The 144,179-nt window shown below is 35.3% G+C and overlaps 9 protein-coding genes and 6 pseudogenes across 9 annotated transcripts in view; 4 read left to right on the top strand and 11 right to left on the bottom strand.

Moving 5' to 3' along the window:
* Nucleotides 1-8,024: 8,024 nt before the first annotated feature.
* LOC143578223 (uncharacterized) lies at nt 8,025-12,402 on the top strand. The gene is made up of 4 exons (XM_077061876.1): nt 8,025-8,665; nt 9,210-9,470; nt 9,722-10,588; nt 11,742-12,402. Exons 1-4 carry the CDS (start codon nt 8,224-8,226, stop codon nt 12,212-12,214), a joined length of 2,043 nt encoding a protein of 680 aa, XP_076917991.1. The 5' UTR covers nt 8,025-8,223; the 3' UTR covers nt 12,215-12,402.
* A 5,010-nt stretch (nt 12,403-17,412) lies between these two features.
* LOC143578234 (uncharacterized) lies at nt 17,413-18,382 on the top strand. The gene is made up of 2 exons (XM_077061881.1): nt 17,413-17,595; nt 17,698-18,382. The coding sequence occupies exons 1-2, from the start codon at nt 17,536-17,538 to the stop codon at nt 18,292-18,294; spliced, it is 657 nt and encodes a 218-aa protein (XP_076917996.1). The 5' UTR covers nt 17,413-17,535; the 3' UTR covers nt 18,295-18,382.
* Nucleotides 18,383-40,743: 22,361 nt separating this feature from the next.
* On the top strand, nt 40,744-43,253 carry LOC143578222 (IRK-interacting protein-like). Its single transcript, XM_077061875.1, has 3 exons — nt 40,744-40,990; nt 41,682-42,077; nt 42,219-43,253. Exons 1-3 carry the CDS (start codon nt 40,928-40,930, stop codon nt 43,191-43,193), a joined length of 1,434 nt encoding a protein of 477 aa, XP_076917990.1. The 5' UTR covers nt 40,744-40,927; the 3' UTR covers nt 43,194-43,253.
* A 6,962-nt stretch (nt 43,254-50,215) lies between these two features.
* LOC143578221 (SNARE-interacting protein KEULE-like) lies at nt 50,216-57,861 on the top strand. The gene is made up of 21 exons (XM_077061874.1): nt 50,216-50,498; nt 52,716-52,774; nt 53,061-53,142; nt 53,480-53,558; nt 53,681-53,731; nt 53,847-53,943; nt 54,033-54,065; nt 54,169-54,294; nt 54,395-54,589; nt 55,289-55,372; nt 55,460-55,558; nt 55,646-55,719; nt 55,793-55,889; nt 55,960-56,085; nt 56,170-56,265; nt 56,356-56,475; nt 56,853-56,930; nt 57,009-57,205; nt 57,313-57,403; nt 57,490-57,579; nt 57,682-57,861. Exons 1-21 carry the CDS (start codon nt 50,423-50,425, stop codon nt 57,733-57,735), a joined length of 2,004 nt encoding a protein of 667 aa, XP_076917989.1. The 5' UTR covers nt 50,216-50,422; the 3' UTR covers nt 57,736-57,861.
* Nucleotides 57,862-62,989: 5,128 nt separating this feature from the next.
* Nucleotides 62,990-66,006, bottom strand: LOC143578220 (uncharacterized). Its single transcript, XM_077061873.1, has one exon. The coding sequence runs from the start codon at nt 65,618-65,620 to the stop codon at nt 63,254-63,256; it is 2,367 nt and encodes a 788-aa protein (XP_076917988.1). The 5' UTR covers nt 65,621-66,006; the 3' UTR covers nt 62,990-63,253.
* Nucleotides 66,007-72,425: 6,419 nt separating this feature from the next.
* Nucleotides 72,426-75,115, bottom strand: LOC143578219 (methylsterol monooxygenase 1-1-like). Its single transcript, XM_077061872.1, has 5 exons — nt 74,416-75,115; nt 73,966-74,288; nt 73,719-73,866; nt 73,004-73,048; nt 72,426-72,610 (listed from the first exon to the last, which is right to left on the bottom strand). The coding sequence occupies exons 1-5, from the start codon at nt 74,743-74,745 to the stop codon at nt 72,548-72,550; spliced, it is 909 nt and encodes a 302-aa protein (XP_076917987.1). The 5' UTR covers nt 74,746-75,115; the 3' UTR covers nt 72,426-72,547.
* Nucleotides 75,116-93,475: 18,360 nt separating this feature from the next.
* Nucleotides 93,476-94,782, bottom strand: LOC143578227 (methylsterol monooxygenase 1-1 pseudogene; annotated as a pseudogene).
* A 6,765-nt stretch (nt 94,783-101,547) lies between these two features.
* LOC143578226 (methylsterol monooxygenase 1-1 pseudogene) lies at nt 101,548-115,742 on the bottom strand (annotated as a pseudogene).
* A 2,544-nt stretch (nt 115,743-118,286) lies between these two features.
* LOC143578233 (miraculin pseudogene) lies at nt 118,287-119,027 on the bottom strand (annotated as a pseudogene).
* A 1,323-nt stretch (nt 119,028-120,350) lies between these two features.
* Nucleotides 120,351-121,262, bottom strand: LOC143578231 (miraculin-like). The gene has a single exon (XM_077061880.1). The coding sequence runs from the start codon at nt 121,046-121,048 to the stop codon at nt 120,434-120,436; it is 615 nt and encodes a 204-aa protein (XP_076917995.1). The 5' UTR covers nt 121,049-121,262; the 3' UTR covers nt 120,351-120,433.
* A 2,023-nt stretch (nt 121,263-123,285) lies between these two features.
* Nucleotides 123,286-123,833, bottom strand: LOC143578224 (miraculin pseudogene; annotated as a pseudogene).
* A 2,492-nt stretch (nt 123,834-126,325) lies between these two features.
* On the bottom strand, nt 126,326-127,306 carry LOC143578230 (miraculin pseudogene; annotated as a pseudogene).
* Nucleotides 127,307-128,077: 771 nt separating this feature from the next.
* Nucleotides 128,078-128,804, bottom strand: LOC143578232 (miraculin pseudogene; annotated as a pseudogene).
* Nucleotides 128,805-133,074: 4,270 nt separating this feature from the next.
* On the bottom strand, nt 133,075-136,851 carry LOC143578229 (ACT domain-containing protein ACR8-like). Its single transcript, XM_077061879.1, has 6 exons — nt 136,752-136,851; nt 135,884-135,929; nt 135,616-135,730; nt 135,429-135,496; nt 134,093-134,656; nt 133,075-133,659 (listed from the first exon to the last, which is right to left on the bottom strand). The coding sequence occupies exons 1-6, from the start codon at nt 136,820-136,822 to the stop codon at nt 133,198-133,200; spliced, it is 1,326 nt and encodes a 441-aa protein (XP_076917994.1). The 5' UTR covers nt 136,823-136,851; the 3' UTR covers nt 133,075-133,197.
* A 7,012-nt stretch (nt 136,852-143,863) lies between these two features.
* Nucleotides 143,864-144,179, bottom strand: part of LOC143578228 (ACT domain-containing protein ACR8-like) — a 3,749-nt gene continuing 3,433 nt past the window's right edge. Inside the window, exon 6 of the mRNA XM_077061878.1 lies at nt 143,864-144,179. This exon is cut by the window's right edge and continues 266 nt beyond it. Coding sequence (XP_076917993.1) covers nt 143,984-144,179 — 196 coding nt within the window. The 3' untranslated portion in view covers nt 143,864-143,983.

Genomic DNA, 144,179 nt, shown 5'->3' with positions numbered 1-144,179 from the left:
AAGAACATAATATTTTTACGATAAGAACAAATTAAACAAACAAACAAAAACATCAAACTAGAAGCTAGAATAAATTAATACAAAACTTTAGTGAAATATATTTCTTATTATAGATGGCCATTTTACTATCATATTTCTCTCACGGGATATGATATTTAAGAATTTAAAATGCGACCTATAAAAGATTCCCATTTGTACGTAACCACTTAATTGCTAGAAAAAAGTTTGGTATTGTGCTAGCAATTAGGGATGAACTTTTGGTATTGCGTTCCGGTGTCTATACCATGCCGAACCAATATCATACTATTAGACGGTACCGTATTAAGTACCGGTTTTTCAACACCGATGCCATATATAGATTACATTATGTAGCGAGTATCGGTTCCGTACCAATAACGCTCCAAGAAATTTAATATGATATTCGGTAACCACTTTTCTTGAAATTCGGTGATGGTATTGTACCGATCTCATTCCTATTAGCGATAGGTATTTTAGCGCATGAACAATTATAAAGATTTAGTTCAATGCTATAATACCAAAGTTTAATATCAATAAAGACAGATTAATAATTTATGAACCATCATATTCAGTTTTTTATTTTAATTTAATTACATATTATTAAAAATACTGTGTTTTAAGTTCTGTTTGAAACTTTGTTATTTGGTAAAATACTAAAATGTAGTAGAGATTATCATAACTTATGTATCAACACCGTCATACTTATGTATATATATGCTAGTTAATTTTTAGAAATACTAATCATTTTAACAAATAATTTTTGTTAAAAAAACAAGAAAAGAGAAAGTTGGCACATTTATGGGGCCAAAAGCAAATAAAAAGACTGATAAGGAGACAATTCACCTTTTTAACTTTGATCAATAAAAGTATAAAACTTTACACAACCCACTTACTTGACTTGTAATAACTAATAATATCTCTCGTTTGAAAATTATTCAATTTTTGAAAATTTACTTTACACTTTCTGCTTTGATGAATTTCATTTCCATATTTTCATTAATTTCCTACTTTTTCTATTTACAAAATTTTATCAAGGAAAAATTGAGATACAAGTTAACTACGTAACCAAATCTATTAACACTAGGTGTACTTTAATTAACACTTTTTATAGCATGATTCTTTTTAATGAAAAGAGACCAAATATTAAATAAGAAAAAAGGTCTAACTTGTCACACTCAAAAAATATTGCATGTAAAAGTTTATGTGAATTAAAAAATAAACAATTAGAGTAAATGGTAAGATAACATTTAAGTATACATATTACATAACTTAATAATTCATTAATAAACGAATTTCTTATCTAGTGATATCAAGATATGTACATCCTATTCTTCAAATAATTGAGAGTTCAAGTTTTATAATGAGCAACAATGTAAATTTAAGAGTATGATTAATGTGTGTAAATTAGTTGACGTAAAAAAAATACAAACTAATAACGTTTATCAAACTACAAACCAACAAAAGAATACCAAATATTTATAACCATTAAAAGTACGTACACTTGGAGAGTCCATATAAAAAACCAGTTTTTTAATTCTATGAAGTTTAATTTTAAATTCTATGATGTTACAGAAAAAAAAATTGAGTTTATCTAGTTCTATTGAAATCATATATCGGTCAAATGAAATAAAGATCACTTTTAACACTTGCTAACTTGAAAGGGATTCAAATGGACTAACAGAAATCACAACTATTGGTTGACTAGTTGTCGCCTCCAACGCCTAATGGTTGTCTCGACCACTGACACAACTACAACATTTTTCGAGGGTCATTTAGCACTTTCAGATTGAACTATTTGGTGGTTTTCCAGATAAATCAATCGGATAAAACTCAGATGAGAGTGAATACAATGAACCAGGATAAGAGCGTACGCCAAAAAGAATGGGATTATACAAGTTATAGTTTGGTAACTGGCAAGTCAGTACGCAACCAATTCGAATTTTAAATATTAATTAAAAATCTATCTATTTTGACTTAAGATAAAAGATGTGACGCTTAAACCTTGTTAGCAGGGGCGTTGCCCTTGGCAAGGACGGAGCTTCTCAAGGGTCAGGGGTTCCCGCTGCCCTATGTTAAAACAAATGTGCACTTCGTACCTCCTAATCTGTTTAATCTACGTTACGATTTACATTGGTCAACGAAACAATCAGATATAATAATAAAATATCTAACAACGGCAACTATTACCATCTCAACCAATTCAAGAAAGAGAAAATAAAAACATTAAATGTATTGAAATGTCACAACCAATCTAGCAGTTTATTCCTCCTTTGATAGAAAACAAACATAGACACGTATCAGAATGACAAAATCATATTATTAAATTTTTGACTTTGTATAGAATGTGGTAGAAACTTTCACATCATGTATACACAATAATAACTCATCAAAAACCCAAAATTCAATTAAAAATATAAAATAATAATAATAATAATAATAAATATTGTTGGATTAATTTCTATTTCGGGTCACAAGTCGGTGAACCGGGCCTAAGAGGTTTTAACAAGTTGGTTAAAGTCTAAGGGGTATTATGAAACATTCCATATGCTTGGTGGCCAAGTTCACCTTGTTGGCCAAGTTGACCTTGTTGCCCAAGTTCACCTTTGTGGCCAAGTTGAGCGGTGACCACATATTATGCTTGGTGACCAAGTTGGGTTACTAGTATAAATAGATGTACAAAGTTAGTGTTAGATACAACACAACAGCAGCAGCAGCAACAACAACAACAACAACAAACACAACAATCACCACCATCACTACCAAAGTTATTGTAATAAGTTTTTTGAGTTATATTTTCTGGTTATAATATAAGTCGGTTATTTATAAGTTGTGCGTTAATTATCGTTTATCATTATTGAATTGGTATCAGAGCTCGGTTCAAGAACGCCATAATTAACGGCCAACAAAGAAGGTGTCTCGATCGAACAAGTTGGTTTGATTTCCTGAAGAAGTTGTTATCGTGGTTGATCGAACAAGTTGGTTTGATCTCCCAAAGAAGTTGTTGTCATTGTCGATAGCATAGTTCGTTCAGTTGTTACTTTATTCAAACAAGTTGGGTTTGAGTAGCCATGGGTGACACGAATCCGCCGCCGCCGCCAAAGGGGAAAGAGAACGGGCCATCTTCCGTTCAATGTCCAATGTTAACTACAACGAACTATACCGTGTGGGCTATGAGGATGAAAGTAGTCCTAAGAGTTCACAAAGTTTGAGACACCATCAACTCGGGTGTCCCCAATGAAGACAAAAATGACATGGCTATGGCCTTGTTGTTTCAGTCCATACCCGAAACCTTGATCATGCAAATTGGAGATCAAGAAACTGCTAAAGCCATGTGGGATTCGATTAAAACCCGACACTTAGGTGCCGAACAGGTTAGAGAAGCACGTCTCCAAACCTTGTCAATGGAATTTGACAATATGAAGATGAACGAGTCAGATTCCATAGATAACTTTGCGGGCAAGTTATCAAGCATTGCCTCGAAATCAGCGGCTCTCGGCGAAGTTATAGATGAAGCAAGGTTGGTAAAGAAGTTTCTCAAAAGTCTCCCAAGATCGAAGTATATTCAAATGGTTGCTTCGCTTGAGCAAATGTTGGATCTCAATAAAACGGGATTTGAAGATTTGTAGGCCGACTCCGAACCTATGAGGAGCGAATCCAAGAAGAAGAAATTCAAGGGGGTGACCAAGGTAAACTTTTATTCGGTAAATATGATTCATCAAGTCATAGAAGTTTTGAATCTAATGGGGGACGAGGACGAGGAGGTCAAGGTCGCGGTCGAGGCCGTTTCAATGGCCAATACCGAACCCCTAGTACCGAACAAGGGTCATCAAGTCGGGGAAAAGTAAGGGTGAAGAAAGATCGGTCAAAGATTTTATGTTACCGATGTGACCAGTTTGGTCACTTTGCATCCGGTTGCCCGGACCGAGTTCAAAATGGTCAAGAAGCAAACAAAACCGAAGCCCGTGAAATTTTTGATGATGCGGCGTATATGCATCAAGTTGTGTTCTTATATGAACAAAACCTAATACCAAAGAAATACGAGACTGAGCGGGTCGAAGATGATGTATGGTATTTGGATAATGGGTCAAGTAATCATATGACGGGAAACCGGTCATATTTTTTAGAGTTAAACGAGAACATAACCGGGAGGGTTAAGTTCGGAGATGGGTCATTTGTTCAAATCAAGGGAAAATGCTCAATTCTTTTCCAAGGAAAATCGGGTGACCAAGACTTGCTAACCGAGATTTATTATATTCCGGAGTTAAAAAATAATATAATAAGTCTCTGTCAAGCAACGGAGTCCGGATGTGACATTCGGATGAAACACGATCTTCTGACCATGTACGATGAGAACGGGAGGTTACTCATGAAGGTCAAGAGATCCAAAAACCGACTCTACAAAATACGAATGAAAATTGGAGCTCCCGTGTGTTTGCAATCAAAGATTGAAGATGATGCATGGCGTTGGCACGCAAGACTTGGGCACATCAATCTCGAGTTAATGAAATCGATGGCTAAGAAGGATCTTGTACGAGGTTTACCACACGTTGAACACGAAAATCAGTTGTGTGAATCGTGCTTGGTGGGTAAACAAACGAGGCGTTCGTTTCCGGCTACATCCTCGTTTAGAGCATCTCAACCTTTGGAGTTAGTTTATGGTGACTTGTGCGGTCCAATAACCCCATCCACTATCTCGGGTAATAGGTATGTCTTTGTTATTATAGACGATTACTCACGATACATGTGGACGTTTTTATTGAAAGAAAAAGGTGAAGCGTTTGAAAGTTTTAAGAGGTTTAAAGCCCTGATTGAGACGGAGGCGGGTTTACCAATGAAAACTCTCCGAACCGATAGGGGAGGAGAATTCACTTCACGTGATTTCTATCGGTTTTGCGATGAAAGTGGAATTATTCGGCATTTAACCTCCCCGTACACGCTGCAACAAAATGGCGTGGTAGAAAGGCAAAACAGAACTTTAATGGGGATGGTGCGGAGTATTCTAAAGGCAATGCAGGTACCAAATTATATGTGGGGAGAAGTGGTCCGACATTCAACCTTTTTAATCAATCGGGTCCCAACCCGGGCCTTGGTTGATCAAACTCCATATGAACGGTTCAAGAAAAATAAACCGATCATTGAACACGTTCGAGTATTTGGGTGCATGGCGTATGCTAAAGTTGATAGTGTACATCTAAAGAAACTTGATGATAGGTCAAGACAGCTCGTTTATCTCGGGTCGGAGACGGGTTCAAAAGCATACCGTCTCTTCGATCCGAACACCCAGAAAATTGTTGTTAGTCAAGACGTTGTGTTTGATGAAAACAAAGGGTGGAATTGGGTAAAGAAAGTCGAGAAGAATGACTACGAGCCGGGTATGTTTTCTATTGTTTGGGGGGGGGGGGCGGTTGACAATGGAGCTGGTCAAATCGAACCCACTATTGAAGAAACGTCTAGAAGCAACCCAGGTAGCCCAAGCTCTGAACCTACATCGCCAGTTCAACCCGAGTCCAACGACTCAGCCGAACCAAGTCATAACGGGCCTAATTCCTCAACCCAATCTCAATATCAGTCGATGGGTAATGGGTCACAGGTCCATTCGGGTGAAAATGAGGCCCAAACGGGTCTAAGACGTTCAACCCGAGTCTCGATTTTACCAAGAAGATTACAAGAAGATTATGTGTTACATATTGAATACCGAGATCGATTCGATAAACAAGAATGAAACATGGAAGTTAGTCGAACTTCCAAAGGGTGCAAAATGTATCGGGTTGAAGTGGGTGTTCAAAATCAAACGAAATGCGGATGGAACGATAAACAAGTATAAAGCTCGGTTGGTTGCAAAGGGTTACGTGCAACAACCCGGGATTGACTTTGATGATGTTTTCGCTCTGGTAGCCCGAATCGAGACTGTTCGGCTACTAATCGCATTGGCTGCATCTAACGGGTGAGAAATCCACCATCTTGATGTAAAGACGGCATTTCTACGAAGTTGTGTTCGTTTCTCAACCCGAAGGATACGAGAAAAAAGACGAGGAGGCAAAAGTTTACAAGTTGTCAAAGGCCTTGTACGGGTTAAGGCAAGCTCCCCGAGCTTGGAACACAAAGCTCGATAACATCCTACGAGACATGAAGTTTCAAAAATGTTCCAAGGAACAATCGGTTTACCGAAAGACGGATGGGAAACATTTTTTGATCGTAGCCGTGTATGTGGATGATATATTTGTGACAGGTACAAGCTCGAGTATAATTTCCGATTTCAAAAAGGGTATGGCGACCAAGTTTGAGATGTCGGATCTCGGGAAGTTGGCCTACTATCTCGGAATCGAAGTAGTCCAACAAGAGGACGGGATAGTAATTACACAAGAAGGATACGCCAACAGGATTCTAAAGGAGACCGGTATGCAAAACTGTAATCCGTCTCAAGTCCCGATGGATCATGGTGTGAAATACTTAAAAGCCGAGAATGAAGTCGAACTCGATGCAACCGAGTATCGAAAGGTAGTGGGTTGCTTACGGTATTTATTACACACTCGTCCGGTTATGCGCGTACTCCGTGGGTATTGTTAGTCGATATATGCAAAGCCCACGAGAATCTCATGGTATGGCAATACGACACCTATTGAGATACTTGAAGAACACGACGAGTTATGGGATCAAGTACGGGAAGAATGGGTCCAAACGACTTGTCGGGTATAGTGATAGTAGTCACAACATAGATGAGAATGATGGTAGAAGTACCACGGGGCACGTGTTTTATTACGGGCAATCTCCAATTACACGGTGCTCACAAAAGCAAGCGACATTTGCACTCTCATCATGTGAAGCCGAGTACATGGCGGCTTCAGCAGCCGCGTGTTAAGCTGTATGGCTCCGAGAGTTGTTGGGCGAGTAGACTAGAGAAGCGTTGCAGAATGTTGTGTTGAAAGTTGATAACACGTCCGTAATAGCCCTTGTGAAAAATCCGGTTTTTCACAACCGAACAAAGCATATAAAGTCTCGCTTTCATTTTATCCGAGATTGCTACAACGACAGCGAGGTCGATGTTGAGCACATTAGCGGGAAAGAGCAACGGGCTGATATCCTCACTAAAGCACTCGCAAGAATCAAGTTCACGGAGATGCGCGAGTTACTTAGAGTTGAAGACCTTTCTAATCCGAATCAGAAATTAGGGGGATGAATGTTGGATTAATTTCTATTCCGGGTCACAAGTCGGTGAACCAGGCCTAAGAGGTTTTAACAAGTCGGTTAGAGTCTAAGGGGTATTATGAAACATTCCATATGCTTGGTGGCCAAGTTCACCTTGTTGGCCAAGTTGACCTTGTTGCCCAAGTTCACCTTGGTGGCCAAGTTGAGTGGTGACCACATATTATGCTTGGTGACCAAGTTGGGTTACTAATATAAATAGATGTACAAAGTTAGTGTTAGATACAACACAAAAACAACAACAAACACAACAATCACCACCATCACTACCAAAATTATTGTAATCAGTTTTTTGAGTTATATTTTTTGGTTATAATATAAGTCGGTTATTTATAAGTTGTGCGTTAATTATCGTTTATCATTCTTGAAATATGTCATTTTTAATATGGTGTAGTGGTAGAAGTCATGGGTTTCTCAATAAAAACACATGTATAATCCACATAGACAATATTTTGTGGAGGCACGAGTGGCTTAATAAAGGAAGACTGGGATCTTTGTGATCTCCAGCTTGATCCTGAGGACGTCTGGTTTTACAACCAGTGGGCCCTCGGGCGTGTGTTTTCCCGAAACTAGAGATAACTTGGAGTCGTTTGAGAGTGTCGTACGACTAAGTTGGAACAGCTAGTGATGATCTTTTGTCATTGAGTTATCCCGTATAAAATTCCTAAGCAATTTTTTATTTTTATTTGTTGGCCTTTAAAAACGTTTGTATAGAATGTGGTAGAATTTTCACATCACGTACACGCAATAATAACAATAAATAACTCATGAAAATAAACCCAAAATTCAATTTAAAATTAAATAATAATAAATAAAAAATATTAAAAAAAATACGAAAAAGTCAGACGTATCTAACTGTTAATCATTGACTCTTACACAAAGCACAGTTCCCATTTCATTTCACTTCTGTCTTCACTCCCTCACTTTCAAACACTCACATTTCATTTCACACTCCATCTTAATATTATTATTCTCCAAACCCATTTTCCACACGAACAAAAAATGCTACATCATTTATTCATCATATTATTCCTGACACTTTGCATATCACCAAATCTAACTAACGGTAAGGCATCATTAGAACACTTTGCAGAAGTCAGTGTTCTAATGGACGTCAAGGCATCATTAGATCCAGAAAACAAGTACTTAATGTCATGGACCGAGTCCGGTGACCCGTGTAGTAACTCGTTTATTGGTGTTGCGTGTAACGAGTACCTTAAAGTGTCGAATATTTCGTTACAAGGCAAGGGGTTAACGGGACAACTGTCTCCAGCAATCGCGGGGTTGAAGTGCTTGTCGGGTTTATATCTTCATTATAATTCTCTAAATGGTGAGATACCGAAGGAGATTTCGGGTCTTACTGAGTTGTCGGAGTTGTATTTGAATGTTAATAATTTTACTGGGGATATACCGCCGGAGATCGGAAACATGGCTAGTCTTCAAGGTTAGTAGGGGTGTGAATTCTGACATGACGTGAACCTAACACGATATTCGTGGGTTTGGGTTTGGTATAAACGGGTTCGGGTCAATTTTAGGTCGACATGTTTAGCTAAATAGGTTCACGGGTTGACCTGTTTAATTCTATTACTTTTATTTTTATTTTATTTAATTGTGTTTTTGTGTAATAAATTATAATGGTTGGGTATCTTATGCTTAAATTTATGTCAGCTTAAAACTAAAAAGGAAATTAACATAAGATTTTATTATTATACATAAATTTTATTTTTTTTGTTTTTGTTTTTTTTTAAATGTAAATTTAAAGCATTAAAATGTTAAAACAATAAAAAATAATAAAAACTGTTTCGGGTCAAACAAGTCGTGCTTTGGTTCATGTATCTGACATTATTTTCTGGTTCGATACGTGTACGGGTTGAACCCGCGAACACGTCCGTTTTGAAACCCCGAAAGGTTAACTTATTAGAAGCTTATAATTTATAACATAGTTGTTTTATTATTGTTGTTAATTAATAGTTTTTTTTTTATTTTAGTTATGGAGTTATGTTGTAACCAGTTGAATGGAAGCATACCATCTGAATTTGGAAACTTAAAGAAGCTTAATGTTCTAGCATTGCAACATAACCAGTTAACCGGTCAAATCCCACCAACCCTTGGAGGGTTAGCCATGTTAGAGCGGCTCGACCTTGGCTTTAACCATTTAACGGGTCCGATCCCTGTGAACCTAGCCAAAGTGTCCAAGTTGGAGTTTTTTGATGTCCAAAATAGCAACCTTTCAGGGTTCACTCCAATAGGTATGTATTGTAACATTTGACTTCTTGACTTCTCGTACCAACCAGTATTGTTCGCTTTTTACTTTTTTCAAAAAAAAGTGTTTAATATTAATATCTATAAAGTCTTTGTTCGGACAACTAAAAATATATTTATGAATTCTGTGTAGACAAAACAGACAGTATTGGTTGGTACGTATAACATGTCAGATGCTACATTTATTTCCTTTTGTTTTTTGCATTATCAATAGACATGAAATTTTTTTTTTCTGAAGGTTTGAAGCGGCTCGGTGACGGGTTTAGTTACAAGAACAACCCCGATCTATGTGGTAAGGCGTTTTTGTCACTAAGACCATGTACCGCCCTCGACATGTCAATGATCAACCAACTCGACCCATTTACACCCGCACCAAACACCACTTCACCTCAAAACATACCGCAATCGGCTAGCATCATGCCACATTGTACCCAAGATCATTGCACCAACTCATCATCTAATCTCAAAATAGTTGGCATCATAGCAGCCATAGTCACAGTCATTGCATCCTTAACCGTAACCGCATTAGTCGCAATATTCGTCCACCGAAGGCGAAAACAAAAAATCTGGAGCAAATCCGAAACACCCGAACATAGATTCAGTATGCAAGAATCTTCACGCATTAGCAGCGAATATTTTTGTGCGTGGGACCCGACACAAAAATCACCCAAAGCGTGCGGTTTTTGTGTCGAGCTAGACCCCAAGTCATCGGGTCCGTTACAAAGTTTCAACATGGAGGAAATCGAGGCCGCCACTAGGTACTTTTCGGACGCTAACTTACTAGGAAAAAGCAAGTTTTCGGCCGTGTACAAAGGGGTTTTACGGGATAGATCGGCTGTTGCGATAAAGAGTGTGAGTGTGACTAGTTGTAAAGCGGATGAAGCCGAGTTTACGAAAGGTTTGAGCTTGTTAACATCTTTGAGACATGAGAATCTTGCTAGGCTTAGAGGGTTTTGTTGTTCAAAAGCAAGAGGTGAATGTTACTTGGTGTATGATTTTGCATCTAAGGGGAATTTGTCACAATATCTTGATGTTGAAGATGTTAGAAGTAGTCATGTACTTGACTGGCACAAAAGAGTTTTCATCATCAAAGGCATAGCCAAAGGTTAGTTGGTGAATCTTGAAAATTTTTTAGACTTAAATTAGTTGAGTAATTACGTTTAAACATTAACAATACATATATTTTTTTTCAAAAATATATATACTATTTAAAAGAAATTAAAAAAATTGGGCCTATTGGGCCTCTGGGCATGTTAGTTTGTTAGCTGGTTTATGTTTCATACCTAGAGGTGTACATCATAACCGGTTTCTAACCGGTTTCTAACCGATTTTGTAACCGGTCCAGTCCTAACCGGTTACTAACCGATCCTAACCGCCGATTAGTAACCGGTTTGTATATTTGATTTCAAAACCGGTTATAAACCGGTTAACCGAACTGGTTAACCGATTTTTTTAGTTATTATTTTATGAAAAACCGGTTATTAATCGGTTAACCGGTCCGGCCTAACCGGTCAAAACCGCTTCTCCAGCCGGTCAAAACCGGTTACTACCCTAACCGAAAAACCGGTAAAACCGGTTATTGCCCACCAAAAAAAAAAACCGGTTATAGGTTAACCGGTTAACCGACTTGTGCACCTCTACTTACTAATGTTGTCCGTTTTATCCTAGAGTTGTGACTTGCTTGAAAAAAGCTTGTGTATACAAGCCGAGCTGAACCCGAGCAAGGGTCAGCTTGGCTTGTGGGTTGCTTGTTACCACGCATGTTGACTCGCTTGTTTGGCTTGTTTAATTTAAATACCAAATTTTAATATATAATAAAACTAATACTTGTAGTATTTTAAATCTACCTCTTGATCTTTATAAAATTAAAAAAAAATAATAATAATAATAATAATAACACACATAATATTATGCATTCTCTAGTATATAAATTTGTATAATTTGTATTCTAAAATTTAGTTTTTTTTTGTCAATGCTATATCACAAAATATGAAAAAAGATATAAATTAAAACAAAATTAACTGGTCGGGTCGAACTTTTTACGAGCTCGACTCGACTTCTCAGCTCGTTAAAATAAAAGAGCAGAGCCAAGCCGACTCATTTAACTTGGCTCGGCTCATTTACAGCCCACTCACTTAACAAAAAACAAATCCGTGAGATATTTGAGGGAAATACAAACAATATTAATTGGTGCGGGAATGCGTATACTACAACTTACATATTACATGAAATTCATTACATTTCGCGATATTTCTCAGGTCTAGCTTACCTACACAGAGACGAGCCGGAAAAGCCCATGATGATTCACCGAAACATATCGATGGAAAAGATATTAATCGACCAACAATACAACCCGTTGATCACGGATGCAGGCTTGCTAAAGCTTCTAGCTGATGACATTGTCTACTCGGCTCTTAAAGTGAGTGCAGCTTTAGGCTACATGGCACCCGAGTATATCACAACGGGTAAATTTACTGAAAAGAGTGACGTTTATGCTTTTGGAGTTGTAGTACTTCAAATACTTTCGGGTCAAAGTAATCTGACCGGGTCAATTCGGGCAGCTGCGGCGGATAGAAGGTTTAATGATTTTATAGATAAAAATCTTGAGGGGAAGTTTTCGGAAATAGAAGCGGATAAGTTGACACGAATCGGGTTGATATGTGTCGATGAGCTACCCGAGAACAGGCTAACGATGGAGGATGTGATTCGGGAACTTTGTTTGGTTAATTGATTTATATGTTTGTATGTTGTTAAATGTTAATACCTTTATTTAATTCAGATTGTAATTAAATGATGTAATCCTAGATGATGATTAATTTTCCCTAACCTTTAAGCATATTCCTCGAGCCGGTTCGGGAACTGGAACCGGTAATGAAACCGGTTAGGAACCGAGCCAGCCCGTATACGAGAAAGAAATTGAGCCTTTAGTAACATGCTTTTTTTTATTGGGTATAAATAATTTAAATTTGAGCCTTTAGTAAAAATTTGAGCCTTTAATATAAAGCTTTTCTTTATTAAATTTAAATAATTAAATTTTTAAATTTGAGCCTCTAGTAAAACCTTTTTTTGTTTTCACACTTCTCATTTTTTATTTTAATTTGTAGTTTAACTTTTTCCTATTTTGTTGAGATATATTATTTATTTTCCGTACATTAATAGATATTTAATATTATTCAATATACGTATAATAAAAAATATATTGCTATTAGAAAAACTATCATCAATAATATAATTATAAATATTTAATTTAACATTAATAATAAGTATATTGGTTTTAAATAATCTCAACTACTATTTTTTGGTCGGTGTTGGACTATTGGTCCCACCTAACGAAATGACTGGTGACAGTCCCATCTTTTAACATGTTTGCTTCAACGATCCACAACTAACGGAAGCGTAACTCCATTAGTATTCGGTAGTCGAAAAACTTCTTTTTTGTGTAACTAAACGTTTTGTCCCAAACCTCTTTAAAACCTTAAATCAGACATCTATGAACTTTATTTTAGTAAAATCCTAATTATTGAGGTCGCCAGAACCCTAGGTAGTTGTCTCCAGAAAACATTTTCGATCAAAAACTCTTTTTTCATGTGGAAACCGTCGATGGAGGTGTTCAGATAGTGCTTGTTAGCAGTGATGGTGGTGTCCAGGTAGTGGTGATCAACGATGGTGTTCAAGTAGGAGTGGTGGTGTTAATGTGGTGGTTGTTATTCGGCGGTGGCGGTGGTGTTTAGGTGGTAGTGGTGGTGTTCATATTGAGTTTTCCAGCGAAAAAAAAGTTTTCCAACAAAAAAAACGTTTTTCTTGCGGCCGGAGACTAACGGAGTTACGCTTTTGTTGATCATGGATTGTTGGAAGCAAACATATTAAAAGGCGGGGCTATTACAGTCATTTCATTAGTTGGAACCGACAGCGACCAAAATATGATAGTTGGAATTATTTAAAGCTCATATACCTTAATTGTTTTATTATTATGGGCCTCATGCTTTGTGAGCATGGAGCTATATGGGTCTCATGCTTAATGGGCTCGGACTTTAGGCTCTTGGCTACTCTATGAGCCTCATACTTATGGGTCTCACATGTTAGGCTTTAGGCTTTCTACCCGTTACGCATATGATGCATGAATCATTAGATGTATACCATTTTTTCAAAGGATAAACTACCACAAACAATTTTAAGTGACCTCACATACCGTGGATTCATATATATTCACTTACCAAAATCGGATACTTTATTAACGTACTTGACGAGGGGCCTATGATCGGGGCTTATATCGGTCCACAATGTTTGAACCATAGCTTTCTTCGACTATAGCGTATCGACGTCCTCTTTTAACTTTTCTTGATTATAAACCGTAGGCATTCGAGTGAATAATAACAAACAATTAAAATGCTCTAACGTATAACTCACGGGAGATGATTCCATTAAGGGTAAACAATTAGAAGCATATATATAATTGTTAAAAATAGATAAACAAAGAGTTCTAAATTTAATAACCATAACTTTTAGTACTGTTAAAGGGAAATTCAACTGTTTTTCACAAGATGTTTCACTAGAACCAACTTGGTATTAGCCGTTTAATAGGTCCAACTTCCATGCCGTTCAAAAAAAGAAAATAGATCCAAATCCATATTAAAAAAATTTGAACTAAATCCAGCTATAAAGACGAACCACTTACTTTTCGTAAAAAGTAATACGAAGAGGATGACCCGGATCACCGGATCCAACAAAAACTCACATTGAATACAATTTGTTAAATCCTAGGGGCCGACCATGAAAAACCAACACTCATTTGGACGCTGGATGATGGTCATGAAAAACCTCCCTTCCTATGATGAGGCTAACTATGTTTGTGTTGAAGGTTTAGTTGTTACTCTTTGCTAGCGTTATTATTAGGAAGGTCTCATTGTTGAATGGATCCAGATATTATATTATCCATATCTAGATCCCTTCTTCATAATTTTTTTTATCAACAAAACAATAACTTTCAACTTTCATTAACCCGACTAGCAAGATGCTAGAAACCAGAAACACCAAACATCACATAACACCAAAAAAAAACACAAAAACAAGTAAGATTTGTGCACTAAACCTTGGGTTTCTAGTAACCCATAAAATTCAAACTTGAAAGATGTAAGTGGACTTGCATTACACGTGTGACCTTACGTATGAATTATGTTGGTTAGACATGTGCCCTTACGTAAGACAACACTCCTTATCACAATTCACATCACAAAACAGTAATAAAATGCTCCACGAAATTACTTTCAAGTTTCAATGGCCCCACACGGATTCAATCAAATTTTGTACCTGTTTTTCAACATCATATTGTGTCAATGCATTTTGTCTAACCACACAGTTAAAAACTATTCTCTTACAGATTTATATCAAGTGCCAAAACAACGTAATCCTGAGAATCGTTAAAAAATTCTGAACAGTAAAAATAAAAAGGATCTATATTTTATTGGGTTTACACAACTAAACTCTTAAATGAGCTTAAATTAGGTAATCGGACTATGGTATGGGTCGTGCAATTTTTTTTAAAATATAAAATGAGCCTAAGTAAACCGAGTGATTGGGTTATAAACTGGGTTGTGTTATTTAAAACTTTTGAGCCTCCTTGGTGATCGGGACTGGGACTCGTCACTCCCTAGAGTCGACCCTGTATACATTCCATAGAAAATACATGAATGATAATTAAAAGCAGTCAAAGAAAAAAACATAAGTATTAATGTAACCGCTTTGTGCAGGGTTGACTGCTTGTTGGTATGTAAAAATAAATGCTTTGCTTGGTCCCCTATATTGATTTAGTAATAGACTAATAGGTATGTGTAGAAAATACATTTATACACATTATAGACATATTAACTTTAGTTGGTAACTATTATCCAAGATTTATTGATCTAGTGGTAGAGTGTCCTCACTCACATAAATAAGATGATGGTTCAAATCCTTGCAAGTTAAATGTTTGGGGAATTTAAGGTTGAAAAATTTGAAAATTTTGCTATTCACAAAAATGAGCCTCGATCCCGGTCAGATTTATAAACATACTGAATAAAGTCTCTGAGTTGATAAACCCACTTAATGGCTCGGATAAGGCCGTAAGTAAAGTTGTTAGCTCTGCGACGTTTAGCGAATAGAAAACTTGGTCAAGTCATACACATGGGCCATTCATTGTGGGCCTGCTTCCATCATCAAGAGGTCAAGAGTCAAGGCTCTTGCTTTGAATCTTATTCTTCCTGATTTCTCTGTTTCTAGTGTAAATTACTTGGGATTAGGACTGTAAACGAGCCGAGTCGGGCTCGGCTCGATTTCAAACAACGAGCTGTGGAAATGAGCTCGAGCCCGACTCGAGCTAAACTCGAGCCAGCTCGCGGCTCGACGAGCTAACAAATTTATCAGTTTTGCAGTTGTGATTCACTCTATGTCGTCGCCGAATCGCCGTCGCCCGTCGAATCGTCGTCGCCGTAGTTGTAAAAAAGAAGAATTAGGGTTGAACGTTTAAAATGTTTTATCGCCGGAAACTCTTATTGGAAATTGTTAATTTGTTATGGGAAATTGGAAAGTCTCGTAGTGGTAAAGCCGTAAAGATGATTAGAAGATTTTTAGGAAATAAAAATACTCCATATATATTAATATATATTTACCATATATATGTCAACATGTCATATATTTACTATATATATGTATGAGCCTTGTTCGACCCTACGAGCCGAGCCACGAGCCGAGCTACCCTGGCTCGAGCTCGACTCGAACAAAACTCGAGCCAGCTCGGCTCGGCTCGATTTTAAATCGAGCTTTTTTCGGGCTAGTTTTTTTCGAACGAGTTTCGGGCAAGCCGCGGGCTTTTTGAACACCCCTACTTGGGATAAGACATTTGTTATTTTTATATTATATCTCATAATTTCTCGGATGCTAATGTAAATTACTTAGAACAATGAAAATAAGTATATATTCTTTTACTTCAAAATAGAAGTAAAACGGAGAATTAGCTGCACTGTTAGCTCTTTTTGAATTACAAAACCAAGTCTTGTATAAATATACTATAGATCATTCATAACATTACTATACATAACCCACAGAACTCGGTTCGCATGTCAAAAACATGTAACTAGTTCTTACATTGGGGAGCATTTGTTGAGAGACTGGATGTTTATAATATCCTAAGTAAATTTCATAGGAGAAATGTTAAATTCACTAGTAAATTCTTTGCCAACATGCAACTGGTTTGGTGGCCAAAAATAATATTGATTATTTGATTTATACAATAGTGAATTTACTTTTACTTTATAAATGGTTACTCCAAAAACCAATAGCAAAATGCAAAATGCTACATGTTAATTTTCTTAATTATATTTAGAAAACAACCAACAACTTTTACTTAATAAATAGTTACTCCAAAAACCAATTGCATGTAAACTATGTACCTTTAACCACTTATAACATCTTAATAACTCTTTTGTGCATCATCTAACATCTCTATATAACCAAATATAGTGATGGTGAGATAAACATAACTCCAATATCTACTCTATTAAATATAGAAGTATCTGTGAACTTAATTATTAATTTAATTTACATTTCATAAAGATCTAATCCAAACTCATCTTTATGTGTAAAAGACGTGTCAAGTTTTTTAATTGAGCCTAATATCAATATCTCATATATTATTTTAGCTTTTATTATATTATAAACAAATTTTATTAATAAGAAATAACAACTAATTAATAGTTATTAAATATTAAATTAATCAAATAAGTACAAAATGACCGTATTAAACAATTTGTTTGTTCATGAATTAATAATAGTAGTTTATTTATTTATTATATCAAAAGCTAAATATAGTATTATAATAAGATGAATTAGTTAAGACATGTAACTATTTGAAGCTATTTACTAAAAGGAATTTAATATAAATAAATGTTTTGGTATGTCAATATGTCATCCATCACCAAATGAAATATAAATAGACACCAAAGCCATAATTTTCAACCAAATGAAAAAACATACACCCACACAACACGTAATATAAGAACAAGAAGTTGATCGGAAAACATGAAGCTTGTTTGGTCGCCTGAAATTGCAGCCAAAGCTTTGGTAGACACCGTTAAATTCGTAAGCTATCTATTAATTCAGTCTGATTAAATAAATTATAAGTTTTTTATAATACAGCTGTAGTTCTAAATATTGTTTTTTCTGTAAATTTTATGTAAAAAGTGCAAGGTATTCAAAGGATCAAGCGTGGCGGAAATAGTATCGGCTATGGCCGCGGGTTGGAACGCAAAGTTAATAGTGGAAACATGTTCTAATGGTGACGTGACAGCCACAAGTATTGGATTAGCTGTTGCACGTATCCACACGTGTGGTAGACACGTGTGCATCGTTCCCGATGAGGATTCTAAAGCGGCTTACACAGCCGCCATGCAAAAAGCTGGAATGACGGTTGAAATAATTGTTGGGGAACCCGAGGCGGCGGTTAAGGGGCTAATAATTGATTTTTTGGTAGTGGACGGCCGAAATAAAAATTTCGGCCGTATAATAAAAGAGGCGAAGTTTGGTATCCGTGGGGCGGTTTTGGTTTGTAAAAACGCGGGTGTGAACTTGGCGGCTGATTTAACGTTTCGAAGCTTGTTTGAAGGCGGATCGAGGCGGATTGTGAGGTCGGTTTTTTTGCCGGTGGGAAAAGGGTTGGAGATTGCTCATGTGGCGGCAGGTGAAAACGGGTCGGGTTCGGGCTCGGGTAAAGTGAAGAAGAGTAGGTGGGTCAGGCGGGTCGATAGGCGTTCCGGTGAAGAGTTTGTGTTCAGAAAGTAAAAGAGTATATAGACAGTTTGATTCCAGTTTTTGTTACTTAAAAAACATAACTTTTTTTTTCATTTTTCTAATTCTAGTTTTGAAGTAGGATTTTTGTAAATGATTAAGCAATAACATTTTGTTTTTTCTTTCTAGTTCTATTGAAAAAATATTGTGGTGATTTTTTGTGGTTGATGTTTTATGAATACTTTATATGTGAAAGCATATTTTAAGTAAATAGTTAAAGCATTCGTAACTTTGGACGTTTACATACCGTCACATCTGCTTCACGTCAGATTTTAAATATTTCTAAAAAACCTCACTTTTTTCCACAACACCAAACCTCCAAAATCGCTATTAAAATCATTATATTTATTTACACGTATGTGTGTGTGAGAGAGAGAGGGTGGCCCGCATCCCGTCCGTCTTCTAGTCGGCCCGGCAAACCATCCTCGCCGAACTTTTCTCTACAACTCAACCTCCCATCCTTGTCACGTTTGTCCGTCATCCATGGCACACGCCCGAAAAGTAGAAATCAAAATTATTTTTTAAGATTCTTGAATATGCTACGTCCTGTGTGAGAAAAACATTGTTCTATCATGTTTACAGCAAAGATTAAGTCATAATATGTTTCACAAAGTTTTATTAACACGTTTCGAATGCAATAGTTGTATATAATATGATAAATAAATTCATACTTAAGCACACTTGAATGTGATTAAATCATGTTTGGTGGCCTCCTAAAATATTAACTTAAACTTCGAACAATAAAGTCGTGAACAAAACATATAGTACTACTGAAGAGGTAGGTCCCAGCAGAGCCCAGTTGGACCCGCAAGACTCACCTCAAAGAGGGACGTCTGCGCAGTTGAACCCGCAAGACTCACCTTCAACAGGGACGTCTGCGCAAAGGCTAAACTCGCAAGACACCTTGAAGAGAGACGTCTGCGCAGAAACCAACTGGATCCGCAGGACCCACCATGCTCAGAGACGTGACGTCCTTACGCGCAGTACGCAAGCTGTTCCCGCAGGAAAAGCCTCCCAATGGTCGACGTACTCCGCCTGTTCCCGCAGCAACGGATACTAGCCATCAGGGAAGGCTACCCGCGCAGCAATGCTACACGCACAAGGCACTTAACTCTTAAATAATTCAGTAATGTCACCTGAAGAAGGAGTGAGCAAGCCGGGAACATTCTCGCACAAAGCCGGGAAAACTCCCGCCCAAATGAGCCAGTCCGTACGCTACTGGAGGATCTTTTGTTCTGTACCTGACGAGGTATGGACAAAAGATCTGACCAAAGCTGCGACAGCTCACTGACAACAGTACAGCGAGCAGCATGCTCTATTACTTAATGTCACCATCTTTGCCGGACCTAACCCCTCGTGGGAAACATCTATTTAACCCCCAGATTATCCGTAATCTGCCTGGGGTCGATTAGTGTTTCTTCATTGGCGCCATCCGTGCATAAAAGCTAGAACTAATTTTCAGTTTTTTCAAACTTCGGGAAAGATGGTTAAGGTTACTCCGTTGCCAAAGCCAGCGAGTGACCAAGAAATCCCGGTAATCACAATCCCAGCTACTGGGAGGAACACCGGCGATCACACAAATTTTACGAACACTACCCCGGTTACTCAAGCCGGAGCAAGTGCAGTAAATTTTACGAACACTACCCCGGTTACCCGAGCCGGGGCAAGTGCAGTAAACAATCAACCCCTGGGATTCATTGATACCCAGGCGGAAAGACGACAGACGAGGTTCCCCCACCAAACACTTGATCAAGTTAAAGCGTGGGCGGAAGCACGTCAGAAAGAATTCCAAGCTGAGTTGGACGAACGCTTACGTTCACTCCAACAGGCTGACGAATTCGGAAGCACTCGACAACAGCTCAACATGAGCAATGAGTGCGAGTACTTGGACGATGATTCGGAGGAATCCGACACCGACGAAAACCCTCGCCATAGGGCGAAAGGGAAGCGTAAGGAAACGGACTTCCAACCAAGAAGGAATTTTGGAGAAACCTTCAAACCAAAAAACGCGGGTGGAAACCCACGTGACTTCTCTAAAACCTTCAGACCAACCGCTGCAAATGCGGGAACCTCCAAGTTTGCAAGGGACATTGCGGAAGCAATCGCCCCAAGAAGTGCCAAACAGATGTCCAACATCTGCACTTATGATGGTATATCCGACCCAGACGATCATTTGAACAGATTCATAGCGGGGGCAACCGTCAGCAACTGGACGGAACCCACGTGGTGTTATATGTTCCAGATGACGCTGGTCGGAGCAGCCAGAGCGTGGTTCGACCGTCTACCGGTCCACCACATCTACGATTGGGCAGACTTCCAACAGAAGTTCAGCCAACACTTCAGTCAACAAAGAAAATACACTGAAGAGCAATGGACAATCCTCAACTGCATCCGAGAGGAAGATGAGTCTTTACTAGACTTCATCACGCGCTTCAATTCAAAGAAGCTAAGTCTGGGCAGTATTAGCGAAGATCTTGTTCGCGCTGCTTTCATCCAGGGCGCGAAAGACCCAGAGCTCATCCGCACCTTAACGGGTAAAGATGGCATGCCATCCACATGGGATGCCATCATGACAGCAGCTAAACGCTTTGCGGAAACGGAGAAGCAACTGGGTAGAGATCTTCCCCAGAGCACAAACCTCTACACCCAGAAAACAAGAGAAAACAATGTCCTTACCGCCCGACTAAACAAAAAGAAGAAGCTAGGTATTTGGCAGTCAAGGGTGAACTTTGACACCTCATCCGGCTCGCACCCTCGGTTAGGCAGAAAGGATAACATGCGGTCGTCGAACCGGAACTCCAGATGGACGCCACTCACCAAAAGCGTCACTGAAATATTTGACACCGAGAGGCTCCTATGGCCAAAGGCTCCAATAATCCGAGAGCGTCACAACGCTGATCAGAGCAAATTCTGTGACTTCCACAGGACAAGAGGCCACACCACCGACGAATGCGTAGACTTGAAGGACATCGTCGAAGCATTTGTCAGAGATTGGACGCTCACGCACCTCGTGGCGTAATGAACGCTGAGCAGGCTAATGCGTGTAGAACCCCAGTTGGGGAAAAGACGGACGAAACTGCAGCTACAATGTTGGAGACTACATACTGCGTAAACAACGAGATTCCGAACCAAGTGCATATCGGCTCGATGGCACTCCCATCCAAACAACATGGAAGGGAGCTCAATTACACAGTCTGCATGTAGATCAATTCCAAACTTGTAAAAGAAAAGGCCCAGAGCCACTTCTAATGGAAATGATTCTCCTTATCACATTGACGCTGATAATCTTACATTTATACTTATGAACTTTCCACACTGATATGCCGGTCTTCACCGCATACATAAGTGGGGAAGTAAGTCGTTGCGTGTGGAAGGCGGCAAAACCCGCATAAACACAAAAAACGGCCAACCTTCACGCAGGTCAGTTATAGGTAAAGTTGGGTCATCCCACTAAATGAAAGTGCCGGTCCTACCCGCACAAATCATGATAGAGGAAACCGAACTAACCTATTGACAACCGCGCGTCGAACGGTTAATTTATTCAAAACACTGATATGCCGGTCTTCACCGCATACATAAGTGGGGAAGTAAGTCGTTGCGTGTGGAAGGCGGCAAAACCCGCATAAACACAAAAAACGGCAAACCTTCACGCAGGTCAGTCATAGGTGAAGTTCGGTCATCCCACTAAATGAAAGTGCCGGTCCTACCCGCACAAATCATGATAGAGGAAACCGAACTAACCTATTGACAACCGCACGTCGAACGGTTAATTTATTCAAAACACTGATATGCCGGTATTCACCGCATAAATAAGTGTGAAAAGAAGTCGTTGCGTGTGGAAGGCGGCAAAACCCGCATAAACACGAAAAACGACAAAAATTTCTAAGGAAAAGATGAGGAAAACCTCCACGCAGGTAAGATGAAGGTAAGGTTTAGCCATCCTACTAAGTGAAAGTGACGGTCTTACCCGCACAATCACGAAAGAGGAAGCAAAACTTTAGCCTATTATCCGCCACGTTGAAAGGTTAACTTATCCAAAGTACTTAAGAAATTGCTAAGTTAAACTAAAGTATGCATGAGCGAATCATATGTTGTTTATGAAGCAAAACAAGTGCCAAATTAAACTATAATATGCATGAGCAAGTCGTATAACGTTTATAAAGCAAGAGTGACGGTTCTACCCGCACAAAAGATTTATATTCCATAAAAATTCAACTGTTACAAGAATGGCCGGGTATCTACCCGCCTACAAGAATATAAATCTATACAAAGACGTAAATTTATCCTAACAGTGGGAAGGGATTTAAAAGATCAAGCTTCAGGGCCACTCCCTCCAAACCCACTTGTACCCGCACCATCAGTTGGCTGTGGCGGTTCAAGGAAGGTCTTGAGAATGGTTAGCTCATCATCAGCAGCAGCAACTTCGTTCACCTTCTCCACCACCTGGTGCGGGAAGGCGGCATGCTGGTTCACTGCTTGGTCATATACAGCTTCAGTATCCACATCATATAAAGGGAAGTTGGAAGGCGGGATGCCCTTCTCAACGAACCCTAGACCAAGCAGGAAGCCAGCCTTTTCCCCATCCTCATGAGAAGCGTTGAGGGCTGCGCTCATGGCATCGTCATATGATGTGTCCGTGAAGACCCGATGCACAACCTACAAAACAAAAATACAAGTATCAAAACCTTTTCTAAGTACAAAGAAAAGCGTAAAGATATTATGAAGCTATGCATACCTGCGACAACGCTTCTCGTAGAAGCCATTCCTTGGTAACCAGAGCCTCCTGGAGGGCAGCTTGAGCTTCATTACGGGCGCGTTCGGCTTCGTTCTTTGTAAGGTTGGCAAGCAACACATCTTTGGCTGCAGCCTCTTCGACGCCCTTTAGCTTACGCTCAGTGTGGTCAAGCACCCCCCTCTGGTCCAAGATCTCTTGGAGCTTTTTGGCATCTTCCATGGCCAAGGCATCATGAGCCTGCTTGAGCCTCTCTAATTTGGCTTTGAGCTCCTCATTCTCAGTGCGTAGAGGCTCAGCAACAGCTTCAGCCTTGGTGGCCCTCTCAGTTGCGTTCCGTGCAGTTTCCTTAGCCAACCGAAGCTGTTCATTAACAGCTTGGGTAGCCTTGGAACAAGCCTCGAGACGGGCCTGAACTTCAACCTCGAGGGCCTTGAAGGCCTTCTCCTTCTCCGCAGCAACGGCGGAGAGTCTCCTGTTCTCCTCCCGGATAGCCCGCGCCTGAGCTACTTCTTGGATACGAGCCGCCTTTAACTTGTCGTTTTCACGACAAAGCAGCTCGACGCGCGGCTGCATCCGGGCAAGGAGAATTCGAAGCTCGTTTGTCAGCCTACCCTCCTGGTAGCTGGACACGGCTTCCCCCAACGCGCCACTTGGGGCCGCGTGACGCGCCCACTCGACGCATTCCACAGGCGTCCGAAGGGTTGTTCCCCGGCGGATGTTCCACCGTGGAACATACACCTAATTCGAATCCGACACTGCAAAAACAAGAAACAGTTAGGAAAAGATGAGATATAAAAAAAAAAAAAAAAAAGATAACAGGCCAAAATAACCCTACGCACCTATAGGGTCGATGATAGGCTTGTAGCCGCCAAACCCATCACCCGAACCTAACGGATATCCATCCAAGAGGTCAGGCAGATGGGAAGGAGACAGAGATTGGCTAGAAGCCCCAAAAATACCTGCTGAACCGGCCGGGGGCGAGGTGGTCACCGGTGCCGGAGGCACGGTTGAAGCTGCCGTCGTAGAAACCAACGGAGGTGAATTTACCGGAGGTGAACTCACAACCGTGGTCGCCGCTGCGGAAGAGCCCGCAGAAAAACTCACCGCCGGCTCAGTGAAGGAATCAGTGAATATGGCACTGACAGCCGGCGGAGACGACGTCACAGTTGGAACAGTTGCCTCAACCGAGTGAGCAACTGAACCAACACTTGAAGCAGGCGCAGTCGCCTGGGTCGTCGCCTCGGGTAGGTTGACCAAACCTACCGTCATGGGTCCAGAGGTGCTCCTCCCCGCTCCACCCTAGAATGCGGTTGCATCAACGCCTGCATGAAGACAACATATTTAAATATAATGGCGGAAAGATATGAAGTTAAAGTTAAAGTTTATACTTACGAGTTCTCTTCAGCTTGAAGGTTCTGATAGGCGGGGACGAACCCGATGGAGCCGGCCTCTTCACGCCGCTCACCGTCGTCATCCTAGGCGTCCCGGAGGTGACAGCTGTCTCAACCTCCGGAACAGTGGTCTCATCACCACTAGGGTTCCCCGCCACCTCTTCACTCTCGGTCTCTGACTCTGACCGATTCCCCTGATCGGCAGTGGAGGCAACCTTCACCTTACCCTTCCCGCCAGCAGCCTTCTTCTTCCGCGTGAAGAAAGGACCATCTGCGGATTCCTCATCAGAAGATGACAAAATTAGAGGAATTCCAGCAGAGGTTTGAGCATTGACAGGGCGAAGGTTAAATAACTCCTTACCTGGCCGCGTGGCGCTCAGAATCGGGTGGCCCGGCGGGTAGACCTCCACAAACCGATCCGCCGTTTGCTCCAAGATGGGCAACTCGTTCTCATCAAGAGCACGGGTACCCATCCGAGCGGGACCACCAGCTTCCCGCGGATACAGGAGCGATTGTAGGTCGTTTCCCTCTGAAACAAAAAGAGAAACAGTTAGAAGAAATACCCTAAATCAGCAAAGAAGACGAAGCATACCGTAAGGGACAGCGTTCAAACCGTATTCTAGGACGATGGGAATCTGTGGCGCCTCCGCCCCAGCATCCTTACACACCCGGCTCATCCCGAGCATCACCATCCCGGATTCCGCAAAGCGGTAAACCGGAGACTGGACCCGGGAAATCTTGGAGAACCATTCCGCCTCCTCGTAGTTGAAGGCGTGAAGGTTCGGGAGAGCTCTCCCGTTCTTGAACGTCATCGCTATGGGGACGACGCGAGCGGAGATATAGAAGAACTCCCGCTTCTAAGACCGAAGACTGCGCTCGGTAGCGCAGATTTTCAAACCCTTGATCCGAGTGACCAAGGTGTACCAACCTTGGATGCACCTCCAAGAGTAGAAGGTCATCAGGCGGTCGACGTGGGGCTCCACACCAAGAATGAGGCACACCCATTCAAAATGACGGATCTTGGCGATCGCCATTGGATGTACCTCCGTCAGGTGGACACCGTGTCTCTCCAAAACGTGGTATACAAACTTCGTCAATGGGAACCTGAGATTCCCATAGACGAAGAATGCAGCATATACCCCTATCTTGCTTTTGGGGGCATCGTACACCGTCTGATGAGACGCAGGTAACTCAGGCTCGAAAGGCTCGAGCATGAACTTCCTGACGATGTACTGATAAGCGTCGACGGGAAGAGCACACTGGCACTCACCAGCAGTACTCTTGTCATCCTTGTCCGACGTGGACGAAGGATTCTCAAGGTATACATCGGACTCGACAGTAACCTCAGGATCATGAACGGAAGACATGTTTTGAATGTAAAGAAGAACGATTTCAGGAGAATGCTCGACAGAAAAGTTAGAGTATTCGCCGGAAATCGTTTAGAAGAAGAAGAGAGGTGAAACTGTGAGTTGAGATGCAACCTCTCCTCCCTTTATATACTCATCGCAATGAATGCGATGAATTTAATGCGGAAGAGAGAGGAAAGCACAGGTGCAATGAAACTATGACACGTGGAATATGCAAGCTGGCAACAACTGTTGACAGGACGCGTGCCGTAAACTTCCCGGCCACGCGCCCGAAAACTCGCGCCCACGCGCCTGAAAAAGCGTCTGGAATGACCATATACTGTCACGTCGCCATAACTTCCTGCACGTCCTGACACTGTCAGAAGAAACCGTCGGACGACGTTTCAACAGTTTGGACTGTTCTTATCCTTTCACCAACTCTTCGAATTTCAAAAAGATTCAAAAAGATTCAAAAGTAAGCGGGACTATACCCCTTACCTTGGCAACCAAGTAACTATAAGACAGGTGCGAGTACAGTGTTAAGGCAAAACCCTTCACATACTTAGCACCTGCAGGGAATTGAAGCCTAGAATACCTCGGCAACCAAGTAACTATAAGACGGGTGCGGGTACAGTGTCAAGGCAAAACCCTTCACATACATAGCACCCGCAGGGAATTGAAGTCAGGAATACCTTGGAAGTAAAGTAACTATAAGACGAGTGCGGGTACAGTGTCAAGGCGAAACCCTTCATATACCTAGCACTCCGCAGGGAATTGAAACCAAGAAGGATCTTCTGGGCAATGCTTGCGGAAACGGGAATAACATCCCCGCATAGCGGGAACGTCGAGAACTAGATTGTTTGAAGCTCCAAGATGGAATTGGTTGTTTTAACATAATTGATCACTATGTTCAAAACTATCAAAACCTCATGGAGAATCTACACAAGTGGAACTCAACGCTCCTGACTTGCGAGGAGGTTACAGACCTACCCGCATCATACCCAAAGATCAAGCAGAAAAGTCGGGAATTTCTGCACGTGACATTAGGACTTCCGCGGGAAGAATCCCCATGGAAAACCTTAAAACTAAACCCTTTTCAAAACCCTTTGTTTAAGTCCAAAAGTTCACCTCACTTATTAACAATTCATGAGAAGAACATTGGACTGGGGGGACTTGAAGAGGTAGGTCCCAGCAGAGCCCAGTTGGACCCGCAAGACTCACCTCAAAGAGGGACGTCTGCGCAGTTGAACCCGCAAGACTCACCTTCAACAGGGACGTCTGCGCAAAGGCTAAACTCGCAAGACACCTTGAAGAGAGACGTATGCGCAGAAACCAACTGGATCCGCAGGACCCACCATGCTCAGAGACGTGACGTCCTTACGCGCAGTACGCAAGCTGTTCCCGCAGGAAAAGTCTCCCAATGGTCGACGTACTCCGCCTGTTCCCGCAGCAACGGATACTAGCCATCAGGGAAGGCTACCCGCGCAGCAAGTCTACACGCACAAGGCACTTAACTCTTAAATAATTCAGTAATGTCACCTGAAGAAGGAGTGAGCAAGCCGGGAACATTCCCGCACAAAGCCGGGAAAACTCCCGCCCAAATGAGCCAGTCCGTACGCTACTGGAGGATCTTTTGTTCTATACCTGACGAGGTATGGACAAAAGATCTGACCAAAGCTGCGACAGCTCACTGACAACAGTACAACGAGCAGCATGCTCTATTACTTAATGTCACTATCAGCCGCTGCCTACTCACCAACGTGTCGTAGCACGTGCATAGCCTGTAGTTGGTGGAAAAGGAATAGTACACAGCCGGCCTGGTCACTATCAGCCGCTGCCTATCCACCAACCACCAGCATGGCATGTGCGTAGCCCACAGTTGGCAGAACAGGAATACTATTCAGCCGGCTGTACCTTCTCGGAAACCTACCTTCGGCTATAAATACTCCAACACCATGGAATGGTATGGACATTACATTATCTTATATCTTATCATATCTTATCTTCTCTAGCAATCTCTTAATATACACTTATATTCAAGAGCAGTCTAGTCTGATTCTCACGCCGGAGGGTGGTCACAAGGAGGTACCCCCCCTTCTCAGTGACGAGCTCACGGTGTCTGTTTTGCAGGTCAACAGAAGAACCATCTTTGCCGGACCTAACCCCTCGTGGGAAACATCTATTTAACCCCCAGATTATCCGTAATCTGCCTGGGGTCGATTTGTGTTTCTTCAACTACTAATTGATATGAGGACTCGAATGTTATAATATCGATCAGAACTGTTGTTAACTAAAAAATCATAAAGATTGATTATAAGAAATAATTAACTCTATAAAAGCTTTATATTTCACCTTTAATATTTTCATCAAATTGTTTGCTTTTATAAGTTAAAACTATAGGGACAAAATATTGTAGTACCTCATTCACCGGGTAAAATGTATTTAAAAGATTTTAATTATAAAAAAAAGATAATTTAGTTTTATGGTATACGAAGATATTAAAAGTATCTAAACACATGAATATTAGTCGGTAGACAAACAACTTTAAAGTAGCACATGAGACGTGGATATTTAATCCTTAGATTTTATAGTTGACTTTTGTATATTGACTTTTTGTTAAAAAGTTTTTAGTAGACGACAAATATTTTTATAATTATTTTATACATCTAACGATTGTTAATTACAATTTTAAAGATTGTGAATAATAAAAATAATAATATATTTGTATATGAGTATAAATGTATTTTGTAAACGAAAATTCTTTAAACATCTAAGTTTAAGAGAGAAATATCACAGGTTTAAACCTTAAAGACAAAGTTTAAAATATAATTTATCGCTAAAAAAGATTAAATATACGGTTGTGATAAGTGGTGAATATATGTTTTAACAACGATGTGACTGAAATGAAATATACGGTTGTTATAAATTGTTCATGAATAATAGTATATAAAACGTGTTAGATTTTATCGCTTCAATAGTTTTAGATTAGATGCGTGTTGATTTCAGTGACATGGATGTGCTGTTTTTAAGATCCTTAAAATGCATACATAAGTTTCTTTACGTCTATTAATGGTTATCTCCCACACATCAATTTTGTGTAATTATTTCATATCAAAATGTCCAAATATAGTTTAAATTAATTAGTTATTAGAAAGAAACTAAATGTTCCAACTTCAATAGAATAATAATAGGAATTTCTATTTAAGCATGCATTGTATAAATCTATATATAGACATATTTGCATGTGTAAATAATTATTTTTGGCTAAATTTACTAAATTTAGAAACTTATTGTATTTAGTTGAAAATGTGAATATAAGAATGAGAAAAACCAATGTTTTTTCAAAATAATATGATAACAAAATACGACTTATGTGTTTGTTTTTACTTCATCTTTAAGTAAACGAAAATGAAAAATCAATTCTCGTCTTGAATATTAACTAAAATATATCAAAAGAAAAATGTTTGTTAAGGAAACGTCTTGACGAGAGTCATGCGGAGTCTTTGAGATTCACAAGGATCGGCTTTCCATTTCGAATGATTAATGTCAATTAGTTTTGTCTTGTCTTGAACTCGTTAGTCGTCAACAAACTAACTCCAACTATTGACTAGTGCGATACCGGTAGATATAAACCCCCTTGGCACATTACACATTAGCACATACATGTTGTGATACTCCAAAAGATACCACCATAAAGTGACTTGTTAACCACATTTTGAAATGGCCATGAACATCTAGTTTGCATACTTTTTATGTGTCTTCATTAGTTAAAGAAATGTTTTATTTTTTATTTTTAAAAGAAATTAAATGATGCGAATTTAGAAATAAATAATTTAAAATGATGATGGTAATTTGTTTATCATATTGTTAGTTAAACTATATGTTGCAAGCTAACTAGAAGAGACTAGTAAAGTGTCACCCCGTTGTCACGTAGACAATGGCTTTAACTAACTCACTATTTAAAACAAACAAAAAAAAATGTGATTGGTTGAAATGTAGCGAGCATCGCCTCAAAATCCCTTCAAAGGCGTTAAGGGGCTAACGCCCAAGCCGTAACGCCCCCTTTACGTTGCGTGACCCGGTATTTGAGAAGAGACTAGTTAAGTGTCACCCCGTTGTCACGTACACAATGGCTTTAACTAACTCACTATTTAAAACAAACAAAAAACAATGTGATTGGTTGAAATGTAGTGAGCATCGCCTCAAAATCCCTTCAAAGGCGTTAAGGGGCTAACTCCCAAGCCGTAACGCCCCCTTTACGTTGCGTGACCCGGTATTTGAGAAGCTAAAGAGATGATTTGACGAGCAGGTCATGCCTCAAGTGAGCACACAACACATAATGTGTCTATTTGGACACAATTGTGATAGTGTGGGCCGCTCTTGTTGGTAGCTTTAAGATAGTTATGTTTGTGATTCCATGAACGGTAATTCACACCTTCAATTCTCTCTTCTTCTTTTTTTCTTTTTCCTTTTATTACTTTATTATTATTAATATTACTAAATCATTTCTTGTGATTTTCCACAATAATCCTTTTCTTTTTAGCGTTAATCCTCACACCATCAGGCAACTCAATTAATGTTTTAAGACTTACCGTCACCAAAAAATCAAAACAAAATATATATGCTTCTTTTGTCTCGTTGTTTTATTCAAAAATCTCGACTAAATAATGTGAAAATATTGTCATTTTTAAATCATATTATAAATAGTTAACTCTAAACTCGAACAAAAATACACGTTGATTACATCATTTTAGCTAATTATCAATTTTATTTGATATAAATAATATGTAACTTGCAAGATAATTAATATTATGTAAATATAAAATATCTCCTGTCACTTCACTTGCCCTTTTGTTTCAACTTAATTAACTGTATTAGGTAATATAATAAAACTGATTGATGACAATTGTTATTTAAAGTATAAGATATAGTTACTAATTCTTGTTTTAAAACCTTAAGTATTAAAATATGAATAGCCATTTTATTAAACTTATCATTATAAAACAGGGAGGAAAAAAGAATGATACGTTGACATGGACATGATAACTGCACTAGACCGACTTTTTTAACTTATAAGATTCGATTTCAATTAATTTAATCATTAGTGAATAAATATGATTAAAGAAAAGTGTATTCGTATTTGTCGATTAATCATTTTTATTGTGCCGAAGATGGTTTTTCTTAAGACTATTATGCTCAAAGATGCAGTTTGGGTGATCATGTTGACTAAATTAGTGTTGTGAAAATTTGATTTAGGCGGTTGAGTAATCGACGAGAGTTGCGGATTCAGAAATTATTTTCATGAGAGGCAATAAGGGGACTTAACACTAATTTTAAGGGAGCGATTGAGATTTTCACATACGAATAACGCTAAAGGAAAAAAGTTAAGGTGGGTGGTCGTTCCCTCTCTAAATAGTAGCTCCATCTCTACTCAATGAGTAATCCCGAGTACTCCCCGACTAAGACGAATACTCACAAATCCCCAGTCGACCAATCTGGTAACGCCTAGCGACTTTTATAACCATGACTACAGTGGTAATATGCGACACAAGGCGGGCAGTTTAGTTGATGTATGTTGGCCAAAGCTTCATATTATAGCAAAGCATAAATTTTTTTGCGATTTTTTTTATATTATCGTTTTTTACGTCACAACATCTTATTGGTATTTGGCTTAATTTCTTTTCTTGTTGCCCCTTGTCTAAGGACTTTCTTTCGCTTCTTAAGTTCTTATCATTTTTGTTCCACCCTAGTAACACTTGTACGTATATGTAAATTAGGTTTTATTTTCTTTTCTCTTGTCGTAGGTCTTATCACTATAGCTCTTTAAAAAACAACTAATACATGTATACACAGAAACAGGTGTTTCGCGTTATTGACAAGAGTCGTTTGTGTAGTATTTTAGCACATGACACATCTACACTCTATTAAATATTTATAGATATTGCTACAAAGTCAAAACTCGAGCTAACAAAACTTGAATTGTTGTTGGAATATGCTTATAACTTATAGAACAATTATTGTTAAAAAGTTGGTTGATCACCTTATATATATTCAATAAAACAGTTTAGTTTCCAAGTTAAAATGGATGATATTGAGTGTAAAGGTTCTGAAATAAACAAGTGGTTGCTAAATGTTTTTGAAGCTTTATATTTAAACTAGTTTGGTGTGTGCAACTGTATTTGGTCGGTCAAACTAGAAACATGTTTACTAGTATAATTATTATTGTTGTTTAAATTTTGAATGTAAGTTGAATAACTGGAAGTGACTAGAAGTTGAAAGTGACTTGGTTGGACATAGAAATGGCCAACAAAGACCTATTTTGCCCATTTTAATCTTACTTTTAAATCGTTGTGTTATGATTCTTTTAAATCGGTGAATATGACTTAATAAGGTATCCAATGCCAAATTGGTTAGTGTCACTACACTTCTAAACAAATAATAATATAATGACCCAATTCAACTTTAATACATTGATTTTGTGCTATTTAGCAAAATCTTTTCATGTCACAAATGTTACTGTAAATAAGTTACTACAATAATGAGTATACGGCATTATAGTAAAGTCAACAAATTCATCGATTTTAAATTTTATGTTATCATACTTAAAAAGTTACGATTAATCTCTTTTCATTTTCTCCCTTCATTTTAAATTCTATCGGTGATTTATATTTTTTAAAACGATTAGTTCTCACTTCTCACATACAAACATAAAAAAACATTAAAGTAATGTGTTTATATGGGTTTTTATATATAAACATTTGCATGTGTAGATTATGTGTTGGGATGTATACACTCTATTTTCACATGTGTATGTTTTATAACTATATATGAATTTTATATACTTGTTTTTTAGAATGTATGAAGAGGGTAATAATAATGCACTTCAACCATTTATACGGTTAAAAAAACGAAACCGAGTTAGCTAGAATCTAAATAACTGAGTTTCGTATTTTTATATGCCTTTTATTCAAAACATGATATTAACAAAGAATTCCTTATAGACTATGCACTATTTTCTCTTATAATTCTTAACCAGAACTCTTTTGTAAACTCATTTTTCCTGGCTAGGAAACAAATTAACATTCCAAGCATATTAAACACATATGGTGTGGTGATCATAGTCTAAGGGGGCATCATAAACACTATCAAAGTCAAGAAATCATATTTGAAACCATTGGTTTATAATACCCATGAATAATCTTTTGAAGCAATTCTAAGCTATTTTACTCAATGAATACCATCTATTTCAATGAATATACACCAATTAGGTTAAAACCCATCAATGACTCAAGAATGTAGTACTAGACTAATAAGATTAGAACTTGTTCACCTCTTCATGATTCACACACATACAAATAGGTTTTGTGAGTCATTTAACCCCTATCATTGACATTTTACGACGTTTTGATCCAAAATTCACCATTCTTAAAATAGACTTTCGCATTACGTCAGAGGTGAGAATGTCATTTTAATATAAAATAAAATACTCTGCATATGTTTCTTCGACATTAAGATGATGACACCCGCACATTTTCTATAGCAAAATTTAAATAAATAACTATATATTCAAATATTAAACATAGTAAAATGGTACGTACATAAGTACAATATAACTTGTGATAAGATAAGAAAAATGTCGACTTGCATGTTTTTTAGGGTTACACCAACAATCATCTATGAGCATAACTTATAAAAAAGGCTTACTTTTAATAAGTCAATATGATCTTATCTCTACCGTACGTACTCGATGACCAATTCTCCTGCTACCCAACTTGTTTCACTTTTATTAATATCGATTCACTAGCAAAAACATATGAAAGTTGCACACTTGAATAAACTAAGATATTATAGATATATAACAACCAACTATATATTAGTTTAATGAAAATGTCAAGCTAATGAGTATGAGATTATCAACTACTATCAAATTGGTTGACTTTTTTTGAAAAACCATGGGCGTTTGATGATTACTACTTGGAATGTATATCACCTAGTTTAGTGTAGAAAAAAAAAAACATTGTGCGGTTATTGTCAAGGTGAAATTGACATTTTATTGAGATTGATTATATGTTACAATCTAATCTAACATATGAACCCTAATATTAAGAGAGGAATGAGCACTCATCTAAGATACCTGAAGCATCCTAGGATTCCACCATTCTTGCAATACCACCTTATTTTTACCTTTAAGTGTCTTAATTGGTGGCGCAACTTCTTTCAAGGATGCCGAACCGTTTTAATATAATATATCTCCTCTTCATACACATAGTTGATCTCTCTCCCTCTCTCTCTCTCATTCTTCTTTCAATGGGTACTACAACCTGAAACCTTATCTTTCAAGAGGTACTTCAGAGGGTGGTGACGATGTATACCCTATACCTTACAAGTACCTGTAAAGGGCAGCCACATGGTGCCCAACCTCCCTAATTATAGGTTAAGCCAGTGGACCTAAAGGTCTAACCAAAACACATTCTAACGCTTATATTCGTTTATTTTTTACGCGCTCTTATTCTTACTTGATGGTTGGGTGCTTGTTCTAGATGCTTTCTTTTGTGTTTTGTAAAACAAAAACCAAAAATGGAACTAGTGGTTGATTGTAACATGTTATCAATCTTGGTGTTTAGTGCAAACTAACAAAATGAATAAGACAAGCATTCTAAATGTGAAAAAATATAGTTATAAAAAAATTGCGGTTACTAGTGATTAATCACATCAATGTTTTATATGATGAAAACATCATCATCTATTTTTAAGTTTCTTGGCTGGATCAGTGCCATTCTGGTTGGTTAATCAAGTATCCTATGAGCCTATTAAAACTTTTATTTTCCTTATTTTTATCTCTAGTTTATACCAATTACCAAAAGAAATATAATATTAAAATAAAGTATGCTTACATGAAGGTTTTGAATAAATATATATACCTATGAAGTAAATATTCTGATTACATCAAACTTATCATTTCGGTATCACTTCGGGGCATGTTCAAGGTCGATTCCTCGACTGCTGTGAGACAGTACCCCTGATGCGCGAGAACCGAATGGAATCCGTAAACCCTCGCCCCTGTCGGGTTCGAACCCATAATTAAAGCCCTGATTCGTCCCTTCATCCAAATGTCCTTTAAACCGGTCCAAGTGAGAATCAAACTTGCATCTCCACGTAGCTTCTATATCTTATAGTAAAGTTAGTTTTAATCAACAATAAGAAAAAAAATCTGGTGCAAAATAAAAAACCTATTTACAACAAATAATTCTTATTAACAATTAATATTCTTTCTTTACAACAACAGCAACTCTTCCTTTTATAGCCGGAAGCCCACAACAACTATGCAGCCCATGTTTGCTAAAGAACGTCAACAAGTGGAAGCCCACTTACGTCACAAGCCCATATACGTCTACAAGGCTACAACAAATAAATTCAGTTAAAGTAGAGGTGCCACAAGCCCACAAAGAAAGACAACCTAAACCATAACCGAAACGGTTTGGAACTAATTATAGATGAACCGGTTTGAAACCGTAAGTTCGGGAACATTTGGAACTTTGGACTAAAGTTTCGTATACGTAAAAGTTAGGTCGAAGAGTATGCATGTCTGGAACTGAATGACCTATTCAAAAGGTCAAATTAACCATGTCATAGATAAACAAACACAAGATGCATTTTAAGGTCAAAAGGTCAAATTAACTAAAGTTTCGTATATGTAAACAAACACATGTACGTGTGAGAATATTAAGAAAAATAATTAAAAACAATGATATATTTTCTCTTCAACAGTGTCTTTTTTGTTTGTCAAACCTTGGTAAAGAGTAGTAAACACATAAAACAAGATAGTGTTTGCTTTTTATGGGACACGTACGTTGAAGACTGAGGAGTCGCATACTCGCATGCATTAGCAACAAGTGAGTGAGACACATAACCGTCACGCTAACGAAAATGATGGTTTGGTAGTCGAAAACTACAAGATAATATATGATTAAATTGATTAATAAACGTGGCAAATTTTTATAAAATTTGGTATATTATCTGTCTAAAATTTGTGACATTTATGGCATCCCTTCAGAAACTTGCTACAGTTTTTCGTGTAGGAGAAAAAAGACTATAAAAGACTAGAGTTTGAGGAGAAATGTATAAATGTAGATAGAATTTTCGTGTAGGAGAAAAAACAATAAGTTTATACAATAATCATAAATAATATAAATCATACTTAGAACAAATTTTTCAAAAGCCATAAACATAAACAAGTGGAAAAATAATAACCTACTATACAGACCAACAACCAGAAAAGGCATAAGGGCCATAGATGATACGAACTAACATTACTCTAGATTAATCTTATTTTATCGGTTCGACCAACGTTAATCTGGACGAAACTCATTACACCATCTGTATCAACGTTGGTATGAACAAAGGTTGATGTGAACCGGAGATAGAACTTACGGCATCATGCATTTAATATAAACCTGGCACAAACACACTACACACATTATGAATATGTACTAGCTACAGCTTTTCCTTCAATATGCCTCATCTACTTGTATTTACTCGCAAGTATTGCATCTCTGTTATAACTCTTAACGTTAAACTTGGGTCACAGTATACGTTTTTGACGAGATTATAGAATAGGAGGTTAAATGTTCAATCTCTTTGTAGTGTAACATTTAGCCGGTCGAAAAAAAACAAACCACCCATTTTGCACACTACAACCTACATTGATTTGCTAATCAAAGTAATCACTTACAAGCATATATGGTATAAGGTATTAATTCTTAAATAAATAAGTAAATTATTATATGACATTATTGTATATTAATGTTATGATGATACAACTATTGTAGCAAACATGTACACAACTACACACTATCTTGTAATACTATTTTGCCATATTTACATGACCATTTAGTAATGTCACATGCATTGCTCTACATATTTGTGATTCAAGTATTTGGTAGCTTTAAAGTATTCAACATCTACATGTACAAGAACTATGTGTGTATTAAATTTGGTAGTTGGATGAAGCCATAAATGCTAGCACTATTGTCCAACAGTTTCTGTAATTTCTGAAAATGAAAGAACCAACTAGCAACAACTCTCATTTAATTCTCATCAAAGAACACATTCCAATTTGCATACGTACCCCCGTGTTTGCCCCATTTAAGTTTTCAATTTAATAATTTAGTTCACACACTAAGTTAAAATAACGATTAAACTTTTTTTTAATAGCGTCTGAAACTACCCCAATACCCAAGTGAACGTTTCTCAAACGGAATGTCAACTATCATACAATGAGAAAAGCCATAAGATCTCAAACATTAACCATCACCGCATGTTATTGGGCCAGAAGGCCAACTGCACCAACAATTAAACTTAATTACGTTCAACACTTTAAACTAAGCCTCGGATGGCGGGTAGGCCGGGGCAGGTTCAATATTGGGTTAGAAGGAGTTTGGGCTGGAACAAGATGGACTCGAGTGGAAATGAGATCAGGTTTAGAAGGGTTGTTTCAATAAAGTATTACTTCGGTTCGGTTCGGGTCAAAACTAATATGACTAAATCTAGCTTGAGTTGGCAGGAGCCGTTTTAAAAATATAAAATATTAAAAAGAAAATAGGTTCACCAGCAATATTATGGTGGCTAATGAGGCGCAACTTATAAGTAGATTAAAAAGTGTGTAAAGTTGTAGTTAAAAATATTAAAAAGGAGAAAATTTCAAAAACACCTTTCTTTTTTTTTTGAATTTAAATCGACTCTTTGCTTGGAACACAACTCAGTGGCTCTTTTTATCTCGCTTTACGCCCATTATTTGCCCCATGACCACGCCCAAGACGCCCTAGTCACACCCGGTGAGTTTTGCCTTTTTTGGCTTACCGAACCTTGGGGGTTAAGATTTAGAGTGTAATCACTAATCGATGACAGTTGACACATAACCTAACATGCAAGTTCCAACTATGTACTCATAAATTTTGTTTAATTTAATTTTATTTTTTAATCTATCATGTTATTTGCTATTTTCAACGGTCCCATAAGCTAAATGGCCGCTTGTTATATTAATAACTTATAACAAACATGCCATGATGTTGTACATTTTTAAATAAGGCTCGCATTTATTTGTTTGAAATTCGTATATCAAATATCAATGATTTTGGTGCTTCTACAAAGACACCACTCTAGGGGTATGGTACTAAACCCGGTTTTACGACCCTAAATTTATTATGTTTGACTTATTTTATTATATGGACTAATACAATGTTATTGGGCTGAGGGGGTTTTGTGGAGGTAACCCTAACTGGGCTAGGCCCATTAGGGTACCATGATGGTGGCCATGAGGCTCTCTATATAAGGAGATCTCCACCTCCTTATTAAGGGGTCATGCTCAATAAGAGCCACCACCACTTTTTTGTGTCTGCAAACAAGAGATCTTTGAGATTTCTTAGCAGTCACCTCCACACCCCCGAAAAACCATTGCAGGTCTCAAGCAACCGGAGAAGAAGATCAAGACGTGGTTCGTTCATCTCGAAAATCCGTGAAAACATCGTCATGGATCAGGTCAGATTCATTTCATGCTTCGACAACCACGTACCTTATTGTGCAGGGCAACTTAAATGCCTACAAAATCAAACGCAAATAGGTAATTAATTACTTTGGGATATCATTTATCAAACACTAAACCTCTTCATTTAACCGACTAACAAAACCCGACCACCTGTGTATATCATGAGCCAAAGACCACACACGTCCGCGATTATCAACCGTTAGAGCACTACTCCTTTGGCCAATCTATAAACTCTTGTATTTAACAACTGAATTCTACTTTTAAATCCATCCAACCACTATATGACATGATTTGAAACATCAACCTCTGAAGAACAATAGCACATATTACGTCTCAAGATATGATTATATGATTAGACCAAACATATTTTGGTAAACTATTACTTTGTAAATGATCTTGTCTATATTATTTTAGTTTTAAAACTTAACATGAAAATCTTTGCTAAAATAAAACAAGTTCATTCAAAAAGTTAAAACAAGTGAAATGGTTTATTCACTCAAAATAGTTTTATTTTATTTATTTATTATTATTAACGGCACTCAAAATAGTTATACGTTTGTGACCTTGTAATCTTTTGCTAAATGGGCTAGATGTTTAATGTTTTTATAATCATTTTTATACTTATATATGAGTTATAATTCATTGATATATGAATAAGGATATTATGCTTTTATCAATTGACATTTTTTTTTCAACACTTCAATAATTATAAGAAGAAAATGTAACGCGTGCAGTTTGCTAAATATGTGACGATAACACACCAAGTCACCAACCAAATGTATCCACCATTAATATTTTCTATAATTTTTATAGAAGTAGTGTAATCATATAAAACTTAGTAACATTTATTTTCTTGTTGTTTAAGGAGATGTTTTATTTTTTTGAACGACGAATTTATGTCAATAAAAAGATGTGTGTTAACGCACAACATCCTGTTTAATATCTTATTACACGAATATATGAATTTTATTTTGGGGTTAATTTGCATATAAGTTGAATGAAAATTAAAATATGTTTTTTAACACAATTAAATTTTAAGAGAGTGGTGTGAAAATATCATAGCATGATGCCAAACAAATCAACTGTTGCACAAATAACTTTCAAATAGACATTCAAATATGCAGTTGACACTTGACCCAACAAGAGTGATCGATGCATTAAACATTTAATCGTACTAACATAACTTTTCACCAAACATATATATATTAATAATAAAATAATAATATCATATGTAGTAACTTGTTACCTTAAATTACATAAATTTTAATAAACTATCGTTGTCGTTGTTGAGAAGCGGAATTTTACACTTCAACCATGAAATCTACGTTTATGATACCAACTGCTATAACGATAAAACAAGAAGTGTTGAGTGTCATCAAACAAGGTCTCTCTATGGTGTCGTTTTTTCAAGTAAACCGTATTATTTCTTAATCTCCAAATCACCCACTAATATATGAACAAGAGAGACCAAATAATGAATTTCTTTTTATTATGCATTTTGAATCTATCTAGTCACTCCATCAACGAACTAGGAGATTTATCGACATGAATTGGTAAGCTAACTATCCGAGCCATGCAACCACCAGATTCCAAATACAAATAGCAAACGAACAATGACCCAACAACTGATCCATTGATCCCCTTTCAACAATACACCTAGGGCATAACGAAGAAGGAATATCCATTCCTTTATCTTCCAAATAAATAATATTGATTGCTTATTATATTAAGAATCGGTTATTCTCACACCACATAATCAAACATCATGTGTCGGAGTGCATCTCAGTCTATAAGGGGTCGTATAAACCCTCTACGGATTGTATAGACTAAAAAAGTTGTCATAAAATACATTTGTCAATTATATAGGGGCTATCGACTCGTATAGCTCCTATACAAGCCGTATACACTTGTTAACTCATATGTAACAAATTAGATTTTCTTTTTAAAGTAATAGTATATTTCATTTCAAATAAAATGATCCAATTACGATAAAGAGGCAGGTAAGCGGGCAACAAGCTGCGCCGCCACCCCCTTTTGAATGACAAAACCGATACCGCTGAAAACAAAATTATCGTTCTTTGGCGTCAATGAGTTACTGAAAACAATATTAGATTTTAACAATTCAAATCACGACATTTACGTTAGCCAATAATAATACTAACAATAAAACCGATCAGTGATCCAAACAACAGTAACATTTAAATAATTTATGATATTATTATTATATTATTATACTAATAAAGAAAGCAAATATCATGTGAGTGGGTTTACGTGTGTGTGTGACAAGAACCACCTGTAACTCTGTAACTTTATATATAATGAACTACAGATGATAGATATATAGCAGAAGCAAATATATACATATATCATATGGCCATGGCTCACACATCTCCACCAAATTAAGCTGCTGCTGCCTGCACTGCAGTCAATTTTTGTGGGCCCCACTACATCATTAACTACCCGACCCGAATCCCACCACTACAATAATAATATCTTTCAATTAATTCATTTGTAAGTTAACACAATACACAGATCCGTCATCTATAGGTGTCTTATGTTAATATTTGCTTGTATGTGTTACACATGTAACATTTGATATTAGTTCATTCATATGATGGCTACTTCTTCTTCTTCACTATCTCCTCATCTTCGTACACACCCACCTTTCACTCCTGTAAGTTGTTTGATTCTTTTAGTTTTTGTTAGTTCACACTCGAACAGTCGTTTCGACCAAAAAAGTTATATGTTACTTGGTCAGAACGGCGGTTTGAACAATATTATTACGATGATTGTTTTGATCGTAGGGTAAACTTTTAAAACTATCGGTCAGAACTGTCGTTTGCCCGATATCCGATAACCGACAGTTCGCAAAACACTAAGACGGTCGTTTTGAACATAAAAGTAACACTTTAAAAATATTTGGTTGGTTAAATAATATTTGGAAGGTTATTCTAGTCATTGAGGGTCAAACTTTTAAACTATTGGTTAGAACAACCTTTTTGGGTAATACCCGGATGACCGTTTTGACGGTCATCTAGAAAAACAAACGCAGTTTTGATAAAAAAAAAAAGTCAAAATGAAAATTATTGGTCAGAACGATCATAATATTCTGACGGTCCGATCACTGAAGTTCAAATTTTGAATAATACCGGTGTGAATGGTAGTTTGGCAAATATCCAGATGGCCGTTCTGATCATAGACAGTCAAAGTTTAAAATTCTTTTGTAATAAAAATATCGTTTGACCTCTATCCAGACGACCATTTGAAAAGATCTGAGATTAGATGGGATAAGATGTCAGACGGTGTGTGTATATAGTTGGCCGCAACGCGACTCGTGATAATGATTTTCAAGTTCATGTTTTCAGATTCAAGAATGTGAAAGAGAAGGAAAAGAAGAAGATGAATCATGTGAACAAAACAGTGTAAAAGCTACACCAAGTGATTACTCCGAAACCAGCAAAGAATCATATTATGTTCATCAACCGACTCCTCTCCACCAAAACTCCAAATCCACCGGCAAACCATCGAAAAAGAGATCCGATTCACGCGATTTGGACGGCCGAGGCGTGTCATGTAACAAATGCCGACCGAGTGTCCGAGAAAAATTCTCGGTCGTTATTCCACTCGACACCTCAACCGTCGGCCGTCACTCTAACGCTAGCCCGAACGGGCTATTCAAATCAATCTTTTCATCTCTCGTGAAAAAAAGCCCGAGATCCACGTCATCAGCCTCGGATACCGAGGGACCCGGGTTTACGCCGGTACAGTTAATCTCTTAAGTGTGTGTAAATAATGGTGTAAATAATGATATTGTAGTATAATATACATAATAGTATTATACGTGACGCATATTTACATAATACTACCTCTAACAAGAGTCTACTAATTACATTGTCTAATAGGTCCCCGGAAAGGAGGACCAATGGAAGGCCGCGGTAGCGGAACTTTCTCATAAACTCATCCAAGCTACCAAGAAGCGCGACGAAGCGATTCTAGAAGCGTCTAAATTAAAATTCTCGATGGCCGAACTCGAAAAGAAGCTCAACAAGCTAGAAGTGTATTGTCATAACCTAAAGTCTGGACTCGATGATTGTGCGAATAAAACTGGCACAAAACACGAACCGATCAAGATTGGGAACCATGATCGAGTGATCGAGCATTTCTTGGTCTCGGTATCAGAGTCCCGATCGTCAATGAGGCATCTTAGTCGGTCGTTAACCGTTCAACTCCCGCAAATAGATGGTGGGAAGCTATACGCCCGCATACAATTACTCCTCCAACCGTATGAACTCAAAATATCCGCATCAACAAACCCGAGAGTTATTGTTATGTATCTCGAAGCTCTTTTAAACCAGGCGTTTTTCGAAGATTATGAATCGGTCGGGTTTCAAAAATCTGGGTCGAATCGGACCCTAAACCCGATCCAAAAGTGTGAGGAGAATTTCAAATGTTTTATGAGATTAAAAGAGTTAAGTTGGGAGGAGGTTTTAAACAAAGGGACTAAACAGTTTAGTGAGGAGTTTAGTAAGTTTTGTGACCGAAAGATGAGTGAAGTTGTTAGTATGTTGGGGTGGACCCGGGCTTGGCCCGAACCGCTTTTGCAAGCCTTTTTTGGTGCGTCTAAAGCGGTCTGGTTGGTTCACCTTTTGGCTAATTCGGTTCATCCGGGACTACCTATTTTTAGAGTGGATAAAGGGGTTCGGTTCGATTCGGTTTACATGGAGGATATGGGTGGGGACAAGGTGAAGAAGTTTATGTCGCCTACGGTTCGAGTCATGGTTGAGCCCGGGTTTTATATATATGGGAATGTGGTTAAGTGCAAGGTCATAAGCAAGTACCATAACAACAATGTTTATTCAAGTGAAAAAACTTTATGAACATGATCAATTTGTTGTATGTTTGAATATTGATTGGAATAGTGATTATGGTTTGCCTTTTAGGGTTTATTGGGTCAACTAAAAAGTTATTTTGTTTTTTTTATTTGGTTTTTGTGTTGCATAGTGAAAAGGGTGTATGTTCCTTGTTGGATTTTGTCTTGCACATTTGTTTTTGTTGATGATGAGTTTAGGTGGCCTTTAACTAGGAGAGAATAAGCTATAAAGCGCTTTAATATGGAATCCAAAATAGAGTGATATGATTATGGTTTTTCTACTGGACTTTTTGAGAAGTTTGACTTGGTTTATTTTGATTCATTGATTCTTTTCTTTTGTAGTAAAATTGTACATTGTTTAAAGAAAGATCCCTTTTTCTTATCATAGAAATAAAACATAATGACAAGTATGGTACTTGTGTCCATTCCAGAATGTTGGTTTTTTTACTTTTAATTTGAACACATGGTAGAAATCACACCAATATTATTTAAATTTTAAACAATGGTTTTAAATATGTTTACCAAGAGGTTAAAGACATGTTTAAAATGTTGTTCTCTTTTGTATAAACTAGCAAGATAGAAGTCGCGCGTTGTTGCGGCATGCGGGTGTAAAACATTTCGGTTGATGCAGTCGCTATAATAAAACAAAGAGAAAAGTAAAAGATATAGCCGTAATATAACCAAAGTGCAAAAGGTATGGAAGCATGTTTGATTCGTCGTTAATTTGACAGGAATTTGGTGCATCGTAACTCACTATAGTAAATGAAAACCAAAATGGAAAAAGAAAGTCGCGTTAAGAATTTTTAAGTTAAAGAACGTTGGTAATCAAAGAAATATCAAATTAAGTTATATTTAAATATGTTAAAAACGTATATTATTTAAAACATAAGAGTAAATTTGAAATTTAAAAACCAAATAATATTAGTGCAACTCATGTGAACCCCTCATGTTTAGCCACATGGACCAATGAAAATGTTACGAACCTCGTTCGTTAATCAAATCAAATGGCCAAAGAAAATAGACGGAAATCCAGATTAGAAAATAGATAGAGACTTAGACTAATTTTTCATAATTTCATTCATAATCCTAACACATAAGAACTAGTGTTTTATATAGCCAAAATACATAACCGACCCACTACTTAATAACTATCACCACTACTCCACTAAGTAACACAAATAAATAAAATATAATAAACATGACATGCATGTATTTAAAGTAGGCACATAACAATCCACCCGGCTTGAATAATCCTTGTTCTCAAGGATGCAATCGAAAGATTATTGGTGATAGCATGGACGTAAATTATAGGCCACGGCGGACGCCACTCGGTTCGCCCAACAACATTTGGCGAATTATTAACAACGTGCCAAGGGGGGTGCAACTCGCGTTTTCTGATTACCCTTTCGGTTGTCTCCTTTGAGATCACAGAATTCACATCTTGGTGCAATAGGGACATGTTGATGGTGATATCTGCTATTTTTGTTGGTGGCTTCCTAAGCCAAGTACTTTCTGCCAAAACGAAAGATGATGGTGCGTGCTTTGGTGGTGGGGAGGTTGTAGGCTGGCTTGGTATGGTTTGGGTCACAAACAAACAAGTTGAAAGTGCTTGTTTCGGGATGGTTTTGAGTGCGGGTGGTGTGGCAACTTTCATGGTCGGTGGTGGTTGTGGCAGTGAGGCGGTAGTGGCCGGTGTTGGTGTTGTGGGCGCGGAAGCGGAAACTGGTGGTGGCGGTATATGGGTGTGGCGGGCTTCGAACACGGGTCGGGTTGATCGGAGCTCGGCGAAGACAGTTTCAAACCGGGACTCGAGTCGCGCAAAGGATTCTCTCCATTGACGAAACTCGGGCGTGGATAGTGTTTGAGCAGCCATAACTCCGGGGGGATCACGACAGCTTTGATACCACTGTTACGAACCTCGTTCGTTAATCAAATGGCCAAAGAAAATAGACGGAAATCCATATTAGAAAATAGATAGAGACTTAGACTAATTTTTCATAATTTCATTCATAATCCTAACACATAAGAACTAGTGTTTTATATAACCAAAATACATAACCGACCCACAACTCAACTACTCAATAACTATCACCACTACTCCACTAAGTAACACAAATAAATAAAATATAATAAACATGACATGCATGTATTTAAAGTAGGCACATAATAGGAAACTTGTCATTGTTTTTTTAAACAACGTTAGGAACCATCTCAATATCCGTTCTGAGACGGACTGTCAACCGTTTAAACTGATGTTGATGCTCCAAGTCTGACTCTTATATGAAAGTTATCGAGAAAACCCCATTGAGTCATGTTTCGAACCTGAGACTATAAGATCCCAACCATTAACATCATCACCCACATATCATTGGACCAGAAGACCAACAACATAATCTTGTCACGGTTCACGCAAAACTCCTCAATGTTATATAGAGTAAACCTGACTTTGGTATTCAATCTTAAGAACTAACACATGTGTTTTCCCTTAAAACACTTTGCTTGAGGTTGTTGAGAAATGTGTTTGGTCAAACCCGAAAAACACTTAACAATAGTGTCTTTTTCCCAATTAAGGTTGAGTTTTTCTTCATGTCAAAAACATATCATTGGGTAGGATGGGTTTGAAGTTTGAAAGACAAGTAGACATATACAATAGACAAAATCCTTTATTGGAATCTTGTTAATGTGTGTATTGGATAAGATAGAGGACTAGGAATATATATCATGGACATGTGCTTCGATATTTGTCCACCTTTGTATCTTATTTGATTGTATTTTTGTACATTTGCTACAAAACTTTTGTTTTATTTAGTGGTTTAGTAAGATATACACTTGAATTTAAACTATATATATATATATATATTTTTGGGAAATTATAATAATAAGTTTTTCTAGTGGGGTCTGGTAGAGAAAGACGTGTCAAGCCCATTGGGAACAACCCTGCTGTTTAAAGGACCCAAAGGCTTTGTTAAAGAACGTGACTTTCGGTTTCAAACTTTATTGTCAACTATTAGGATATTAGTTCTTCCATGTGTGATGAAATATATATGTTTGATAAGCTGTTAAATACATATATGCATATATACAAAGGTTTAATCAAAATTCGTGTCATAAAATTTGTAATTTTTTATTAACAAAATAGGCGCAACGTAAGTTAATATCTGATGGACAACATATTCCAGAGATAGAGGACTCATTTATACCATAACGTAAAGCATCAAGCATTCAATTGTGTTGCGTTAGATGTATTTCTATAACATATTCTCGAGTTGTTTAAATTTGTTGCAACAACTCTCTTTAAGCAACAACCCGGACCGTTGGATTTGGCATAGCGAACCTTCCGGAATTTTCTCGGTATCCTCCATGAAAAAGATTTTAACAAATAACTCAAATTTGGGTGTTTCGATTATTTTTAAATGGAATAGTCGGGTCCCTAAAAAAGTAAACATTCATGCTTGGAAGACGGAAATGGAGAGACTATCGACCCTTGTGGCTTTATCCAAAAGAACATTGAGGTAGGTTCGGTGACTTGTAGATTATGTGGAGAATACTAATAAACGAGTGATCATCTCCTCACTTCTTGTTATTTTGCCACATTAGTTTGGCAATTTGTTAGCAACTCGTGTCACATTCCTCCCATCTATGTTTTTTTGATGCATGGCATGCTTCATTATTATGAAACTATTAATTTGGGGACTCGGAATAACAAGGTTTTATACGGGATCATTCTGACAACATGTTGGTACATTTGGAAGACTAGAAACGATGTCATCTTCTCAAATAAGACGGCTTGTTTCGCCAAATTTGTGGAAGACATTAAATCGTTGGGATTTCCTTGGATAAAAAATCGTTCGTCTTTCAAAAATTTGTTGTGGAAATATTGGTGTAATTTTATGTTGTAATCTTGTTTTCTTTTGTCCAGTTTCTAGCTTCTTACTAGTTGTGTTAATGAAATATGCCGTTCCAAAAAAAAATATGTATTTTTATAATGATTTTTATTTCCTAAGAAAGTAATAACTTGACCTACAAACGATTAAAGATTACTTAAAAGATTACATATCCTAGGGTTGACCCGACACAATGTAAAATGTACATAGGGTTGACTTGACACGAGTAGTGTTTCATGAGAAAATAACAAAGAATCAAAGATGATGGAAAACATGTAGTTCACTACCTCGTTTATCACCTTTTTATGGCAAGGAATGAAAATAAGTAATGGAATATCTTTGTGTTGTAGAATAGTCATTACGGTTACGGGCATAAAAACAAAATGTGTTAAAACGTTTTTCAGTTTTAGATGATAAAGTATGGTTGTTTTTTTCTTGTTAGCTTGGTCACTTAACTAGTTAATTTAATGTTTACTTTGTACTCTGACTATGTATAAAAAGTGTCTTTATCTATACTATATATAAGTCCTTATCTATACTATATATAATGCACCATCCATGGGCAAAGTAAGACACTTAACTTTAAGTAATTTACAAATTTTTAAACACATAGTACAATCTTAAATAAGGGTATAGTAGACATTTTAACACTAAATTCAACTTTTCTTTCATATTTCTTCAAATTATTTACAACCATGCCCCTCAGCTTTAATCAACATTTGGAAATTTAAAAAATAGTTACAACTTTGATCCCCCATCTTTTAACTATATATTATTTATAATTTCACTTTTAACCCAAATACCCCCACGATTTTTAAACGGTCATAACTTTTTCATAAGTTAATATTTTTTTAAAAATATTGCACCATAAAAACGAGCATTTAATTCTCTTAAATTTGAGTATGATATTGTCATAGTTTGTTTCAGTTAAAAAAATAACATCTTACGTATAGACGTTTGTGGTCCGGTTTTGATGGTTTTAACTAAGCCGCGAGCCAAGCCGTTTTTTGTCATAGAAAACTGAAACCAAACCGTTGAAAATTAAAACTTAACAAAAACAAACCATTAACAATGGTTAGATTTCAGTTTCATTTGTATTTCGCTACTAAATTGAGTTTAAAATAAGAATTCTTAATCCACGGTTTCAAATGGAACGATGAGCACCCAAAAATCTCTTACATAATTATTAAGGCTTGTATTTCCCGCTGCATCGCGCGGGCACCCATATAGTAGAAGTATAATATGTTTCATGCACTGGATGTTAAACCAAAGCACTCTTATGTATCCAGTATCCGCACTGGTTATTTCAGTTTTTTATATATTTAACAAAAAAAAGGTTGCGGGTTATAAACTTCAACCACAAATAAAAATAAATTACGGATTGCTTGTTGTTTAATTTGAAAGTCTTGTTGAGTTTGACATATGACATAAGGAACTTACTACACTACTTAAGCATATTATAATATCTGAAATAAACTACACGAGGAAGGCTAAAGTTCCCACAAAATTTATAAAATGCACGACATAGCTATCATGTTTCAATTACTATATGTCACGATGCACAATATAACAACCTAACTTACTCTACGGCTTGTCAACTTACTCTACGACTGCATGGTTATACCCTTTGTTATATCAATATGAACAATTATGATCAATTAACCTAGTTAATCACACATAAGTTAGAATATGATGCAAAACATAAGACCGTCTGATAAGATAAATTTATTTTGTAACCACCATTTACAAATACATGTTGCATTGTTACGTGTATCACCGTTTGGAAAATCCCATAATATTTTTTTTGTAATTTCTCTTATACTTCCTTACTATTATTATATACTCATATGCTTACAGTAAAGGCCTTTCTTAGAATTTAAACAAAATGTTATAACTATTAATTGAGTAGCCCAAGTTTTTCTTTAAGACCCTTCTTATGGCACTATAAAGTATAAACTAGTTACAGAGTCTTTACCTTTTATTTTTTTAAGAAAAACATGTTAATCATGACTTAGTTCCTGAAAGAGATGAATAATCATCTCTCTTAAGTTGGACCAAAACTTACTTTAAAAATGAAATAACGGGCTTAAGAAATAACTCAATAAGTGTGGCCGTGTGGGCTTTTTGTGTGTTTAAGGGTGGGCCTGGAAAGAGGTGAGGGCAATTGGGCAAGTCACAAGTTGGCAACTTATTTGCCCGTTTTCGCTATTGCCTTGCTTATTTTATTTTTTTCTTTCTTTTTTCAAAGTTTAATAATCACAATACAAGTATACAACCCCTAAAAATCTGTTTATTTTTTGCGGTCAATGTATGATTACTTGATTAGGCATCAGTTAATACTATTTCCACAATGGTAATCATATATGAAAAATAGAGTAATAATTGATACTTTACACGTCTTTAACACTTCAACAAAACCACAACCCTAGTTGAATGGTTGTGTTTCTCATATTCTCACACATCGTTAAACATGACTCGACTCGGCTCATTTACATTCCTTACTAAGACGCATGCAGAGGAGGCTCGGAGGGTGTGCGAGCCGCACCATCGGCCGGAGCACAAGCTTTTTATACACATCACATATACATATATTTTTGGGTGTTAAAAATAAGTTTATTTGCAATCGTTAATGAGATAATTAAATGCTCAGAATGGTTTCCGCTTATAATAAATCGGTCGATAAAAGTTTTACCCATGTACATTAACGAATAAAAAATATTTCGTTAAATCTACGGCCATTTTTATTTTGGCTAGACCGAGGTATTTAAATTCTCAGAGACGGACATGGGCGCATGGTTGTAAAATTTGCACATGAGCACCGGTTAATCTTCGATTAATCCCTAGTTGGAACCCACCGAGTGGCTGATTAATCACTATTTGGTCAAAACTGGTTAAAATTGAAAATTTTATATATAATATATAAAGTTTGGTATATATGTATATTTGAAAATTTTCATATAATTTCCAATTCGATTGATCTCTATTAATCCTGATTAATTGTTAGTCTCTACCTCACCGCCCGACTAGCGTCTAGGTATAACTTCTAAAAGAGAAGGGCATATTGGTCATTTTAGCAAGAAACCACTAACGCCGTCAACACCTTCTAAACCACCAGACCCGACCCGATACGCCCTTCTTCGTACAACCCCGTCAAATAAACTTCCAAACACGGGTCGGGTCACAATCAACCAAGTCAACCCATTTTCACTCAAACCTCTTCCATTTATCAATCCAACACACACTCTCTCTCTCTCTCTTCCTTTAAACCACCGTGGAACTAACTAATTTCTCCGATCTGTGGTTTCCGTTCAACTTCCGGTCATTTTATTCCGATCCGTTGAATTAACTAACTATGTTGATGTCAGATTCCGATACGTCTTCTCAAGGAGGCAGCGAGTATAAGAATCTCAGGCAAATTACTCGTGATCGTGAGTTCCTTTACCTATTTGTTTGATATATTTGCTTATAATTATGTATTTGTGTATATTAAGTTGATATGCGTTTGTGATTAGGTTTATTAAGTTGTAGTATAGCTGTAGTGTGAATTGATTAGGTATGGAACTTATGAAGCTGTGTTATTGAGTTTAATTTCACTTATCAAACGGTATAGATTAGTGCTTATGCTTATGCTTATGCTGCTTGAGACTTATTAATTAAGGATATCGTTTGCAAACCTAATTAACTATTAGCTATTCGAATCAGTTATGTTGATTTCTGTTTGTGATTAGGTTTATTAAGTCGTAGTATAGCTGTAGTACTAGTGTGTGCATATTATGAAGTTGTGTTTATGAGTTTAATTTCACTTACCGAATGATATAGGATAGTGCTTATGCTGCTTAAGACTTGAAAATTAAGGATATCGTTTGCAAACCTAATTAACTATTAGCTATTCGAATCAATTATGCTGATTTCTGTTTGTGATTAGGTTTATTAAGTCGTAGTATAGCTGTAGTGTGTGCATATAATGAAGTTTTGTTTATGAGTTTTATTTCACTTACCAAAGTGCTTATGCTGCTTAAGACTTGATAATTGAGGATATCGTTTGTAAGCCTAATGGTAGAAGAAAGTCTGTATTGCTAGACATGTAATTAGCTATTCGAATCAACTATGTTGATGTCGGATTCAGATATGTCTTCTCAAGGAGGCATAGAGTATAAGAATCTGTGGCTAATTACTCGTGATTGTGAGTTCCTTTACCTATTTGTTTGATACAAACAAAGGCCAGGAAACTGATTAAAGGGGAACATAACATGCAATAGACACATTGAAACTTAAATGGTCAATCATATGACCTTAGGCATCCACAAGTTTCTCTAATCAAAAGGTTTTTTTGTCAAATCAAGGCTACACATATTGTTTGCAACATAAACTGCATTGATCCTTGTTAGAGAAGCTACAAATCTGCTAAGATGTTTTATTCTATAGTATGACTTGGTTAGCAACCCTTCATGTTAGCATATAGGCATTAACCAAATGAGTGAAATCTGTCACATCTCTCAAGTCTTTTAACAGGGAGAATAGTCTTCAACAATGCCAAAAGTAAATATCATCATCATCGTACTCAGTAAATTCCGCCAATAGCAAAGCTATGGCAGGGTCTGAGGAGGGTAAGATGTAGACAACCTTACCTCTACCCACTAGGAATAGAGAGGCTGCTTACGGTAAAAAGTAAAATGGATAAATAAATAAATCAGCAATGCTTAAAAGCCATGTGATATATGCAGTTTATGTTGCAAACAATATGTGTAGCCTTGATTTGACAAAAAAACCTTTTGACTAGAGAAACTTGTGGATGCCTTCTACTGCATGTTATGTTCCCCTTGAATCAGTTTCCTGGCCTTTGTATGTATCTCATGCCCTTCAGGTATTGGTACATATAGAGAAATCAAACTATTGAAGAGAAGAATAAGTCATCTTTAAGTTGATCTGAATTAAATTATTATCTGAGTAGCTAGCTATACATATTCCAAGAGAGACTATATTACCACTGGTAGCTCAATGTGATTATCTAAAACAGAAAAGCAAATAACTTTGAGACGTCTAAAAGGTTTATGCTACATGTCCAAGAAAGCACTTCTGGGATCCCAACTTCTTATGAACAACTACCCTTTTGCATGCATTTATTATCACTCTTTATGTATGTTTAGGTTCTAAATACTGTATATATCTGTTCTATGCTTCATTTAAGTTGTAGATACTAGATAAAGCTATAACTACTTTCTAAACAATAATCTCATCTACATTCCATTTTTCATCAACGTAAGATTGCACTTGTATGATATGAGAAATGGGATAATACAGAATGATATCTTACCAATCGAATCCTTATGCACAGAAAAGAAAAGGAACAATGTCATGAATACTCTTGGTCAGTGCTATTGACTGTTAATATATTTTACTCAAGTCTTCAGTCTTGATCTATCTCATTAATGTTTTCCCTCATCTGTTTTCTGGTGAAGTAGCCGGGATTGAATTAATTGTAAGAAGTTTTTAGGTCTGTATGTCATTAATTGGTTTTGAAACTCAACGGTCAGAGTCATTAGCTTTGTTTGATATCAGGACCAGTTAGTTACTTATATATTGGTTATGTGTAGTCTTATTTCAAGACTATGTCGGTTGACCGAGTAATTATTTACTGAATGCAGGATTATTGTATGAAATGCTTAGGTCGGCCAAAAGACCGGATTCAAAATCAAATTGGAAGGTATGCAACTTGTAGTCGTGATTTTATTAATCTGAAAATTCATGTTTATATGCTATGATTGGTATTTAAAATTTCGAATATTCAGTTATTCATTACTTGTAAACATGGGGAAAATTATCATGATCGCACTTTGATTATAAATGAAGTTGGTTAAACGAGATGAGGTTATGCCTCATGATATTTCTCAGTTTCTTGTTGAAGTATTACTGTATTAGTTTTTCATCTTATTACAAATTTGCTCGTATTTTTTTCCTTTAAAATTTCACTCACTGACACTTTTGATTAGGTATTGATCATGGATAAAGTGACTGTAAAAATTATGTCATGCTCATGCAAAATGGCGGATATCACAGATGAAGGAGTTTCATGTAAGGCGTGTCTCAGAAAGTTTGAATTATTTATTCTTAATCTTTACTATAATTGCATTATTTACTTTCACATGGTTTTTTTAATGCTTGACTGATTGCAACCACTTCATTTCCCATACTATTTGGCTTTAACTTTTAACATTCTCAGCAATCTTTTCGATTTCTTATAACCATCCCAAAAGCTTAAACCTATCTTTTTTTATAAAAAAGCTTACATCTTTATCAATAAATCTGAAGTTACATTTTATGTAAATGACAATTACAACACTATAATTGCCCATCATTATTGACTATGGTCAAATCATAATAAGTAATGGTTTATGTTTTACTTTTGTAGTGGTGGAAGATATAAACAAGAGAAGACAGCCACTGCCCACTATGGATGCAGTGTACTACATACAGCCGACGAAAGAGAAGTAATTTAAATTCCTTTACTTAATACTTTTCCCTGTTTTTCTTTCTTTCCATACTCTTTAACCAACAACATATAATTTTAAGTTTTAGATTTGTAATACGTAACTTGTATATTGAAATGCAGCGTTCGTATGCTGCTATCTGACATGGCTGGAAGGACACCTCTTTATAGAGAGTATGTGAAATATCATAGGCCTTCTTTCACGTTTCGTTTTTTGCATCTCATCATGAAAATATGATGTTTAAATCTTTGTGTGGTTCCTTGATATTTGTTTTCTTTCTCCTTTCAGTGCCTACGTCTTCTTCAGCTCTTCTGTCCCAAAAGAATTGGTTAATTACATAAAAAAGGAGCAAAGTATAAAATCACGTTTACGTGCTATGAAAGAGGTATAAGCTCATTTTTAATCTTTCTTTTTGTATATATGAGTATATTTCATAGTTGCATACTTGTATTTACTTTAGATGTGAATTTGCAGATGAACTTGGAGTACTTTGCTATTGATAGCCAGGTATCTGATGCTGATATTATTATTGTTATCATTGTTGTTATTATTATTATATTGCTGCTTTGTGGTTTTGACTTTTGACGATAAATTGTTTTTTATGAGACAGTGTTTTATAACTGATAACACAATGGCTTTGGAAGAGCTTTATGGGAATGAGGAAATGACCCGTAAAGGAGACGAGTGCTTAAATATGATGGCCAACCGTATTGCAACCGTGTTTGCTTCATTATTGGTATGTGATTATCCCCTTCTTAATGTTATCAAGGTTAAAGGAATCTAATAATAGATGTGAAACCTATTTCTTTTTCTAATTTTGTATTGCCACTTATTAGGAATTCCCGTTTGTGCGTTACCGTGCTGCCAAATCTCTCGATCCCACCACAATGACCACGATTCGCGATTTGATCCCTACAAAGCTCGCTGCAGCTGTTTGGAATTGTCTTATGAAGTATAAATCTCTCAAAAGTTTCAACTTCCCTCAGACAGAAACGTGCGAGTTGCTCATTCTGGATAGATCGATAGACCCGGTATGTATCTTTAGGCTTGTAATGAACCAAACCAACACGAATGGAGCATGTTCATGTTAGTGTTCGTTCATTTGATTTTAACTAAACAGATGATCAAACATGAACAACTAAAGGAACGAAGTTTTCTTGTTCGTGTTTGCTCGTTAAGAAAATGAACTTGTTCCTGTTTGTTTATGCTCGTTCGTTTACAGGATAAACAAACGGTTCATGAACGTAAATGAGCGAACAAACGGTTCACGAACGTAAATGAGCGAACTTAACTGAACATAGATGAACAAACATAACTGAGCTAAAACGATTAAAAGTAAATGTGAACAAGTGAACAACAATGTGATGGAGTGAAAAAAGTTACTAAAAACTACACTAAATTGTAATGGGCCAAAAAATTTAAAAGAATGAATTAACGAAAGAACTTGAAAAGAAAAGTTAAATAACGGACATAAATGAATCCAAACAACGAACACAAACAAATTTAAATGAACAAACGTAAAAGTTAAATAACGTGTTCATATACGTTTGTTTCACTAAATAAACAAAATGTTTTGTTTTGCTCAAGTTTGTTCGTTTATTAAATAAACAAACATAAACGAACTTCCTGCCTGACGGTTTGTTAAAAGTTTGGTTCATCTACAGGCCTATGTATTTTAACAGGTTATGATTTTCTTACTGTAATATATTGTTTTTAATATTATCTTGTAGATTGCTCCTATCATTCATGAATGGACATATGATGCCATGTGTCATGATTTACTAAATATGGATGGAAATAAATATGTTCACGAGGTTAGTTTATCATTCTGGGCATGGATTGTTCACCAAGTTTTATCTTTTTTATTTTACTACTATATATCAAGTAACTATATTACTTAGGTTGCAAGCAAAACAGGTGGGCTGCCTGAAAAGAAAGAAGTCCTTCTAGAAGATCATGATCCCGTGTGGCTAGAGCTCCGTCATTCACATATAGCAGATGTATGTCCCATTTTTTTATTTTTGTTTGTTATTTTTTTCAAGTTAGGAGCTGATGCTTGCAAATGGGTGATATTCTTGTATTTTCAGGCTAGTGAACGGTTGCATGATAAGATGACAAGCTTTGTGTCAAAAAACAAAGCTGCACAGATGCATGGTTCAAGGTCTGTTTAATGATTGTTATGAAAATTCCTAATACTTATTTAGAAGTTAATTACAACTTTTTATTTTGCATAGAGGCGGTGGTGAGTTGTCAACCCGAGACTTGCAAAAGATGGTTCAAGCATTACCACAATACAGTGAACAAATTGACAAACTATCCCTTCATGTTGATGTAAGTTCGCACCGCATATCACTTTTCCAAATTCCAGTAATACCCTCTATTACCAATATGATTGGAACAGATTGCTGCAAAGATTAATAGCATTATAAGGGAGTCGGGGCTTAAAGAAGTGGGACAACTAGAACAAGACCTTGTATTTGGAGATGCAGGAACTAAAGAAGTCATCAACTTCCTGAGAACAAAGCCGGTGAGTTATAATTTTAAAAAGTTATCTAGTTTAATCAAAACCACACACATCATATGTATGCTCATTATGTTTCGCCTAATGCAGGATGCTCCATGTGAAAGTAAACTGAGATTATTAATGATATATGCAGCAACTCATCCAGATAAATATGACAGTGACAAGCTTGCAAAGTTAATGGAGGTTAGTTTCATACTTATAATTGAATACTAGTTTAATTGTTATTATGAAAAATAGAGAAACCTATGGGAATCTTTTGTGTATGTTTTGCAGTTAGCAAGACTCCCTTCTGATGATATGAATGCTGTATACAATATGAGATTTTTGGAGGGATCATCAGAATCTAAAAAGAGTTCAATCAGTGCTTTTTCTTTAAAGTTTGATGTTCACAAGGTATATGCATAGTTCCATTTAAGCCTGCAAACTGGTAGGGTCGGGCGGGTTCGGGTGACTGGTAAAAACGAGTTTTAACAAAATAAATTTGGATTAAAATGGGCTGTTTCAAAAGTATACCAATTTGGTTCAAGTCAAAACAGGTCAACCCTAAAAACCAGAGAGTTGCACTTTTATATCTGAATGTCATTATTAATCTAGAAAAGGCCTGGGTTAAGAAAAGACCGTGTTGGGCGGGTTTGGGTGACTGGTGGAAACGGGTTCGGAGCAAAAGTATACTAATTTGGTTCAGATCAAGACGGGTTTGACCTGAAAACCGACCCAATAAACCGGAGAAATGCACTTTTATATCTGAATGTCATTTCTTGTTAATTCAGAAAAGGCCTGGGTTAAGAAAAGAGCGTGTTGGTGAAGAATCAACTTGGCAGCTATCACGGTTTTATCCTATGATTGAGGTATGGACTTCTTTTTATTATTCTATAATCTTTTCACTTTAACAGACATAACTAACTAAAGCACACATCACTTGTCAGGAACTTATCGAAAAGCTTAGCAAAAACGAACTACCAAAAAATGATTACCCGTGTATGAATGATCCAAGTCCCACTTTTCATGGGCGATCCCAGTCCGATTCAACAAAAATGGTTGATGTGCCACCCGCTCATTCAATGAGATCAAGACGTCCAGCAACATGGGCCCGGCCCCGAGATTCTGATGACGGATATTCAAGGTCTGTCTTTATTGTTATTATTTTATTAAAATTGTTAGTTTCATATTTCCATTGTTATTTTATTAAGTTGTAAAACTAAAGCTGACCCTTTTGCCCTTTTGTTGCAGTGATTCTGTCTTAAGGCATGCATCCAGTGATTTTAAAAAAATGGGTCGACGTATCTTTGTTTTTATTGTCGGTGGAGCAACCAGATCAGAAGTAAACATTTTCTACTTTTTCTTAAAAAAATTGGCCGTTTTTACACCTAACGTACAAAACCTTAAATTACATCTCATTGCTCTCAGCTGCGGGTGTGTCACAAGTTGACAAATAAGTTGAAGAGAGAAGTTGTTCTAGGTTCTTCCAGTCTTGACGATCCTCCACAATTCATCACGGTCAGTAATCAAGTTCTTAAATTTATAAAGCTCGACAAATAAATTCTTTTTTGCACGTGTGAATCGTTTGTTGGTTAATATACGCTTACCATGAATTTGCAGAAACTTAAGCTGTTGACTGCCAACGAACTCTCATTGGATGATCTTGAAATATAGGGATGCATTTGTCGTTATTGCGTGGTTTTCGGTTTGTAATCATTAATTCAAGTCTCTTATCTCTATTTGACAACTGATGTAATATTTATATCTCGAACATCTTAAAACTTCAGGTTTTGCTTCTAACATTGTCCCCCCCCCCCTCGGCTTTAGCAGGTGTGTTTACAGTTTAAAAGATGATTGGATGTGAATAATTGGTTGACCGTAACTTGTATTTGTATCGTTAATATTCATTCCGTTTATCATTTGCCTGATAGAAACTCAGCTCGATGTCAATTCGAGGCTTCGAGCTCATGTGGCTGACATTATTTCAGTTTTGCTTCATAAAACTTCATATTGATTTGATCTAGTTAATAGATGGCTAAAAAAGAAAGGGTAAAAATGGTGGAACATATGCTTTTGAAAATAGGAGTGATCACTTTTAGATGACTAGATTCCATCCTTTATGACTAAAGCTACATAAATAGTTTAGCATCTTTTTATTTCTAACTTATGTCTTATGGATTTATTATCTCCATACAAATCTACAAATTTCTTGTGCAATCTTTTGATAGTTATTTTTCAGTTTCATATAAGTTTATTAAACTCATCAAGAGTCGAAGTCGTGCCTATGAAAACCGTAATATTATAAGTGACTATATATGGTTTTTGTATAATAAGAACGCAGAGTGGTTCTATATGTGAACTTGTGGAAGCAGTGTTGGAAAAATTGGGACTATCGGCCAGTAATTGCTGGTTGGCCGGAGATTGATCATTTTTTGAGTAATTGGCGAGAACATCGGTTGGAAAAATGGGGACTATCGGCAATCGCTAGTCGGCGTGTGATTTACTTTTTGAGTAGTTGACGAGAAAATTGGTAGTTGGACCTATCGGTCCTAGCCGGACTAAGTTGGACCCTAATTCTGGCAGTTTGCGGCTAATTTGGTCGGCCGGTGATTGATCAATTTTTGAGTAGTTGACGAAAAAATCAGTAGTTGGACTTATCGGTCCTAGCCGGACTAAGTTGGACCCTAATTCCGGCAGTTTGCGGCAAATTTTTGGCGACTCAAGTAGTTTTCGGTCATTTTCCGCCATTCCGTATATATACACATAAAAATGCTTGTGCGTGTGTATATTACATTTAAAGAATATATGTGTGTGTATATATAAACGGTTAATCGTTAGTGCCTTGCCTCACCGTCCAACTATCGAGTAGCAAGTTCTACAACATCGATAGGAGTGTTCTAGATGTGATGAGTATATGACTATCAAGAAAATTGAATTTTAGTAATTTAGACCATCACCCAATTATAATAATAATACTAAAAGTTTAATTTGTCTCGCTCCTGACTTTTACTTCACTCGATTTCCCCTCTCAAGGAAGACACGTCTCCTCGTTTAAAGTGTTATCGACTTTTTCCTCACTATGATGATTATGCGAATGAGATTGTTCTTGTCTATGAAATTAAATGTTTAAAATGTTATTGGCTATATTGTTAGTATGAATAATTATCTCACCTACAATTTAAGTAAAATAAAACTTAGAATTTAGTTGATGTATATTATTAAAAAAAAAGTATTACCAAAAGAAATTAAATCTTAAAGGTATGAAAATAGAAGAAGAAAGTAGGAGACAATATTAGCTGTGGCTAGGTTGGAATATAATAGCAATGAAAGTAAACCTACCATAAGATTTGTGAAGGCAAATCTTAATCCACTACAACTACAAAGTACTTGTAGCATTATTTTGATTCCAAATACATCACATTTCAAACTTTTATTATTGGTGGTGGCCCTCTCACTCATTCCGTACAATTTTATGGACCAATTTTATGTAAAGCTCAACCGTTCTTGCTTTGTTTCCTTTCTTTTTGTATTTACCATTTTAAGTTTTCATTTTTATTTTCTACTTTCTAGATAGTACTACTTCATGGGTAATTAATATGTAATATTATTGAAGTGTGTGGGGCCCATATCCATGGATTGTATCTATAGTTCAATACATGAAATGAATCTGAAGTTGTAATTGTACATCCAAAGGTTTGGGCAAATTAAGGTTTTGGTACATTGGTTATATGATATAGGTAACACCCTTTTGTTGAAACATCATTTCTTGCTTTATATCTCTTTCAAAACATATGTAACATCAACACAATTGATTGTTATATTAGGAGTTGTTTAGTTTACGCTCTTTTATTGCAATATCAAATGAAAATAGAGTATTTTATAGGGAGCATAAATCATAATAAGATTTATTCAGTATACGCCCTTTTATTGCAAAATAAAATGAAAAGTTGTATTTTATAGTAAATTATGATTTCTAGACTAGAACGCGTACCTCGTATAATATTATTTTAAGGAAAAAACATGATGTCTTTTTCTATACTTTCTTTTTTCATTTTCCTCGCGTGGTACATTTTTATCTTGACAATAGTGACGAATTTTCTTATACACCACGAGCCGACTATGACGAGTTTAAATGTGTGGTCCATTATTTAAATTGACTATGATGATAATTAATTCATGGTGAGATCAATAAGGGTTCAATTTTTATCATCAGATTCTAAGGTTTAGTATTAGTTAAATCTGTAAATAATAAACACGGTAACGTATAAAAGGATTGCATTTTGTATCAGTCAATAAAATAAACTTGTTGATAGCACCTGCTTTTGGTACACCTTCCTTCTATCTAATAAAATATAAATCTAAAAAAATATAAAATTATATAGACAATATAAATCTAAAAAAATATAAAATTATATAGACATGCTTAAATGATAGTTTTGTTTATTATAATATATACATATGACATAACCAAAAAGTCTTCCAATTTTAGGTTTGTTGGGCGTTTATTTCATATTTCATTATACTAAAAACTGAGATACTTAAACTTTTATGTCATGAAAACCAAATAGGCTAAATACAATTTTCTCCCTTCCTTACCCATTTTATAACGTTAGACTCTCCGACGTCCTCTCTCCATAACCAAGGGCAGAATAGGGTCAAGCGACCCTACACTTTTTCGAATTTTGTATGCTACATATACTATCGAAATTTGATTGACTCTTGACTTATTTGAGCTATGACCCAATGATATCGAAAGTTGAGTGAAAGAAACCAAAAAGATATTACTACATTCACTTATTACGGAGAAAACCTCGGACTAAAGTTTTTAATTGTTCCCGCATTGGTTTATATACGAAACAATAAGAAAGAGCTTAGTCACCAAACAAGTCTAAAGAGAAAACTTCACTTATTGTAAAGAAAAACTTAAAAAACTCTTTTTTTTTTTAAATCACCCCACTTGATTCATGCAAATAGTGTATACTTTATGATCAAAGAATATAGGTAATGATAATTATATGAATAGTTCCTTCATTCAACTCATGAATCATGATAATCATACTTTATTTCTTTTGAAATTGCAATATAATCATTCCAAATCATACCGTATAGAGGTATCACGTGAGTTAATAAAACACCACTTTAATTTTGTACCCAAATGTAGAAAATTGTATGGCAGCCTTTTTTAATTATTAGGAGGTTGCTTTATTACAAAAGTGGAATTGTGATATACCACCCATCCTTTTTCAATTACTCTTTTTTTTTTCATCATTATTTGTTTATCACTCTCTTTATTTAACCAATATTATCATAACTAGTGGGAAGTAGAACAAATACATGATTAAAATAACAAAACAATCATCCATATAAGAAAGTTTAGTTATTTTATTTTAATTTTTATTAATAATTAGCACGTTGTCATAACCTAATGTTAAATCGACACCAATGCTAGAAAAAAAACTCTCAACCTGTTAAGAAGTAATGTATTTACTAGACACCTTATACCACTATAGGCTGCATGTCATTTGATACAAGAAAGGTGAGATACACAACACGATAAAAACAAAAATAAAAGCCGACACCTACAATTTGAACATCTAGAAACAATGACAAAAATGCTACGCCTTGTTGATTAGTTAAGCGAGTTTGATATTTATATAATTTACTATAAAACGATTACAATAATAACTGAGATTTAATGTCCTCCACAACCTTTAAATGTGTTTTAATATACATATATAAATACTTTTATTTTTTCACTTTTTTTTTCTTGTTTATTTTAATCGTACATTAATTTTCTATTATATATACAACCATATACCATCACGTAATAAAGGTAGAAAAAAGGCTGCCATACATCATGATGAAATAAGTGAAGGATTAGAATTATGATTAAATGAACAGGGTATTATTATTTAATGGCTAGAAAAGTTGATAAAAACCAAGTATAAAATAATTTCAACTGATAATTATTCATGATGAGTGATAAGAGTATGTGTTATGGTTTAACTAAAATTTGAATAACGCATTGTTACATTCAGATAGGCAAATGGCTCTAACTAATACAACCTTTAACAAGCCCATTGTAGTTTAAATCCTTCAAGTGATATTCATTTTTTTTTTTAAATTTCAAGGGCTCATTTTTTGACTTGTAGAATTTTTAAAGTTCTTGGTGACGACACTGATGCATATATATGTTGGTATGCACACCTTAAACACCAAGACAGCTAACAACTTGATAATGGAACTTATGTGTTGCTTCATGCCGACACCCTTCTTCCATCTTTTGGTTCTAAAACTCCTTTTTTTTCTTCAATCATGGCCTACTAGTAACCACCCATATAATAATAATAATAATAATAATAATAATAATAATAATAATAATAATAATAATAAATAATAATAATGAATACTTTGTTTTACCCCTTAGAAGCTGCAAGATATTGCACCTGAGCCCTTCAAATTTTATAGGTTTCTGATTCTTGTAGGTGTAGTAAAAGTGTAACACACTACCAAAAGTAGAAACTTATTCTCTTAATTGTCTTTATCTTTTCCTTACAAACTAATTCTTAATCATTATCAATAATAACAATCATTGAACATGGACAAAAAAAAACAATGTAAGCACAAATTGTTACATAGTATTTTCATAAATTAATTAAAGATTAAGAATTTTCTCTACATTAACTACCTACATGATTAAGAATGTTAGGTCATCTTCAGTCGAGAGACGTTCATGAACCTCCACGACTGACTGTCTCGAGCTTACCCCACAAACTTCACTCGACCTCTCACGAACCACACAACTTTTCTCTCTCCTCCCTATCATATTAATACGTCTGTCACATATGGTTTATGCACAAAGACATTGCGGTTTCCCTTTCTCTTTCACGTTTGCAGACCCCCTCCCCCCCCCCCTCCTCCATATAAACGTTGGGTCGACGGGCCCATCAAAGATGCCCTTACAACTATCTTCATTTGATTTTGATTCCTTGTACTCACCAAACAAAAAAGAAACCACCCGTTTTAACCTCTAAAAAATATGACCCCTTCTATAACTATCAAAGGTGCCAAAAGCTTCTAAAAGAGCAATTAAACAAGTACCCTAAGTAGAACTAAAAGAATCTACATAAAAATCCTAAATAATCTATGAATCATAATTATCAAAAGCAAGATAAAAACAGAAGATGGGATTTCACAAAGAGGATGCATCAAACATAACCTCATTGAGCACATCATCCTCTCGACTCGCTAACGAGAAAAACTCTACATCTTTCTCTTCATCAATCGAAAAATCTCGCCTTTCAATTTTAGAATGGGCCGCAATGAATATCAACTTTTGTGCCTTATCGATCCCGTTTCTTGATTGAGCCCATCTACATAAAGATGAGTTCCATTTGAACCCACATGAAGTGGCATGAAGAAAGATCAGCCTCACCGCCACTTTCCTTAAACACTTGAACTCGGGTAGATACGTTTCCCAAACCAGTCTACTACTTTGCGGGTTAGCTATCTTCATCTTACCCGTTACGGGGTCTCTTTGTTTCAATTGAACCGCTTGTGCATACACAGACTCAAGCCCTTCGGTTCTCCATTTCATGAGCTCCATTAACGCAATGTGTGCCTCATCACGTGACACAAGCCTTGTTATAAGCTTGTCAACATCTTTTTCTTGTTCAGAAGTCAAGCATTTGAAAGGAGGCAAGTATTTCCCACTTATATCCCGAATCAAATAAAACGGATCAAGAATGAAAGCAGCCGCCCATGCGGGATGATAGTTTCTCTTAAACCTTCTATCAAAAACCTTGTCCACATGACTCTCATTAACATGATACTTCCCACACCACTCCTTTATTTTCACTCTAAGCTCCTCCCAAAGCGGCAAACATTGCCCGATCCTCGGCTTTTCTTTCTCGATCTCTTGAGCCATTCCTTTTATTAATCTAACCAACGAATGAACCGCCTCTAATTCATTCCAGAACCGAGACCTTATAATTTCCTCAATCTCCTTCCCGGTTTGATCCTCCAACAACACCATCTTGCAACTCTCATCAAGGAAAACCAATTGCAATGCTCTTGTTGAGCTTAACACATCTTCCACCATTTGAAACACGGGCTCGGATTCAACCCTCCCGAACGGGACCCGCAACAATGCCGCCCTCCCGTACTCTTGCAACTGATATTTCAAGAAAGAATGTCTAATTTGAGACTTGGTGTTCACAAAATTAGCAACTTTCATACAATTTTGAGCCACATTATGAAATAATGGTAGCTCTTTGTTAAAATCTTGGATCAACTTACTAACCCCTTGAAACTGACAACAAAGATTCACCATCCAATGATGTTGATTCTCAAGATTCCTTAAAGCCTTACCCTTAAACTTATCAGACACAATCCCAACACATTGTTCCAAATTATTCCCACAAATGTCACAAATTGTTTCCCATAAAACATCCTCAGCATACTTAGAAAAAACATAACCACTTGTAAACACACCCCTTCTAAACACACTAGTCCCATTAGGCAAATTCACACACAAATTAACCAAATTTTCGACATCACCCGAACAACCCGAATAACGATTATTATTACCGTTAACCTTCGGTTTCCACCCGTCCGACGAAATTTGAAAAAACAACGCGTCCCGAATTTGAGCTTCCGACTCCGCCTTCGCCTCTTTATACTTTAACTCAAGCCGTTCACCCGCAATGTCCCGTCGGGTCAACGCGGGCAACCCGACTTGGTTCAAGAAACTCTTGAACTTCGGATGCTCCAAACTCGAAAACGAAACCGACCCGCAATTTTCATACACCCAATTCGCTAACGACTCGAGCGACGAATCTATTTGGGCTTTCGTCAATGCCCGGCCCGGTGACGATGATCTCGGGCTTTTTAACTTCTTCACACTATCCTCCAACATTGCTAAAGCATCCAAATCTTGTTTCCCACCTGATAACACCACATGTGATTGTTGTTGCTGCTGTTGGTGTTGGTGTTGTTGTTGAGAGTACAACCCGGGAACCCGGGTCGGTCCCGAGAATGCTAGAACCGGGTCAGGTCGGGTCGGGTAAGAAACATCAACAGAAAACCTTGGTGGTTCAATCATGGTGATTGGAGCAACTGAGTAAGTGGTCTCTGAGCTGTTACTGTCAAACTTAAACCCACCACCACCACTCCTCCGTTTCCGGTGGGTTTGGGTCTGAACCGGGTCGGATCGGGTCGGGTCAGGGCTAGAACCCGGGTTAAAGTTGGGGCAAGTACCTCTTTTGAGATGCTCAGAAGCTGTTCTTGAAGGGTTGGAAGCTGAGAAAACAGCTTCACATAAACAACACCGGAGTTTGACAGCTTTGGGCTCACCGGAATCTTGATTAGGAACCAAAATGGGCTCCAAGTGGGCCCAATACCAAGCTCCTTTGCCTTTGATGGCTTTGGTCCGTACCATTATTAACCCTTGATATCTTTTGTTTACAACTTTTACTGCCAGTTCATCGGTGGTTAGCTCCGGTGGTGGTGGTGGTGGTTGGGTGGTGGTGGTGGTGGGTGTGTCAGTGACTGTAGCCATTTTTCAATAATTTTTTTTTTAAGAAAATAATTCAAGAAAATATTCAAGAAAATGAAAAAGATTAATTTTTTTGGAAATTATTTCAAGATTTTATATGGGTATTGTGAAAAATTGAATCTTGGGTTAAAAAATGGTGGTGGTGGTGGTTGGTGTATCAGTTATGGTGGCCATTGTTCAAGAAAATATTCAAGGAAATAATTCAAGAAAATACTCAAGAAAATAAAAAAGATAAATTTTTTTTGGAAATTATTTCAAGATTTTATATGGGTATTGTGAAAAACTGAATCTTGGGTTAAGAAATGGTGGTGGGAGTGGTGGTGATGGTGGTGGTGGGTGTATAAGTCATGGTGGCCATTTTCAAGAAAATGAAAAAGGTTAAAATTTTTGGGAAAATAATTCAAGATTTTATGTGGGTATTGTGAAAAAAATGGAATCTTGTGGTTGAGGGTGGTGGTTGATGGTGGTGAGTGAGGCTAAAAGTGGGTTAAGTTAGGTTTATGTAGAAATGGAATTTTGGGTAGAGAGAGACTACTGACAAAGAGTTCGTGCGGAGTCAACAGGGGGTGTTTTGTGTGTATGATAAAGAATTGTTACTATTAGTTTGGTGGGGTCCACTTCACCTTTTTAGTCTTTTGTGTCTGTATTTTCTCTTCATTTTATATTCATGGATGAATGTATTAGTTTGTTATATTGACATAGAGTGATATAGCTCATATATTCAAGGGTATAGGTATAGTTCTTAATATTTCTTATAGTATTTGGACATGTATTTAAATCAGTTAAATGAATAGAGGATGATTAGTTGAATAGTCAACCTATCTTAGTTTGGGTGGGTCATGTCACATGTGAGAGGAAATTGTTTTAATCAACATGTGTCTGCTAAGTTTGTGAGTGATACGCTTAACAATACCTTTTAATTTTTAGCGAGACTCCTACACCAATTTGTTTTTTAGGTTGTATGTTGTGTAGGCGACATTGTGTGTGTGTGTGTGTGGGAGGGGGGGGGGGGGACCTCCACCTCGCTTGTTAAACCATCACCATCCCACAACAACCCCAACCCAACTTCTTTCCCCACGTCTCCAGCGTCACAAGTTAACGCATAAGAGGTTCAAAGTTGGATTCCAACCCATTAACAATCAATCATATTTTTTTTGTCTTTTTTTTAAATATCTAGTTTAACCTAGTTAACCCACAACACGTCTGAAAAATATTAACTAGTTAAAAGCAGTACCTACGAGATAGTGACACGGCGTTGATTTGACGTTTTAACTAGCAGAAGTTAGTTAAACTACAACACACAATGTTATCTAGTCTAAGTTATGTGAACATTGAACAATCACTCTACTATGTTTTAGCTTTAATATTATTTACATTGATATGTACATATTTTAAATTAATAGTGTAGATGTTATGTTTCATTTAAAAATCTATGTTATAAAAGTTCAAAATATGGGAACCGGTTGATAGTAAAGAAACTAAAAGAAAGGACGAAAAGTAGAATATATGTTTTATTTACTATTTTATTGGTATATAAAACTAAGTCAGAAAATGACAAATTTGTCACTATTAAGTTCATGACTAATTCCATAATTAAGCACTAATGTTGTATTGAATATTAATTCAATTTGTTTGGATTGTTATTCTTTGTATACATAGTTGAAATGAAAGGTAAAGATTATAGTGACAAAATATTGCTAGAAACTTTTGAAAGAGAGGTATCTTTCATCAAAAGTAAAGATACACACTTTATTTTTTTCTTACATCCTAAAAGATAACCATATTGGCATTTTAGTATTGTAAAAAGGCAAATTTACGACATATTTTTTCTTGATACGTGTGCTTGCTTTTTCAAAACATGATGGTAGGAAAATTTAGTTTGAAATTTAGATAATTGACGTTATTGATTTATTCGATTGTCTTCATTTATTGAGTTCGAAATTTTAGAGCTCTAGGTTGACATGTCTTCGAAGAAAAGCTCGTACATCATCGTCCGCATCAATCTCGTATAAACATTATCACATATAAACATTTTTATTGTAATTGTCTTTTTAAAATATCAACTTATTAATAACTTTAATGAATCTATCAAATAATATGTCATTAGGTTCATAAAAAAAGAAGCATCAAGAATGAATTACAATGGATGAAAGCATTAGCCATTTTAAGAATGATTTGTTTGCCTCTAATTATGGTTTGGATACAAAACTAGGAATATAATCTTTTTAAGCAACAACATGATCGTCCGTCTTTGTCATCTTTTAACTGTCTCGATTAAATCTAACAATCATATCATCATAATCTTAGAAAGATTGCATTTTATTAACCTATTTTAAAAGATGTTATTTTTCAAAATATGTAGATAATAAGGTATCTCACTTCGGAAGCATGCACTTCAATATATGATAAAAAAAGGCAAATAAAATCATGTGACAATTAATCTTTTTCGTGTTGTTTAAAAAAAATGAATCTTTTAGGTAAAATATTTTTATATTAGACCAATAAAAATGCTACGCCATAAGCATGTAAAAAAGTTTGAACATATTAAAGACAAGATATTGATACTCATTTTAAGTTATTTTTAAACAATAAATTGCTTCACATAAAATCATCAACTCTACATAATTAAATTATGTCTAAACACCCCGTAAGCAATGCGTAGTGGGGCGAGTTTATGGGACGACTGTGGCGATTTTGAAGAGAACCTCCCCCCCCACACCCCTACCCCGCGGCGATAATAGGGGTGATAAGGGGAGGATGACTATTTGTCGCATGTTTGTGTTTTGTTTTTATTTTTATTTTTATTATTATTATTATTATTATTATTATATTGTGTGTGAGATATGTATGTGTGTATATATATATATATATATATATATAGCTATAACATCATTATACCCTAAAACAAAAACTCAATCTTCGCTAACTGGACACCACAAATCACAAAACGTCTTATTTTGTAGCCCCTCCACTACACATAACCTTATAAGACTATAATTAAGGTCCCTTGTTTCTCCTGAAAGTATTTATATAATGTAATTAAAAAAAAATGTACATCACGTAAATATATTATATACTAGTTATTATATGTTAATATATTTTGTATTTTTGTATTTATGTTAAAAAGTCGTTTAGTGGCTGTCCATAAGATTTTCTTACAATATTTAATGAAATTAAGATATGTAGATTTATTCATGAATTATTGAGGTTAGTTAGAGTATACAGTATTTATAAAAGTGGAGTGTTTACTTTATTATTTATTTGTTTTATATACCCACCCATGAGGGAGAAGCTTGGTGGTTCAGCCATCATACTTCTATTTCTTTAATTTTTTTAACATGGATGCATTTAAGTAAAATGTTACAGGTTACATAAAAAATAAATAAACTTAAATTATGAGTCTCATAATCTCATAATATGACTTGTTGAGACGTTTTTGTTCATCGCTTACGAGTCTCGTAACTTTAAGCATCACACGAATTATGTCATTTTTAAGTTAGGTTATTTTTTGATTGATTTATCTTTGTCCAGTAGGTCCAAATTTTAGTCTCTAACTCGTGGATCAAATCAGCATCATTTTGTTTTAGTTTTCGTAGAAGTTCTATAAGCTAATTATCGTGATCACTTTCTTTAAGACACTCATGTATAACTGTTAATAATTATCGTGATCACTTTCTTTATTCTCATATTTTTGAGCTAGACACCGTATATCTAAAACAAATTATAATATTGTGTTTAAGAAAAAATAAATCACATATTTTATTGAAAACGAAGCAAAATATTGTAGACGTTTTTCTCATTGTTAATGTTGTTATTTGGTTGGTGGGTCTCGTGGGGCAGCATGCACCACTTTTATTTATTGTTTTCTTTCAATTCTTTTCAAATTTTAAATTTTGCTATGTTTAAGATTTGATTTGTGGTTTTATGTCACATGATGTTTTTGTTATAATATAAACGTAATAATGACTTCATGAGGGTAAAGAAGTAACTTACCCATACGCATTTAAGCTTCTCATCTCCAATTTTAATGGTCATTTATCACTTTGGTAGCTTTGCCATTAGTATTCATTAAAATAGATGTTCAAGTTTTAATTCCATCATAAACAAATATGTATCACACTAGTAATGAATGTTTTTTTCTTTCTTTTTTTATTATTATGATTATTATCAGGCAGGACGTTGTGGGTGTTAAGACAACTTCATATTCGGCGTGACCACACTTTTGCAGGCTAAGGGGCGTTTTTGGGGCGTGAAACCGTGTCGGTAGGATGTGAAGGGGCGCCAAGAAGGATGATCGGTAGCCATTAACACCAGATTGGGCTGAGAAGGTCGGTGATTTCGCTGATGTGGCTCCAACAAGGGTGTGGTAGCGTCCCTGGGTGTTAATCGACAACACATAGCCTTATTAATGTTATAATTATTAAAATAAGTGTACATTGTATACGTTCAGAGTATAGCGAACACCTATATCAAATAGCTATACTAAGCTTAAGTAGAGATGAAGTTTGACGACAAAAAAGTAGTTTTTGGTTAGATTGCGTAAATTATCTTTGGTTAATGGTTCTAAACATGTTATAATTAATGGAGAGGTAGGATCATTATTAATTTATAATGTTATTTGGTGTACATCAATTGGTCCATTCAAAACATAACCAAAAGTTTTAAGATGGGACAAGTTTAGTTCTTTTCAAATACCATGAATAAAGGTTTGACATGTAGTTGGTAAACTAATATATGCAACCACATGAAAATTGATATGTTCCCATATAGTGATAATAGATTAAGTTTCATAAGTAATGCTATAGTGTAAACTTTAAATTAGTGGTGCACCTAATACATTTTGTGTATGTAATTGACCACTAATATAGTAATAATATTCAACATTAATTCCAACTCACAATAACCATTAATGAATGTGATGTAAACTCCCTAACATTCTATAATCCTTTTTTATGTTAAAAAAAGAAAGAGATAAAAACGCTCCGACACTATCAGACAATCAGTGTGTGCATTAAACCAAAAAAATGAACTGAAATAAACCAATTCAAAACAAAACCGATTGTTTAGTTTTATATTTTGGTAAACATTGAATTTTTGAAATAGCCAAAATTATAGATTTTCATTTTTAATTTTTATTTAAATTAATTTCTAATTAATAAATTATGTAACTTTAATAGCCTAAATACATAATAATGTATTAGTTATCAATTAAAAATAATAGACCCTAACTTTATTATTTTGGGCCAAAAAGTTTTTCCCCTAAAAAATGTAAAGTTCTAATGGGGAAAACCAAACACGAGTGGTGTTTAAAAACTCAAAAATTAAAATTCGATTATTGCTCAAAATCGACCCATACTAATCCATAAACACCCTTATATTCAGCCGAACTTTCTTAATTTGATAATCCGATTGAGTTGCCCTCAATTGATTTTTTTTTTTGTCAATAACCTAGCAAATAACCAATTCTTCTGGATAATAAACATGTGATCATTGAGACAGTGCCGGCTCCGAAAAGACGAAAATTTTTTTGGGCCAAAGGCGAAATTTTTTTTTGCCTTAAGTAGAAGGAACATTTTTTTGGATTTAAACAATTTAATTTTAAGTGGGCTTATTTAGTTATAATTTGAGTTGTGTATAAAAATAAACATAAAAATGTATCAACTAAGACTTGAACCCACAACCTCTTGGTTAGATGTCACGCCTCTTTGCCATTAGACCAAGCTAGTGATTCTGAAATTATGTTGAGACATTGATTATACATAATTTTTTTTCATAAAAATACATATAATTTAAAAAAAAAATTTCGGGCCTAACGGGGTGTCGGCATGTAGCCGTCGACTACCCGGCCACACCCTAGGCCGGCCCTGCATTGAGATAATGAATAGATTATTATCATAATATAATCAAAGGGTCCACATGAAGGGTAAACCCTCAAATATATTCTTGAATTCTTTTTAAGTGTAAAATGGGTATCATTTTCATACTAGATTGTCAAATATAAATTTTTAAACAAACCATGCCACACATGATAAAACATTGTTTTAGGATTCATATATGTGTTGTAGTTCAATTACATCCTGTGATTTGTTATGCCACATATCATACATGTTTGTACTAAGTAATTTCGCGTTACTCGACATATTTTATTTCGTTAGGTCTATGTTCGTACGTTATAATTAGCGAATAAAGGTTCTAAACTTTTAAATATGATCTTCTTATGAGAACCATTATGTCAAATATATTTAAGGCTTATTAATTTATTTGTGGCTCTAGACTTTTGGGCCGGATGCCTCTTTTGGTTTTAGCTAAAAATACTTCTATGGCTTAACATAATGGGCCGGGCCGTCCTGCTTTAGTCTGCCAGTAAGTCTGTAACACATTTGAGTTGCTTTTTTTTTTAAGGTTATTAAGTGGCCCATGAAGTTTTTATTTGCATTTAACTTATTCATTCATTATTTTGAACTGTATATATATTTATCGTTGAAGAATCTATTAAACAACCCTATACACTTTTATAAAATATTGTGACAATGATAAAAACAATTGGCCCAAACCACTTAAATTTGTAAATTGAGTTAATAAACATGATCCTAAGACCGAAACCGTTATGAAACCGATAAAAACAATTCACTGATATATTACTGATGAATACTCTCGCAAGTTTTTGCTACTCAGTTATTAGAATAGTTTGAAGTCGCAAATAGTACGTATGAATATTACAAAGAAGACGTCACATTCTCTTATTTCATTCAATATATCATAAACAAACAGAAGTTCATGACATAAGTGTCACGCTCTCTTATTTCATTCACTCGATATATCATAAATAAATAGAGGTTCATGACACAAGATTTCATAAAGCGTTCATTCGTTAATCCACTGTGCGAATCAACTAACGCAGGATTCTGATATACATAAGAGGATGGTTGATTATTCCGACTTGATATCTTGTACAGTAGCATATGATCCATTGCCTTTTGAGCCATCTTTCAGCTAAATTACATCAAATTAATAAAAGGATTTCTGGTAAATCAAATTTACACAATTAAGCTTGCAAATCATAAAATCTAACAAAATTTATACATATTAATATTAATTAATACATGTATGTCATTCAAAAAAGGGTTGCGGCATAGCTTGTTAGGTGCTTACCGGCTTATTTATTATAATTGGATCCTTTGTGAAATTAAATATAAGCTGATTATATATACGAAAAATCCAAAAATTGATAACACCCCTCCTATCCGTTACTAATGTTTGGTTAATTACCAAATTCTCACCGATTTAATATATATTAACCACTAAAATTGATTTGTACGAAACTGAAATAGCTTCTCACATTTCGTATTCGAATACATATATATAAAGATTTCAGTGCATGCGTACCTGCTGCTGCTTCTTTTGCATGAGTCTCTTACGGTACCTGTAGCCCTGGTAAGAGTACAAAACAGACACAACTAGCATCACATCACGTACGTAGAACTCTTAACAAACAATCATTTTATATTTATTGTATATATTTAATTATATATAAGGATAGTTTTTTTTCATTTACTATATGTAATATTATGATCACATATATGTAAATTTGTTGTTACAAACACATGTAATTTATTATTACATGTATTACTCGTCCCGGGCCATATCTAAGGACAACGAAATGAAGTTAGGGCTTTAGGCCTCCACTATCTAAGGCCCCTAATTTCCAAAACAAAATTAATAACTATACATTTGTCATTTGGGATTTGGATTAATGTCTGTAATTTGAGCGACACTTAAACTGAATTAGGTCTGAAAGGGGTGAGGAACTGCATTACTTATCTATTTCCATAAAATGATGACAATATTTTGAATTTTTTGGAGTAAAAGCAATATAACTTTTTTTAACAAGGACTCGTTTTTAGACATCGTTTTAGGCCCCAAAAAAGGTTGAGCCGGAATTGCACTCGTCCCTAATGTTTCGAGTGTCAAGTATTCCCATCGAGTTCACGTTTCATTGTTATCTAAATTAAAAATAAAAATTGTGAGTTGAGGGAGAAGAAAGAATTTTTTTTAGCACGTTTTTTTATGTATGGTGAAGATGCTTTTATAGCTTAATTACCTTATCAGTCCCATATAAGTAGTCACAATAAGTGAAGATGGGTGCAAAGTTGCTTTGGCTTTGGCCACCAACATAATGGTGATAGTCATGGTATTCAGCACCAGCTGAAAATGGTATGTATTTTTTAAATGTCCATGGAAAGTCATACCTACATAGTTAAAACACATCATAAACTTAGTTAATCACTAAACTTATTCTTACCTTAACATTAATATTAATATTAATGTTTGTAACTTTTATTTCTTACCCACTATGATTCTCAACGGCCTCGATTTGCCTCAACGCAAGCCACAACAAGAATGTAACCATATGTCCAGGAACAATCGCAGGACCCAAAAACGATGGAATACCGAACACCAAGTTCTCTAGCCAGTGCGCGTGCTGAGTAGCAAACCCTGTAGGCGCAGTGTATTCATGATGAACCTTGTGAATGTTCTCATACACCCATTTGATATGAAAAAGCCTATGGATCCAATAATTTGCGTAATCTTCGATAACAAAGTAGATAATCAATTGTAATATAATCTCCGTTGATGATGGTAACGGCAAGCTTGTTCGAATACCAACCATCTACATATGTTAATCGCAACGTGTTACATGTTATAATAACATGATAATATAATAAGATCGCAGACAACGAGAAATAAAAAGAAGTTCACTATTCAAAAAAAAATCCTTAAAAAACAAAATATCTTACTTCTATGGAAGGATACGATACGAGTAGTACAGGTACAACAATGAAAAAGTACGTTCGTTGCACAACCAAGTAACATTTAAAGTTTTCGTATAACGAAACATTAATCTTGGGTTGAACTTTGTAAGGCGCGACATAAGTGGGAAACATGAGTTCCATAACAAGGTAAAAGAGAGGTACTAGAGTTGATAAGAGAAATATTAAGGGAATGTTGTGACAGTACAGGATGTAGTCGGACTTATTGGCGGTGTAGTTAAACCATAAGGTTTCGGGTAGGGTGAGAGGTCGGCCGATGGTGGTTTCAGCCTCTTGGAGAGTGGCATAGGGCAACATTTTGTGATGTCGAAGGGATGAGTTGAGTTTGTTACATTGTTCAAATATATATATACAAGGAAATGAATATACAAACAAAATTATATATAAAACTTACTTATTTGAGTATCATAAATAATTCTAAAACTTGAAAAGATATCTTGTTATTTTGTGACACGTGTTTGTATACTTTTTAATTACTGCATGGCAACACACAACTTTCTGATTTCCTATACAAAGTAGTGTGACATAAAAATAGCTTTTGGCAAAACCTTAGGATAGACGCAATGTATATGAACAACTTATACGTGTGGCACCAAAATTTCAGATTTTATATTGTGATAGCACATGGTTATATGTCACAACCATATCATAATATATTGTTTTATTCAATGAGATCCAGAGCCATGTGATTGGGTTTACATAGTCATGTAAGTTAGGTGCTGTTTGTTTTTTAAGAGGTAAATCGTCTGCAGTCTGCGGACTACATCTGTAAGCATCTGTAGCAGAAGAGGTGGACCAAACCTCTGCAATCTGCAAGAAATAGACTGTTTGTTTTTAACGTCTGCAAACTGATAAAATAAAACAGAGTGTTTTTAAACAAACCGAATCGAACAAACTAATGGTAATCATCAAAATGCATGGTAACTCATCAAAATGTCATTTTTATTATATAAATATAATTCTTAATAATAATAATAATAATAATACTGAATTGGGATTAAAAGTTAAAACCTGAACAGGGGACATGGTTGGGTCCGAGTTCGAATCTCCAATCAATCGTTCACGTGAGGCATGAAATCATTGTTCCAGATCAACTCATCGGAGGTTAAAGGGTCTTCCTTTTCACCGCCCCAGTACTTACGGAGCTTGATGGTGGTGGGTGGTCTGCCGTAGTCTCCCGGAGCAACACCGGTGCCCGGTACTTACGGAGCTTGGTGGTGGGTGGTCCGCCGTAGTCTCCCGGAGCAACGCCGGTGGACCATTTCCGGGGCTTCTTGTTGGGCAAGATTATCTTGGTCGGCAAAGTGGCTGAATTGGAGTCTTGTTGATTGATGGGTGTTGCTGTGCAGGTTAGTGAAAGATACCTACAACTGATTGCAGCCATTGTTATTGTTATTGTTAATTGATTGGAAGTGCTTTGAAACATGCTTGAACAATGATGAAAAAAATAAGAAAAAGAGGAGAAGAGGTGAGAAGTGGGTTGAACAATGCTTCTAGGAGAAGAGGACGTGCAGACGTTTTTTAATGAAACGTCTTCGGAAAAACAAACACACTGCAGAGCCCAACGTCTGCGCGTCCTCTTCTCAGTGCAGACAAAAGAGGTACAGAAGTGCTTTTGAGGAAAAACAAACAACACCTTAGTGTTCAAAACTTTATTCTTTCGTGTGTACCATTGTGCATAACCTTGTGCTTTCATATTAAGATTCGTTTTTCGGATTTTGCGAAACTATGTGTGGGAAGATTGATGAGTGTTTATTTAGCATAGTCGCATAGAGAAGAGGCGCGGTGGTGCTAGGTTATACCGAAGATTGTTTAGGCTCATTTAACGCTTTTAGTCCGAAAATCAGTTTTTTTGACATTTCAACCGCCAACGAGTTGTCCAAGTCAATCAAGGAAGCGATATCATGGTGAATGCTATTTGTAGATGAACTATGTTAGCAGCAAAGGGTAAATGAAGCTTGAATAACAAACAAGAGGAGTGGCGAGTAGACTTAGAGCATAAAGATTTAAAGATAAGACGTCGCTCTAAAACCGAGTACCTTTACTATAACTTTAGTGGTACAAACAAAGAGAAGGAGATCCCAAGTCAGTATTAAAGGCCTAGTGTTCACTCAAGTAATCAAGTTCAAGTATCTAAAAGTGTTTGTCCAATGAAACTAGGACATATACACTAATGTAACTCACTTCAATATTAAATAGAATAAATCATATAGTTGCAGTTTGATTGACTATGATCTATTGTACCGATTGTTGGGCCATCAAAAAGATGCAATCGTAAAAACTGTATATAGTAGTGATGAGGATAATGAGGTGGATGTATGGGAACAAAATGATATATAAGATAAGAAATGAAGTTTCTGGGAGAAATTAGGGTCACACACGTATCTCGGATAATACAGGGGAGGGTAAATTGAGATGGTTTACGCATTGAAAAGAAGAAATACGACATATCCAATATGAATTGTGGAAACCCTTGCAGTGGAGACAGGGTAGAGGATGATGCCAAGGAATTTAGGTTCATGAACTTGAATCAATGGGCTCCTTCTCGCTACACGATTTTGGTTCATGAACCTAAATTCGTTTCTCGTTTCCTCTTTGCCGAATCATTTGTGGCCGTGTTTTAGAAGTACCCGATGACTCTATAGGGTTTTCTGAAAACGCAACCTTTACCAATGAAAGTTATTTGTAGTTGATCATAACACTAAAAACTAGTTAGGTTGTTACTACAAATGACATAAATATATTGAATACTTTCATGTTTTTTTATTAGTTTTATTAAACAAATATAACTTTCCTTTCTAAAATCAGTTCTACTAAATAAATAATAAGTACTTCAAAATTATTATTTCTAAGCAAACCAATATAAGAAATAAAGAATCAAGTTTATTATTGTTAAACCATTTGTGTTGTAAAAAATGTGATTGGGTAGTGTTTGTCTGTTTGATACTTTGATTAGTGGGGTATGTTTAGGATTACCTCTTTTGGAAAAATCAATTGCACATGTCGTATTACATGGGTTTCCTTATTTGTGAGTGAGTGATAAAAGAGAGAACCCCACCTACTATTTCGGGCTTTCAACTTCTTGGTATTAGAGCATCTTCAATGTTATACTTCATAAATTAAATAAGCACACATGTCTAGCTTTTTAGCATATTATTGAGAAAAAAATGCGCATCCTAACCCGAGGTCCAAATGGCGTGGGGGAGGGTTGGACTAGAGGAGTTGGACTTGTTTGCGTTGTGGAGCTCAAGTCCTTGAGCTTGGTTTATGGCTGCAAACCTTGATCGGGCGGAGGAGGGTGGGCCACACTCTTACTCACTCTCACATATACGTGTATATATACATTTTTAATATTTTTATAGGGTTTCTGTAGGTTTGCTATTGGTTGTGATGATGTGAGAGAATACTGTAATGATAAATATATATAAAAATATTATTTAATTAAATAAAAGAGAAAAATGTAGTGTTGTTTTAATGCAATTATAGAGATAAAGATTGGGATACAGACATGAAAGGCTCTCATTTGCATATTCTACAATAGCATTACATAGTAAAATCTCATGTATGACAACACCCATTTCAAATTTTGAATACCTTCATTCTTTTGTATAGATGGTAACCTATTTTATTGTTAACTAGGTTAGAGCCCGTGTTCCACACGGGTAGAAAGTATAATAAAATAAAAAAGTATTATATGTAATAAGTAAATTCAATATTTCATATAATAGTTTTTATTTATGACTTTTTTATTAAGTTTTTGATATATTATGCAATATAATTTTAAGTTGAAAATCAAATCTTGTTATTTGATTTATTTAAAATAAAACATTCATACCGATATAGGTATATTAAATATTGTGTATATAAAAATGATATTTATAACAAAATGTTGTCACGGATTTATAAACTAAAATTACAAAGACTAAGGTTTTGTTGTAAAAAAAAATAAATAAAAATATATTATCTTTTAAAATAAAAAGATAAATGACGAACAATCTTAAATGGCTGTGTTAAAGAAATATGAGAAGACAATGTGCTATTGTGAATTATGAAAATATTAACAATTAAATATAATTTTGGTTTTATACTTGAAGAGAAATCACATTTATATATGTAAGTCAAATAATCAAACACAATTAGCACTTTAGTGGAGTTGGTAAACACCTTTGGTTTGAAACATAAGGTCTTAGGTTCGGAACCCGTATCACATAATAATTTATTATTCAAAATTTTATAAAGTCTTATGGGTCATGGGTTATAATAGGAAAGCGGGTCATGAATAATAATATAATAGGAAATAGTGACATGACTTCACTTAGCATCCTATGTGGAGTGCTTAGTTAAATATCATATGAACAAAATTGTGTTGCTTTAATATATAAGTTAGATTAGATGGGTTGGAGCCCACTTTCAAATTATCACTAAGCTAGGCGATGGTCGGTTCATTGCGACAATGATATTACTGTGGTTGTTGATTTTAGTGTTATCATTGTTATTTGAGTATAACTAGATTCGCTTTCAATCAAATAAGACATTTAAATAAGCATTGATACGAGTTAGGGATGTGGAGTACACGCTTGTTCAAAAGAGTTTAAAATTATTTTTGTTTCATGCACTATGGAACCTCAAGGGTAAGGGGAAAAACACTACTAGACCATGGGGATTTCAAGAGGACACCGTGTAACACTGTGAAAATTTCGAGTTCAAAAATATTAACTTTCCAAAGTCTAGGGACTAAAATTGCCAAAATCCAAACTTGAGGGTTGAAAATGAAAATTTGATTTTCCTGACCCATCGCGTATCGCGATGAGGTACCTGACACATTGTGACACGTGGCACACGGTGTGTAAGGCCCCGTTACCGGTAGCCCTACTTTCGTGTTGGATTTACTCATAAACACAGTTCTAAATATCAGAGTTAATTAAAACATTTAAGCGGAATATAAAACTTTCATAAAACATTACATAATTCATAACTTGTCTCAAAACATCCTTTGTCTTTCAACATTAAAGCATTAAAATTAAAACATCATAAGTCTTCAGATGCCAGACTCTTGTTCAGTGCCACGTGTCTCCTCAAGCGAGCTGCCTCATCCTACTCACCTGCGTGCATACTAAAAGTCAGCTACGATGAGTGAGTTCTAGTTAATCACATAATCATACAATACATTCTTACATTTCTTACTTAACCTCTTAACTTTCCTTCATACACACCTAAGTGCTTATACTTTCATTTTTACCTTCATACTTTCTTTACATACATAATCATACGTTTTAAAGAGCCTTTCGCCCTATAACCTCACAGATATTATAAGGGTCTGGTCCCTAGTTCTCGAATATTAGAAGTGTTCGATTCCCTAACATCACAGATATTGTAAGGGTCTGGTCCCTAACATCACAGATATTATAAGGGTCTGGTCCCTAGTTCTCGAATATTAGAAGGGTTCGATTCCCTAACATCACAGATATTATAAGGGTCTGGTCCCTAACATCACAGATATTATAAGGGTCTGGTCCCTAGTTCTCGAATATTAGAAGGGTTCGATTCCCTAACATCATAGATATTATAAGGGTCTGGTCCCTAACATCACAGATATTATAAGGGTCTGGTCCCTAGTTCTCGAATATTAGAAGGGTTCGATTCCCTCTTCGTTACCATACAACCATACATCATACCTCGAGTATTATTAGGGCTCGGTACCCTTTTCGTAACCATACAACCATACAACCGTCATTTCCTTCTTTTATTAACTTTATTACGTTCATACACATAAACATACATATCATACTTACCTTATTTATAACGTTACAACCTGACAGTACGTGCAATATCCGAAGATCGTTCACGTACCATCAAGCAATCATTCATACCTATCACATATATCACATATGGCATACACTTATCACTTAGGATAAATGTATTAACAACACATCAAGTATGCACACAGCCCCGAAAAGATAACAAGGAATGGGCTAGAACTCACCTGAACACGGTTACGTTCACCGTTAATCGTAATCCCTTTCTTCAGTTGTGCACGGCTGACTGTATAACAAGTATACGTGTCAATTAACTATCACTTCTCATAATGTATTTCTATCTTTATATGACCCACAACGAACGGGGGTCCGGGGGCAGCGCCCCTGGCAGCGGGGTCTAGGGGCGGCAGCCCCTAGCAGGGTCCAAGGGGCAGAGCCCCTGGCTGGGGTCGATTAACTGTCTTAACACATTTTTCATTAGATTTTTAATTTATTTTCTAATCGAACTTGACTTTAAGCGAAGTTAAACCTCAGGCGAACTTAGCTCTAGGCGAAGTTATCAGGCGAACTTGGCTTTAGGCGAAGTTAAACCTCAGGCGAACTTAGCTCTAGGCGAAGTTATCAGGCGAACTTGGCTTTAGGCGAAGTTAAACCTCAGGCGAACTTAGCTCTAGGCGAAGTTGTCATCAGGCGAACTTGGCTTTAGGCGAAGTTACCAGTTAGGCGAACTTGGCCGTAAGCGAAGTTATCAATTAGGCGAACTTGGCCTCAGGCGAAGTTATCGCTTTGAAGGCGAAGTTATCGCTTTGAAGGCGAAGTTGCCCAGTTCGCGGCGAAGTTGCCCAGATCAGCCGCTGTTTTGGTTTCTATCAAGCATTTTGGCGATTTTAACACCCTTGTTATGGTTCGACATCACCCACTACGTTTCCCAACCATTTTCGGTCGTATCTACACTATAAAACTTGGATCTTTAAACTTCAAAGATCAAGAATCATACCTTTTTTGAGCTTGTTTGGATCTCGTTTACTTGTTTAATCACAACCAACGCTCTCTCTCTCTCTCTCTCGGATCTGGTCGCCCCTCTCCTCGGCCGGCCGGCGGGGTTTGGTGTGTGGTGTGTGTGTTTTGGAGTGTTAGAAAATAAGGTGAAATGAATGATAGTTTGGGGTTTAGGGGATATTTATATCCCTTAAATCCCATGGACCTAAGACCCATTCTCATTTAACCCATCTCAATTAATCCAAGTCCATGATCCGCTCCTTACTCGATATTAAATAATTAATAACGCGAAATCACTAAACGTAACTTTCTTTATTCAACATTAAAATTTTAGGATGTTACACGGTGGCACTAGGTGCTGCCACGTAGCAACACTGCCGCCACGTGTAGCGGCGCCTGCCACGTGTCGACACGTGGCATGTCTATACCGTTGCGTCATCAGGCCTATATCGTGGTACGCGATAGGCCTGCCCAAGGACTTATCGCGTAGCGCGATGGGACACCAAATTTCGCCTATAAATAGCAAGGTCCGGGTTTCATTCTTGGCATCCCACAACTCAGCTCTCTTACCTCTCTCTAACATCTCTCTACAATACCACAATCGTATATTCAATTTACCTCGATAAACGTGCCATATTTCCTCATTATGCGTGTCCCGAACCTTCAATTGTATACCGATGTTTCCTTAAAGAAGTTGTGCCACCCTCCTCCCACATACCAAGAAGGTGTTGTTGAAATGGCAATGAGTCTCGATAAGAGTGTCAACGAGTATTGAAGTTTGGTGTACTTGTTTGACGATCGAGAAATAAAGCGGCGTCGAAGTGCTGCTCAAGTCCCTAGGATTCCGGTACGCCACTAAGGTTAGGCGTCATAATGAATTTAATATAATATTATATTATATTCAAGGCTTAGGCCTAAAGTCGAGGATATACTCGATACCTCGATAAAAGAAAAGAAATGCAAACATAACAAAGAAAAGAATAAAGAAATGATATGTTAAGATAAACATATATATGTGTGTAAGTATATATGTACATATTCTTTGTTATGAATTTATTATTTATTGAATAATGAGTATTCGTAAATAATAAAAGAAAAGATTACGTTTCTTGGAGAAGAAGAAACGTCGGGTTTTGAATACAAACTAAAGGTTTATAATTTACATTTAACCAAGAGGTTTTCAAGTAAATAAGAATTGAACTAAAGGTTCAATCGAGGATTGGGATATAAGACTAAAGGTCTTAAGCCCGATCGTGTATCCGACTAACAAATATTTATACTCGTAACTATAGGTTCGAGATAAAGAAAAGGGAAAGACCCTTGGACGGTGAGTGAAGCCGATCCTAAAGAGATAAGGTGAATACGCCCCCAAACTTTTAAACTTGTTTTCAAATGAGTCAAACTTGTTATATGAAATTGTTTACAATGAACTATGTGTTCCTAAAACCGTTATAACTATGGGTATAAACCTAGCCCTCAGGCTGTGGTATACGTATGTCTGGATCCTTACATAGGTGGTACTATGCGATGTATGGGCATGATCGCACCACCCTTGGTCGTAGGATGCTCTCCTGCAGGGAGTACGACCGTTTGTGTATATTTACGGGTACTTAACTAAGTCGAACGCTGCGGTGTTTGCTGAGGTGACCTAGCGTAGAGGCTTTAGTTTATAATGTGTTGTTTGACTTTGTTATTCCTAAGCCACGTTGGGCCGAGGCAGGCGTAGTCTCGAGGGGTAATAAAGTAAAAGAAGTTATTTTGCTTCAGCGTGTTCACCAGCATTCGTTGCTGACGTATTTTATTACATTTTTGCAGGTGAACAAGATTAGCGCTTGGAAGTGTCGAAGTGCTATAAATATCCGATGGCTCGGATTGTTTTGTAATAACTTAATATGGTGGTTTGTAAATTTATAAACACATAAATATTTTGTAATAACTTAAAACGGATGTTTTATAATCCCGTCTTTTGAATGTATATATAAATTACACTTTTGATCCTTAAAGTTTTATAAGTTTTCCGCAAATAAACGTAACTCTGATTTATTTACAAACACGATACCAACTTATGGGTCGCACTCCTAGGCCTTAGATAGGGGTGTGACACACCGCTAGATGGAATCCAAGGGATTGAGCCTTTGGCGGGGATTTGGATACTTCGTAAGACACTTATTTGTTAGATATAGCTTGATTCATTAGCTCATCATGCCTAGCGTGAAATCTGTTAAGTTTGTGCGTACACGACACAATCTGAGTACCATCTAGCCAAAGGGTTAAGGAGAAACTTAGTGCACAAGTCGGCTGAAGGAATGAAATTAAAGTCCATCTAAAGATATTTCATTTAAGATACCCGTTTCTCATCTAATACAATGTCAATGCTAAATTAAAGTGGAAAACTTGTTATGGAGAGATTGAGACAATTGTGGTATATCATACCAAGGTATGGGTTTGACGTGCAAGTGAGGTGAGGGTGAAGTTTTACTTAATAGTTTTCTTGAGAACTCTTCCATGAAAGACGTAAGACGAAAAAGAACTACCTATATGTGTATAAAGTTAACCACTTTCACCAAAAGTTTAGACTTGGCTTTTATGTATGCCTATCGTTGGATATATATATAAGGCTATAATAATCAGGATAAGTACATATCAGGATGTTAAGCTATGTATATTTCATTTATTAAAACGAATAGCAAAATGTCAATAATTAATGACACAACGATATTAGAATATTTGGAAATGTAATATACTAAGATGAAAAATTCAATCTTCAAGATATATTCATACATGTAGAGGTTTGTTTATGATTGTAAATACTTTTGAATCAATGCTTACGCTAAAATAAGGGAATATTGATGAGCGAACCTGATTTACGTAAGATCAAACAAGAAACTGAAAAAAATATGTATACTAGTTAGAAGGTGCGGAGCACACAACTCTTTCAATACCATTCTAATCTTTGGCCCTATGAAACCTGAAGGGTTCTTCAAGGCGAAACTCCAGATCTTGGGGGATTTTTTTTTCAAACTAGTAATAAAGTGGGTTCTAGGTGTCTGGCAAGAGTATTAATGGTTTTCGGTGTTCTTCTGTCTAAGATGGAGGAACTTATCTAATGCCGTGCCAGCTTAGTAGTGACGTGTTGGTTAGAGATAACTGGATCTGCCATGTGAGATGGCCTGGATCCAAAATTTCTCCCTTCCACCACTTGGTAACATAACATGAAATCCTCCATCTAAGATGGAGGGAGGGGGTAACTTGAAAATAAGTGAAACTCTCATATGAGATGGAGGGACTGAGCTCCAAAAATTTTATTTTTGACAAATTTATGGGTGTTGTCATAGTCACGTGACGTACGAACTCTTCTGAAGAATATGTAGAGATGAGAGATTTTATAAAAGCATGATGTGAGATTTTAAGACATAAATATGTCTAAGTTTTTAATTGATGGTACATAACCTTACATCATAAATTCTTAATGACGATTTGCAACTGTGTTTAATATGATGTTGTTCACACTACACCGATCGCAAACCTAGATTCTATTCATGTCCGTGTTTTTGTAAAAACCTTAATTTTCCATGTTAATTAATTTGCCATTTCTTTTTAAATTTAAGATACCTTATATGCTCTCACATGTCAAAAATTTATAGGTTAGATAGACCAGCCCACGTGTGATCGTGCTGTTGCTGGACTTTTCTAAAAACATACTAGAATATGAAGTTACCGTCCTTCAATCAAAGAACCGTTTGAAGAACATCACCATATTATCTTGTTACTATTTTTTGTTGTTAAGTGTCTAATGTAGGAGGGTATTGGTCTATTTGATGTTTGCTTTGGTTTCAATAAACTTGTTTGCCTAAGTCTATGTTTTATTGATAACAACCGAACAACAAATGTTTAAACTTGATTTTTGCGCTTTGATGACAATTGTAACACATTAAAAGACGAATATACTCTCACATGAGTAGCATAAAGTTACATCTATTAGCCATGCTAACAATTACATAAAAAGAAATTACTAAAACACAAATTACTTAAACATAGATTACTAAAATAGAAATTACTTAAACATAACTTAATAAAACATAAATAACCATCCTAAAAATTACATATTAATCGACGATAAAATCTCACACCACGCTTTTATAGAATCTCTCATCTCCGCATATTCTTTAAAAGAGTACGTACGTCACATGACCATGACCACATCAGTGAGTTTCACTTATTTTCAAGTTACCTCGTATAACATTCATATCTTTTTTATTATACCGTATGTTTGCTAAAAATGAAAACATGGAGTTCAGTCCCTCCACATTAAATGGAGGATTTCATGTTAAACTGTCATGTGACGGAAGGGAAAAATCTTGGATCCAGCCATCTTAGATGACGGATCCAGTCATTTCTAACTAGCACGTCACTATTAAGTTGGCACGCCATTTGATCATTTCCTTCATCTTAGATTGAAGAACACCTAAAACTCATTATCACTTTTGAGATACATTTGGAACCCACTTTTATCTTGGTAAAACCAACTAGTTTGAAAAAAAGAAAAATCGATCATGGATTTTACTTTTTAGGATTATGACATGTTTGTCGGTAGTAATACTTATAAATTTATGTGAAGAAAAAAAAAAAGAAATGAAAAATTGTCTATCTCCAGATGTGAAATATCAACTACATGTCTCCCGTTTTTTTTGTTGTGAGTCTTTTCTTTTATTTTTCCTTTTTATTTTATTTATTAATTGGGTTTTGCCACTTGTGAGATCGTACCCCCGTCGTTTCTTATGCATATAGGATAAGAAAGAAAGCATCTTCCATTAGAAAACTCTTGAAGTCTCTTTTCTTTTCATAATTATTTTATATTATTTTCAATGACCAATTATATAAAAACTAGTAAAAAGCAAGAAAACAAACAAAAAGTTAATTACATAACAATGACAATGAGAGGATTTTATTCTTACTCTTAAGAGAACAATTTCTCTCTCTATTACCAAGCCACCAAAACGAGTAATCGATAATATTGTCTATAATGAGATCTTTCCTCCCTTTTTTCGCGAGAAAACATTGTTTAAATATCTCTGAATAATCCATCAAGCTGTAAGAATAATGTCATGATTAAGCTTTCTCTTATTACCATAATTAGAGACCAAATCAAGCCGGTTTAGGATTCTTATTCTAGAAAGAGTCTGAATTGACGACAAATTTAGCCATTTGATAATAGAAACCCACACACTAGATGCAATCTCACAATCACCAAACAAATCTCATTTGGTAATCTAAAATCTATAAATGGATCAAACATTCAACTGAAAGTTCGTTTATCTAATAAACGAACGGATATCATCATGGTGGTCCATTTGTTTTTTATTATTATTTTTATTTATTTATTTATTTATTTATTTATTTATTTTTCTATGATTATGGACGACATCGATGGTGGTCCATTTGTGCTATCAAATATCATCATACTTGGTGACATCGTCTACGTGTCGCGGCAACAAGATTAACATGGTTAAGCGTATAAAGAGAAGTGCGTGAAGTTACGACAACTTGCCTTTCGATATCAAAATGTAAAATAAGTCATGTAATTATAAAGGAAACACGAAAACGAATTTACAAAAGATTGTATAACCAAAAGACAAAACCATGATTGACAAACAACCTAACCAAATTTAGCATTTGAGAACAAAATATGTATTATATATATTAATTTTAAATATAAAATAATAAAAGTATTAAAATGTAAAAATATAAACATGTGAGTATCTTAATTGCTTGTAGGGGATACAATTTTACACAAATGTTATACCAGTAGACAAATAGACAACGAAGCAGTTAGCCCTGTATGAGTAGCAAGCCAAAAAAACAAAAATGAACCGGCCAGGGTGACGACCGAACCCGTGTCACACAGGTAGAAGGGAAGCGCGCACATCACTTGGCAAGGCGACTTCTTTGTCTAAAACCCATGCCAGTGGCATTGTTCATACCGACCAACTTCTTTAACATATATAATGTGTGCAAGTGCAATGTATGGTATTTGTCTTTTAACATTTATGGTTGTTGGCCCAAACGGATTAAACAATCACATCAAACAAACTAACACGAGATTTAATATAAACAATAATCTATATTCTTATTTATAGATCTACTATGCTTGCTCTCCAAAAGAAAACTTTTCCTAAACCTATATTATTTAATTAATTAAAATAAATAAACTATAATAAAACATAACAAATTAAACTCTTAACAATTCTAATAATTCAGAATTAACCTTCAATAGTTTCCCCAACTTACACACAAACATGATGTGTAGAGATCTTTTATATCCGAAGTCTCCAGAATCACAAGATTAAGTAATATTTTTGTGGTTGATTTGCAAGATTAAGTGTGCCAGTGGTGTTTTGAAATGTTTTTAACTAATGGGAAGGTCACAACAGTGTCACAATTTTTAGGTGTTCATGATATAAAACTTGGTTCGATGCTAACTTGAAGGACCTAAATGAGTATTACGATAAGTATAAGGGTGACACAGATGATCCAAAGGGGCAATTATGGTGATCTTAAGTTAAATAGGCAATCTTGTTTTCTTGGAGTCCAAGTTTATTTTACATTTGTCTTAATTTCTAAGATAAAGATATTGTTTAATATGTATATTATAATTAATTGTTTCCTAGTTCGAGTAGTATTATGATTGTGGGTGTTATATAAACCCATCAATAGTTTTCACTTTAGTTGTATTTCGTTCTTGTTTATTATTAATAAAAAGAGTTGCGTAAGGTTTATGCAATTTTGGGTTTGGATTTCTTGATTCCCTTGATTGAATAAGCTCAACAAGTGTATCAGAGCCGATATGGTTCAAGATCACTATGAGGAGAACACCAAAGGCTACTTGAAGATCGATCGAGAGTCATCCACAACCGTATCTGGAAGCAAGGAAAGGCCAGTGTTTACCTCCTAAAATTGAGGTTAGTTACCCCATTTTTTTTGGTTAATAGAGCGGAAATAAAAGGTCATTTTTATTACTTTTTGTTTATTCTCGTAATCATTTCCCATTGTGTTATGGTGTTTCCGATCACAACTAAGGTTCCGATCGAAGGTTTTAAGTTTTCGAGCGTAGTAAAGAATCTGATTGCAGGTGATTAAGTTTGATTGCAGTAAAATTACCGATCACATGAAGAAATCTAATTGAAGAGCAGAAGTTATCCAAAATCTTGTAATAAAAACGAAGGTTCAAGTCATGGAAGGAATCAAGAATCAACTAAAAGCAATCTTGGCATAATCTATTGTTATTTTGTATATAGATGATGAGGAAATTATGGCTGAAGGAGAAAGTACATATTATTAATACGTAACTGTGACAGTAACCAAACAAAGCGAGAGATAAGTCGTGTTGGATGAGGTGCATGAGAAGGTAGCCCTGTCTTATGTTACGGGTTGTCATGATGGAGTATAAAAGGTTAAAAATAAAAAAAAACCAACAAATTTGACGTTGGAGTTCACATGAGGTTTATGCAAAGTTCAGTGATACGAATGAATGAACGAATGAAGGAGTTAAGTTCGAGAAAGAACATACATCAAAGGTAGATAGAAGAATTGCTTTGAGTACCATGATAGTTGGTCATGAAATTGAGAAAACAAACATTTCTTATCTGGAATCGGGTAATGTAGTTCTAAATAGTCTAAACAGTGGTAATTTTGAAGTTGGCTTAGTTGTGACCAAGAAAAAGAAACATGTAGGTAGTATGATAAACTCGAATCCAAGAATCATGCTCAAAGAGGTGCGAGTGATGTGCTAAACATGGTCTATGAATTTTAGCAAAAACTAACCTAGACACAACTAGTAATAACTACTAAACTTGGACAACCTAAACTAGACCACTAACAACAGACGAGCGTAACTTTCGAATGTAATATAGGTAAAGGAAGTCTGGGATATCGAACCCTAGACATACTATGAATAGTGAATAGCAAAACTAGACTATAAAAGATTGAATAATTTGGTTTTTAAAAGATGATTTAAAAAGATTAATTAAACTTAAATTAAGAAAAATTAAAAGATGATATGTGCTAAATTATATATAAATATTATGAATATTTCCTACATTTTTGAGTAACTTCAAGGTTGTTTTTGTTAAATAAATCGTCCAATTGGTTCATATTCAAATGTGATGGGTACATTTTAGGTATTCGTATTTACATATTAATTATTTACAAAATGCACTAATAATAATATATTTTTAAAGTTGGTTGGTCATAGAAATAAAATAGACCAATGATAATAAATTGAAAGTAAATGTGAGTCTCCAACAATTATTAGAAATCGAATTCAACAATTATTATTGTAATTGATATATTTGAACGTTGGAATTTTATGCAGGAGAAAAGAAAAGTGTGCCGGCTCAAAAATAATTAAAGAAGAAATTGGCTAGAGGTGTAAATGTTTTCTTTTTAATGGACTTTCATGTAACACGGTTACGGCTGTTGGAGTAGAAAAAGAAAACAAAACAACAAAAAGGAAAAAAGAAAAGAAATCAAGCACCAAGGCAGGAGCTCAAAACGTTTACGGTTGGGAAGAAATCAAGAATTAAAAGAAGCAGGCACCCAGTAACGTCAAGCAGGCTACTAGATGAACATGCTAACAGTTTAACTATTTTTATTTATTCTATGATGAACCGATATATATTTTATCTTTCTTTCATCAGTTATTATGAGGGGCTAAACTGTGAAACTGCTTGTGCTTGGATAGATACTTTATAGACTTGTTTTATTTTTTGTTTTGGATTATTATTGATTGGTTCGTGCTTTGGTAAGTTTTTAATATTCTTTGGTTATGATGCATACGCGTATTTGTTTTTATTCTAAGATGGCGAAATTAAATATGTCTCTCATATGTTTTTGTTTTTTTTGTTGGGTCTTGCCACTTGCGAGACAACGCATTTGTCACGTAGGGATGAGCAAAATGGTGCTAGGTACAATATCCATTTTCTAAGTTTTCGTGATTGGTATAATACGGTATCGGTATTTTACAGACTTATTGTCGTAAATACTGGCACCATACCGAGCATTTACGGTATCGGGACCTATTTTTGGCAATTTTCGGTACCGTTACCGTGTTCATCTCTACGATCATAGCATGTGCAAATATGATAATTAAAGAAAAGAAAAAAGTGAAAGCATATTTCGTTGTACATCCATAAGTGGAGTAGATCCATCACCACCCATATTGAACTCATTGATAAATAAATCTGGTAAACCATTGGGAAAGTTAATAATAGCTTGTTAAGAGCCACTTATAACACTAAACAAATGATAACTTTTATGCATGTAGGTTAATCTATGTTTGATAATAATTTCTTTGGATGGAGAGTTGCGCTAGATTAGATTCCTAGAAAGACGCATTGGCGGCAAGGAATGTCATCATACAATCTTTGGTTTGCGGAAATTGTGGTGTCGTGTGAGTCCATAAACCCCCCGTTAGAATGTCATTTTGCTAGAGGAGTTTGGAACAAGGTTTCGGGGTGGTGTGATTTTATGCAGAGCCGAAGAGCTAGCGCAATCTATGGAACAAATCACGAGGGATAAAGGATACAAAAAACTAATAGATATGATAGTTCTTGCTTCGTTATGGCTTATTAGAAAATCGAAACAAGAAAGTATTCCATGGGTGTTCTTGGAATTTAGATAAATCGATGAAAGATATCAAGGCAATCTCGTACTTGTGGATGAAAAATAGGTCTAGCTTGAATGATCTAGCAAGATTGATCGGTACAATTGGTGTAATCTTGCATGTTTCTTTTATTTGGTGTATTTGTTGGTCCTTCTAGGCTCTAGCTTCTAGCTTTCTTTAACAGATCTTTTCACTGAAATCTTTTTAACTGTATTTGCAGGGATTTGAACCTGTCACCTCATTTTTAAGGGGACAAACACCATAAAACTAGACCGCTAAGTCAATGGTATTAACAACTTCTTGCTGCTTAGTCCTTTATTAATATATAACATATTTTATTGCAGGTAAAAACCGGGTAACCCCTACTTTCATTATTAAATGTCTTAGAATAACCAAGAGACCAAATCAACTCCACTTCTAGTAGCAACTAATAATTTGTCTTCATATCTCTTATTGTTGTAGTTTTCAACTGTTCTATGCATAAATTCTGAAATTTGATGACTAATAAAACCAGCTCATCCTTTTCAAAATTAAGTCATGGATAAAAAGATCAAAACATACACCATTAAATATTATAGCAGGAGCAGGCGGCAATGGTGGCTTAGGAGACGGCGGTGATGGTGGCAATGGTGAAAATGATGGTGGCTTGCTTTGACCCACTTCTTGACAAATCGTGTCAGCTCTTGTCTGAAGCTAGATGATTCATCTACGTTTCGCCAACTCAAATGGAGGAACCATCCTGAAATACACATGATTTAAATGCTCTAACATATATATTATTTACTTATTTACCTACTTAAATACTTCATATTTGTATGTCATGTACATGTGCGACTAATGTTTTTAATAATTTGACATCCTAATAAACAGTAGGCCTATAAACTTTTGTACCCCTTGGTATTCTATTTTATTAATGACAAACTTGCTACTAATTTTATTAATCAACTAGGATATAGCTCATGTAACAGACCGGTGGTTTAAAACATACATTAAAAAGTTAAATTTAATAATATACGTAATAACATATCTTATGAATCCATAAGATATAAATAATGATAAGTGATAAACCCCTCTTAACGATTCATGGAGCATATTAATGAGTTTTAGAAACACATTGACTCATTTAAAGACTACCTCTTAATCGAACAGACCTCTTAATAACTCGGCACAAGATTGCCCAGTGGTGTATTATCTTTTGGGAGTATAAATTGGGCTTAATTTGATCTATTACCTTGAATTGACTCCAATCATTGTTGACTGTTTGTAACTAGAAATTTTAAAAACAAAAACATCACCTACATGTTTGCTTTTGGCCCATAATCAATTGAAAAGTTAACGTTCATCTGGACCCATAATTTGTTTATAAAGTAAAACTGGCATTCGGCCACACTAGAACAAAGCTACACACATAATATCCATGAGGACCTTCACACAAGATATCATAAAGAGCTAAATGATATATATATGGTCACACTAGAACATAGTATATGAAACATTATTTGATTTAACAATAAACAGTATGTATAGCCAACTTTATTAATACAAAATAAAAACGTGAAATGATCACATATTCACTTATTAATCCACCAATGGAAGTTGTGAAGCTACAGAAGATGAGATGCATGGTTACTCTGATTTGATATCCGGTGTAGAAGCATATGATTCTCCAATTTGCATACCATCACCTTTTGATCCATCTTTCAACTAAATAACATTAATTAATACAATATAAGGATTTTCAGTGCAAGATATTCCCACAACTCATCTTGCAAAATGCAACCCATTGGTGGTCAAGGCCAAACCAAAGGTTTTCCGTAGAAGTGTAAACGAGAAAAGTTGTTCATGAGATACTCGAAATTGACTGACTAAAAACTCAAATCGAGCAGATTGATCAGCTTACACGAACCTGAATTTCACTTATAACTAGGCATGAGCCTAACTTGATTTTAGACAAAATCAAGACGACTTGACTCGTTTACACCCCTAGGCATTGGGGGTTTCATTTTTCTTAAAAAAAACACATATACATTAATTTGGACTTGATTCTAGAGCAGGCTTGTCTTCTGACCAATTTTTTCAAATCTATCAGAAGGTCTTGAAGACGTGAACAATGAAAAGCGAGTATTCAAACTTTCAAAGTATGTTCTTGGTCATTTTCTATATACTATCGGTTTTATTAGGCGGTAATTGGTGGTAATCGTTGGACTCTAGTGAAGTTCGAGATACCGGACATGATTGTTTATGCCTATTCTGCCTAATCTAAAGCTCATTTTAGCTAATCCTGCCTAAATATATTTGGCCACCTAATATTGCCCAATTGGTTTTACTGTTTATGCCTTTTTCCGACTTTCGATTGTGACAATCTGACCGTATTAGTTTTTTCATGTAGCAATGAAATTTGGAAAAAGAGTGGATTATTTTTTACTGTTTCTAAGCCAAGGTTGTATAAACCACAGATTGAGCAATATTTAATTGTCACCTTTTAATACATGTATGTTATTAATTATATATTAGCACATAAATAGATTTACCATTTTATCTGTTGTTGTTGTTGTTGCTGTTGCTGTTGCTGTTGCTGAAGTCTCTTACGGTAACTGTAGCCCTGGTAAAATTAGAAAACAAATCATGTATAAAACTAGGCAACATATATATAGAAATTAAGACTTAAAAGTTACCTACCTTGTTTGTACCATATATGTAGTCACAATAAGTAAAGATCGACGCAAAGTTGGTTTGGCTTTGGCCTCCGACGTAATGGTGATAGTCATGATATTCGGCACCACCATAAAACGGGATGCATTTTTTAAATGTCCATGGAAAGTCATATCTGCATCATAATTACACACGTCGTATTTTTTACATGTGTAAGTTATATTATTATTATTTTTTTCTATATGCATGCATATATTGCATGGTGAAACTAATACAATTAACTTACCCACTGTGAATCTCAACGGCCTCGGTCTGCCTGACGGTAAGCCACAACCAGAATGTAATCATGTGCCCGGGAACAATCGCGGGGCCTAGAAAACCTGGGATCCCAAAGACCAGTATCTCGAACCAGTGAGCATGTTGAGTAGCAAAACCCGAAGGTGCAGTGTATTCGTGATGAACCACATGAAAATTGTCATATACCCATTTCACATGAAAGAGTCTATGCAGCCAATAATTAGTGTAGTCTTCAATAAGAAAGTAGATAATCAGTTGAGATATAATCTCCGTTAATGACGGTAAGGGCAAGCTTGTTCGAATACCAATCATCTACACATCATGAAGATCACAAGTAATCAAGATCAATAACAATCTTTTATATATGCATAATAATTAATATTATATGTATGCAACTATAAACAACATTAGTTCTATGCATAATGTATGTATATATATAACTATAAATAACATTAGTTCTATGCATAATATATTATATACATGTGTTTTATGATAAAATAACATTAGTTCTTACTTTAATGGTAGGATAAGAGAGGAGTAGTGAAGGTGCAACAACGAGGAAGAACGTTCGTGTAACACCAAAGTAACATTTCAAGTTATCATATAAAGAATTTATAGTTTTGGGTTGAAGTTTATAAGTATAAGAGGTGCAGGGAAATATGTTTTCGATAAGCACATAGAAGAGAGGTACTAGGATTGATGGAAGAAAAAGAAAGGGAATGGAGTGGCAGTAGATGATGTAATCAGACTTATTGGCCGTGTAGGTAAACCATAAGGTTTCGGCTCGGGTGAGAGATCGACCAATGGCGGTCTCGGCCTCTTGCAAGGACGTATAGGACAACATTTTTGTGATGTCAAGTGATGAGGAGTACTTCAGTTTGTTTGATCTATCAGTTATATATACTAGGGGGAAGGGGTTTTCTAAGAGTTATTAGATTTTAAAGAAAGAATAATAAATGGGAAAAGCACATGTTGAGTATATTTAGATACAGTATACTTTTCAAATTTTTTTCATTTTTTTTAAACGATGACGACGTTCTTGTGTGTTAGGTCATCGTAATTTTCAATTTAGAGAGCCCCGTTACTGTATACTTTAAAAATTCAACACATCGTGATATACTTGTCTTTCGATCCGGGAAAAACTCTCATATAAGGCCAACGTCCATGAACACTTGCCCGAAGGCACGGCAGTGCAGTGAGATAAAACCCGATCAGTTCAAGGATCCAACTAGTGAAAACCACATATTCGCCTAGTCTCCCACATCATCTTCTTGTCTCGGAAACTAAATACTAGGGGCAGGAATCAAACATGAGTCACATGAAACCACCTATTAAGTTTTGTTTATTTGCCTAAAAACTTATAACTTAAAATTTTATTCTTTTACAAAAATAATTTTTATATTGTTCCCAAGATTTTGATATTCCCTCATCCTAGTTTAATACACTTGTTCCCTCCCAATCTCAATGTGAAATTACCCTTTTGAGTTGACCCCCATAATCGTGTCTTCAACTCCCATACATGTTCTCTCTCAGTATTCATAGATTTTTAAGTTACATATAGATTCTCAAAAACAGGAAAGCTAACATGCAATATCTAGGATTATAGGCTACTTAGTTGATGCATTTCTATGTGTACCCGGAGGCATTGGCGGATCTAGCATACAATGGGAGGTATCTTAATTGTTTTGTATAGATGGTAACCTACTTTATTGTTAATGGGTTTGAGCCAACTTTCAAATTATCACCAAAATAGGAGATGCATGGTCAGTTCGTTGGGACACTGATATTAATGTGATTGTTGATTTTAGTGTTATCATTGTTGCTTGAGTATAATTAGATTCGCTATAAATCAAATAAGATATTTAAATAAGCATTGATACGAGTTAGGGATGTGAATACACACTTGTTCAAAACTATTCTTGTTTCATGCGCCATGGAACCTCAAGGGTAATTGGCAAAACGCTACTAGACCATGGGGATTCCAAGAGGACACTGCTTGATGGAATCCAAGGGATTGAACCTTTGGCTGGGATTCCAATACACGATAAGATACTTATGTGTTAGATATAGCTTGATTTATGAGCTCATCATGCGTAACGTGGAATTTGTTGAGTTTGTGCGCACACAACACAATCTGAGTACCATCTAGCCAAAGGATTAGGGAGAAACTTAGTGCACAAGTCGGCTGAAGGAATGAAATTAAAGTCCATCTAAAGATCTTTCATTTAATTAATATATCCGTTTCTCATCTAATACAATGTCCATGTTGATCAATTAAAGTGGAAAACTTGATATGAAGAGATTGGGACACTTCAGCTATATGTGGTGGATGAGCTACAAAATGAAGCGATTTGAGACATGTGATGCACAGTTAGCAAAGAATGTGTTTTTGTTTTAGGGGTGTAATGGTGTTGTAGTCATATATATAAATATATCACACAATATAATAATGATAATAACACACACAAGCCGGCGACAAATTCTCATCGCCCTCACCTTTGTCGCCCAATTTATCGCCCCAGGGGGCGGTGTTGTCGCCCCTCGTCGCCCTTGTCGCCCCAAAGTTGCCGCCCACTACAGATAGCCTTAGTGGCATATCATAATAGTTTTCTTGGGAGCTCTTTCATGGCGCAAGAGGAAAACAACTACCTATATGTGTATAAAGTTTACCCCTTTCACCAACAGTTTAGACTTGGCTTTTATATATGTTTATCGTTGGATACAGATATAAGGCTATAATAGTCAAGATAAGTGCATAAATGCATATGAGGATGTTATTCTATGTGTATATTATCTTTTACTAAAACGTATAGCAAGAATTTAATAATTAACGACACAACGATATTCGAATATTTGGAAATGTAATATACTAAGATGAAAGTCAATCTTCAAGATATATTCATTCATGTAGAAGTTTGTTTATGATTGTAAATAATTTGAGTGGATCAAGGATTACATTAAAATAAGTTAAAAATGTTGATGAGCGAACCTGATTTACGTAAGACCAAATAAGAAATTGAAATAAATATTTATGCCAGTTAAAAGGTGCGGAGCAAACAACTCCTTCAAGACCATTCTAATCTCTGGCTATATGAAACCCGAAGGGTTCTTTGAGGTGAGTTTTTCTTTTTTTTTCCTTTTTTAGTTATTTATTGGGTTTTGATAATAGGCTAGTTTTACAACACATTATCAGAACAAATTGTTTTTGGAGTTGAATTACACATCTTAAAGTGAGTCGGTATTGCATTCTTAACAATCATTGTTCTTCATTCTCTCATACATGAATCATGTTGTAATTCATACAATTTTGGGTTAAATTTAGGTTAATATTTATTATCATAATACAATTTTGAATTGCGTATTGCTCAACAAATCCGTAATTGATAAGTAAATTATACGTTTAATATTTTGTTTTCTAACTAAAAACAATTTATAATTTATAATTTTAAATGGTTTTTCTTATTGGTGGTGGGATTAATTTGGATGAAGATCATATTTATTAATAGATATCTGCTTATTAGTAATAAAAAAATAACTATGAACACATGTCACTTGAAGCTTCATTCTCAGCATAAATTTCCCGTTCAAATTATTTTATTTTTAATGAAAACATATTTATGTCAGTGTAATCAAAACATATCAATCCAACATTTAATCAAATAATTAATTACCTAAACTATATGAATTAAAATTATGTGGATATTTATGTCAATATAATCAAATTATATATACTTCAAATGAAATTATATTAGGGGTGAAAACGAGCCGAGCCAAGCCCGAGCTCGACTAGGCTCGAGCTCGGCTCGTTTCGAGCTCTATTTTCAAAGCTCGAGCTCGGCTTGTGAATGGATTTTGAAGCTCGAGCTCGGCTCGGGCTCAGCTCGTTTACTATTTATCAATTTTTTTATATAATTATTATTATTTTAAATATTATTTTCTATTATAATTTTATTTATAAAAGAATAGATATTATTTATTTATTTTTATTTATTTTTTCATAACATTATATTTATTAATTAATAACTATTAAATATATATTTTAAAAAAATTATATAAATGCAGGCTCGTTTAGGCTCGCGAGTCGGCTCGAGCTCGATAAGTAAAGCTCGGGCTCAGGCTCGTTTATTAAACGAGCTTATTTTTAGGCTTGAGCTCGGGCTCGGGCTCGGGCTCGATAAAGCTCGGCTCGAACGAGCTTTTTAACGAGCCGATCTCGAGTAGCTCGCGAGCAACTCGGCTCATTTACACCCTTAAATTATATATACCTTTTATATTAAATCAATTTTTATACACTTTTGATTGTATGAGATGCATGAGATTTATAATAATAGCCTAACAGGATCTTAATTATTGATATAAGATTTGGTTGCATCATATAAACATGATTTTTGTTAAATACATATATAGATCTAGCTGTCCAAGTATAAATTGCATATGCATGCAGATATAAGAGCTGTAATTTATGATTTAAGATGCATAATTTCATAATATCGTAAGCATAGAAATTATTTTCATGGATTTGAATTTTTGTAATTTTACTTTGAAATATGCATTGTCTATATACATAATATCGTAAGCATATTCATATATGAACTTTGTTAACTATAACTCATAGGTTGTATACTGTGCAGTAAAAAGTCAAAAATGATATATGTGTTATTAAATGAATAATAAATTGACAAGGGAGAAAAAAGGGGGGGGGGTGTATTACTTGTTTATGTTTCAAACTAATCGATAGATATTTGAAGATAAGCTATACTTACGGTTGCTAGTTAATACATAAACATATATATTCGTTTGTAAATGATAAAAACACTTATCTTATAGTGTTATATTATAACTTATATTTTATATGTTGACATGTTATAATATCGGGTATTGTATTATTTCACTCAATGCATACTTACAACTAACCAAAGTTTTGTTTACCACTCTAACGAAAGAGATTGATGTGCTTATATATGACACCTAAAGCGTCATATTTTTCGAATCTCATTACTAAAGGCTATAGAATAATAGCTCGATAATTTTACATGACTTGAACATGTAATTACTTCTCAATCGATGTTATGAGAAGACTATTTATGAGGAAAGCTGGATAAGACAATTTTTGTTTGTCACGCCTTAATTATGATCCTAAAATAGCAATAATAATATTGAAATAATATAACATGTTCGATGATCTCATATCTGTATGAATGAGAAAATAATGAAAACCCTAAAATTGTTTGGTTTCACTCCATTCCCGTAAGTGAATTTGATTATATTGAAGTGAAATATGTTGGACATAATTGAACAAATTATATTGATGGTCATGCTAATAATGAGATCGACCATAAGATCTAACAACATTCACGTTAACTATGAGATCAACCACAAAAGGTGGTAAAAAGGATTGATCTTATATGAGAACATCATGGTACATTAGTGATTGCTATTTTCATGTTTATTTTATCTTCTTAGGCCCGTTAGTGTTAGTTGGTGAGACCGAGAGGTGATCTAGTGAGCTTTAGCTAGTCTTAGTTAATTTATCTTCTGGTGTGATTAATCAGTTTCGTGAATAATTAGACTATCAATAGGATAGTGATCTAGCGAGCTTTAACGAGTCTTTAATTTAACTTTATATCCCAGTGTGGTGTGATTTGTTAATTCCATGAATAGTTACACAGTCAATAGGACTCCTAGCCTAGGTAGTCGTTTCTTCATCTTTGGTATCGTTGCGTGTTTGTTTGTTCTTGGCTCGAGTTTGTGTTTACTTTTAAGTCATCTAGTCATTTATTGTAGTAGCTTTATTAGTTAACAATTAGTTTTATAAAATCCGTCAATCTATTAACGCGTAGAACTCGATAGAGGTTTAGTATTGCGAGCCTTCTTGCCTGTCCACAAATTCAAAATCCGGACTTACCATCGCTTTACTATATCACAATCAGTACACTTGCCGTTGTGTAAACTTTAGTATTATTTAAGTTTAATATATATTTTCACACATCAAAAATCTTTGGTTGAATAACTGAAAAATAAACTTGTTTGAAGCATTTGTTGTTTATAAATGTGACTTAACTCATATTGATACTGGGAACAAAATACCCAATGCAAAAGTCTCATCATATCAAATCCAAAAACCTGACACCATGGCACAAGATATCATAAAAAGCTAAATAATATTATCACACTAGAAGAAAGCTGAAGCCCATGAAAATGCAAACCAGATTTGATGCAAATCTCTTTGTTTGAATTTTGATTTTTAGTATCTTTTATTTTTTTATGTTATCTCGTTTCCTAGTTTATCTTTTTCCATGTTTAGTATAAATAGGGATTCAAGGTTGTTTAGATTATTAGTTTTTGGTTGAATATTAAATATAAGAACATTGTTCTTTGAACCTTTGGTTCGATTTTATCGTCTTTGATTATCATGAGTGTCTTGAGCCATTGATCGCTTCCGAAACTGTATCAGTTGGTATCAGAGCTTTTGGTTCTCAAATGGCTCGACATGAAGATGAATACTTTCTTGCTCGTAGAATCGCCGACCGAGGCAACGAAAGGAGGGTTTTCTATTCGTGTGCTCGTGGAGAAGATCGATGTCCTATTCGTAGATTCGCCGACCGAGGCAGCGGTGGAGTCTGTTCCAACCCACGGGATCTTATGAAGATCAAACGACTCCGACAACGAGTCCGCGATCTGGAAGAGATCGAACGGCTCCGAAAACGAGTCCGCGATCTCGAGTTACAACGGGAGATGTGCAAGGCGGAAACCGAGTCTAGCATCGTCGTGTGGGACGAAGGTGACGACAAAGAGGAGCATCCGTTTTTCCGTCACCCACCTCGGTTCTTTGAATCAAGTTATGAGGACGAAGATGTGATTTCTTTCAATGGTGACTTTATCTATGATTCGCCACCCGTGTTTGATGATTACGGGGACGAGGAAGATGATATTAAGTGGGGTAAATTGTTTGCCGGGATTGATTTATTGGAAGAAGGTCCGAAGTATGATGAAGACGGATTTGATTTTGATGAAGAAGAATGGTTGTTTTTGCAAAATATTCGTAGCGGAGCTATGGATGATGGGGTGGCTACGGCTGGGTCTGCGATGAACACAGATGGTGAGGAGGTGGCTTTGGGCAATGATGAGGTAGCGGGTGGTGATGGTTCGGAAGCTCTATTAGTGCCGGCAAATATTATGGAAGGTTTGACTATTACGAGATCTCCTACGGAATTGAATTCACAAGAATTGGGATATATTAGGAATTTGAATTTCGAGCTGGAAGAGAAGATATTGGTTGCTAAAAATTTGTGCAAAATTCCCGATAATAAGTCTACTGATTTAAATATTCCATATGCATGTGATCTTCAAATTAGAGAAATTATGGGTTGGAAGTTTGAGGCAAGCATGCATCTCATAACCAATTTACGTGTAATGCATGGAATTTTTTTTAGAATGAATAAAGTAAACAAGAAACACTCCAATGCTCCATATGAAACCGGTGACTTGTTTTTGAAGTTTTCAAGTTTGTTTTTAAAGATTATCAAGTTGTCTAGTAACAAAAACAAAGGAGCTAGTCTTTCATCTCGGGGTGTCAATGATTTTTTCGATGTAGTTAAGACTCGAGGACGAGTCTTTTTCGAAGACGGGGAGAAGGAGGTGGAGAGAACCAGCGATCCGATAGACCCAAGTGGTATAAGTTCAGATTCGCGCGAGGTGGTTTGCAAAGTTGAATTGTTTGGGCATGTCATGAAGTTAATAAATAAGGAGCGCGTTGATGTTCCTTTTGATCCGGGTGGCTTTGTTTCGAAGACAAAACTCGAGGTCTGTTCCATATATGTAGTCACAATAAGTGAAGACGGATGCGAAGTTGCTTTGACTTTGACCCCCAACGTAATGGTGATAGTCATGGTAATCCGCACCGCCATAAAACGGGATATATTTTGTTAACGTCCATGGAAAATCATACCTGCCATAACTCAAGAAATAAGCACACAATATGCATTGAAAATATAGGCCCTTGATGTTTTCATAATTGCAAGTTTGCATAGTAATACAAGTGTGTTACAAACTGCAGTTTGATGACTGATGAACTGAATTTGTTTTCATGATTCGGTTTTTTAGAAATGTAAGTTTTAGTTTAATCGCATAATGGTGAAAGATGATGACGGGTCATAAACGTAACCGTGTTTTCTAGCTATCATAGTTGACACTTTCTTGTAAACTGATGTGGGCCCAAGTGTAGAAGACCGGGCCATGATGTTTCTGGAAGCCCAAAATCGCACTTCCAGAGGTGCTGCACGAAAATGGGCTTAACTTGGACTACGGGCCTCCGTTTCAGGCGTGCTACCAGTCAAAACGACCGTTGGAGCGTGGGCCACGTTGTGTTAACAGGCCGTTGGCGGGTAATCCCGTTTATTTTTCTGAAATAAGGCTTCTAGATACATTTTTGGGCCAATTTTGTGTTTTTCGTCTAGTTTTCGGGTTTTGTTTTGGGTTGTTGTTGGGCCTTTGGTTGTTTGTGTTGGCCCAAACCAATTTTGGATTCTCTATTAATATGTTATGAATACTTGTGACTGATCATTGATCAATTATTGAATAAAAAAAACTTTTGTTTTTCAAATTCCTGACTTTTGGGGCGAATTTGGGGGTTTGGGGAAAGATCATCACGGGTATTCGTAGAATCAACGTGATTTGCCTTCGTTCTCCATTAGTACGCTGCATCATAAACTAATTATTAGCTTGCTAAAATGCAAAATGCACTAAAGATCAACCTCGTTAGAGTGACGATACCTTATAATAAATTGAACAAGTTTCTAGTTTCAAGTTACGCCCATTATCATAACATTATCGCAAATGATAAAAGGAAGCAAGGGAAAGATTCGGATAAAAACAAAGGTAGAAAAAAGAGACTTAACCTTAACAAAAGTAAAAGATAAAAATAAGAAAAGTAGTGAGTAAATAACACAAAGACAATTAAGGGAGAGAAAAAGGTAAAAGTATCATGATCATTTCCATTATAACCAAAAGTTAACTTAATATCACTAAGCACAATATTATCAGTCAGGCCTAAGTTCAATACATTATTAAGCATCATTTGGTCAAATAATCACACGCCATCAAAAAGCAATGATAGAAAGTTGGTTACTTGGTTTACTTACCCACTGTGAGTCTCAATGGCCTCAATCTGCCTCAAGACAATCCACAACCAGAATGTAATCATGTGGCCCGGAACAATGGCGGGGCCCAGAAAAGACGGGATCCCGAGGATCAATACCTCTGCCCAATGCGCATACGGTGCTGCAAATGCTGTAGGTGTTGTGTATTCATGATGAACCTTGTGGATTTTCTCATATCCCCACTTTGAATGAAAAAACCTATGGATCCAATAATTAGTGTAGTTCTCGATTAGAAAGTAGATAATCAAGTTGAGATATAATCTCCGTTAATGAAGGTAAGGGCAAACTTGTCCGAATACCAATCATCTACACAATGCCAATAACAAGAAATAAAAACATTGTACAAAGTCATTTCACTGATACAAATACATGGGTCATAATATCACCTAATTGACAATTTCTATCCACCAGTTAAACTTGATTTCAGTGAACTTACAACTAAGAATAAGTGAATAACACATATCACTAACACTAATTTAAATACCTGTAATCAGAAATAAATCTCACATTCACTAATTTAAATCAGCAATCAATAAGTAAACTAAACTTAATTAACTAATCTCAACGCACATCACTCAAACATCACTTAATTAGCTCAAACAAAACAAATCTGTCACAGCCCCCGACCCCTATATCCCGGAACGGGGAGCCGTGAACATTGATTGGTGGTATCGGTGTTTATTAAATTATTTTGCAGCGGAAAATTTCATCAGAACCGTAGTTAGGAAAAATGATCAGAGTTATAAAAACACCATGATTATTATATTGATAAACCGGGAATTTAACCCCTTTTGATACAAACATAAGTTTTATAGGGTTAAACCCTAATTTACAAAACACGTTTCTTTATTCTGGTGACAAGCCACTTATTTAAGCTGGAAGCCCGCAGACATCATTCATTTGTCTTTAACAAGTCACCTGAAACATGTTTAAAATATTTGATCAGCAAGAAATACTGATGAGTACATTCATTTGTAAATGACCCATTTTACAGTTACAGCATTAAGATGTTTTTACATCTGCCTGCTTACAAATTACCGAAAGGTACTTGTCACTCGACCGTATCTATGACTGTGGTCATATTACTTATTGGCTAACACTTGTCCAATAAGTAACGTATAATAGCCCAGTAGGCAAGCCTTGTATACAAAACCCCACAACCAGTAGTAACCATCCCGTAAGTCTACAAAGACTTAATCACTGTAATGTATTTAAAATACTTTAAAAATATATTTGAAAACATTTAGACCATTTGCCATGAGTTTTATAGGTTTTGAAATCATCATGACAATGTCGGAAAAATAGTTGTCTCACGCAAATGTGAGTTGGTACAAAAACTCGAATGTCTCACCTTGCAAGTTACAATTAAAGAACACCTCCTGGTATTAAGCACCTAGAATAAATACAATGTATTATAACTAGATTAGTATAAAACCAATAATCATAATGATAATCACGAGAGTAGAAATTTTACACGATGGCACAATGTCATACCTTAACAGGCAGAGCTTTCGGATTCGTGTATATTTCTTTCGATCGGATAGGGTATCGTTCGTCTCGGCATTATACTATTACTTAATATTATGTATGTGTGTGAAAATAGAGAGAATTCAGAAGTTTTTGAGCAAGAAATGAACGTCTCGTTGCCTTTCTATTTATAGCAGGTTTTGGACCCCATCGTGGTACGCGATGGCCATAAATAGAAAGCCGTCGAGTACCGCGAAGCATCTTGTAGCTTCGCTGAGTCAGCCCTAGGCCTGCTACGTGACACGCCACGTGGCAGGCTTTGTGTCCACTGCGTAACCTCCACGTCACGGTACGCGATGGGTAATCTGAACCCGTCGCGTATCGCGTTGGAAGGATTTTTATTTATTTATTTATTTATTTTATTTTTCTTAATTCCCAACAAAAATACTAAGGCGGCTCGCGGCGATGCGAAGTGCAAAGTGCGACATCAAAGCGCCACATTGCGCCCATCGCACTTCGCCCGCTCCCGCGCGCGTGCGCGTTCGGGTGCTTCGCACCCTCCTCTAGGACCACTGGGTGTGATATGCCTTATAAGAAAATTATCATAGAAATTTCCTTTCTTATAAAGAGCTCACTAGTTTGTTAATCTAGCGATGTGGGACAAGAGTTTACAAACCTATTTATACTAAGGTGGTTCCTTCTCCATTTCTTTCCTCCACCAATGTGAGATGGAATTTCCTTCTTCCATTTCCTTACTTCTTCCTTTTATTTAATTTTTGGTTTGTTATAATCTCCCCTCCTTATTTTGAATCTCGTCCTCGAGATTTGATTGGAATAGGTGTGGGTACTTCCGTTTCATTTCAGATTCCAATTCCCAAGTATATTCTGGTCCACGTTTTGAATCCCACTTCACTTTGACCAGAACTATTCTTTTATGCTTGAGATTCTTGATCTTTCTATCTTCAATTTGCAAAGGTTTCTCAACGAATTTCAACTTTTCATTTACCTTTATATCTTGAAGGGGTACTTCAAGTGTTTTGTCAGCTAAACATTTTCTTAATTTACTTACATGAAATACATCATGTATACCTGACATTTCCTCTAGTAATTCTAGCTGATAGGCTACTGGTCCAATTCGTTTGAGAATCTGAAATGGTCCAACAAATCGTGGACTTAACTTTCCTCTTTTACCGAATCGGATTACTCCTTTCCATGGAGATACTTTCAGTAGCACTTTATCTCCAACTTGAAATTCCAATGGTTTGCGTCGATGATACGCATAACTTTTCTGACGATATCGTGCGGTCTTTAATCTTTCCTTAACCTGATTTATCTTATCAGTACTTTCTTGTATGATTTCAGGACCTGATAATTGTTTTCCTCCTATTTCTGCCCAACATACTGGAGTTCTGCACCTTCGTCCATAAAGGGCTTCAAATGGGGCAGCGTTAATACTTGTATGATAACTGTTATTATAGGAGAATTTTATTAGTGGTAAATGGTCATCCCAATTTCCACCAAAATCTATTAACATGCTCTTCGCATGTCTTCCAATGTTTGTATGGTCCTTTCACTTTGACCATCAGTTTGTGGATGGTATGCCGTGCTCAAGTTTAATTTTGTTCCCATAGCTACTTGGAAACTTTTCCAAAAATGAGAAGTGAAACGGCTATCCCGATCCGATACAATAGATAATGGAACTCCATGTAATGAGACAACTTTTTCTTCATACAGCTTAGCTAATTGTTCCATTTTGAAAGTTTCTTTCATTGATATGAAATGAGCTGATTTTGTTAATCTATCCACAATCACCCAGATTGTGTCATTACCTCTTCTTGTGGTAGGTAATTTGGTAACAAAATCCATTGTTATTAATTCCCATTTCCATTATGGCATTTCTAATTGTTGAAGTAATCCTGATTGCTTTTGATGTTCTGCTTTAACTTGTGAACAAGTTATGCATTTTGAAACATAACTAGTTATGTCCTTTTTCATTCCTATCCACCAATAGATTTTCTTCAAATCTTGATACATTTTATCTCTTTCAGGATGCATTGTGTATTTGAACTTATGGGATTCTTCGAGAATCTTTTCTCGTAATCCTCCTATAATGGTATCCAGATCATGTTCCCCATCCGGATAATTTCATCATTTCCTTTGACAAGTAGATCAATGGTACAATTTCTTTTCTCATTAGCAATATTATTTTCTTCTATTGCTTGTTTCTGAGCATTCTTTACTTCATCAATTAAATTGATTTGAAGTTCTAACCTTAGAGCTCGCACTCTTTTAGGTTTCTCATGCTCTTTTCTGCTTAATGCATCGGCTACTATATTTGTCTTACATTCACGGTATAGGATTTCACAATCATAGTCGCTAAGAATTTCCATCCAGCGTCTTTGCCTCATGTTAAGCTCCTTTTGCCCAAAGATATATTTTAAAGTTTTATAATCCGTGAATACAATAAACTTACTACCATATAGATAGTGTCTCCAGATCTTTAGGGCAAAAATTATTGCTCCCAATTCTAATTCATGTGTTGTGTAATCCTCTTCATGCTTCTTTAATTGTCTAGATGCGTAGGCAATGACTTTCTCACGTTGCATTAGTACACATCCCAATCCTGATTTAGAAGCATCACAATAGACTGTGAAATCTTCAGTTCCTTCTGGTAGCGTAAGTATTGGGGCATTTGTTAATTTTTGCTTCAAAGTTATAAAAGCTTCTTCTTGCTTAGGTCCCCATTCAAACTTAACATTCTTACACGTTAACTTGGTTAACGGAACTGCTATTCGGGAAAAATTTTGAATGAAGCGTCTATAATATCCTGCCAATCCTAAGAAACTTCGAATTTCTGTAGGAGTTTTAGGAATTTCCCAATTAGTAATAGCTTCTATTTTGGAAGGGTCCACGTGAATACCTTCATGGTTAATCAAGTGTCCTAAAAACTGTACTTCTTGTAACCAGAATTCACACTTTGAGAATTTAGCATAAAGCTTCTCTTTTCTCAATAGTGTCAAAAGTGTATGAAGATGTTTAACATGATCCTCACTGGTTTTGGAATATATAAGTATATCGTCTTTGAAAATGATTACAAATTTATCCAAATATGGTTTACATATTCGGTTCATCATATCCATGAATGCAGCTGGTGCATTGGTTAAACCAAATGGCATGACTGTAAACTCTTAATGACCATATCTTGTCTTAAAAGCTGTTTTAGGAACATCTTCTTCTTGCACTTTTAATTGATGGTATCTTGAGCGTAAATCGATTTTAGAAAAATATCGAGCTCCTTGGAGTTGATCAAATAAATCATCAATTCTCGGTAAAGGATACCGATTCTTAATTGTGACTTTATTCAATTCTCTATAATCGATACACATACGCATCGACCCATCTTTCTTTTTGACAAACAGTACTGGTGCTCCCCAGGGTGATGAGCTAGGTCGTATGAAACCTTTTTCTAGCAATTCATCTAATTGCTTTTTTAATTCTAGCATCTCTGTTGGCGCTAATCGGTATGGTGCTTTAGCAACTGGCGCTACTCCTGGTATTATATGGATTCTAAATTCAACTTCTCGATCAGGCGGTTGCCCAGGAAAATCTTCTGGAAAGACGTCAGGATATTCCGATACTACCGAAATTTCTTTTAGCTCTTTTCCTTTGGCGCTAATGATTACTGAAATCATATATACTACGCCTTGTTTCCTTAGATAGCTTTCCGCTTTTATTACTGATATAACCTTTCTAGGCTTGAGCATCTTATCTCCTTGAATTGTAATAATTTCTCCTGTTGGTGAGTGAATTTCAACAGAATTTGTATTACATAGGATTCGAGCATGATTGGCTGCTAGCCAGTCCATTCCTAATATAACATCGAATCAAGCCAGTTTCATTGGGAGTAAATTTGCTTTAAACTGGTGGCCTAGTAAGTTTATGTTTTCTTCTTGGAGTACTTCATGAATATGAATGGAATTTCCATCTGTCGTCTCTACCGTGCAGACTTGATGGAGTTTGGTTAATGGTTGATTTAAGGCTTGGCAAAACTTTGTGTTTATAAAACTTTGGTTTGCTCCTGATGTGCTAAAAGTAGTCAAATAATAAATAACTAAACTTATACTAATCTAGACACTAAGTAATACTCTAGACCCTTAAACTAAACTAAAACTACTAACCGGCAAGTGAACCGGTCGACTCTAGTACAACTAAGTAAGTCCGGATATCGAACCCACGAAACTCTTTAATTACGAAACTAGCAAATTAGACTCAACTACAAGACACGACTATGTATTAATAATATTTGAGGGGGAATTTAAACTAATTATTAAAACTCAATAATAATTAACTAACGATTACTTTAATTAACTAATTATTAAATTAATTAAAACAAAACCTAATTAATAAAGTAATTATAAAACATAATCAATACTTTAAACTAATTAATTAATTAAACTTAACCTAATTTAATTTAACTAATAAACAATTTAGAAAACTTGGATTAATTCAGATGATTAAAATAACTACCCAGGCCGGATTCCCCAAAGTTACGGTTATTAATTTAAATGGAAAAACACAAGTTATGGAACCGGGATCATAAAATAGACCCTTGACAGAAAACCCGAACAAGACCCTTGAACTTCAAGAAGACGCCTATGGATTTCTAACAAGTTTTAAGACTCACCAGTTTTATATTAAACTTCCTTACGGTTATTTAATCACTTATGTCTAAGTATCTTTTATGACAAAAACCTACCTTACAGCACGGAATTCAAAAGATAGCAAAGCAAACTCAATTAATTTAATAGACTAAGCTGACAATCAAATCTAGACGGACTCTTTAAGAAGAACTAAATCTAGCAATACTGACAAGCAAAGATCTATTAATAGCCTATCACTTTACAGCTTTTTAGACTAGCAGCTCACTTTTATCTGTTTACTTGATTTTATTGTTTCTATGATTTTAATGCATATTAATCACAAACTAGCCAAGAACACACAGTAAATGACCTAACAAAACCCTATCATATGAAACAATCAACAAGGGCAATGTGAAACAATAAATTCAAGTAAACAAAACCAAGCAATCATACGCATCAATCAAATCAAACTTAACAGTTTACTTGGAACATAAAATCCATAACGAAACGAAAATCCAAATAAAATCAAACCGAACTAAGGTTCATCACGACCTAGGCAGTCTAAAAAGTTTAGCCTAACATCTTAAAATCAAAGAAACCAAAGTAATTAAGTGCAACAACCAAGCTCATAATTAAAATAATAAATTCAAACCGAATTATGATGATGCTTGGTTGAGTAGGTGTTGAACCCAAACGATCTTGGCTCGAACCAATGGCTTTCTTGCCTCTTTCTTCTTCTTGCGTTGAACTCTGACTAACCCACCTTCTGTCCAATTCTGGAGAGCTCACCAATTGTCATCTGCCCCCCTTTTTATAATAATAATAATAATAATAATAATAATAATAATAATAATAATAAGTCGGCCTCTTAAGACATTAATAACAATCTTGTTGTCCAAGTTTTTAAACTAACCGACTTCAATAACTTTTAGAAACCCACAACTGGCGGCCCACTTCATCCCTTTATTATTAGTTGTGAACTTTCGTCAAAATAATTTCTTCAGGCCCAATTAAATAACATTATTCTTTCTTTTGGTGTTACCGCACGAGACAAACAACAAATTCTTATGACATGAATATTTTAATTATCAATTATACATTTGATTTTAGTTTGTATGCTTACTATTATATTATTATTATTATTATTACTTATTGATCTCTAAAATAATAAAAATACTCAATTTAGCTCGTTTGCTTTTAAAACCTTAAAACCCACATCTGAACCAATTAAGAATATTATTCAATAAAAACCTGGCTCAAAAGAACTTAAAAGTGTAGGAAATATTTATATAATAATATGTATATTTTAGATCATATCAGCTCCGGAATCAAACAATACTTTAGCGTAAACGTTATTAATAAGGAACGTACCCGCAATGACGTCCGGAATCAATGTTGCTTCTTGTGCAGTAAGCTGAAAGGCTCGTGCATTCTTCTTAGGTCCATCTGTGTTCTTTGCTTTGTTGTCAGGCACCTTTTCAGCTTTGGACATTCTGGACGGATGTGGCCAGGTTCTCCGCAGTTATAACAAACACGACTTTCCTTTCTTCTACATTCTTCATCAGTATGTCCAGCCATTTTGCAATAATTGCAATACTTAGTTTTCTTGAAAGCGCATCTCCCTGAATGCCTTTTTCTGCAAGTTCTACAAAAAGGATGAGCATAAGATTGCCCTGTTCCTTTCTTCCGGAATTCTTGGGTAATCTTCTGGGCTAGATCTCTTTCTTTTTGTTTTCTTCCTGAGTTCGGACTAATCCGTCTGTCAGGGTATTTGCTAGCTCAACTGTTTCTTCAATAGTCTGAGGTCTAGCTGACATTACCAGATCGCGGATTTCACTTACTAATCCCCAAATATAACGAGAAATTAGTACTGACTCTGGCGAAGCCAAGGCCGGTACCATTCTTGCATATTCGAAGAATTTTGTCGTATACTCACGACATTTCACACCCTCCATCTTGTGGTTTAGGAACATAGTAGCAATCTTTTCTCTTTCATGAGGAGGATAAAATTTCCTTTCTACTATCTCTTAAACTCTTCCCAGGTCATGGTATAAACAACGTTGTTTCCTTTTGACTGGAGGATTGTGTTCCACCATTCTATTGCTTCATTAACGAAGAGATTAGAAGCATATAATATTTTATCTTCTTCAGCACACTTGCTGATTCTTATAATGGCTTCCGTCTTTTCTAACCAGCGTAATGCTGCAATTGATCCTTCGTTTCCAGAGAATTCGGTTGGCTTACAAGCCAAGAAATCCTTGTAAGTACAACCGCGAACTTTTTGCTTTTTGGGAAGTGGGTTTCTACCTCCTCCATTCACACTGTTACTAGCCACAGTGTTAGACTTTCGCTTATTACTTTCGGTCTTATGCCTAATTACAGAAATGGGTTGCTTAATAGCATCAGCAATTAAAGGAATTGCTTCCGCGATTTTCTGAGCTATCAAATTTTCAATAGCATTCATATTCAGATGAGTTTCTTCATTGGAATTTTCATGATTATGGTTGTTTTCGTGATTAGAACTGGCTTCATTTGACATCTGAATTACATACAGGAAAGGATTTATTAATATCGTAATTGAATAATAAAGTAAGCAAGATATTAATAACACATAAACACATAGGCACAAAATATGTCAAAATCGTCGATCTTTGCGACATTTACTCTTTTTATATATATGCATCACTATATTTTACATATACACACCTTTGTTACATACATACACTCTTTTTTTTATAAAAAAAATTACGATAATGAACATATAAATATTATATATATATATATATATATAACTTTATATATAAGGATCTCGGTCGTAGAACTTCCAGAGTAGGGTCTCCCCAACATCCCTCGGTCTATTGGCGTAATCCACCAATTCTTCCCCATAGTGACGGAGCTCTGTCGTCATCTCCGGTGTCAAGGTGGGGTAGTTTGTGGTTTCTGCCTGGAACGGTGCATATGGGTTATTCATCATTGTTTGGTATTGCCAATCATTGGTCCACCATTCTTCCATTTGAGCTTGGTTGATAATATCATCAGGGAGCAGTGGATAATTTGGGTCCTGGGATGGCATATTAGGGTTGCTGGAACTTCCTGCACCTATATCATTGATTATGGGTTGAAAGATTTCACATTCATCTAGGCATCTGCCTAGTCTCTCCTCCATTGGTATTGTTGAAATGGGTGGTGGTGGCTCTATTGGTTCTTCATGTTGTGGTTGAATTGGTTGTTCAGGTTGTGGTTGAGTTGGTTGTTTGACTGTGGTTTTTCTTTTCTTATTTCTTTTCAATCTTTGTTGCCAGTCTCTGAGCCTTCTTCTTCTTTTAGGCTTTGGTTTTTCTACAGGTAGGGTTTGAAAGATCATAGGTTCAGGTTGTTGTTGACTAGCTTCTCTTTCTTCTATATCCGTGGAGTTAACGGATATGTGTTCAAAAGCTTCAACTAGCTCACTCATGCTGTTAATCAAAAACAATAAAACAACGAACTCCAACAGAAAGTTGTTTTTATTTTCACGTGTGATTAGAATCTTATCTTTATAGTTAACACATAGGTTAATGCATGTATTTCCTAACATTAATTTTTAAGATTAGGTATTATTAAAATACCCATATTGCATAAACCAGTGGCTCTGATACCACTTCAGCTGTCACAGCCCCCGACCCCTATACCCCGGATGGGGAGCCGTGAACATTGATTGGTGGTATTGGTGTTTATTAAATTATTTTGCAGCGGAAAATTTCATCAGAACCGTAGTTAGGAAAAATGATCAGAGTTATAAAAACACCATGATTATTATATTGATAAACCGGGAATTTAATCCCTTTTGATACAAACATAAGTTTTATAGGGTTAAACCCTAATTTACAAAACACATTTCTTTATTCTGATGACAAGCCACTTATTTAAGCTGGAAGCCCGCGGGCATCATTCCTTTCTCTTTAACAAGTCACCTGAAACATGTTTAAAATATTTGATCAGCAAGAAATACTGATGAGTACATTCATTTGTAAATGACCCATTTTACAGTTACAGCATTAAGATGTTTTTACATCTGCCTGCTTACAAATTACCGAAAGGTACTTGTCACTCGACCGTATCTATGATTGTGGTCATATTACTTATTGGCTAACACTTGTCTAATAAGTAACGTGTAATAGCCCAGTAGGCAAGCCTTGTATACAAAACCCCACAATACCAGTAGTAACCATCCCGTAAGTCTACAAAGACTTAATCACTGTAATGTATTTAAAATACTTTAAAAATATATTTGAAAACATTTAGACCATTTGCCATGAGTTTTATAGGTTTTGAAATCATCATGACAATGTCGGAAAAATAGTTGTCTCACGCAAATGTGAGTTGGTACAAAAACTCGAATGTCTCACCTTGCAAGTTACAATTAAAGAACACCTCCTGGTATTAAGCACCTAGAATAAATACAATGTGGTATAACTAGATTAGTATAAAACCAATAATCATAACGATATTCACGAGAGTAGAAATTTTACACGATGGCACAATGTCATACCTTAACAGGCAGAGCTTTCGGATTCGTGTATATTTCTTTCGATCGGATAGGGTATCGTTACGTCTCGGTATTATACTATTACTTAATATTATGTATGTGTGTGAAAATAGAGAGAATTCAGAAGTTTTTGAGCAAGAAATGAACGTCTCGTTGCCTTTCTATTTATAGCAGGTTTTGGACCCCATCGTGGTACGCGATGGCCATAAATAGAAAGCCGTCGCGTACCGCGAAGCATCTTGTAGCTTCGCTGAGTCAGCCCTAGGCCTGCTACGTGGCACGCCACGTGGCACGCCACGTGGCAGGATACGTGTCCACTGCGTAACCTCCACGTCGCGGTACGCGATGGGTAATCTGAACCCGTCGGGTATCGCGTTGGAAGGATTTTTTATTTATTTATTTATTTTATTTTTCTTAATTCCCAACAAAAATACTAAGGCGGCCCTTAAGCGGCTCGCGGCGATCGAAGTGCAAAGTGCGTCATCAAAGCGCCACATTGCGCCCATCGCACTTCGCCCGAGCCCGAGCCCGTGCGCGTTCGGGTGCTTCGCACCCTCCGCTAGGACCACTGGGTGTGATATGCCTTACAAGAACATTATCATAGAAATTTCCTTTCTTATAAAGAGCTCACTAGTTTGTTAATTTAGCGATTTGGGACAAGAGTTTACAAACCTATTTATACTAAAGTGGTTCCTTCTCCATTTCTTTCCTCCACCAATGTGGGATGGAATTTCCTTCTTCCATTTCCTTACTTCTTCCTTTTATTTAATTTTTGGTTTGTTATAAAATCCTACACTTCCGAACCGAAATCAAACACAATAATTAAATCAAATCAACAATCAATAACTAAACCGAACACAATAAACTAATCTCGACACATATCTTTTAATTAGCTCAAACTTCACAAATCAAACAACACTTACTCAAACCGAAGGATACGACACAAGCTGCAACGGTCCAATGAATCAATAAGTAAACCGAAGTCAATTTCGGTTAACAATCACAAATCACCACATCAGGTCAACAAATCTCACATTCACTAATCTCAATACATATCAATCTGATTTCAAATAATTAGCTCAAATTAAACACATCCTACACTTCCGAACCGAAATCAAACAAAATCAATAACTAAACCGAACTCAATAAACTAATATCAACCATCGTTGCAAAAATCCCGACTAGGCACCGATTAATCCCCGATTAATTGCTGGTCCCCACTTCACTGATTAATTTTGGGCTAGTCGGCTAATTAATCGGTCAACGGTCACATCCGACCAAAATCAACGATTTCCGGTGAGATTCTGACCAAAATCAGTGGTTTCCGACGAAATTCTGACTAAGATCGGCGCTTTCCAGCGAGATTTCAGCAAAAACCAGCGATTTCTAGTGAGATTCCCGCCAATTCCGGCCAAAATATGTTTGTGTATGTATAAAACTGAACACTACATATAAAAATGTGTGCGTGTATATATAAAACTGAAAAATACACATTAAAATCCGATCCGATTAATCACTAGTCCCCACCTCACCGCCCAACTACCGACTAGCAATTTTACAACAGTGATCTCAACACATATCAAATCATCACTTAATAATTACATCATCAAATTAATCAAATCAAATCAAACACTTAATCAATATAAACTCAACACATATCAATCAAACATCACTTAATTAACTCAAATTAATCAAATCAAACGCTTACTCGAACCGACGATACAAAATAAGCTAATAATAATCAGAACTCGATTTCAGCTAACAATCACAACACATTAGCTCATCAAACGAATCGAATCAACCGCTTACTCGAACCGAAGGACACGAAACAAGCTGCAGCGGTCCAACGACGAGAACGAACACACGCATTACATCGAGGTAGCATTTCAAGTTCTCGGTAACCGAGAACCTAACCTTCGGTTGGATTTTATACGTGGTGACGTGGCTGTGGAATACGAGTTCGGTGAAGAGGTAGAAGAGAGGTGTGGTGGTGAAGATAATAATAAGAAAGAGAATGTTGTAAGAGTATAAGAGGTAGTCGGATTTAGTGGCGGTGTGGTTGAACCCTACGGTTTCGAATGCGGTTAGTGGACGGTTTATGGCGGTTGAGGCTTTGGTTATTGTGGCGTATGTCAACATTTGTGGCGGTGAGGTGGTTAGTGTGAATGAGAGTGAGTTTGTTTGTTTTTGGTTAAAATATTGGGGGGAAGCCAGATATGTTTGGATATTATCAGCCGGGGCGAGCAATAACCAAATCGTTAACTGAAACCGAACCGAAAACTAACGAAATCGAACCGATATAACCGAAACTGAATTAACCGAAATTAATTCAGTTAATGTCGTGCACTTAGCCTTACTGTAGCTGCAACACTCGAACAGAAAACTAACTGATGTAGATGTCGTGCTCTAATGAAAAACAAGTATTTATGATGCTTAAATACCTATAACTAGTACGGGTAAGTAAGGTCGTCTCCACGGGGAATCAGTGGAAAGTGTAAGTAAAGTTCATTATTATTAATTATTATTCTAGGCGGACAGTCGATGTCAAGCGGTTTGTAAAGATGATTATAAGAACACAGGATTACTTGGAAAAGTTTGTAAACAATTATGAGAGAAAGATTCACTTCAGGTTCAGGTAAAGTGATAACCAACTAATCACAGATTCTTTAAGATTAATTGCGCAGTAATTACTAAACCGAACAGTTGGGTTGTGAGGACAAACGATACCCTAACCGAATTGTTGACACAACTGAACTCCGGTTTACCCAATTACCAGTTTAAAATATGAAAATCAGTTATAAACAATGACTAACGATTATTGGTTCAATGACATAAGAGCTAACCCTACATGTGATGAACACAACGAGAAAAGTGATGCAAAGTTTGATAGTCAAAATCATAAACTATTTAAACAATCAATTCGTAATGTAAAACAAGATTAAAAACAATCAATCAAGTTCATACTCATTCAAAACATAGAATCTGATCAAAGTTAGTTTACACAAAACCTAGCCTAAAGTGAATACAATGGTTTAGCCTGACATCGGCATCACGAAGGATTCGCTTATCTGATGTGAGGATGAAAGCATGCGATGAACGAACGAACCGGAGGCTTCGGGATGGTGGAAAATCGTCCTAAGGCTTGTACTTGGTTGAAGGAATGAAGGATAGGTCGAATGGGGGCTGAAAAACTGATTATATCAAAGTTAGGGTAATTTTTCCCGTCAGGAGAATCTTAGCGCGTCGCTAACATCCCAGGGGTGTGACTTTCGCGCCGCGCTAAAGACTCAAAATTCTGATGATCTTAGAGATACGCTGACATCACTATCAGGACCCTTTAGCACCGCGCTAAAGACGTCTGACATAATTTTCTTTATTTTCTTCATTTATTTTGCATAGGAAAGTGTGCCAATCATCATGAGTCTTCTATATCTTCGTTCCAAGCCCGTAATTCATCCCGATAAGCGTCCTTAATGTCAAGTATCCTAAAACACATAAACACGCTTGAAGTATCAAAGTTCATATAATATTTAAACTAAAAGTAAACAAATAATATAATGATATACATGACTTTTGCCCGACCATCACTAACTTATAACCGCCATTAGTTTTCTCAATCTTAAACCAACTATCCAATGTTCGGGTCATGGGTTTCCCTCAACACCTCCAGTCATCACAACATAGATTGTTGCTTGCCCCACATAGTGATAACAAATTCGACACTCTTAAAATGAAGAAATGCAAGCCTAAAATGAAGAAATGAAGACCCAACGAGTCAAATAAAACTTGAATAAGAGACCCACCATCTTAATCATCCCATTAGTCCCAACTAGGCGCAATATTAAAAATTCCAAAAATCATTTATTTATTTATTTATTTTTTCACAATCGTTGATTCTTATACACATTGTTCAAATAAAATAGAAATTTATGAAAATAAGCATATTTAACTATTGTTCAAAATATTAAGTGTCAATTGAAATTAAGTACACGCTTCTTAGTCATCCCATGAGTTGTCGGTAGCCCTGTTAAGTAAAAACATCATACCGGTTGCTGCCTGCCCCGCATAGAGAAAAAAAATCGACACTCCTAAAATGAAAAAATGATAGCCTAAAATGAAGAAATTAGGACTTGACGAGTCAAATAAAACTTGAATAAGAGACCCACCATCTTAATCATCCCACGAGTCCTTATTAGTCCCAATCTTAAAAAATCCAAAAAATATTTATTTATTTATTGGTTTTTTATCACAATAATGGGATCTTATACACATTGTTCAAATAAGGTAGAACTTTTTGAAAATGCGAATATTACTCTATTGTTTAAAATATTGAGGGTCTATTGAGATAACCAGCCTCTTAGTCAAATAAAACACCCATCATCTTAATCATCCCACGAGTCCCTAGTAGACGCAGTAATAAAAATTCAAAAAATATTTACTTATCATTTTTTTTCTCACAGTCGTGGGTTGTTATACACATTGTTTAATAGATGTAGAAATTTTGAAAACCAAAGATTTAACTAGTTCAAAATGTTGAGATGAAAATGCGAAGAACTTTATTTTCATATTGTTTGAAGTTAATTGTTTTTAAATAATATCATGCAAATCAAGAACTTTATTTGCATATTGTGGTAATTAAGGAATTATTATTTTGTCAACAAGAAATATATAAGCAATTATCAACAACTTTTATTGCAGGCTGTTTCATACATCAAACATTTATTAAGGTTGCTGGCTACATACTTAATTTATTTGATCACTGGTGGAATGGTAAGACTGGTGGATTAACTAATAATTATTGAAGAAGACGAACGACGCAGGCTCATCGCTGAGTACCAAACGTTGCGCACCACCATCGTCTACAACTATTCCAACATCCTTGCACTTAACCTTACAGTAGCTGCAAACACTCGGACAAAAAACTAACTTATAACCGTCGTTAATTTCTCAATCTTAAACCAGTTATCCAATGTTTTGGGTCCCGGGTTTCCCTCAACACCTCCAGTCATCACAGCATATTGCTTCATAGCTTTGTCATATTTCACCCTCCATACATTCGGCTCGTTGCCACAACCAGTGGAACGTGAAAACTTTATGTTAACATCTGTGGAAAGACGGATGACGCCTTTCTTGGGGTCGACTAGAGTGAAAGTTAACCGGTGGCCATTCTCATCGTTTCGGGATTGTGCAACTCCAAGTGGACAAGGTTTCTTGCTCAAGTTCACTGGAAAGAGTCCGCCATTGTCACCATCTTGAGCCGCTGGCATAAGGAAGTATTCGACCCCTGTGCGTAGGTATTTTCCACTGATGTCGAGCACGGGAGCAGGAGTAGGAGCAGGAGCCGCATTGGCGATGAAGAAGAGTGCAAGTAAGAATAAGATAATTGATTTCATATTTAAAAGTTTTGGTTAATGAATGAGTTGGATTAAAAACTTGAATTGCTATTTATAGATGCTAGCAAGTATGCTAGTTTTAGATTTAAAAAAGGTTCATGTTGTTGGTTTGATGTTTGGTTAGTTTTAGACTCAAAATTAAAGTGATGAATTTGGATATGTTGTGCTAAAATACCATCAACAATTTAAACAGTAATATAAAGCAGACAATGCAAATATAAATAGTTAACTACAGCCATAGATATCCACATAAAAATATAATCAAAAGGCATTAGAGTATAAACCAAATATCAATTACATATATTTATAAATGATATAACTTTCATGGTCATATTCAAGTGAAGCAAATAGTATATTCGGTATTGTAGATTTGAATTCCTTATCTAATTCCTTTGAATGGCGTACTGATCACTTTATATTAAATAGAAGAACTTTTTCTCTAAGTTTATCAAAGTAGTGATTACATCGAAACAGCGGGTAACAAGCTGCGCCGTCACCCCTTTTTAAACTGCAACTGATATAGGTGAAGTCTTCATTGGAAATCAAGTATGTAATTGCTCAATGCAACTAATGCATAGTTGCTACTGTTTGTAGTTGCATCTGATCATCAGTCCCTATTGATCACCTTTTTCCATACAATGTTTCTCCGGTAAACTCGATCATCGCCAGGGGTGCTGCCCCTTGGACCCCCGCCAAGGGGCAACACCCCTTGGAACCCCCTGGTGAAGGGGTTTCACCCCTTTTAACCACCGGGTTAAACATGCTAATAATGAGCATAGTCTTGTATAAATGTGTGCTCGACACCTATAACTTTTAATAATGCTTAAGCTTATTTAAATTCGATCTTAAGTAAATCCAACTAAACTAATAAACGCGTAGTATAGACTCATCGATTCTTAATTTGACCAATAATTAATATTCACTCTTCTTGTTCTATCATATACATACAGGGATTTCAAACGTAATTAAGCATCGAATTAAATTAGAATCACGAGATCAATATTCTAGATAAAAACACAAATTGAAGACAAAGAACTTAATGTGCTAGTTCACAAGGACAGATGAACTTATGTCGGATTTAGCCGTTTAATGTTCAGGAAGCTTTGGATTATGGACTCATTGACAGGATCGTTAGACCGCCCCATATTAAAGCCAATGCATTACGCATAGCTGGAACAGGTTTTGGTTACAGCTACTTGTCACTGAAAACTTATCATTTGTGCTTTGTGGTATTTTAGGATTTATGATTATTTGTTGTGTATATACAATGTTTCATCCAATTTCAAATTGTTCTTAATTGTGATGTTGCAAAGAGGTGTGACAAACTATCATGTAATGGCATATATAACAAGTATTACAACCATAAACAACTTTATTCAAACATAGATAAACAGAAATTGAGTTTGCTCATTACATATTTAATTTACTAGTTTATTTTTAGTTAGCTCTGTAGAAAGAGACATAATAAGGAAAGAAAGTATCATAATTACTATCATTGCTGAATACCAACGGTCGTCCTAGATCATACATGTCCCACACGTTAATATCCATACACTTAACCTTACAACGGCTGCATACACTCGGGCAGAAGACAAACTTATAACCGTCCTTAACTTTCTGAAGCTTAAACCAGTTATCCAATGTTTCTGGTCCCGGGTTTCCTTCAACACCTCCCACCATTACCGTATACTTTTTCATAGCTTTATGATACTTCAACTTCCATACATTTGATTCATGACAACTAGTGGAACCTGAGAACTTGATGTTAACATCGGTATATTCATGAATCACACCTTTCTTGGGGTTTAACGGAGTGAAAGTCAGCACGCGGCCATTCACATTACCTATGGCTTGTCCAACTACACCTGGACAAGACTTGTTTCTGACCTTCACCAGAGAGAGTCCACCGATATAATCATCTGTGATCGCCGTTCTAGCGTAGTATTTAACCCCTGTGCGGAGGTATTTACCTTTGACGTCGAGTACGGGAGTTGAATTGGCTTTGAAGATGAATAATATTGCAAGTGATATAAATAAGATGAATGTTTTCATTTTTTAAAAGTGTTGGTGAATTAAATTGTGTAGATGAAAAGCTATTTATAGATGGTCATGCTGTTGGTCTGGGATCCAATAGTTTTAGAAGAAAACTTAAAGTGATGAATTTGGATATTGTTTTTGGCTTGTAATTGATGTTAGTGCACATTACCATCAACAAACTACACAATAATTTAAAGCAGTCGATAAAAATATAATTAAATAAGATAGTTTTTGTTTTTATTGTAATGGATGTTGACATGTGCTGGAATGTCAATAATTGAAATCAGACACTTGCAAGTTGCAATTCGAAAAACTTGTGGGTATAACTAATCCATGATGGAGGGAAAATTGTTTTGCTAGGTTTGGATTCACTCGTAAGTTAGTGTTCATCCTGTTGTTTCGAATAAAACTTACTTGTGGATAAAAATAAGTATGTAACAACGGCATACTTAGATTGTTCTGTCCGGTTTGGATTCACTCGTACGTTAGTGTTCATCCATTGTTTCGAAAAAAAATTAATTGTAGATAATAATAATAATAATAATAATAAGTATGTCACTACGGCATTCTTAGATTGTTTTGCTCGGTTTGAACTCACTCGTACGTTAGTGTTTATCACGTTGTTTCGAATAAAACTTACATGTAGATAAAAAAATAGTATGTCATAACGGCATATATAAGATTTAGATTTTAATCGATAGTTGATTCACCATATGATTCAATACCAAAGTCAAAAAATTGCCAATGTTGTAGCTAGCTAAGAGTATTCTCAACTCATTCTTTAAAGTTGTCAAACTCATATAATTTATTATAAATTTTTATAAAACCATCAAAATCACTTTTCCAATCCATTCCATATTATATGGATGAGTTATATGGCAACTAAAGTAAAAACTTAAATATAGGGTCTCACTTTTGATCCACATCATATAATATATATATATATATATAAACTATCTCTAAATCACCATATACCATATAACAAGACAAGGAGAAAAAAATAATAAAAAAATATGAATAGGGAATATAATGTGAAAGATTTTAAAAAACTAATAGATAAATTTAAGAAATAGTGTTTTTAGCTAAATTATAGGGAAAAATTATATGGAATGGGCTGAGGGTTCTAACTCCCACGGCAAACTTCTGTTATTTCCGTATAACTTAACTAAAAAAGCTAAATGCATGAGACTCCCTTAACTTAAACTTACATTGATAAGGGTATAACTTGTCGTAAGTTAAGAATATTTGAATACATTTATCACGAAAGAAGAATGTGGCAGAGATGAGGATGCTGACGTGGGTGTATGAACACAAAAGACTAGACATGATAAGAAATAAGGTTTTTTAGGGAGAGGTTGGGAATAGTTAGTATAACATATAAGATAAAAGAGGAGATATGAGATGGTTTGGGCATGTGAAAAAAAGGCAGACGGCAGAGCCAGTTAGAGGTGGAAGCCCTCACTGTGGAGGGGATGTGGAGTAAAGGGCATGCCAATATTGACTTCGGATTAGCGAACTATGCAGAATTTACCAAGGTTTCACCTCTCTGAAGATATGATCAATGATAGGAGTTAGCGGAGGTGTAGTATCATTGTTAAGGACTTTAGGGAAGGGCTACAAATGTGATTTAGGTGGGTCATGAGGACTTAGTTTTGCCTACACAAAGGTTATGTGGAATTTACGTGTGATTATCTTCTTGTATTTATGCTTATAGGTTGTCTCTGATTTGTCTATATTTGCCATGTCATCTTTCACCACCTATGCTCCTATGGTATTATTGATAGTTGTTTATACACACAACAACCCATGCAAGTTTTACAACCATAAACAACTTTATTCAAACATAGATAAACCAGCAATTAAGATTGCTTGTTACACACATAACTTATTCAAGCATCCAAGGAACAATAAGACCATGTGTAGTGGCAACGTTGCCATCAACGTTTTGACCGAAAACGCGGGGGTACACCCCCCCCCCCTGCGTTATAGGATATGTTATTTTGGCTGCGTTGTATACAAAACGCAAGAAATGGCACACTAATCCAAAAAAATAGCTGTTGGGGCCATTTGGAGCCGTTGGATTATATTAAAATTGATGATGACTGGGCGCCACGTGGCGCATAAACCCTGGTAGTGGAGAGTTATGACTACAGCATGTTTTTGTACAAAACCATAACTCTGACTGGGCGCCACGTGGCGCATAACCCCTGGTAGTGGAGCTTTACGACTACACATGGTCTAAGAGTGGTGGAACTAGTCCACATTCCAAAACACGAAAGAAGCAGGATCATTGTTGAGTACCAAACGTTGCGAACCATCTTCGTCATCAACTATTCCAACACTCTTGCACATAACCTTACAGTTGCTGCACACACTCGGGCAGTAAACTAACTTATACCCGTCTTTCGTTTTCTCAATCTTAAACCAGTTTTCCAATGTTTCTGGTCCCGGATTACCCTCAACGCCTCCCACCATCACAGCATATTGCTTCATAGCCTTGTCATATTTCACCTTCCACACGATTGACTCGTCGTCACAACCAGTGGAAGCTAAAAACTTTATGTTAACATCTGTGGAAAGATGGATAACGCCTTTCTTGGGGTTGACCGGAGTGAAAGTCAACGGGAGGCCAGTCTCGTGGCTTCGTGATTGTTCAACGCCAGCTGGACAAGGCTTCCTGTTGAATTTCACCGTCTAGAGCCGCTGGCATAACATAGTATTTGGCCCCTGTGTGGAGGTATTGTCCATAGTAATCGAGCACCGGATCAGGAGCATGAGCCGCATTGGAGGTGTAGATCATAGTCACATAAATCGCTAAAGTAGCCGCGATTTTCGTATTGGTACGTTTTGTACCCAATCGGAAGCGTGCCGGAGAAATCGCTGGAAAATTGGTCCGAGTGAACCCTAAACTGTGAACCAGAAATCGCCACTACGTCGCTCCAATTGAACCAAAAATCTCGAATTAGAACTGATGGTTCTTCCAGATTTGGCCGGATTTATGGGATCTGAAACTGAAAATAAACCCTAAAACTGATGTCATGAGTCGTGACTCCTGTTTATTTCACTCTTTAGTCTTTTCTTCAAACAAAATTTCATTTTTCACCCTCAACTTTCTATTTTAATAAAACTTTACCCTAAACTTTACAACATAAATATATACTTTTACAAGATAATCTTCGTAATATTATTGATAAATATATGTATATATATACAATAGCCTGGAATTTTTTTTAAGATATATAACTTTATTTTTATAAGATATTTAAATTTTATATTTGATTTTGATTTCGGCTCGAACCGAACTACATGGTACACCGTACCGGTTCGTACCGAAATGAACCTACCCCCTCCGTACCGAATACGTTACCTTTAGCGAACCGCGTACCCGTACCGGAGCGTATCACGATTTATGTGACTATGGTGTAGATGAGTGCTAGTGAAAATAAGATGATTATTTTCATTTTTGAAAGTATTAATTAGTGAATGATGTAGATATGTTAAGCTTGAACTGGTATTTATAGATGGTAGGAAGTATGCTACTTTAGGATTGAAAACAAGGTTCATATGTTGTTTGTTTGGAGTTTAGATAGTTTTAGACACAAATCTAAACTGGTGATTTTTTTATATTGGTTTTGACTTGTAATGGATTTTGTGTGGAATGAACCCACTAATGAAAATATTTCAAAACAACCCTACAAATATCAAGAGGCATAGGATTATGATCTATAATATATATCCAGAAGGCTAGAACAACTAGCCAATGGTATTTTTGTCACCTTAATTTAGTAATAAAAAAGTAGTATTTTTTGTTTAAAAGTGTAGCCCAAGTTTTTTAGGTTTGACAGTCCAAAATTTAAAGCTCTAGCCAGTAACAACTAACAAGCCCATAGTAACTTCAAATATTGAAAGCTCGCTTAGCCGAAAGAGGAAATTAAAAATGATAAAAGCTTGTGTTGGCCGAGATCACAAATTAACACAAGAAATTATAGCTGAACAGGAGATATATGTTAGTGTAAGCTTGTGTAAATGAGAAGGGGGGTAGTTGTCACACTTACGAACTTAAAGATTTTTAAGTTAGTTTTCTCCTATTATTGTCTAACAAAGAATTGAATGGTTATAAATAGGATTTATTTGTGATCAAGTAATTGCTATCAATGGACGTGAAAAACTACGGCGAAGTTTTCTAATCGGTTGACTGGGTTTCCATTTGGTTGGCGGAAAGCAGGACAAGTTTGTTATAATATCAATGGAGTCGATCAAAGGGTTCTTTTAATATGAACAAAACTTTGTTCAGATACTTTTTATTAATCAAAAGATATCGACCAATGTACTGTTAGATTAATCTTGTGTAAGTACGGAGACCTGGTTATCGTATTTACAAATCTAGGGGTTTTTAAGTTAGTTTTCTTCTAGTTTAGTCTAATAAGGATTGTTATTGATCTAGGATTGGTAGGTTTATAAATATGGTTTGTTTGTAAACAATTATCCTTACAACAGTTAATAAAACAATTAAGTTTAGACTAATTTCTATATCTCATTGTTAGCAACTTATCATCATATACTTGTTTGACTTAACCCTAACTTACCCTCTAAGGTAAATAAACTACTAAAATAAATTTATCAAATACTAGATCATATCAAACAAATACAATCTATAATAAGGCTTGATACATTAACCTCTTCAACTATCTTTATCACCCATTGCAATATTACCTTCCAACAGTCTATACACCAAAAAGGGTTTTTTAGCATTCGATTGACAGAATTACTAGCCACATTTCGTTAAGCATGTTTAAATAAAGTTTATTTAGGGATTTTGTGATGCTGGTTAAATCCTAATAAAACCGCCATGAAGAATTCGTTTTTCTCTTTTTAAGGTTTTGCCCATTCTCGACACTGACACGCACTCTTCTGAAGAAATTTGGTATGGTATGCTTTACTAACCTAAACCTCAACAGGTGGCTACAAGTCACACTCGAAAAGATTGACTTAGCCGCGAATTCTCCAACATATACCGTCCCTTACCATGGATAGAGGTAAGGTTTGCATACATGATACATCTCATCCTCCTCACTACTTAAGACTCTGCCAATAGGCAATAGTTTTACTATTTATGGGATATACGGGATGTGGTGGTTGTTGAATACATTTACCAAAAATATTAGTGAAAGTTATTAATAGAAGTGTGATAAGTTTATAATTTTAAAAGTTTGTACATTTATAACATTCTAGCTTAAATGCTCAAGAAGTTTTAATTTATGAGCTCATCTTCTGGACCATTAGACCTATCATGCAAGTTTTACAACAATAAACAACTTTATTCAAACATAGATATTAAAACAGCAATTAAGATTGCTTGTTACACACATTATTTATTGGAGCATCCAAGGAACAATAAGACTGGTAGAACTAGTCAGCTTTCCAAAAGACGAAAGACGCTGGATCATTGCTGAGTACCAAGCGCAACGAACCATCTTTGTCATTAGCTAATCCAACGTCCTTGCACATAACCTTACAGTAGCTACACACACTCGGGCAGAAAACAAACTTATACCCGTCATTAGTTTTCTCAATCTTAAACCAGTTTTCCAATGTTTCGGGTCCAGGGTTTCCCTCAACACCTCCCACCATCACAGCATATTGCTTCAATGCCTTATCATATTTCACCTTCCATATGGTTGAGTACTCGTCGTCACAACCAGTGGAAGCTAAAAACTTTATGTTAACATCTGTGGAAAGACGGATAACGCCTTTCTTGGGGTTGACCGGAGTGAAAGTCAACGGGAGGCCATCGTCATCCCTTCGGGATTGTTCAACGCCAGCTGGACAAGGCTTCCTGTTGAATTTCGACGTACCGACTCCAGCAATTCTACCGACTACGCCCGCTCCCCAGACATGGTATTTGGACCCTGCGTGGAGGTATTGGCCATTGACATCAAGCACCGGATCAGGAGCATGAGCCGCATTGGCGGTGTAGATGAGTGTTAGTGAAAATAAGATGATTATTTTCATTTTTGAAAGTATTAGTGAATGGTGTAGATTAGTTAAGCTTGAATTGCTATTTATAAATGGTGTGAAGTATGCTAGTATCAGATTTAAAAAAGGTTCATGTTGTTGGTTTGGTGTTTCCATAGATTTAGACAAAAAATTGAAGTGGTGAATTTGGATATTGTTTTTGACTTGTAATGATTTTTGTGCTGGGATGAACTAACTACTGAAAATATATCAAAACAACCTATAAATATCAAGAGGCATAGGATCTATAATATATTCAGCACACTAGCCACTAGTATTTTTGTTACCATAAATTGAGTAAGAAAACTAGTATATATTTTGTTCAAAAGTTTAGCACATGTAAAACTTTTAGCTTAAAGTCTTAACCCAAGTTTAGGTTGGATAGTCTAGCTATTATATGCTCTAGCCCAATAAGAAGCCCAATGGAACATAAAATTTTGAAGCTCATTTAGACGTTTGGGGAGAACTAGAGCCTAGAGGTGTACAAACCGGTTCGGGTGTTAAACCGGACCAGTTTAGTCAACGGTTGGGGTTGGATTACAAACCCGATTTGGAACTAGAAACCGGTTTGATTCTTCGAAGTGCGAACTAGTATACAGGCCTACGAGTTGGGAACTGGTTTTGGAGTGTTACCGATCGGTTTGTTAACCTACAAATATGATAAATAGTAACGGTACTACGTACCACAAGGGCTTTTGACAACCTGAGTGTTTAATAAGGTTTTATCTTTCAACCAGTGATACTTGATAGTACAAGCATGCCAAAAAAAAAAGTTTAATTTAGGAGTAGAGTTAGATAGTGTATAAAGAGAACCACCGAAAGTGGATACCTCAAATAATCTTAGCATATTTAAAGATCCAAATAATCTTACCATATTTAAAGATCTTTGGTCTACTATAGTGCCTAAATTTGAAAAGCTAGCCAAATGTAATGATCAAATCAAGTAATTAGAAATGAATACAAGTATCCATATGTATTGAACCTAACAAATTGATGCCTCTCAAATAATAACAGCCATAATCAAACTTTATTGAAACATAAATAAAGCAATAATTAAATTTACTCCTAACATATATAACTTATTCAAGAGCTTCCATGGAATAATAAGACCGGTGGAACTAGTTAGCCTCCCAAAAGACGAAAGACGCAGGATTATTGCTAAGTAACAAACGCCGCGAACCATCTTCGTCATCAACTAATCCAACACCCTTACACATAACCTTACAATAGCTACACACACTAGGACAGAAAACTAACTTATACCCAGTCTTTAGTTTTCTCAATCTTAAACCATTTATCCGGTCCCGGGTTTCCCTCAACACCTCCCACCATCACAGCATATCGCTTCATAGCTTTATCATATTTCACCTTCCATACGTTTGACTCATTGTCACAACCAGTGGAACCCGAGAACTTTATGTTAACATCCGTGGAAAGATGAATAACGCCTTTCTTAGGGTTGACCGGAGTGAAAGTCAACGAGAGGCCGTTGACATTGACTCGGGATTGTTCAATGCCAGCTGGACAAGGCCTTCCATTGAAGTGCACCGGAAGGAGCCGCCATTTTCATTGCCTAGAGTCGCTGGAAAAACGTAGTATTTGGCCCCCGTGCGGAGGAATTTTCCATTGGAATCCAGCACAGGAGGAGCAGGAGCAGGAGAAGGAGCGGAATTGGCTGTAAAGATGAGTGCAAGTGAGAATAAAATGATTGTTTTCATTGTTAAAGGTGTTAATTAGTGAATGATATGATGTAGATTAATTAATCAAGCTATTTATAGATGGTTAATTTGAAATATGGATGATCATGCATGTGCTTGAATTGCTAGGAATGAACAAAATTAAATAAATAAAACTTTGTGTGACAATGTGACCAAGAACTGTGTTTGGGGTTACTCGTTTATTTACCGAGTCATAAGTCTTCGTTGGTTTGCATGAAATAAACTAGAGTTTCAAGGGTTCACGTGATCACATGCAAATGCATGGCTGGAAACTTGAAATTAATTAATAAGTATTTATGGTTTTATTATTAGTTAGAATTGGTATATTCTAGTTTGACTGTATCTCATGGAAGTGCAGGTGGTGAAAGTAAAGGAAGACTATTCTTAAAATAGCATACTTTAATCAACATTTTTCAATTTTAACCATAGTTTTGAAAAAATATCTAAAATAGTCATTTTTTCGTCGCTTCTGACAGAATTTCGTCAATGTCGTTGACCAGTAAAATCTCACCATGTGTTACTGTATTAACGGATTCGACATAATGCATTAAATAATCATCGGATCCAACAGAATTTGAGAAGTAGGTGATGAAAAACTCTGTCAGATCCATAAATTAAAATTAATGCGTTGACATGTGGCAAAATTTTACAGGTCAACGAGTTCTTTAACAAATCCCGTCGGATGACGGTTTTAGAGTAGCTATTTTAAGGTTTTTTTCTTCAAAACTATAACAAAAATTAGAAAAGGTTGGTCAGAGTTGAGAATAATGGGGCTTATTCATATATTTAGTTTTATATTATATAAAAACAATATATTAAAAATGAAAAGTAGTTATTACATCGAAACAGAAGGCAAACAGACAACAAGCTATACCACTACCACTTTTGAATTGCAAAGGTCAATCTTTTAAAAACCACATTAACTGATTTTGGATTCATAGTATTACTATGCTTGACCTGTTGAACTCCGCTAAATAACTCCACAATTTCAATCGTGAGAAAACCAAAGATGTCAAAAGCAAAAGGTAAAAAAACACATGTTGGTTGTAAAGGCACATCACCAAGAGACGAACATGGTGTGTACAATGTTATACCAAATGCATTCCATTTACACAATTTTCAAAATTATCAGGTCAAGACCGAGTAGGAAGCCACCCGACTCTTCTAATCAGTTGTCGTTTAAGTTGTAGTTAGAATTGGTGACCTTGGAATATGGATTTGTGCCCAAGAGGTGGTGGGGTAGGGTTCAAAAGTACCGATGGTGTCCTTGATGTGGGGGCGGTTAGGTACAGTTGGCCCTAATGAAAGTCAAAACGCATAAATGGAGGTCAAAACACATAATGGAGATTAAAACGTATAAATGGAGGTCCAAACACACAAATGAATATCAAAACACATAAATAGAGGTCAATGCATAAATGGACGTCAAAACGTACAGATAAAAGGCTTAAGTTTTCTTGTAGGTATAAGTTTGTTGTTGCTTAAGTTTCAATGTACGCGCCTATAAATAAAAGGCTTAAGAGCATTAGTATCTTCATTGGTTGTAGATGCTTCCACGTTTCTTCTTGTAAAGACTACATGAAACACACTGATAATGTGAGTAGTAAATTTTACTCCAAACAAACATGAAAACCAGTCACATTTATCAAAGACAATTAATAATATCAATTAAGGCATATTTGATAGTTGTTTTAAGACATCAAGTCAATGGATTGATCTACCTACTAACAATTATTTAAATTCCTATATATATTGCTTCTAGAATACAGTTTAGTTAGCACAATTAGAGGTGCAAATACCGGTTAACTAGTTTTTGCCATATTGGTTACTAACTGGGACTGGTTATTGATCAAACGGGCAAAATCAGTTATGGTTTCTAACCAGTTTTTAGAGGAAAATCTCGTACCTAAGTTACCGGCCGGTTCGGTTTAGTTAATAACTGGTTAACCGATAATAAGCTATCAAGGTTAACCTTACTAACACTAATTGTATTAACCTAAGTAGTGTTAACCGGTTACAAATTGTATCAACTATTAACCTTTGCTGGGTTAACCTTACAAACATTAATTGTATACATATCTTGGGTTAACATATTGAAGTCCAAACGGGGTCCTAACCATCGATTCAGTCGGCTACTAACCAGTTTCTACTGTACTGATTAATTAACCAACTTTGGTTTCTTATTTTGGTTCGATTAACCGGTTAGAATTTACATCTCTAAGCATTACTAGCTCATAGTAGTGTGAGGTCCTTTTAAAGGGCTAAAGCAAATTCTAGTATTTTTTTTATTTTTATTTTTTAGCCCACTGAATTTGAAACTGGTATTATTTATTTATTTAATTTTTCTAAAAGTTCAGCCCATTATAAGCTTTTGTCTAAGTCTAGCCCAAAAGACGCCCACTGTCCCTACTATAAATGAAATTGTTATAATTAAAACTTTGATTTCTGATACATAAACCTCATCAAATAATAAAAAGTTTAAAATTTTGTACATGAAAAATGGTTCTTTTCAAGAATGATAAACGATAATTAACGCACAACTTATAAATAACCGACTTATATTATAACCAGAAAATATAACTCAAAAAACTGATTACAATAACTTTGGTAGTGATGGTGGTGATTGTTGTGTTTGTTGTTGATGTATGTAACACTAACTTTATACATCGATTTATACTAGTAACCCAACTTGGTCACCAAGCATAATATGTGGTCACCACTCAACTTGACCACCAAGGTGAACTTGGACAACAAGATCAACTTAGCCAACAAGGTAAACTTGGTCACCAAGCATATGAAATGTTTCATCATACCCCTTAGACTTTAACCGACTTGTTAAAACCTCTTAGGCCCGGTTCACCGACTTGTGACCCGGAATAGAAATTAATCCAACATCTTTACAATTTTTGGCACGATTACTACACACATATAGTTAAGTATATTAAATATATGTTACACAAATTAACATTTTGGACTTTGTGGGGCTGATTAAATCTAATCTTTGGTAAATTATATAAAAGGCTATAAACACTTATACGTATTTTAATTCGCTTTTAACCTTTTTAATAGATTTATTTATTCGTTATAAGTTATTTGGCTTGACCGGTTAGAAAAATGTGTAACCTAAATATATTAACATTGTCACGTCTAGTAATGGGACTAAAGTTAATTATTAACTAATATATAGAAAAGCAACACGTATATTCGAGAGATTACTTTTGATAAAGGGGTATAAATGTTAATACCATAGAGGCAGATAGAATTTGCATCATACCAAAAGTTGTGTGAACACATGAAAATGTGTCAATGCTTTCCTAAAGTGAACAAACAACCATCATTTTCAACCAATTCTATTCACATTATTAATAGATTAATCATAAATGGTGTACACATATTATACTTTGAACCAATATCATCATCTGGCTTGTACTTAAAAATTTCAAAAGTTGTTAGGGGTTTATCTTTAAAGCATTATAAGATCATGTATTGTATTATTAATGTAGTAATGTAGATGGTAGTAATTAAGCATTCTTGATATTAAAGAGAAACAAGGTTTTCCCATATGTAGTTGCTAAAAATTATTAAAATTATTAATGTTACAAAATATTACTATTAAACATCAACTAGAAAATATACATAATTAAAAAAATCATATTTTCTTGTACAATATACAATTTATTTTGTAGGTTTATTATTTCTTCTAAAGTTGTATTAGTACATTTACGTATTCTAAGATTATGTATTATTGTTTGGTTAATTGAAGTGTCTTTGCCACACATAAAATAATTTTTTATATATAACTCATCATTTAACAAGATGTACGTAGTGATTTAAAAAGATACTAAAAAAAAGGCGGACCCCACCCTTTTGAGCCTCTTGTGCATTAAGAACAAGAGAAGAGCCTGGTTTGGCGCCCGCATAGTGTCGTGGTTTAAAGGCTAAGATGGATGACGCCACCTCTCAAAAAAAAAACTTGTTTTAAGGACTTTCTTACTTATTTTTCCTTATGTTTTCCTACTATGTTGTTTTGCCTTTTTTTTTCTATTTTGTGGATGATGATAATAATAATTGTCTTCATAACCAATTTATTAGACAATGGGTTTTGGTGAGTAGGTTTGCCATCAACTACTTATAACTACATCTTGCACCCTCTTTTATAGTGTTTAAACAATATCATTTAATAACAATAAATACTATGTACTATCATTTCTGTTATTGGAGTGTGAATAATGTTTTGATGAAAGAGAAACAAGAGTCAATAAATAACACTAATACTTTCTAACCATCACCAAGTTAAGTACAAACCACCAACTGTATCTATGTAGGGAACAAAAGTATCCATCACCATCCTAATTAATTTCTAACCACCACCAATATTTTATGTTATGTACAAACCATAAGTAACATATAATAATAATATACCCTAACTTTTTAATAATATGATTTTATCAAGCCTAAGTTATAAAGGTTCTTTCTTAATAAACTTCCAAGTGCTAATAAAACAGGCCCCCCTTCTACATTATCTTCCTTGTCATTATTATTCCTAAATGGTAATGGTAATTCCTTGACCCTCAAGTTATCCAACCCGACTCGTTGTCGAACCGACTCTATGCTTTTTGAGTCGACTTGGTTTCCACACGCGTCCGTCACGTAGAATATATTCTCGGCCTTTCCTTGTAATGTAGATATTTCGGCTCGTGTAACGTTTAGGGCATATTCTCTGAATATGCGTGTTACTTCAGCTAGTAGTCCTGGTTTGTCTTCCTTGCATAGCTCGAGCCTAACGCCGTTGGATGCTCGTCTCTCGATGGCGGCGGTTAAACATAGGGTCACTCGTTGCTTTTCGGCTTCTGAACTGATCGGTGTCCCGTCTGTGTGTCGGATGAAGAATTCCTGAAATATAAAAAATGTTGATTGTTAAGAAAGTTAAACAAAAATTACAAATAAATGGGAATTTTATATTGTTAGCAATTTTTATAAGGCATGTAAACGAACCAAACGTTTAGTGAACAATTCATGAACCATTCAGCGGGATGTTCGTTAATGTTTTTGAAATCTCAACCCATTTTGACCCATTTCAAAAACCCCTCATTAAAAAATTCAATAAAAAAATAATTAAAAAACTATAACTTGAAATATAAATCAAAAATTAAAAAGTAAAAGTACTAAAAACTTTCCTCCGTTTTCTCGTTCCATAAAAAAAAATCAAGAAATGTCAACCCGTTTTGACCCGTTTCAATCATTTTTTTAGTTTGACCCATTATATACATTTTAATACAACTCGTTTGCAAGCCTAACTTTACGCTGAAGCGGTATGAAAACGTACCAGATACGCTCCGTTATCTTTGGTATCAATAGTGGCATGAAAAACCGTATACTGCATATCCGTTAACGTAAAAACAACATCGAACAAAAGCTTCGGCCGGTCTCTACACTGGATATTAACAACCGAGTACCCTTTTTCCAAACGACTCTTAACCGAAACATCCGGAGAATATTCATTAATAACGATCGGACTCCTCTCATAATCGCGGTCTGCAAACATCATTTGATGCAGCCGTCTTTCTGTATGAGTAACAGCCATCGAAACTGAAGTTTTCACACTTCTGATATCGTTATCGCCTTTAAGCACGTTTCGTAGCTGCGCCTCGATGATTTCAAGTTTCTGAGAGTCGTAAATTGGGCAGCCCGATTCGCAATCTTTTAGGTATATTAATGAAGCGATTCGCCCGTTGTGAGTCCATACTTTTGACTCAAATATATCGCATTTGAGATCGGATAACACTGCGAAAACTTCTGATAGTAAGCCGACTCGATCGGTCCCGGTTAACTCGATTGCAGTCATCCCATCAATGGATTTTGATCTTGTGTGATGAATGCTTCCAAGTGACTAAAAATGATTTAAAAAAATATATATGCAATTAGTATCAAGTATAAAAAAAAGTTACATAGCAACTACTAGGAGTGAAAACGAGCCAACCGTTCGTCAGCTACTTGAGATCGGCTCGTTAAAACTCGAATCGACCCAAGCTTAAACGAGCTCGAGCATAAAAATAAGTTTGTTTAATAAAAAAGCCCGAGCTTCACTGGTCGAGCTCAAGCCAACTCACGGGCCTATTATTTATATAATTTTTACTTAATATATTAAATATATTTTTATAAAATTATTAATATATGAAAAAATATGAAAAAATTAAGTAAATAGTTTATATAATGTTCTGTATAGAAATAATAATTAATATATGAAAAAATATGATAATAATTAAAATATAATAAAAGTATTAAGTAAAAATATGAGTAAAATGATTAATAAATAATAAACGAGCCTATTATTTATATAATTTTTTACTTAATATATTAAACATATGTTTTTATAAAAATAATTAATATATGAAAAAATATGATAAAAATAAGTAAATAGTTTATATAATGTTATGTATAAAAACTATAATTAAAACATATTAAAAATATTAAGTAAAAATATAAGTAAAATGATTAATAAATAATAAACGATCATAACCCAAGCCAAGCTCAAGCTTTGAAAAATAGAGCTTAAAACAAACAGAACTCGAGCTTGAAACACTACTCACGAGCCAAGCTCGACTCGGCTCGCTTACACCCCTAGCAAATACAACAAGTGTCAAAAATTAAGGAAATATTACATGTTGGATGCAGTTAATGATGCTGTCATCTGTTAACTTCTTTCCATCTAAATCAGTCACATGAAATACTGTGGATAATAATTAACAAGATAAAAATCAGTTAATCAGTTAAAAAACTAAAAACAGAAGTAAAAAAGTTTTTTTTTATAATAAACAGTTAAAATAATAAAACTAATTAAAATCTTACCATCCATGTTCCATCTTCCATCAGAGGAAACATAACCTTTTTTAATCAAAAGATTTAAATCTGTAAGCACTTGAACCGCTTCTAGAAGAATCCCGTCTTTTCTCACGCTATCAACCTATTGGAAAAATTTGTTGTTTAAAAAAAATAAAAAACAAAAAGTAAAAAAAAATAAAATCCTTTATATATATATATAAAATAAAATCCTGTATATATATATATTCTTTTACATCGAAATAGAGGGCAGACAGGCAACTAGAAAGTAATGTACCATGACTAGAGTCGCGTTTACACAACCAGCATTATCGATCATGACCCTGCGAATGTACAATAAAAAGTTGATTAAGACTAATGAAGCGAAAGCATAACGTGTAAGAAAATTCAAAATCTGACTTGGAAATTATGAACTAAGAAAAAAAAAGTCGACGAAAACTCAAAATCGTATTGTGGAGAAAACTTAACTGAGGGGTGCAAACGAGCCGAGCTTAGCTCGTTTACACCCCTATGTTTTAAGTTTTTAGCCTAATCAGATTTATATAGGCTAACAAATACATAATTTAATGCAATAATGCATAATATCAGAAATTTTAAGTGAATTTATATCAATTTGCATATTTGTCATCAGAATTGAAAATATTACATTCATTTTAATTTAAATTTAAATTAAAATATTATCCTCAAGAGATTCCAGATTTCCGACTAAATGACGCCTAAAACTATGGGCGTGCAAGAAACTGAAAAAACCGAACCATAATAAACATGGGTTTGGTTTTATGTTTTTCGAAAACCGAACTTATGATTCTGTTTTGGTTTTTGCGTGTAATAAAAACAGAGAAAACCAACCGAAACAAAAACCGACGGTTTGGTTTTGTGTTTTCGTAAAACCAACCTTTCAGTTCGTTTTCGGTTTTGCAAACCCGAACTGAATTCGTAGATTTTCTATTTTAAGTAATATAACTCCAATATTTAAGCCCAAATATATAAAAATAATATAATAATAATAACTAATTACTTGTTTGTTAATTAAGAAAACTTTCTAGACCCAAATTTATTATTTCGGACCAAAAAACTTTCTTACCAAAAACTTTAAGCTCAAATGACAAAACCCGAAAAACAAAGAACCGAAACCGAAAACTAACCTGGGAGTGTTCATTCGAACAAGAAGCTTTTCAAATTCATCCAAACACGGTCTCACATTCATCTGCATCATGCTTAATAATAATAATATTAATATTATTACTTTTACTGACTATACCACAAATACCAACCACCTTAAAATATATATATATATATATGTGTTGTTGATTCACTCTCTTGTAGAATACACGATTTCACCCAAGCACAGCCAGCAAATTACAGCTCACAAATTATTATTATTATTATTCACCAAATATCGATGAAAAACAGAAGACCTGTTTGCTAGTTTCTCTTTCTAAAAACACCAACTACTTTCTCTCTCTACAACTCCGTAGGCGTGGGAGAACAATTTATATTGTTGGTTTTTTTAATAATGTTTTAATATTAGTATATATTATTGTTTTAATTTGAATGCATGTAATAAAAGAAATATTTCTTATTTACTATCACATGGCGTAACGCGCGGTTGCCCGGATAAGCTGACCGGATTCTGATTTCTTTCTTATTAAGACAACTCGGGCACTCAGTGTAACGCACGTCTTATATACTTTTGTAACGCACATTTTAAAGTATCGATATCGCATTTATCTTTAATATTTGGACATTTTGATAATTTATTTATAAGTAACAAATACAAATAAATTAATCAAGTCCAAAATGTTCCAACGTTCATCACATTGGGATACATTCGTCTTTCAATCTGGAAAAAACCCTCAACTAAGGTCAACACCCGCCTAGTCTTATTCAGATCAAGGATCTAACTAATTTTAAAGCCACATACCCGACTAGTGTCTCATTATTAACTTGGTGCCTTTGAAACTAAATGTTGTGGGCATAAATCAAACATTGGTCACATTGAACATCAAATCTCTCCCTTACCACTTCATCGCTAGCTCATTGGCTAATGTTTGTTCATTAAAGGTTTTATGTATGACTAGTTTATATTTGTGTGAGTATTATGTAATTAAATTATGTATAAAGTAACATATGAATATGAATGTTAAAAAAACACCAATAGAAATTTGGTTACCGAACCGTTGATGTTGGTCATTTTCGGTTAGGAAAATTAAATAAAACATTGTTTCATTTGCGTTCGTCTGTTTGTATTCGTGAACGTTCACGAAAAAATTTATTTCCTTAATGAACGGATATGTACGAACAAGAAAGTTTGTTTGGTTAGATGTTCATGAACGATTTGTTTGTTGATAAAAACTTAACAGATGAACATGAACAAGATCTTGTTCGGTTATGGGATAAAATAAATTAAATGAATTATTAAAAGCTTGGAAGTTATAACTTTGTAATAATAAGTAATAAAGGTAATTAGGTTGTATTAATAAAACGGCTCTTTAGTTGCCAGCAAGGATGGATGGATGCCCTGTCCATTAATTAGAAGAATGTCCTTTGCTTTACTCGACTCAAAACATGTTTTATGCTTTGGTGAAGTGTCATGTTTAAACTTTACACTGTTGATAATATTCTAAAAGGTGTTTTAAACTGTTAATAAGAATCTGAAAAATACTTTATGTGCGTAATTTGTATGCAATATGCCATGTGATTATATACTTTAGTTAATTTATTATTAATTTATGTTTGTGTTCATGAAATATCTAGTGTTAAGTAATATTGTATTTTATATTTGTATAAAGATTGAACTATTTTAGTTGTCTGATCGGAAACTTCTTCGGAAGGACCACGACCAATACGTCAAAAATGTTTTGTTGATATTTGAAGCGATACATTACATATAACCTACACGGGTATTTAACAAAACTATTGAATAAGTTATATTATTTTAAATTTATTTGTTAATAAATAAGATTTGTAACAGAAAAATCTTGAAATTATGTTTGGAAGTTATTATCATGTATTAATGGATATAAATAAGATAAGTTATAACAGTAAAATTAATCTAGAAACTATATTTGGAAACTATTAATGTTAATACATGTAAATAAATAAGGTAACTTATAACAGAAAAATCTAGTAACCATGTTTGGAAATTATTAATGTTATTACTTGTAATAAAGTTTAGAAACTATGTTTATCTCATGAGTTTAAGTTAGTTTATAATTTATTTGAAAAATATATATCAACCACCACTGATATTAATGAAGAGAAATAGTAATAGCCGACCCAAATAATGACGGCAACACGGTCCACATTTAACAAACACCGCCACAATTGGCTTTTTGATTTACTTAACATTTACGCCGATTAATCAACTTTTTTTTTCTAGAGCTAAGACTGATTTTATGTGTTGTTTTGTGGTGACATATGTATATATAATTGAGCTGAAATGACATTAAAACCAAAATTTATATTTATTTTAGTTTTTATAAATATTATTTGCAACTTTTGTTATAACTATTATAAATAATGTCATTAATTTCTTTTTTTTTTGAACGGCCAACTAAGTAACGCCGGGTACCCCGTACGCGGGCCCCAATGGCTAAAGGTAGCCCGAGCCGGCCACTAGTCCGGACGGACGGAGCCCCTAGCGGTCCACCTGTTAAGGGATTCATCGGATAAAACCCGACTCCCACGTCCACCATTATAACTATTATAAATAATGTCATTAATTTCTAATATCTTACATTCCAAAATATATAATTAGACTTATATCAACTCATATCAAAATCGGCTGGTTTAGGGTTGTATAACGTGTATAGCAGGCTAGACATGGTGTGATAAGACATAATTATCGGATTACTTAATTTGTGGTACTAGACATGAACACAAACCTATTTAGAAACATGTTACACGACACGACACAACATGACATGTTTATATATGGACACAATGAATATGACATATGTGGTGAAGTAGAAGTTGCTAAAGGTTTATATAAATCTTAACTAATACATAATCGTTAACATATTTGATACAAAGATTCAAAAAAGACTAAAATTAATCATAACATCCACTAAGTATGACGTAAATTTTAAATTATTGTTTCAATAAACAATGTAAACATGTTTAAACAAGTCATTAACTGGTTAACAGGTGTTTAACCTATTTAAACAAGAATTTAAGCAGGCCTTAAACGTGTTGACTGGTTTAAGACACGTAACATGTTAAGCTCAAACTCAAACTCAAACTCTGTGTTGTTTTGTGTCATTTTAACATGAGTGTGTCAGAAACCGTAAGCTCTACCTTTGTTAGCCTTAGAAACTTAACTATATATTTCCCATAACTAGACTAACTTAACCAAGTGGTTACCAAAAATTTAAAACAGTCAGTTACAACCAAACCAACTCATACTCACATTTATTTCTTCACAGTTTTTGTTGGTAGCATTCAATTTCCATCTCTGATTATAAAAGGAAAGCATGCATGATATATATATGGAAAAATATATTGTATAAAGATATTATGCATATTTTCCATCCTCAAAATATACATTAAGAAATGTTACGAGGGTTCCTCGAACAATGTGATATCTCACACCGGGTAAATCCTTAACCCTCCCCCCTCTTACTAAGACTACAGAATGTTCTTGTGAATTATAGCCAATACCGGGTATATAAACAGTGATTTCAAATCCAGAGGTTAATCGTACTCTGGCAACTTTACGTAACTACCAACTGAGTTACAGCCCTTAGTGCTTGTAATACATATTTTATTATGTAGATACTTTATTGTCAAGATGACTATTCCATGATCCAAGATCATATTGATTGGTATTGCTTCTAAGTAATATGATCCTTATAATCCATCGACGGGAGAAGTCCCTTTTGGTTTTCTTTGTAAAGATAAATGACCTACTTAACTCAGCGGTTAGAGTAACAAAACAGATTGATCTTAAAGCATATTTACACTGTATTCGAATATGCGTATTTTTGTGTGTATTAAATTAATGAATGTTCTTTATAAGAATAATAATTCTTAAATATTTTTGAAAAAGGATAACTTTATAAAAAGCAGTACAATAAACAAAAAAAGAAAATTAGATGAGATTATTCCCATTTCCATTTACTTGCATGAGGATCTCTAATGAATTTTACCTTACAGTTTTATAGTATTAATAGATCTTATAATCTTGATATATTAATGGAATTTAAGTAGTGGAGAATCAAGAATGCAAGACTTATCTAATTACAAAAATTTCCAACTACATAAATGATATAAAGATGTAAATATAGTTGACATTTCAATATAAATACAATCTTTTAAATTCTGATTCGTTTCGTTTTCAAATTGTAATTTAAATTCAGTTCAAAGAAACTAAAACTCAAATAACTTGAATAGTATAAAAATTAAAAAGGAAGCTGATTCGATAAACACCACTAATTAAAAAAAGGTTTATGCGCACGAAAATATCTATGGCAAACTCCATGACAAACGAGTTAATACGTCACAACGTGAGTTCACGTGACATTCGTTTCTTAGGCAATTTGTGTGTCCTAATAATTTTAGTATAATTTATTTTTCATCATACCACTAACATTAATCTAATATTCATTTCATTTGTATTTTCTTAAAATGTTTATAGTTTATAAAGCTATATTTATGTATTTATAAATAAAATTTTGAAAAATTACTATAATAGTTGATGCTCTGAGAAACCACAGGATGTACATGTTTTGATTTGAAAGGAAATTAATCATCAATCGTCCCACAAAATTCAACTGCAATAAATATGCTGTCACTCATTTGTGACGTTATATTACATTTGATAAATCTAAGATAATAGTTTATTAGATATATGCTATCACATATTCACATGGTACGCATTAAAAATTCCCACAACTTTACATGCACCAAATAACGGATTATTTGTGTTCAATAAATAAACATAACTGAAGACTTTAAGAATAAACCTAACAATGCAATAAACGTGAAATCTCATGTAAAAGAATGAGAATCTATCTATCTATACTATATATAAATGAAAACTTAAAAATCTTACGTGTCACGATGTGGTCGCTTCCCTTTTTTGGAGTCACCAGAATTGCTTGATTTTTAAATGGAGGCTTCTCATGCATTTGACCCGAATTCACGGGTATGAGTCTACCCAACCCAGATATTTCTTAAACGGGTTATAACATCTCATTAAATTAAAAATTGTTCTCACCAAATTATTTGTGTAAAAATCCTATAAAATAGGATATACTAAAAATTAATATATTATTTTTTTAAAAAGATATATATTATTTATAATTAAGAAACAATTTTATAGTAAAAATAAAATAAACGGGTCTTGAGTCTCAACTTATAAATTGTTATAATTAAAACTTTGATTACTGATACATAAACCTCATCAAATAATAAAAAGTTTAAAATTTTGTACATGAAAAATGGTTCTTTTCAAGAATGATAAACGATAATTAACGCACAACTTATAAAAAACCGACTTATATTATAACCAGAAAATATAACTCAAAAAACTGATTACAATAACTTTGGTAGTGATGGTGGTGATTGTTGTGTTTGTTGTTGATGTATGTAACACTAACTTTATACATCTATTTATACTAGTAACCCAACTTGGTCACCAAGCATAATATGTGGTCACCACTCAACTTGGCCACCAAGGTGAACTTGGGCAACAAGATCAACTTAGCCAACAAGGTAAACTTGGTCACCAAGCATATGAAATGTTTCATCATACCTCTTAGACTTTAACCGACTTGTTAAAACCTCTTAGGCCCGGTTCACCGACTTGTGACCCAGAATAGAAATTAATCCAACATCTTTACAATTTTTGGCACGATTACTACACACATATAGTTAAGTATATTAAATATATGTTACACAAATTAACATTTTGGACTTTGTGGGGCTGATTAAATCTAATCTTTGGTAAATTATATAAAAGGCTATAAACACTTATACGTATTTTAATTCGCTTTTAACCTTTTTAATAGATTTATTTATTCGTTATAAGTTATTTGGCTTGACCGGTTAGAAAAATGTGTAACCTAAATATATTAACATTGTCACGTCTAGTAATGGGACTAAAGTTAATTATTAACTAATATATAGAAAAGCAACACGTATATTCGAGAGATTACTTTTGATAAAGGGGTATAAATGTTAATACCATAGAGGCAGATAGAATTTGCATCATACCAAAAGTTGTGTGAACACATGAAAATGTGTCAATGCTTTCCTAAAGTGAACAAACAACCATCATTTTCAACCAATTCTAGTCACATTATTAATAGATTAATCATAAATGGTGTACACATATGATACTTTGAACCAATATCATCATCTGGCTTGTACTTAAAAATTTCAAAAGTTGTTAGGGATTTATCTTTAAAGCATTATAAGATCATGTATTGTATTATTAATGTAGTAATGTAGATGGTAGTAATTAAGCATTCTTGATATTAAAGAGAAACAAGGTTTTCCCATATGTAGTTGCTAAAAATTATTAAAATTATTAATGTTACAAAATATTACTATTAAACATCAACTAGAAAACATACATAATTAAAAAAATCATATTTTCTTGTACAATTTACAATTTATTTTGTAGGTTTATTATTTCTTCTAAAGTTGTATTAGTACATTTACGTATTCTAAGATTATGTATTATTGTTTGGTTAATTGAAGTGTCTTTGCCACACATAAAATAATTTTTTATAGATAACTCATCATTTAACAAGATGTACGTAGTGATTTAAAAAGATACTAAAAAAAAGGCGGACCCCACCCTTTTGAGCCTCTTGTGCATTAAGAACAAGAGAAGAGCCTGGTTTGGCGCCCGCATAGTGTCGTGGTTTAAAGGCTAAGATGGATGACGCCACCTCTCAAAAAAAAAAAAACTTGTTTTAAGGACTTTCTTACTTATTTTTCCTTATGTTTTCCTACTATGTTGTTTTGCCTTTTTTTTCTATTTTGTGGATGATGATAATAATAATTGTCTTCATAACCAATTTATTAGACAATGGGTTTTGGTGAGTAGGTTTGCCATCAACTACTTATAACTACATCTTGCACCCTCTTTTATAGTGTTTAAACAATATCATTTAATAACAATAAATACTATGTACTATCATTTCTGTTATTGGAGTGTGAATAATGTTTTGATGAAAGAGAAACAAGAGTCAATAAATAACACTAATACTTTCTAACCATCACCAAGTTAAGTACAAACCACCAACTGTATCTATGTAGGGAACAAAAGTATCCATCACCATCCTAATTAATTTCTAACCACCACCAATATTTTATGTTATGTACAAACCATAAGTAACATATAATAATAATATACCCTAACTTTTTAATAATATGATTTTATCAAGCCTAAGTTATAAAGGTTCTTTCTTAATAAACTTCCAAGTGCTAATAAAACAGGCCCCCCTTCTACATTATCTTCCTTGTCATTATTATTCCTTAATGTTAATGGTAATTCCTTGACCCTCAAGTTATCCAACCCGACTCGTTGTCGAACCGACTCTATGCTTTTTGAGTCGACT

Source organism: Bidens hawaiensis, unplaced genomic scaffold (assembly GCF_021521415.1).
Source record: "Bidens hawaiensis isolate Kalapana, Puna unplaced genomic scaffold, B.hawaiensis_p1.1 tig00029065_1, whole genome shotgun sequence".
Taxonomy (NCBI): Eukaryota; Viridiplantae; Streptophyta; class Magnoliopsida; order Asterales; family Asteraceae; genus Bidens; species Bidens hawaiensis.
This window is presented reverse-complemented; position numbering and strand designations above follow the sequence as displayed.

Bases quoted from the DNA above. Each gene is read 5' to 3' on its own strand.
- LOC143578223 (XM_077061876.1), top strand. From the start codon at position 8,224: ATGCTACATCATTTATTCATCATATTATTCCTGACACTTTGCATATCA. The intron at 9,471-9,721 runs GTATGTATTGTA...TTTTTTCTGAAG, and splicing joins TTCAGGGTTCACTCCAATAG to GTTTGAAGCGGCTCGGTGAC. The intron at 10,589-11,741 runs GTTAGTTGGTGA...GATATTTCTCAG, and splicing joins CATCAAAGGCATAGCCAAAG to GTCTAGCTTACCTACACAGA.
- LOC143578234 (XM_077061881.1), top strand. From the start codon at position 17,536: ATGAAGCTTGTTTGGTCGCCTGAAATTGCAGCCAAAGCTTTGGTAGAC. The intron at 17,596-17,697 runs GTAAGCTATCTA...TTATGTAAAAAG, and splicing joins TGGTAGACACCGTTAAATTC to TGCAAGGTATTCAAAGGATC.
- LOC143578222 (XM_077061875.1), top strand. From the start codon at position 40,928: ATGATGGCTACTTCTTCTTCTTCACTATCTCCTCATCTTCGTACACAC. The intron at 40,991-41,681 runs GTAAGTTGTTTG...TCATGTTTTCAG, and splicing joins CACACCCACCTTTCACTCCT to ATTCAAGAATGTGAAAGAGA. The intron at 42,078-42,218 runs GTACAGTTAATC...ATTGTCTAATAG, and splicing joins AGGGACCCGGGTTTACGCCG to GTCCCCGGAAAGGAGGACCA.
- LOC143578221 (XM_077061874.1), top strand. From the start codon at position 50,423: ATGTTGATGTCAGATTCCGATACGTCTTCTCAAGGAGGCAGCGAGTAT. The intron at 53,143-53,479 runs GTAAGGCGTGTC...TTACTTTTGTAG, and splicing joins CACAGATGAAGGAGTTTCAT to TGGTGGAAGATATAAACAAG. The intron at 53,944-54,032 runs GTATAAGCTCAT...GTGAATTTGCAG, and splicing joins GTTTACGTGCTATGAAAGAG to ATGAACTTGGAGTACTTTGC.
- LOC143578220 (XM_077061873.1), bottom strand. From the start codon at position 65,620: ATGGCTACAGTCACTGACACACCCACCACCACCACCACCCAACCACCA.
- LOC143578219 (XM_077061872.1), bottom strand. From the start codon at position 74,745: ATGTTGCCCTATGCCACTCTCCAAGAGGCTGAAACCACCATCGGCCGA. The intron at 73,867-73,965 runs GTAAGAAATAAA...TTAACTATGTAG, and splicing joins GCCGTTGAGAATCATAGTGG to GTATGACTTTCCATGGACAT. The intron at 72,611-73,003 runs GTACGCATGCAC...GATGTAATTTAG, and splicing joins TGCAAAAGAAGCAGCAGCAG to CTGAAAGATGGCTCAAAAGG.
- LOC143578231 (XM_077061880.1), bottom strand. From the start codon at position 121,048: ATGAAAACATTCATCTTATTTATATCACTTGCAATATTATTCATCTTC.
- LOC143578229 (XM_077061879.1), bottom strand. From the start codon at position 136,822: ATGATGCAGATGAATGTGAGACCGTGTTTGGATGAATTTGAAAAGCTT. The intron at 135,930-136,751 runs GTTAGTTTTCGG...GTACATTCGCAG, and splicing joins GTTCGAATGAACACTCCCAG to GGTCATGATCGATAATGCTG. The intron at 135,497-135,615 runs GTAAGATTTTAA...TATTATCCACAG, and splicing joins TGGAAGATGGAACATGGATG to TATTTCATGTGACTGATTTA.